This window comes from Pholis gunnellus, assembly GCF_910591455.1.
Source record: "Pholis gunnellus genome assembly, chromosome: 7".
In the NCBI taxonomy this organism is placed as follows: Eukaryota; Metazoa; Chordata; class Actinopteri; order Perciformes; family Pholidae; genus Pholis; species Pholis gunnellus.
Window position 1 is genome coordinate 10673256 of NC_136533.1, and position 138253 is coordinate 10811508.

General features: G+C 41.6%; 15 protein-coding genes and 1 long non-coding RNA gene across 22 annotated transcripts in view; 9 read left to right on the plus strand and 7 right to left on the minus strand.

Annotated features, from left to right (window-relative positions):
* fads2 (fatty acid desaturase 2) overlaps positions 1-4684 on the plus strand; it is a 5270-nt gene extending 586 nt beyond the window's left edge. The window contains exons 2-13 of the mRNA XM_079162665.1: positions 173-450; positions 733-843; positions 1192-1389; positions 1477-1578; positions 1644-1769; positions 1857-1917; positions 1999-2075; positions 2232-2329; positions 2622-2718; positions 2803-2882; positions 3826-3951; positions 4187-4684. Coding sequence (XP_079018791.1) covers positions 241-450; positions 733-843; positions 1192-1389; positions 1477-1578; positions 1644-1769; positions 1857-1917; positions 1999-2075; positions 2232-2329; positions 2622-2718; positions 2803-2882; positions 3826-3951; positions 4187-4238 — 1338 coding nt within the window. The 5' untranslated portion in view covers positions 173-240 and the 3' untranslated portion in view covers positions 4239-4684. The remainder of the gene's footprint in view (positions 1-172; positions 451-732; positions 844-1191; positions 1390-1476; positions 1579-1643; positions 1770-1856; positions 1918-1998; positions 2076-2231; positions 2330-2621; positions 2719-2802; positions 2883-3825; positions 3952-4186) is intronic.
* A 714-nt stretch (positions 4685-5398) lies between these two features.
* Positions 5399-26943, minus strand: eps8l2 (EPS8 signaling adaptor L2; the record flags this gene model as incomplete). 3 transcript variants are annotated; one of them, XM_079162663.1, is made up of 21 exons in its annotated part: positions 5399-5702; positions 6496-6628; positions 7773-7944; positions 8049-8124; positions 9911-10030; positions 10292-10397; positions 10499-10533; positions 10627-10795; positions 11009-11157; positions 12088-12162; positions 12256-12344; positions 13572-13698; positions 13808-13878; positions 13988-14097; positions 14281-14360; positions 15237-15386; positions 16123-16284; positions 17683-17747; positions 22979-23025; positions 23503-23553; positions 26732-26943. In XM_079162663.1, 20 exons carry the CDS (start codon positions 23535-23537, stop codon positions 5625-5627), a joined length of 2049 nt encoding a protein of 682 aa, XP_079018789.1. In that variant the 3' UTR covers positions 5399-5624. The 3 variants fall into 3 exon arrangements, with proteins under 3 accessions (XP_079018789.1, XP_079018788.1, XP_079018790.1); XM_079162662.1 differs by lacking the exons at positions 23503-23553; positions 26732-26943 and having other exon boundaries at positions 22979-23072; XM_079162664.1 differs by lacking the exons at positions 22979-23025; positions 23503-23553; positions 26732-26943 and adding an exon at positions 17855-17876.
* Positions 26944-33627: 6684 nt separating this feature from the next.
* myrf (myelin regulatory factor) lies at positions 33628-53460 on the plus strand. The gene is made up of 26 exons (XM_079162684.1): positions 33628-33682; positions 43171-43261; positions 43392-43724; positions 44266-44327; positions 45031-45253; positions 45365-45465; positions 45627-45741; positions 46567-46762; positions 46858-46934; positions 47028-47138; positions 47232-47322; positions 48189-48389; positions 48666-48774; positions 49220-49329; positions 49409-49569; positions 49696-49768; positions 49854-49936; positions 50041-50109; positions 50526-50593; positions 50708-50782; positions 50860-51087; positions 51237-51330; positions 51498-51560; positions 51923-52028; positions 52159-52233; positions 52351-53460. The coding sequence occupies exons 1-26, from the start codon at positions 33637-33639 to the stop codon at positions 52429-52431; spliced, it is 3042 nt and encodes a 1013-aa protein (XP_079018810.1). The 5' UTR covers positions 33628-33636; the 3' UTR covers positions 52432-53460.
* Positions 53461-54807: 1347 nt separating this feature from the next.
* On the plus strand, positions 54808-56176 carry tmem258 (transmembrane protein 258). Its single transcript, XM_079162719.1, has 4 exons — positions 54808-54877; positions 55225-55334; positions 55805-55934; positions 56022-56176. The coding sequence occupies exons 1-3, from the start codon at positions 54875-54877 to the stop codon at positions 55929-55931; spliced, it is 240 nt and encodes a 79-aa protein (XP_079018845.1). The 5' UTR covers positions 54808-54874; the 3' UTR covers positions 55932-55934; positions 56022-56176.
* A 198-nt stretch (positions 56177-56374) lies between these two features.
* On the minus strand, positions 56375-59421 carry tmem138 (transmembrane protein 138). The gene is made up of 5 exons (XM_079162718.1): positions 59268-59421; positions 58214-58714; positions 57417-57588; positions 57206-57281; positions 56375-57124 (listed from the first exon to the last, which is right to left on the minus strand). The coding sequence occupies exons 2-5, from the start codon at positions 58339-58341 to the stop codon at positions 57012-57014; spliced, it is 489 nt and encodes a 162-aa protein (XP_079018844.1). The 5' UTR covers positions 58342-58714; positions 59268-59421; the 3' UTR covers positions 56375-57011.
* A 175-nt stretch (positions 59422-59596) lies between these two features.
* Positions 59597-67884, plus strand: cracr2b (calcium release activated channel regulator 2B). Its single transcript, XM_079163703.1, has 18 exons — positions 59597-59659; positions 61584-61843; positions 61915-62026; positions 62113-62248; positions 63159-63305; positions 63413-63503; positions 63595-63690; positions 63774-63961; positions 64377-64448; positions 64623-64677; positions 65595-65674; positions 65781-65901; positions 66094-66220; positions 66320-66401; positions 66579-66693; positions 66920-67027; positions 67157-67233; positions 67718-67884. Exons 2-18 carry the CDS (start codon positions 61586-61588, stop codon positions 67800-67802), a joined length of 1950 nt encoding a protein of 649 aa, XP_079019829.1. The 5' UTR covers positions 59597-59659; positions 61584-61585; the 3' UTR covers positions 67803-67884.
* Positions 67885-68201: 317 nt separating this feature from the next.
* Positions 68202-72960, plus strand: cd151 (CD151 molecule). 2 transcript variants are annotated; one of them, XM_079163641.1, is made up of 9 exons: positions 68202-68325; positions 69194-69278; positions 69885-70076; positions 70736-70810; positions 71257-71277; positions 71645-71749; positions 71963-72118; positions 72238-72324; positions 72461-72960. In XM_079163641.1, exons 2-9 carry the CDS (start codon positions 69195-69197, stop codon positions 72518-72520), a joined length of 780 nt encoding a protein of 259 aa, XP_079019767.1. In that variant the 5' UTR covers positions 68202-68325; position 69194; the 3' UTR covers positions 72521-72960. The 2 variants fall into 2 exon arrangements, with proteins under 2 accessions (XP_079019767.1, XP_079019768.1); XM_079163642.1 differs by lacking the exon at positions 71257-71277.
* Positions 72961-73023: 63 nt separating this feature from the next.
* On the plus strand, positions 73024-75086 carry gatd1 (glutamine amidotransferase class 1 domain containing 1). The gene is made up of 7 exons (XM_079163643.1): positions 73024-73198; positions 73388-73464; positions 73669-73774; positions 73870-73977; positions 74077-74168; positions 74260-74353; positions 74451-75086. The coding sequence occupies exons 1-7, from the start codon at positions 73150-73152 to the stop codon at positions 74564-74566; spliced, it is 642 nt and encodes a 213-aa protein (XP_079019769.1). The 5' UTR covers positions 73024-73149; the 3' UTR covers positions 74567-75086.
* On the minus strand, positions 74588-79107 carry chid1 (chitinase domain containing 1). The gene is made up of 12 exons (XM_079163640.1): positions 78736-79107; positions 78365-78508; positions 77587-77719; positions 77462-77506; positions 77239-77345; positions 77095-77156; positions 76901-76990; positions 76686-76787; positions 76387-76536; positions 75692-75772; positions 75554-75596; positions 74588-75456 (listed from the first exon to the last, which is right to left on the minus strand). The coding sequence occupies exons 1-12, from the start codon at positions 78841-78843 to the stop codon at positions 75358-75360; spliced, it is 1164 nt and encodes a 387-aa protein (XP_079019766.1). The 5' UTR covers positions 78844-79107; the 3' UTR covers positions 74588-75357.
* A 146-nt stretch (positions 79108-79253) lies between these two features.
* On the plus strand, positions 79254-85298 carry ighmbp2 (immunoglobulin mu DNA binding protein 2). Its single transcript, XM_079162945.1, has 16 exons — positions 79254-79391; positions 79912-79994; positions 80157-80326; positions 80422-80617; positions 80706-80803; positions 80951-81114; positions 81268-81468; positions 81571-81718; positions 81807-81981; positions 82448-82630; positions 82723-82841; positions 82928-83022; positions 83256-83379; positions 83460-84278; positions 84372-84571; positions 85084-85298. Exons 2-16 carry the CDS (start codon positions 79918-79920, stop codon positions 85279-85281), a joined length of 2967 nt encoding a protein of 988 aa, XP_079019071.1. The 5' UTR covers positions 79254-79391; positions 79912-79917; the 3' UTR covers positions 85282-85298.
* A 249-nt stretch (positions 85299-85547) lies between these two features.
* LOC306698579 (zinc-binding protein A33-like) lies at positions 85548-88394 on the minus strand. 2 transcript variants are annotated; one of them, XM_079162946.1, is made up of 6 exons: positions 88000-88394; positions 87490-87585; positions 87067-87297; positions 86368-86390; positions 86172-86290; positions 85548-86101 (listed from the first exon to the last, which is right to left on the minus strand). In XM_079162946.1, the coding sequence occupies exons 1-6, from the start codon at positions 88387-88389 to the stop codon at positions 85551-85553; spliced, it is 1410 nt and encodes a 469-aa protein (XP_079019072.1). In that variant the 5' UTR covers positions 88390-88394; the 3' UTR covers positions 85548-85550. The 2 variants fall into 2 exon arrangements, with proteins under 2 accessions (XP_079019072.1, XP_079019073.1); XM_079162947.1 differs by having other exon boundaries at positions 87943-88018.
* Positions 88395-88767: 373 nt separating this feature from the next.
* Positions 88768-96039, minus strand: rapsn (receptor-associated protein of the synapse, 43kD). The gene is made up of 8 exons (XM_079162578.1): positions 95473-96039; positions 94549-94887; positions 93735-93893; positions 92743-92841; positions 92462-92584; positions 92299-92352; positions 91036-91235; positions 88768-90831 (listed from the first exon to the last, which is right to left on the minus strand). The coding sequence occupies exons 1-8, from the start codon at positions 95695-95697 to the stop codon at positions 90759-90761; spliced, it is 1272 nt and encodes a 423-aa protein (XP_079018704.1). The 5' UTR covers positions 95698-96039; the 3' UTR covers positions 88768-90758.
* A 949-nt stretch (positions 96040-96988) lies between these two features.
* Positions 96989-100426, minus strand: kbtbd4 (kelch repeat and BTB (POZ) domain containing 4). The gene is made up of 5 exons (XM_079162296.1): positions 100383-100426; positions 98995-99469; positions 98772-98913; positions 98535-98641; positions 96989-98449 (listed from the first exon to the last, which is right to left on the minus strand). The coding sequence occupies exons 2-5, from the start codon at positions 99454-99456 to the stop codon at positions 97589-97591; spliced, it is 1572 nt and encodes a 523-aa protein (XP_079018422.1). The 5' UTR covers positions 99457-99469; positions 100383-100426; the 3' UTR covers positions 96989-97588.
* A 1201-nt stretch (positions 100427-101627) lies between these two features.
* Positions 101628-102193, plus strand: LOC306698293. Its single transcript, XR_013767139.1, has 3 exons — positions 101628-101748; positions 101940-102013; positions 102129-102193. It is a non-coding gene; the product is annotated as an uncharacterized lncRNA (long non-coding RNA).
* Positions 102194-102601: 408 nt separating this feature from the next.
* ddb2 (damage-specific DNA binding protein 2) lies at positions 102602-106367 on the minus strand. 2 transcript variants are annotated; one of them, XM_079163278.1, is made up of 11 exons: positions 106258-106367; positions 106018-106163; positions 105836-105945; positions 105516-105707; positions 104884-105050; positions 104431-104530; positions 103851-104028; positions 103541-103686; positions 103148-103303; positions 103024-103069; positions 102602-102914 (listed from the first exon to the last, which is right to left on the minus strand). In XM_079163278.1, exons 2-11 carry the CDS (start codon positions 106151-106153, stop codon positions 102676-102678), a joined length of 1470 nt encoding a protein of 489 aa, XP_079019404.1. In that variant the 5' UTR covers positions 106154-106163; positions 106258-106367; the 3' UTR covers positions 102602-102675. The 2 variants fall into 2 exon arrangements, with proteins under 2 accessions (XP_079019404.1, XP_079019405.1); XM_079163279.1 differs by lacking the exon at positions 104884-105050 and adding an exon at positions 105211-105356.
* Positions 106368-106794: 427 nt separating this feature from the next.
* kif23 (kinesin family member 23) lies at positions 106795-116329 on the plus strand. Of its 2 annotated transcripts, XM_079162461.1 has the most exons (23): positions 106795-106859; positions 107107-107170; positions 107360-107488; positions 107764-107869; positions 108013-108149; positions 108268-108377; positions 108460-108630; positions 108815-108859; positions 109713-109825; positions 110089-110210; positions 110306-110408; positions 110489-110568; positions 110647-110766; positions 110865-111024; positions 111376-111537; positions 111634-111800; positions 111887-112060; positions 112203-112406; positions 113889-114122; positions 114998-115086; positions 115177-115255; positions 115709-115779; positions 115871-116329. In XM_079162461.1, the coding sequence occupies exons 1-23, from the start codon at positions 106846-106848 to the stop codon at positions 115884-115886; spliced, it is 2670 nt and encodes an 889-aa protein (XP_079018587.1). In that variant the 5' UTR covers positions 106795-106845; the 3' UTR covers positions 115887-116329. The 2 variants fall into 2 exon arrangements, with proteins under 2 accessions (XP_079018587.1, XP_079018588.1); XM_079162462.1 differs by lacking the exon at positions 108815-108859.
* The last annotated feature ends 21924 nt before the right edge of the window (positions 116330-138253 follow it).

Consider the following 138253-nt stretch of genomic DNA (forward strand, 5'->3'; position numbering starts at 1 on the left):
GCTCTGCTCTTTGTCTGACTTCACTTGTGTCACAATCAGCAGGGTGGTCAAAGTAAACAGAGCAACAGGTTATTAAAACCCTCTTCCTGTCGATGCTGCTCCCTCTGCACAATCTGTGACTGCACAATGTTAGAGGGGCGTTCAACACACCTCTTCTTCTTTTTACATCCAGGTGTCAAAGTTTGTGGCTGACTGGACCTTTAGTGTGCAGGTGGACCCAGGCCAGAGACAGCAGTGAGGATGGGAGGCGGAGGCCAGCTGACGGGGCCAGGAGAGCAGGTCAGCGGGCGAGCTGGTGGCTTCTACACCTGGGAGGAGGTGCAGAGCCACTGCAACAGGAATGACCAGTGGCTGGTGATCGATCGAAAGGTTTACAACATTACTCAGTGGGCCAAAAGGCACCCAGGAGGGATCCGGGTCATCAGCCACTACGCTGGAGAGGATGCCACGGTAATAGTTTATATTTCAACACGTTTCCTGAGAATACAAGAGGCTTTTTGCTGTTCTCCAACACTTTATTGAATATTAAACCAGTGGTTTCCAGCCTTTTTTTGGCTTGTCACTCATCACACTGTTTAGTTCAAATTATTTAATTTACAGGTTTTTTTTGTAATTGCCAAAACACAGATAACCGCTGTTTGTGGCACAACTATTGAAACCAGAATTGTCTGCTTTATACACTAAGTTTTATTTTTTTATTTACTGGGTTACTTTCTCATTTCTGCTTTCCAGGAGGCATTCACTGCTTTTCATCCCGATGTAAAGTTTGTGCGAAAGTTTCTGAAGCCCCTGCTGATTGGAGAGCTGGCAGCGACAGAGCCCAGCCAGGACCGAAACAAAAACGTGAGATCAGTCTCAGATTCTTCAAGTAAAAATAAACATCTCATTATTCATGTGTCAGTGGGACAACATGGCTGGATTGATACCTCGTACAGAAACACCTGAGGAAAAGGAGTAGGTCAGACTATTCACACATCTGTTTTGTTATTCATGAGTCTTACAGTGAATCTGAGATTCTGACACTCATGTGTCTTTAGCTGTTAAATAACTCAAACTGCTTTAATGCCTTTTTTTTCTTCTTTTTTTAATCTGTCCTAAAACTGTAAAGCTGCACGCCCTTCAAATGTTGTGAGAACATCCCTTTTTATCTTGAACCCCCAATAACTGGTATTTCTTCGTCTCTGCTCTCAGGCGACAATCATACAGGATTTCCACACTTTACGTGCGAAGGCGGAGCGCGAGGGTCTGTTTCAAGCTCGGCCTTTGTTCTTCTGCCTCCACCTGGGTCACATCCTGCTGCTGGAGGCCCTCGCCTGGCTGATCGTCTGGGTCTGGGGAACTAGCTGGACACTGACCTTTCTGAGCGCCGTCATGCTGGCAACTGCTCAGGTGACTCGAACATCATTATCTCTTCGCTCGTGCCGTTATAGTTGACGAACGTTAAGTCAGTGCTCGTTTACTCTTCCTCTTCTGTAGTTGCAGGCTGGATGGCTGCAGCACGACTTTGGCCACCTGTCTGTCTTCAAGAAGTCCAGCTGGAATCACGTGTTGCACAAGTTTGCCATCGGCCATTTGAAGGTAAATCTCAAGCGTTCATTTTGTTTTCTGAAGATTTGACAGATATTAAAGGATCGTTTTCTCAGGGAGCATCAGCCAACTGGTGGAATCACCGGCATTACCAGCATCACGCCAAACCCAACATCTTCAGTAAGGACCCTGATGTCAACATGTTGCACGTCTTCGTAGTTGGAGCAACTCAACCGGTCGAGGCAAGTAACTCATGTGTTTTTTTTTCTGAAACATGTGGTATTTAATCTTTCACCAGCTTCTCATCCTAACTTTCCTCTCTGTTGCAGTACGGCATAAAAAAGATCAAATATATGCCCTATCACCACCAACACCAGTACTTCTTTCTTGGTATGTTTCTTAAAGTAATTTAAAAAGAGTGAAACTATGAAAACTTCACAGGAATAATAGTTCACTTTTTCTCTTTTGTAGTTGGACCGCCGCTTCTCATTCCAGTTTACTTCCACATTCAGATAATTCGCACCATGATTTCCCGCCACGACTGGGTGGTAAGATGCTGTCTTCTGTGTGGTACAGTGCAGATTATATGAGCATTTTGTACATCTAGGTTATGTTAGGATACATGTTAGCTAGGTAAAGATACGAGTTGAGTTTCAGGGAGTCTTGATAACACAAATCATATTAACCCTCTTGTCTCCATGAAGGATCTGGCTTGGTGTCTGTCTTACTACCTGCGCTTCCTTTGCTGTTCTGTACCCTTGTATGGCCTGTTTGGCTCAGTGGTGCTCATCAGCTTCGTCAGGTAAACACCACAGTCCAAACATACACCTACATTACCATAATGATATACTGCCATCAGACCACACTCACACACCTCCTGTTTGAAGCATATATTGCCCAAAAGTTGTTCTTTTAAATCTTTTATGACTGATCTCTGAATAATTAATAAATTACTTAAATTAAATAAACCCATTAATTTCAACGTATGAACCCTTTATAAAGAATTATGAAGCGACACCTCGTTTTTCTACAACACCTCGATCATATGGTGTGACACATTGTTCAGTCACTTGTCTGGTGTCGCCTTATATTAGGTTTTTGGAGAGCAACTGGTTTGTGTGGGTGACTCAAATGAATCATCTGCCGATGAACATCGACCACGAGAAGCACCAGGACTGGCTGTCCATGCAGGTATCTGGTTTATTGTCAAACAGTCCACACAGTCAGCTGTACGTGCTGCTGATGTATTACCATGTCCTTTATGTCATCCTTTAGTTACACGCCACCTGTAATATCGAGCAGTCCCCCTTCAACGACTGGTTCAGCGGACACCTCAACTTTCAAATCGAACACCAGTAAGTCAGTGATTGAGTCTAAAGAGAACATGTGTTCATCGGTTCAAAGTTTGTAGGATAAACAGACAAAAGGACCTGAAATTAAAAGAGGAACAATCATTCTATATACTGTACAACATAAAGAGGTCGGACAGTATGAGAGCTTGAATAAGCTGATGATGTTTTGGAGATATTGGCTGTAGAGATGTCTGTCTTCTCTCCAATATATACTGTATATAATGAGACTATATGGCAGTCGGCTTGTGGTGCTCAAAGCGTCAAAAATGCATATGAAAAACTCAACAGCAGAGCTCCTGACCCAGCTACTCTACATAATCCACAAACCTTGTTTCATGCAGTTTCATGCAGGAAATATGGTTGAAAGAAAATAGGTTTTCAGAGACTGGAGGGAAAACTGTATTTCAAAGAGTTACATTTCTGCACCTCCAGTGCATTTAATAACTACAAAACACAACATGATCTTTTTCAGGAAATTAACTGAGAAAAGCTGAAACTATTCTGCAGTTTGTAAAAATATAAACATTAGGACTGCAGTGATTTTCATTTCCTGTTAATATCCTGTAATTGAGAGTTGGAGAACTTTGTCATTTCTGTGAAATAGCTAGATAATATAATATAATATATAATGATAGAAGTATATTGGTTTGAATTGCACTTGTAAAACGTCTTTTGAAGTTCACATTTGCTGTATTTTTAGTTCTTTGTAATACAAGCATAGTTTTTGACAAATACCTTCTTCTGTGTTCAGTATCAATTGCAATAGAATAAACAGACAGCCAATGTGAACTTCAAACGAATACTTTTTACTGAATGTAAGCTGTCAGACATTGTGAAACAAGGGTGACTGATTATTCTGATTATTTTTTTTAAATTCATAACACATTTGTTGAGACATGTTTGATGCAGATGGATGCACGCCTTCTGTTCCCTTTTGTCTCTGAAGTTTGTTTCCCACGATGCCACGCCACAACTACCACCTGGTGGCCCCGCTGGTCCGCGCACTGTGTGAGAAACATGGCATTTCTTACCAGGTGAAAACAATGTGGCAAGGCCTCGCTGATGTTTTCAGGTAAGTCCAGTGATAGTAGTTCATCGTCCACTGCCAGGGTGAGACACGTTGAGGTTGTCAAAAAACTCCCAACAGTTTGCATCTGACAAAACAAAGACATGAACTCAAAAGTGCAACTGGCAGAATAACCAAGATAGAATGAGATTGTATTGCAATGAACAAATCTTAATTGTCGAGTGATGAATTGCTTGCCTGAAGATTGTCGTGTGTATTTTTGTTCTCATTTTTCTTTCAGATCACTGAAAAACTCAGGCGACCTCTGGCTTGACGCATATCTCCATAAATGACAACTTTAATTCTCTGCACTGCACCTACAGGGAGTGACGTTTTCCTCCTCTTCTGCATCATACATTGATTGTATCTGTTTGGTTTTATAATCCAGTTGATAGCGTGGGAATGATCTTTTTTAGTGTTGGTGTTATAGTTCACTTTTTTAGATTCTGTGCCGGGTTTTTAGTGCTCACAGGGTTTCTCTGAATTGCCTTATACAGTGTCTTGAACAACAGTAGTATGGTGTTATAGATACAATTGTGAAAACTGATTGTGAGGTATTTAATTTTCATTATCTATCATGTGAAGCAGAGCAATAAAATGAGACAATTACAAGGGCAAATTACAACTCCCGTGTAATTGAGGATTAATTAGTTACTGCACTTCATTTTAACTTACTTCTTTACTTGCAACTCTTTGTTCTTATCTTATGGTATAAAATAAAGGAAATGTATTGACTGTTTATCCACCTCTGCTATTATTAATCCAATGACAAACACAAGAATTCTGAACAAAAGAGATGTGATATCAAATATTTGCCAAGTTTATTTTTTTAAATAATATTCTTTTTCAACAATTTTGTCCCATAATATTTACAACCGTCTTTGAATGTTTCGCCTAAATCTTCATTTAATTATTTTATATCACATAATCTCATATATTCTTCATTTCTGTGTCTGTGCAGTTTACACTGCAACATATCATGCTGCATAAAAACACATTCATCACAGCATGTCACTGTTATTGACTAATTAATAACTTCATGCAAGATTATTGACAGTTTCTCGCTGTCTGAATTCTGATTATAAACAGCAACATTATTCATGTTAATACCTACTGTTGCTCTGCAGTTACCAGCAGGATGAGACTACTTCTGACATGCATAGAGTGTGTTTTACTATTTATTATACCTGTAAACAGTAATGTGAAAATAATTGGCTATATATCAGAAATTGTGTCAAACATTCTGGCACAGATTTAGATATGCGATAGCTAAGATCTACTTATTTTAGTCATTCAGTAAATAGCTGGAATATCACCAATGAGCACAAACATTGACAACACTGCTCGTACAAATATGTACATTACATGTATGTTGTGCTTACACATGCTCCCACACACACACACACACACACACACACACAACTGTGCATAGATTCATATGTTCCTCTCTTCATACGACAACAAAATTTAATGAGACAATGAAAACCAAAGCAACATAATTAGATAAGAAAACACTGGAATACATACACGTTGGGTGGTACAAAATAAATATACAATTAAAAATGTATACAACATCTCAGTATGTTCTACTGTGGGTCATAATTATCAGAATATTGATTGAAGAAGCTGCTGCAGTGAGAGAGTGAAAGCGTCTGGATGGGTCGTGCTGCTCAGCAGGTTCAGTCTTTGTTGCCGGAGTCGATCCTCTCCTGCCGCCGCTTCATGATCTCCTGCAGTTCTGAGTCCCCGTTGGTCTTCTGTAAAAGTAACACATTTCATTTTATTTTCTCTTGAAACTACGGTTCATCATTTACTAATTTTATAATGAATAATTTCACAGGTAATTAATTCTTTTTTTACAGTTCAAAATCTTAGATCTAAGCTTTAGGTCTCACCCATTGGTATGTCGCAAAGTTTTTATTTACAATAATTATAGTGTAAAGAGATTCATCTACTGTTTGTTGTAATTTGGTAATTTGTATTTATTTATTCTACATAACTGTTATTATGTTATTGTCCTTGTGGGGAATTATGTAATAATCCTGCCTCGTTAAAGTTCAAGTTTATCGTCATATACTTTAAAAAGTACAGTTGTACATTAAAATGCAATGAAATGCAGCTGCCATGGTTCTAAAATATATAATAAGACTAAATAAGGGACAACAACAATAGGAAGAAATTCTACAAAAGATCACTGAGTTATTTAAAGTGCTCGTGACTTATTTCAAAGTGCTTGGTGTTCAGCAGTCTGACTGCCTGGGGGTAAGTGTATGTACTTAATGAGTGTGACTAATACTCTGACAGCTGACATCAGCTTTTATAACAGTGTATGGACTTGTTGTGACATGCCCAGATAAAGACTGAAAGCTGAGAACGGTGAGAATTATTCAAATCTATTTAAGACTATTTACATTTTTTGCAAACATGTTGAAACAGTGTTCATTTGTCGATTTTAAAAGATATTGTTGTGGTCTAACTGTGAACGAAACGGCTTTGTTGTAACAGATGTGCACACAGTTTGCGTGCTACTTGAACAAGTGTATGACTGACCTCCAGCTGTGCTTTCTGCACGGTGACCTGACAATAGACACGGCCACCTTCTTCTTCGCACACCGCCTTCAGTTCTTCTTTGTTGAGGGAAAACAGTTGAGCTCCAGTCAGGATCCCCAAACATTCAACAGTCCTGCAAACAGTCAATTACTTTACTCATTATAAAATATAAATGTATTTCTTAATTTGAACAGAGTTCCCATTGGTAAGTACACTGTAGATCCAAAGAGAAAGCCTTGGTTGCATTTTAACATATAACTACAGGAAAAGCATAGCTGTAATCAATAACATTAATAAAGACCAGATTCATCTGTTCCAGCGTCCTGGTATTGTGCATGCATGGCTCGCTGGGATGGCTTACTGGGACATTTAATGGAACTGAGCCATCATCAATGTTATTGATGACACCTGTTCTTCCCAAGTCATCCTGAGGGGAGCATGAATGTCAAATTGCATGGCAATCCATTTAATATTTGTGGAGGTCGGATTCATCTTACAGAAACCTTGAATGTCCATAAAAAAAGTACTACTGACAGTAAATTAATGGCAGAGGTGGAAGTAGCTAATTACATTTACTCTTGTTAATGTAACAATGTCGTTTTTTGTGTACTTGTGCTTTTTATTTCTAAAGAGCTTTCATTTTACTTTTACTGAAGTAGGCTACTACTTATCACTCCGCTAAATTTCATGTTGCAAAGTAAAAGCAACAGTCACGACAAAGAGTCCTGATAATGCAACAGAGGAAAGGAGATAGGCCGCAGGAGCGCAGAGCTCCATGTCCAGAGAGGTGACACTCCGGAAATGACACCTTATAAATGTCTACCTTCAATGAGGTGTTTGATGACTTTTCGAATTTGAGAAGCGCAGTGGGACCAGACAGGCCGAGTAGACTGGTTGCACTGGGACAAATGGGCCGAGTGCTCTGCTTTGGTGATGTTTTCTTCTACTGTTGATTCTAAAATAAGTTTCAGGTACTGCTGTGTCCATTGCTAGTTTAATTGTCTGAGTTGTGTCTCTTTTCTGGTTAATGGCCTAAAGATGTTCTTCAATTTAACAGTGACAAACACTCAGAGTATATTGTAACTGACCAACTTTTTTACTTTTACTTAAGGACATTTTCACTGTGTGCAACATTCTAGCAGGCTACTCTTTCCACCTCTGGCTATTGGAGTTGTAATACGATGCAGCTTTTAATTGGCCTGCTGTCATTTTAGTGAGAACTTCTGGTGTGGGAAGTATTTGTTTTGCTGCATTGATGAGCGTCGTGGGTGACTTACGGTTTAGAGAAACCTTTTGCGCTGAGCCATTCAGTCACCTGCTCTGGGTTTGAGTCAAACGTGAGCGGTACTTTGCTGCTAGACGATCGCTCCACACGGAACTTCCTGGCGGCCGGCTGACTTTTGTTAGCAGTGATCATCATCAATAACTCATTGTTGACCTCATCCATCACTGCAGCACAGAAACAGGATGTCAGCAGATGTCAGAATAGAGCAATTATGACCTATCTGTAATTCCCAGATCTTGCTTTGTTTGCTTTTTTTGTGTTCACTCACTTTTGTCTTTAGGTCTACCCTTGTTGAAGCTGTCTCCATGGCTCAGAGAACCAGGAGGTGACGTACTGTAGCCTGGCTGCACACACACAAGAAACAAACACAGTCCATGAGAAACCAGCTATTATGCCACAAACAGGTTTGTCTTTTATCTCACTGGTGGTTGATACATTTTTGCCCTGGAGCCAAAAGAGAAAATATGTGTGTGAAAGAATTTGACACCAGGAAGAGTAGCTGCATGCAGTATCTGCTGCAGGGCGTTGGTGAACCTGCATGCAGCGTGCATGTGTGCAGTGCGTGTCTATAGGAATGTAGGCTTTTGTTCAGAGTGGGAACGTATTGCTGCACAATGAGTAGGATCACAACAAGTGCAGAGAGTTTGTACACAAAGCTGCACTGATCTAGGAGCAGCGTTCAGATGATAGGACTGCATGTTCCTTTTACATTGTTATTTAGCTTTTGTTTGGAAAAGTAATTAAAACATACTATCCATTGTTTTTATATATCTAGGTTTTTTTATTTAACTTACTTATTAATCCCTGTAAATCTCTTTATCAGGACTCCATGTGCATTAATCATCTTTGCACTTTAAACCCATATGCAACAATTGTCCAGCAGCAAAAAAAAATTTCCACAAGCAGTGATAAAGAAACCTTGACCCGTCTCACTACATCATACTTTAGTTTGTGATTGCATTTCCCAGAATTCATTGCGACACCCCTTGACAACACACCTGAGGTTGTGCAGCTGAGATAAGGATCATGACTGTATGTGAAGTAAGTGAGAGTGAACTAACATATATAAAAATTCAAAAAGCTGAAAAAAGTCTATTCAAAACACAGCATTTTCCTGTGGCTGCATTGCATTCTGGTCTACTAAAGCAGACAAAATAGTATCTTAAAATGTTTTTTGTGTAGCTGCTGGAAACATTGCCAGTGGGAATGCTAGAATTACATCACACAGCTACAACAGGCTTAGAAATAATACAAGTTTTTAACAATGCTATCAGAAAAAGAGGCTAAATTCCATAATCAGAACTGAAGGATTGCCTCCCCACAGCTCTCAACATGGCAACGGCTGGGCCGGTGGCTCATAGCGGACAAAGTTAACAGCGCAAACAGTGCAAACATTGAGATCGGTGTTAACCTGAGGGGGAACCGGAGGGTGGGCGATAAGCTTCCGAGACGACGCAGCTTTAACGGCCGTGTGAGTGCAGTGCAGAGCGGCAGCCATTAGCTAGCCAGTGAGGCACGCTCACATTCACTAATATGCGGCTGGTACGGCCGGCCCGGCCATGTAAACAAAGGAAGGAGAAGCTCAGATAAAAACACAAAGATCGGATCGCAATTTTATTTTCAGCTCAGGTAGACGTGGACTTGGTAAATGCTAAATGGACTTGTACTTTTCTAGTTGTTTTCTAGTTTTCCGACAACTCAAAGCGCTTTAACACTAAATGCCATCATTCACCCATTCACACCCATTCATACACTGATGGCAGGGGCCACCTGCCCATCAGGACTATCTAACATTCATCGAGTACCACAGGCACAGCCTACGGGAGCAATTTGGGATTAAGTGTCTTGCCAAAGGACACATGGACATGGACTAGGGGAGCCGGGGATCAATGCAGCCACAGGACATGTTGTGCCGATCCTCTGATTGCAGGACGAGCCGCTTTACCACCGAGCCACAGTCAACATTACTCCACTATATCTAGGTGCTTGTTGTATCCTGCTATGTTATAAATAGAGAACCTTTTAAGTGAATCATTTCCTTTATGAGCTCACACATACACAGCCAAAGATTTATCGTGTTCATCAGAGAATGTAATGTTGATGCTCTGCATGTATAGAACAACAGGTCACCTGGTTGAAGACGGCTTCCGGCTCCTCGAGCTTCACCACATCCAGGATGTTAAACGGGACGAAGCCGGCCTGACCGCTGCGATTCCGTAGTTTCCACCACTGTTTGTCATCCTCTATCACCTGCGAGACAATTTTCACATCTCAATCCGAAATTGCTTCAGTGCTGGAAGTGCTTTTATGGTTTAGCACTGGACATTCGCTCATTTATACAATTTGATTACATCAGACAAATCAGATTAGAAGCATTATAAATGCAATTTATGGTTTTGCCCAAGAAGGCTGGGGAGGGGTTTGCATCACCCCTGCCAGATGCTACAATGTACATCTGCATTTGTTGTAGATTAAAAAGATGTGTCAATGTTCTGTGACTTAGTTTTTTACCTCGAGGATTTCATCCTGCAGCACTGACAGCTCGTTGGAATTCCGTGCTACGAAGTGGTAGCGAATTTTGGCATATTTGCGAGTGGGGGGCATCCCATTGTAAGACCTGTTAAGACACATGGTATCTGCTCAGCACACATGTTTGTGACATGTTTTTTGACGTGTGTGAAAGAGGCAGCAATGTTTGTGAAGGACTTCATTACTTACCCATTTGACGAGTTTGAGGAATGTGTTCCATAATACTGAAAAAGCAGACAAATTGTTACATGTTCAGGTGTTGGGACCTGTAATGGTCGGTGCATTCACAGACAGTAGCTAACAAACAAGTCCCTTACATCTTCAGCTGAATGTCTTCTGTAATCGGGGCTGGTGGGAGACCCCAGTGGCCCCGTGGGTCCCTCTGTTTCCCATGGGGCCGACCTGAGGAGCTCCAACGGCGGCTCCCAGCCATTACGAAACTTAGGGTGATAAGGAGGCGCACACTGATCCCTGGGCCACTCCGCTCTGCCACAGGAGGGACAGGATGGTCAAAATGTGACCTTTTAAACTACACATCTGTTCAGACAGAGCCAGTCACTGAACTCTCGATTGCTCCCAATGGTCAGGCCAGCATTGTGCATGGTAGCTCACTGTCGTCAGTGTGTGACTGGGTGTGTGAATGAGAGGCAAATTGTGACTTTGGATAAACGTGCACTTGAAATGCAGCCATTTATGTACCTGGGTTTGGTCCATCCATCCCCCAGCAGCTCAAAGATGGTCATCTCTTTGGGGGAGAGGTGTCCCCGCAGGAAGTCAACAGTGTCTTTGGAGAGGTGAGGGGAGATTACTGAACGCACAAGTTCAGGACTCCCACAGCTCTGCAGCACCTGTGGACGCATTCAGGAGTTTACTTTTTAGCAATGTGCTAAGAAGGATTTATATATATATATAAATATTTTATGTTTTTAATTTGTATCAGAAAATGACTGATGAAGTAATTACGGAATAATTAAACCAGACTGAAGATCTAGCCAAACATTAAGTGCCATTTTCGAAACTAGAAAGTTTTCACTACTCAATGCTCTACACATTTTGACCAATCTTCAAAAAATGTTGAGGTTTGATATCCAGCCCTAGTGTTCACCGGAGTAATTTAACTAAACTAAATAGTTCTGCTCTTTAATCTGAAGATTCTTTATTGTTTTCAGAAGGCATGAAAGTAGTAAATAAAAAGCAATTAACAGCATCCTGGATAAAATATTGATTAACTGCATCAGAAATCTCAGTTAGATTTACAGCTAGAGAACAGCTCGAGGCCGTGGGGCCACACTTTGAATATTACTGCTCTGGCTTTATCTCGACAAGCAAATCAAACGCGTCCAGAGGTTACTGCACATTATCAACTGGTGGAGCCTAATCACAGCTCTGCGTTTCCTTCCCGGCAGTATCGAAGGTGTGACCGAAAACTGCAGGGTCGGAAACCAGCATTATGTAAATGTGGCTGCACCTGAGTCAGAGCTGAAAGCCATGTAGCTCCAGTCTGGTGAGAGTTTAGCAGAGCGGCAAGGGGTGTGGTGGCAGAAGAAGTAACAACAATAAGAGGAATGTCTGATGGCAACAATGCAAACGCTTAACTGATTTAATTCTGTGCGTTATTGTCAGGGCTCAGTCAACATTGAGGGTATCAATTGACATGGAGAACTCATTTAGAGTGGATTAATATTGTTGGCATTCACTCAAAGGATGATAGCATCACCCATAATAGCCTTCATTCATATCTGTATCAGACACACTCTGAACAGATTTATAGCTCTTACCATCTCCAGGGGGCCGAAGAGGAAATGAACCAGCTCAGACGCACTTGGATTTAGTATGTGTTTCTTCAGTTTGGCCTGCAGGGGGCGCCATGACAGACACACAGTGAGATGGTGATGCAGAGAGGACAAGTGATGACTGAGGAGAGGTTAGGAGCTGTGATATCTCACCAAGAGGTTGAGGGCCAGCTTCAGTTTCTGCAGGCTATCAATGAACTCTGCTTCAGTGGGGGGCTTGGCTCGCAGGGTCAGCATGCCCTCTATAAACAACCAGAGCAACAATGACCACACACAGACTCCAGAGTTACCAGCCCTCCATTCAGACATATCACAGACAGAACACAGGATTCACTTTCTGGCCACAGTTCAAAGAAATTGTGTTTTTGTCAGTGAAATGAAGGCAAGCAGTACAATAATGGTTAGTTAATAAACAGTTCTGCATTTTTAAAAAAAAATCACCTTGACCAGAGAGTAAAGCTTAAGAAAGAATGTGCTACATCAGCGTTTCTCAACTTGAGACCCAGAAGGTCCCAACATCCTCACAACCCCAGAAACCAGAGTCATGAAATGGGAATTAGTATTCCTTTAAATTGTATTTTCAGGGGTATGGAGGTTCCAAATTAAATAATGGTTATGATATAAATCAGACGTACTGATTTAACTATACGTAATTATACTTATATAATATATATTTTAAATGTTTTGATCAACATGTATCTGGGATTCTGACCCCAAAGTTGAGAAACTGATTCTCTAGAAAGAGAATACATCATGTTCAGCTCATCTGTCGGAGTCAGGAACAACCAAATGATGTGTATAAAAGTAACACATACTGTGTGTGTGTTTGCACCTGACCAGTCACATAGAAAACAACACATGGCATGTATGTACAGTATGTGAAGAATGTCTCGCTGCGAAGGAAACAAGGTGTGTGGAAATAAAAACACAGCATCACATCACTGCCAGTGTTGGGTGGAAAAACATTACTCAGCTACATGTTACAGTAATATTATTACTTTTCACGGTTAGAATTAGCTGCTGTTACACTTTCAGTCCAGAGATGAACAAACTTTTGGTTTCAATTAAAATAGTTTTGGCTCATCTAATCTGCATCTAAAGGTAGCCTCCATGCATAGTTTTACTGAATATGGCTTCCTTCTGGTATGCCAATATCTTTTACTTTTTTTATACCAGATAGACCGAAGCACATGATGATAATAATGTTAACATTTTAACATGACAGAATAACTCAGTTCAGCTTTCCCAGGGAGTGGATAAGAAGTAATAATATGACCTCAGTTATGACAGTTGAGTAATGAGTATTGTGTTACTTAACAGAAAGCCAAACTGGCCACTGCTACCACACATGCATCACTGGATGACAGTCCCGGGCCACAGGACACAAACAGAAAAACATGACAATGTGAGCAATATGAACATATTGTCACTGCATTCGTGCCACCGCATCAGAAGAAAGGGAGACAGACCTGCTGGTCCTTTCTTCTTATTCTTCTTACTCTTGTTGCGCTGGTTGAGCTGAGAAAAGGCGTCTGATGCCTTTTGCAGCCGCGCCACAAAGATCTCGATGTCATCCAGGGAACAGTTGAGGATTTGCTGAGGGAGACAAACCCTGGGGTTTAGCTTGAAGAATATAGCGCCACGAGCCGGTGAAAGGAGCTGTGTAATGTAGTGACAGCCGTCGGTGTGGATAAAAAACACTCACCACATCCTTCTCAATGCGCTGGGCCAGCTTTTCATGTGACTCTGTGTCATTTTGTCTGGAGGCTCGTCGATCTACATGCAAACATAAAAAAAAAGCTCATGTGAATGCAACTATTGCGTCATTGCTGTGCATGTGAAAAGGGCTTTCTTTTGAGTGCATGTGCAGTATGTGTATTCTCACCCTGTGTGTTGGTGGCTGCCGCGCGTCCCTTCGCAGCAGGTGAGGGGCCCTTAGGGGCCGAGGGGGGAAGGATAGTTTCTCTGTGGCGCTTCATTTTCTCCTGGTTCACCCTGGAGAGAGAGGAGGAGGCATTGAGACCTTCAGAAATCTAACATCAAGTTAGCCAACTACTAATTAAGAAGTCTGTGTCGCTTCCTTCGATGTGTATTTGACTGCAAGAAGGTGTGTGTGTGTGTGTGTGTGTGTGTGTGTGTGTGTGTGTGTGTTTGTTTCTGCTGCAGCACTGTTCTCACTTCAGAGTCTGAAGCCTCATTTTCTTTCCATGCTTGTTGTCTCCAATGGCACTGTCTATATCTGCATGAACCATCTCAGCCTGAAGAAAGTGAGGAGAGACACAGAGTCAAACTTCACATACTGTATGGTGGTCGAGTTTCACTGGCAGCCAGAGTTACCGATCTAGGGTCTCGATCACGTTCCAATATTACCAGGGCAAATTGAATTATGAAAGTTTGCAGTTTAATATCCTATTGCAAACTGACATTAACATCTACCACATGATGGATTTTACATATTCTAATCTAAACAGTAAAAAAAAAAAAGTGATACATTTTATACTATCTTAAGGAAAGCACCTTCACACCTTTGAAAGTGCAGCAGAGTGAACTTTTAAAAACTGAGTCCAAAAACCTACAAACATTTTTCAGATTTTGAAAAGCTGTCCGATTCTTTCTCCTCATTGAATAACAGAATCATCAGAGTTAGGAGCTAATCATCAGAGTTAGGAGCTAAGCTAGATTTAGGAGCTAAGAAACTCCTCGTTCACTGACAGTATATTCTTTCAATGAAGACAAAGGTAAGCAATATGTGATAATCCAAAGGTTGTGTTGTTCAGATCCTCCAACCCTGCTCAGCGGTTATGAGCCAACATTTTTCTTAAACTATTTCTTTGAACTTACTAGTAGCCTTGTGATTCTGAACTATTGAAAGTTATTGTCTCTACAAGACGTTATAGTATTATATCCTTTGAGGGATTGATCTTCCCCTGAGAAGATTTCACTGAACAAGGCTGCAAAAAATGTAAAAGGATACACACAAGCACACTGCCCCCAACAGCACTGAAATCTGACCTGGCACTCCAACAACAGCAGCTTGGATTTACAAATGACATAAAACACAAAGCCAGCCAATTCACGCACGGACAATAACGGACGCAAACTGAGCCAAGCCTGCATCATTTAAACAGACTCACCTCCACCTCGTCACAGTGGAAGAAGTGGACGTCGGGTTTGTGCTGCTCCTTGTCCTGACACACCAGCAGGAGGACGGAGGGGTAACGTGTCTGATTCAGGACCGTCTGACTCATGTGGATTGTGGGGAGAGGGAAGTTCTCCAACTCTTCCTGCAGGAGCACCACAGAGAAATAGTTGGAGGTGAGGAGGTGGAGGAAGAGAAAGAGCAAGACACTATCTGAGTGGGCCTGAGTAAGATAGAACAATACTACAAATAGTCTTACAAACGTGATGAGAGAATGAATAACACTCTCTCATATTTGGACAAAGCCAGGCTAGCTGTTTCTGCCTGCTTCTATAGTCTTTATGCTAAGCTAAGCTAACCGTCTGCTGGCTGTAGCTTATTGAACAGACAGAGTGATATCAATCTTCTCATGTAACTTTTGGCAAATAAGCAAATTCCCCAAAATGTCTAACTATTCCTTTAAAGGTTGTTCAATGTGTGAATTGACAGAATCATAATCACGTTGGACATTATGACGTATGTAAAAAAAAAAAGTTACTATTTCACTGAACTGTACCACATTTAATTAAAACTTAAAGAGGCACCTGAGCGTGTTCGTATTGCATTAAGTTGGGGCACTTGTGAGAGACAAATTAAAACAATATCGATGCAAAGAAGGCCAATATATTCTTACTTTTAACAACGTCCACAATGCACCTTCATACTCAAACTCCCTGCCTGGTTAAATTCTCACATCTTTTAAACTCCAACCCCCGACTCTCTAGTGCAGGTTTTCTGCATGTGCTTTACAGTTTGTGATGCTGTAGATCCCAAACACAAATCAGTGCCTTTTAAATGTGAAGTTTATTGCATGCTAACATAATCTGATGATGAAGCCGTACCTGTGTGTCACAGTCCAGCAGCCTGACCGCCTTGTCGGTGACCTGCAGGAGCATCTCCTGGGTCCAGATTTTGTCTTTTTTGTCCAGAAGGACCAGTTTCTTGATGGCATCGTCCACTGTGGTAATGGACTCTGTCTTGTCCATTATGAACGTGGAGAGATGCTGAGTAGAAAACAGTGAGTTGGTAAATGAAGGATACAATTTTTGGTTGTGAGGAGACTTTAACATGGTGTGACGTAAAAACGACGACTGTATGGAAAGTAGGAAAGGTATGTTGGTGGCCTAATCTGAAATACAGACTATTTTTAGTTAACTGGCTGTATTAAGGCAATAGTTAGACTTATTTACATGAGTGGTATTAATCTTCTAATTAACTTTCAGCAAGAAAGCAAAAAAGGATATTTCCCATTCCAACACTTTAACTGTGCTGTACTGTATATTTAGGCCTGTTTTCTTACAGCTATTACCTGAAAGAAAAACTAAAGTACTTAACTTGAAACTTCCTCACGATGCCTTCAGCTCACAGCATTACTTAGCCGTGTGAATTACCTGTTTTATCTGACAACAAAGCTGCAATATCACCACTTCCATGGCTCTCTCTGCATGCAGCTGTTGCCAGCGGGGCTCTTATCTGAGACTACCTGTCCATGTGTGATAACAGGTAGGCATTAAGAGAAATCCTACCCACAGGGACACAGGCCATAGTCCAACACCATCCCTGACCTAAATCAAGTGTCCGACTTCCTTCCCATCATCAGTTCCCCACTGCTGCAATCAGAGGCCTGATTGCTTTATTATAACAGAGTTTTATTATATATGAATGGACTCTTGAAAGGCTGCTCGAGGAATGAACTGTCAGAGTTTATCTCTGGCCAAAAGAACAATATATAACATTTAGAGTAAGTGTGTTTCTTTTATCTTGTTTTTCCCATTTTGACCTTTTTAAAATTATTATCTTCTGGTTTTCCTTTGTTTAAGCCTGGTTTAGATTGTGTATATGTGTGACAGGGAACATTTAGAAAAAGAGAGAGTTAGAACATAGTTCCTCAGCTGGATTACATCTGGAGACATAATGCTTATGGGGTTTACAACTACTGGAATAGCAGAACAAGATTTTCCATCTTAGTTGCTCATTTTTATACATATTTAAAAATTTGCTATCTATTTTATTTTTATTGAGTTCATTTTATGAAAAGGCCTTTATTTATCTCCCCAGTCACAAGGCAGGTGAACAGGTACCACATGCATAAGTATATAAAAAAGTAAATCAAACATTTAAATACAGAATGATGATTCAGAGAGCAATATACAGGAAGCTATTAAACAGTAACTTTTAATTTCACTTTAATGAGTAGAAAAATGATTTTTAACCTTAATAAAAATAATAATAATAATAAGGTAAAGGGTGTTAAAGGTAAAGGGTGTTAAAGTGCCTCTCACACTGATCTGTTTACCTCCCAGCCTCTGTAATACCATTAAATAAATATGCAGTCTTTTTTTCTAAAAACATTTAACGGTCAAAGTTATAACACAGATAAACACAAATGGAGCCGGTCTTACCTCAACATGATACTGCGACGTCTCCTGCATGATATAATTGGAGTTGGAGTATTTTTTCCTCTGTTCTGTTGAAAACAAAACAAAAACACCAAAAGTGAAAAACTGACAATCCAAGTCCTGCCTGTGATCTTACAGTTAATCTTTTATGTAAACAACCAGCAGTGACACTGACCTAAACTCCACATGTTGCCCGTTTCAGCAGAAAGAACCGATGAAACAAAACACTCGTATGCAAGCTGAAAAGACCAGCAGCGCAATAAGGAAGTGACAAGAATACGTGTGTGGGCGTTTTCTTTTCATGTTTTATCTGTAGACTTCACAGTCAACTATACTGTTCAATATTCACATACCTCTTGTATGAATAGTGAATGGTGTTTTACAGTATATTTAACAATAGTGCTTTTCTCTGCAAGAAGTGCAATAGTGGTCAAACTTTACTTGTGAAATTACATTTTTTAATATAGTTTTGTGTCCAAAAGTATTCTGCAAGGAGGCAAATAAAATGAAAACACCTATCTGTGAAGTTAATTATTAAATCTCATGTCAAAGAGTCTGTGTGACTTCTTTTGACCCCTAACATTATAGTGTGTTGACCAGGCTGGCTTTAACTACATCCACCAGTTACAGGCGCCGATTTACTGCAGGGTCAAAGATCAGTGGTGCTACTTCTCAACAGCACCATGCCAAGAGTTGGTCAATATGCTGTGAATTTAGCCTGAAATGTTCTCATTTTTAGAACAAACCTGTTGGTGAGAGTACCTTAAATAGGGGCATGTAAATAGTTTTTTGTCAGTGCTACCAGTGATTTAGATTAAACCAATGTCACCACACAATAAAGTTTCACTCTAGACATATTGTAAAACAGGCAATACTCTGCTCTGAATAATAAAACCTTCTAAACTACTTGCACACTCTAAAAAGCCTGTTTACTAAAAATCCAGAATCTATAAAACATTGATATATCATCACCTACTAGGTTCAAATGGGGAACCTTATTAGCAAACAGTTGGTTATTTACACATCTGGCAGTTACAGAGCAACATTATCATTCATTTAGAGTTTTGTTTCTGGCCACCTGGTGAGTGTAAGTTCAGTATTTACTCTCTTTGGGCTCTGATTTTGGTCTCTACAAAACTCGGGATAGCAGTCTTGTAAGGACGTCCTAAACCAAGACCAAGACCAGAGTCCATCAAGACCGAGAGACCAAGACTTTGAGGGGTTGAGACCAAGTCAAGACCAAGACAAAGGCAAGCCAAGACCTAGTTAAGAACCAGACCAGCGTGAGTCCCAGTGCTGCTGTGTGCTTCTAGGTATCCAAATTAGTTTTTACCAAAGATTTAGCTGAAATCTCTTCAAAGACAGCCAGAGCTTTCTCCTGTCTACCGCGTGGTGAAGAGGGGCGGGGATGTGTGACAGCCGTTCACGGTTACAAAAAAAAATCTAAATAGAAATAAGTCACGTTATTGGTTGCATTTAAAGCAGGAAGTGTTACATCTTCTCACAGTAATGATATCAACAAATAAATCAAACAATGCACACTCAATTTAGTGATATACCGGCAGCTGTGGTCTTGGAAAAAAATCATCAGTAAGCCTTAATATTATTTAAACGGCTGAGTTATACAACAATTCACACCCGTACAGTTGTCATGGACGGGGAAATTACCTAATAGAGACCAAAGCACTTTTTGTACTAGACTGTAAACATGTTTACTTCTGCTGTAAAGTTGAGCATTTTAACATGGGGTCTATGGAGATTGACTTGCTTTTGATGTCAGCCTTAAGTGGCCATTTGAGGAACTGCAAGCTTTGGCACTTCATTTCTCAGCACCGGAGGTTGCCTCTTGCAAATTCTTTTTTATTTAATTATTTAGAACAATACATTTTAAATGGTGACCTGTTAAAAGTTTGAACGTCATTTAAACAATTGAGCTAACTCCATTTTCAAGAAGGAATTGTAGACAGCACTGTGTGATACTGTTGGCTGGGACCATTGTCTTCAAACAGGCCGAAGGTAAATGAGTGTACCAGTGTGCTCATTGACCTATTTACCAGCTGAATAGTCTGCAGGTTACAATTACGGTTAAATGAGAGTATGTTCTTGTCAACACTGGCAGATTCATATCAGGTCTCTTTTTGTCCCCCACCCAATAGAGTCAACATTTTGATGCTGCACAGGTTTTTCCTCCATACAGACGTTCAGCCACATTTCACTTCATGTCCTTTTTGTTGACTGTGGCACAAAAGCTCTGCTGTTTGTATAACCCTTAACAAATGTGTGTCAAGTCTCTAAATGTCATAATATCTGTTTATTGATGATTAAGTGTGACGTAAACATGCTTCATAGAGCTCAGCCTTTTCCATGTTCCGAGCAGCTTTTTTGTATGCTGCCGCTGCCCAAATGACGCAAGCATGTTCCTGCTATTTCCTCTCTGCTGATTCCTTCCTGCTTGGCTCCCCACAGGTGAAACACAAGCGTCAAGTGTCGTACTGAAAGTCGAGCTCGCCCCATGTCTTATTAATGGACTGACATTTACGCCAATCAATTCACAGCGCTGCAACAGCTTGCAATAAGAGCCACTTAGCAGGCAGATGGGCAGATCCTCAGGGCTCTCCAGAGTCAATGACCAGTGATAAACATAGCTGCTTGGCAGATTATCAAACCAATACATGGCCCAGATCAATCGGACAGTCTGACCTCCTAATAAATGCCCGTTAAACGAACTGAGACCTGATATTTAACGTGACTCAACCCAAATAAAAAGCAGTACAAATGTTTGATACAATGCCATGAAACTGAAACGTTTTTGCAAATGTAATTTGATTAACAAAAACAACAAAATCCTGCATCGCCCCAAAAAGGCAGAAGGAGCCACAATACACGTTGTGGAAGAGTGCTACTGTGTCCACAGAGATTGTGTCACCAAACTATCATATTAACAAACCTCACAGTCTGATTCACCACAGAGTTGCTCTCTCAAACTATGTAAAACAAATGAATACAAGTCTACATCATGCATTTGTCTGTCAGGAACAGTAAGAGGCCAAACACATACAATACAGCCACTGATAACTGAAATTACACTAGAACTATTGGATCTTATTGGACATTCAACTGAATTTCATACATACACAGACTTTATAGGAAAACAGCAGAGCAGGACGAGAGAATTAACACCTGTTTATTCAGTCTCACAGCCCAAACGCATTTTACCTGACAAAAACGTGCTACTCAACCTCAAACCAAGAAACTCAAGAAAGCTGCCGGATGGTCTGAAGTCCAGAGGTGATGAATCTGATGTGGCAAGTCTCTGCTCTAACACCAAAGCTGCTGATAACAGATCAGGTGGGAGGACCTGTGCATCATTTGCATCTGCTATGTGCTGCCCTGCACTGTGTGAATGATGGGTGAGTTTTTGCATACGGGATATTGAGCTGGGACTTTTGCTTTTGTTCCTCTACATGTTTACTCAGCAGCAGACCTTTATCTATCCAAATATCTCCCACTGTTATGGATGGTGCACAACATTGTGCACTCTCCTGCCTGTGTGGTTCGGGAGGACAGGCATGCTGCTGTCATCCTGCAATGAGAAGGTAGCGTGACCATCTGCCACACAAGATGAGACGAGCCAATGAAAAACAGCACAGCCTCGTCACGCATACAGCGGGATATTTCACAGGAATCCCAGGAGTGGGTGGGTCCTGTGGACTTACGGCATCAAAATAAATCACAGACAACGAGGTGCACAGTCAGATGCTTTGGGAACATCTTGCATCCCTACAATACATCATCTGTCATTTGAGGCCATTCTTTATTTGGAACAGTGCAGCCATGCACGAGAGCAGGTTGTCCAGCCATAGTGTAGGTTTCTATCTATCTGCTATACAATGTTCCTCTATGTTGGCAGTGTGTGGAGGGAGGTGCTGGCAGGAGCCAGTGAGCTCATGTCTGAGGCAGCACGGAGAGGACCAGAGGTGAGTCCGCCTCTTCCTTTCCACTTTTCAATGCATCTTTTATTCACCTGCAAAACATGGGCATCCGCACCCTGTTCCAACCACACTTTAAAAACAGGCACACCCTGCACTCCCACAGCACATTTCAGTCACACACACACACACCCTAGCACAAGTATGCAACAGCTAGTGTCATGCCATAATTACTGAGTTTCACCAGAGACATGACAGATCAGAGCCTGACAATTCAGATATGAATGGAGTCCTACAATAACACAAACATATCCTTCAATTCAGAGTATACACGAAAGACGGAACAGCTATATAAATATACATCTGTACAAAACGTGACTATAAAGTGCAGACAAACAACCAAAAGACTGATGCATCTGACAACAAATCCCAGCATGCTGTGCAGGCCTGGCACAGAGCTGGAAACTCAAATTCCCTTCAGGAGCCCTGCCTCCCTCCCATGTCCCTCAGTGTCTGACAGAGGTGTCAGCAGCCTGAGCACGACGGGGCCCCTCAGCAGGACCTTGGCCCCCTCTTATCACTGTGTGTGTGTGTGTGTGTGTGTGTGTGTGTGTGTGTGTGTGTGTGTTCTGGGGAGAGGACTGTGATAGTCCAGCAAGGCCGTGGGGCTGCAGAGTGAGGGTGCTGGATTTCCTGACAAAGTCATTTGCATAGCAAATTGAATATTGTTGTGATTTGAGTCAGTTACAGTGCTGATCTACACAGCTTGACTATGACAGTTTGGAAAGTCTGACTTTATATCTAACGCAGATGCAAGATCTAAAAAACTCAAATATGCTTTAGCTTATTTTTAAATAAATGAAAACAGTTGGGCTGTGTAGTTTTTAGCAATAGCGCATTTGTTTGGGAATATTTTCATATATGCGGATTTATACAGATTTGCAGGTTCATTGTTCATCTCACAGCAACAGAGTGGCTCATTTTTTGACGACAGTGAAGGTCAACAATCAAGCTTTGACTACAGAGGTAATATGTATTAGTAGAATAAATCAAGTTTGTTTTTCTAGGATTTTTGAAAACTATAGAATATTGTCTGCTTTTAAGAATATAAATAATAATGGGTGTTGAAGAACATACTAAATAAACAATGTTCAAACTATTCCTTAATAATTAAGAGTGTACAATCTCCTAATTGACAGAATAAACTATAGACTGTAAATCATCAGTAGTGACTCATGCCAAAGAAATAACGGCAGGAGTAATTACAGGTGACGGGCATGTAAAGACAAAGTCTTGAAAACAGGCCAACAATGAAATAATCCATCTAACAAGGCAGCAACTTCCCTTCACACTTCCATGCAGTCACTTACCGTAGAGGGCCTTGGCGCTGATCTTGCTGTCTGATCTGGCCACTCCACTGCAATGACAAGAAGAGGAGACGGGGTTACGCTGCATGTTCTTCATCCTCACCCCTGCACCTCTGTACGTCGGTGTCACAAACGCTCTGAATCACCCACACTGTCACTTCTCATGAATGCAAGAACCACGAAATAGGAGTGACATATACGGAGAGAAGACTGGCCAGCACTGGATGAGATTAGCCTGAGATTCTGAGCATATGGACCAGCCAGGGGGAGAGAGGGAGAGTGGAAAAGGGAGCGAGGGGGAGGGAAAGAGGAGGTGTGTGGGGCACGGAGGGAGGCTAGAGCCAGGAAAACCCAGGCAAAGGCAAACAATTCTCAACAAGAGCCGCTCTGTGCCCAAGGTCCCTGACCCACACCACCTTCTACATATACTGGGTTAGTGATTCTCTCGCGCTTGTGTGACAGTAACTCCGCATAACACACTGAAAGGTAAATATGTGGGGGGAAGCAGGAATGTGTGCGACACTCACTTGGCTTTCCTCGACGGTGGTCCCAGAACACTCATGGTTTAAGGCATCCACCTGGAGAATAAAACAGAGAGGATGATAATCAGAGAAAGAAACAGGGTGGGTGTTGAGGGAGGGAGGTGGCTGGGGGTGGAGTGAAAACGTTTTCCACCAAAACAAACATGCATTATTTATTCCTTTTAAAGGCCCTCGAAATGCCTGTTGCATCATTTTTGGTTAGTCCATGGTGTTAAAGCTTATAGAGCTATTGGTAGTACCTCATTAAGGTTATGACATGCAAAGTTGAGGTGTAGTCTACCAAACAGCCTGTTCTTCCACTGTGTACAGCCAGGTGTTGGGCCTGTACTGCTGGTAGTCGGGGGACTGATCTGGGACAATGGCAGACAGCAGGCTGATATGCACTGTGTAATTAGATCCACTCTGTTGATGACTATTTCTGAATAGCTGCAATTCATTCATTAATTTGGTTGGGTTTCACACTCAGCCATGCTAACTATTAGCATGGTGTGCTGCATCTAAATCTGGTTAACGAGAGCAGGAAATGAGAGAAGGAAACGCCCCCCAAACCTTTCCCTCTGGGTGTGGAGACTCTTTTCTGTCAAGGCATGTACTGATGAGGTTATGTAATAAATCTATCAGGTCTACAGTGGACACTATGGCTAAACACACACTGTAGCTAGACTAACTGTGGACCCTAATGAGCTGTTACACAAAAGGGTGGGCTCCTCTTGGCTTCCTTAACAATACTTTATACTGCAAAGCCACTGATAAGTGCTCCTACGTTATTGGCTGAAGTGAATAGTATTTAACACTGGAGATTAGTAATCACCTTTCACCGTATGTGACTTTTAGACTCCAAGGAGCCATGTATCGCTTTGGCCAATGCGTTCAGTTTGTATTATTAATTGGGGGCGAGAGGTTTGGGTTTTGTTTCACAAGCAAGCATTTTAAGTGCTCTGCAAGAACAATCCAACCTGGAAGATTCCAATCTTGTGTAACGCCTGCGTCCCAGAATGGCTCTGAATATTTCAGTATAATTTTCGAACCAGACTGTTACCACTTGTACTTGGTAGCGTTATGAGACAGACATTTCCTTGTGACATGCCTCCTCTCTAAAGTGTTGAACTATTTTTGCATAATGAGCAGCAGTAAACTACACGAGGTAAATACTGTGTATGACAGTTTACAGGTTACAGGCGAGGTCACTCAAGCTTATCGTGCCGCAGATCATTAACATAATCGCCCTCAACAGATAATCCGCTCATATCTGCTGAAACAATGTGAGGTCAAATCACAGCCACAGATTTCACAGATATCAACCAAAGTGACTGTGTTCCTGCAGACATGACTTTGTTCAGATGCACACATGTATCTCTCCATGCGACCGGCTTAAATGATCATCTACAACCGAGAAATGCAAATGAGCAAAGAAAACTAATCCGATTAACGTTAGTTTGCCTGCACAAAAGGTAGACTTCCTCTTTCTGTCCTTATCTCTCTGGTCTCTGGTCCCTCTGCGCTATTGTTCCCAGCTCTGGTCCACTGCCAGGTTTCAGGAGGGAGGTGAAGCCGGAGCTGGACAGACTGGGTGTCATGTGTTGTCAACCTCATGGCAAGAGGCCCTCCGCACACCTCTAGTCCACTCAGCCTCAGGTGCTTATTGTTCAACACTGACAACCTTTTATTCGGAGGTAATGACACGGTTTTAGAACAATAATCATGCAAAAATGGAGGCTGAGTGTGCAGGATGCTTATCTTACTCATAAAGGCAGCTATGTCTCATATTTAATTCTACCTTTTCTCAAAGTAGCTGGTGATATATTTAGATCTTTAATGTTTAGTTGAAATGAGGTTAGACAAGTGTTGACATATTCATGCTGCTTTCTGCGACAACAAATCAGAGCGATGAGAGTAACAATGAAAGTCAACCAAATAATCTGTGTTGTTTCTTTTTTTCACATGTTAAATCTAATTTTGTTTTTAAACTCGTATAATTGTATTGTCTAATATTTTCACAGTTAATAAATCAATAACTATACGTGAGATTCTGCGATCAGCTTACGCACAGAGGATGTCATGAGCTGTTTTGCATGACAACAACCTGACTTTATGGACCAAGTATAAAACAAAAACAAAAAACTGATTTATAGCAGCTTGAATCTGAAGCACATTTAATGCATGATAACTCTGTTCATACAAAGCAGCACAATCAAACTCCCAAACAACAACTGCTCTAACACAATAAGTGTCTATCTTAACACACCTGGAGCTTAATCAGAGGATTTCAGAAAGCCTGACAACAAGAATCACAACTGGCATGCACATTATTGGTGAAATAAACCCAGTGTTGACAGTATCATACCATGGTTTTCTTTTAGACGCCTTCAGCATTATAATCAAAATGTGCTGAGATCTCAGCAAGTAAATGTCAACCAAACTCGTACTTCAATATCAATACCAACACCTTTTGAGTTATGCATTTCAAGCATTGCATCTGGGTGAATCATAGCACGCTGTTATGACATCTGGTGATGATGTTCCAGGTTTATTCTGGCTATACAGGTCTCTGAATCAGGACACAGAGCACCAGGCACAAGTCGAAATCAGGTCAGATTTCACAGACATGATCCCTTTTTGATCACATTCATATAATATAATGTAAAAATCAAAAATCACCTACCAGGACAATAAAATACTAAAAATATTCTTAAATGAGCGATTATTGTTTCTTATTTGGTTGTTAATGTGTAGCAGGCATGGGGTTATTCGTAGCCCATTTCTCTCCGCACAGAGCTAAATGCTGTCATTGAGGCTGAGGGTGACATCAGGCTTAAATGTATGATAGCAACATGTAGTTTTCTGCAACAAGCAGAAACAACACCAAATGTTGCAGTATGTGAATTACTCCAATAATGAATCGCTGTACATGTTTTCAGACCTGCAGCCTTGGTCACAGATCATGAATGATGTGCTGACAATTATTCGGAGGTATTTCATAATAACATAATGTATTATTAAAAATAAATCATCTCCATAAACAAAATAAGTGCAACCAATCTCTACTTTAAACCAACATTCGGCCATGAAAGTGAATATGATATAATATGATATGAAGGAAGGAAAGAAAGAAAGTAAAAACGAATGAAAGAAATACAGAAAGAAAGAAAGAAAAGGAGTAGTCTATCCTTCACCCCCCCCCCCCCCCCCCCCCCCCCCCCTCATCGGAACTCACAGTGGTGTTTTCCTGACGGGATGCTCGAGGTGACAAACGTGGGCGAGAGGCGCCTGAAGCATCAGCCTGCCATGACAGCCCGATCAGGAACCCAGCGGGAAATTGTCGATATTTGCACGCGCTTGTGTTCCAGTAGAACCGTTGAAATCCCAGACTGTAAAATACACAGTTGTCATCCAACAGAGCGCAGACGTTTGTTGCCGCTTGCCAGTAGGTAGGTGACTCTGCAGGTAACTCAATCTGAAAGGGGAGGAGCTCCACGGACACTTTGTGTGTGTGTGTGTGTGTGTGTGTGTGTGTGTGTGTGTGTGTGTGGTGGGGGGGGGGGGGGGGGGGGGGGCTTTTCTCTCTCACTTCGCAGTAAGTCGGAATGTTTAGGTTTGGATGCATGCTGATGATCCAAATCACTCATAGGTTTTATTATCCGGCATTACATAAAGCAACAACAACCCACACTGTGCAGCTTCATTTGAAAACATAGTGATTTATTCATTTATTGATGTATTCTTATTGCCATGTGGTGTACGTGCTTTGATAATATACTGTAAATCTTGGGAGTTAAGCGGTGCTTTCAAACCTTTATGGTTTGTGACCCCTTAAAATAAAGCCATATTAAGTTGTGGCCCCACGTCACATACGAATGGGAATAAGAGAGAGGACTTTAACCAAAACGGTTTTTTCCTCCTCAGACAGTGTGATTTGAAGGATTTATGATTTTTTAAAAATATATATTGGAAAAAAAACAAAACTAAAATTGCAGCAGAATGAGGAAAATATCCTTTTGTGTAACAGAAAATACATTTTTTTTAACTTTTTAATCTTGTGAACCTCGGATTTATCTTGGGACCCTTTGACAGATCACGACCCTAAGGCAGTAAAGCACCATTACCCTAAGAAGACCTTAAATGACCTTAGGTGACATTTATGGTTATAAAAAATGCTGTTTATGATTTACAAATGCAATTACAAATGTATAGCCCTCGATACATTTTATACGTAAGATATTGAGTTGTGGGATCATTTTATTTGAGCAGGTTTCCGTTTGAGCAGCAAAGCAGTAACTGGTCTAAAATAGTTGGATTCAACAGGTGAAAGAAGAGCAACAGTGTGGAACACTGCCCAGGTTTCAATGTCACTGTAAGAATGACCAGTCTTTGTCCAGCTGTAGTGAGCTGTCCCTGCATAGAAAAATTATTAAGATAATGCTGGTGCCCTTTTCTGGGTATATTACTGTATGTGAACAACCACCTGAATGATTGTGCTTGCACACAAACATGGCTTGACTTACATTCAGAGACATGCACAAGTGTGTGTCCGTGTGCTCGGCTGTTGCTCAAGCGCAGGCACTCTGAAATGTGATTTGTTTTGAATGTGGTTACTTTGGAAACCTCGCCATTCTGTTTGATCATTAACTTGAGCTGTCAGTGCTGAGAAATCGGCTGTTTGACAAATGTGGGGTTGGAAATGACCAGTAGAGATCTTTACCTGAATGAATAAAGTGCAGAGGATCAGTGTTGATCTGACATCAGATCTGTAGGCTGCAATGAAAAGATTAAGCCAAACTACAACATTCATTCTCAACCAATCTGGGTCAGGTACTCTGAAAGCAACTTTATAGATCAATAGGACTATTGTAATGTTATTTGCATGTATAGCTAACTCCAGTCAACCTAAGTTGTTGACTCATTCAATTCCTAAAAATGGAAGACGTGAAAATGTTCCTTTTCTTAGTAATAAAATCAGTGTTGTCACACACACTTCAAATCTTAATCAAAACAATTCTGCCCTCTACTGGAGCCAAGATGAACATATATGCAACATATTAAATGTGGTATGTTTAGTATAAATATTCAATAGTAACACAAAGCGTAACGCTGGAGAGAAGGCTTCTTCAGTCGTCACTGAAACACACAAAAAAGAGCAAAAACAGATCTGTTATTCAACTGTACCTGAACAACTTAAATCACATGAATGACAGAGAAGTGTGTGAAACAATGTTTAGTTGTGACTGCAGGTGTAGTTTAGGTCTTCATTCACATTGCTTTATGAATGCATTTCGGGCCATCAGCCACCTGAATAAACAATATCCATCTTTTCAGAAAGAGAAATTGGATTATTGTCCTTGGATCTATCTTGGGAGTAAAAATTGAGGCTGTGACCACGTTGTAGAAGGTAATACAGTATCACTTAAATGAATGACACATATCAATTATTCAAACAAGTCCTAAAGGGAACCGGGGCTTCATTCGTGGACAAAAGCGTGAACAAAAGAAAAGCTGAGTGCATTCAGGTATATCAAAACATACGTCTGAGATGCTAATTACAAAGATGTTGCCAATCAAAATAAATTGAGACTATCTCGTAGCCACTCTCTTCATATGATAATGAAGCACGTTATCTATGTATGACACCAGATATTGTAACATACAACTGTTAAAGAAAAAGCCTGTTGTGTTCTGAAATGTCACATAATCTGATAAGGCCATCCATCATGGCTGGTGAGGTTTAATATAAACTGTCTGTGATATAAACCAATGAGAGGAGAACTGACCTGGACAAAGCGTTGAGAGCCAGGACTCCATCTAAGCCACAGACAACAAGTAGGAAAGTGGCAAAGATCCTGAATTCCCACGTCTCGCATGTATGCCATATCTGGAGGCAGACCATCAGCAGGAGAGTTATCCCAGTCACAATGAGGATATTACAAATAAGGCCCTTAATGTCCGTCAGGTCCCCCACACCTGCAGACAGGGTCAAAGACGGTGGATGAGGGATGTCAGTTACTGTTGAATCTATTGTCTTCTGTTGTAGACAAAAAAATGTATCACCGAAAGTGTGCTTTACAAACTGGAGGCAGGCAGTATGAAAGAAATGACAACTGATGCTGTTACTTGTACTATGGGAAATGTTGGATCCAGTGTTTCAGGAGTTTGACCCATGCTAAGAATTGAAATCAGGATATGTCATACGCATATCACAGGCTTTTAGATTAATAGATGTTATTTGTCAACATACAGGCAGCTCTTGCTCACCACTTGTTTTAACACTTGACAAAATCACACATGCAGAGACTCTTGGAGTCAAATTACAGTGAAATCGTCTATTTATATCTTTAGTCAACACTGTGCTATTGCTGCATGGTGATGATTTTAAGAGTGGATGATTTGGTAGCTCTTCCATCTTGAATTCATGTATAAAACATGTCGTTATAAAATGTAATTCCTGAGACAAACCAGACGAAATCACGTCATAGTTATTATGACTGCATTAGAAAGGTTGCTCTTAAATTAAGACTCAGTCAGGACACATTTGAAAGCTGCCGGGAAGTCTGACTTGAGTATGTCGCTCCATTTCAGGAACCTTGAAAGCTATGATATGCTCTTGGGAATGGATGGTAAGCAATAATATATGATAACGCAATCAATGTGTTGTATGCAGAAATATGTGGCTCTGTTCTCTCACCATAGGAGAAATCCAGAACAATCTTGAGGAACAGCAGACACACATAGAGATATATCAGGAAAGCACCATGCAGCTGGGTGCAGAGTTCAGGTGTTGTCGGTTATCATCAGTCAGTGACAGAGAGAGGATGTCCTTTTTAGACGCTGCGTTACTCAGTTGAATGAAATGAAAAGGATACTGCCATGATTGCTCTTCCTAGAGAGAGAGAGGGAGAGAGAGAGAGACAGAGAAAGAAAGAGAGAGAAAGAGAGACAGAGAGAAGAGAGAGAGACAGAGAGACAAAGAGACAGAGAAAGAAAGAGAGAGAGAAAGAGAGGAAGAGAGAGAGACAGAGAGACAAAGAGACAGAGAAAGAAAGAGAGAGATAGAGAGAGACAGAGAGACAGACAGACAGAAACAATTAAAAAAGTTATCTCAATGTCTTCACAGCTTTGAATTAACACAATGTACCAAAGTAAGAGCATTGACACCAGTTATCTTTAAAGTGGATGTAAATAATATGAGTTACATATTTAGCGGTCTGATGTAACGCTAGCTTGTTAGCTTAAATGCGTGTCTACAGTAGCCATGGCAACGCGTCCACCTACGTTCTCCGTGTATCGCCATTTTGATTTTTCCTCAGCTCGTTCACTTTCTACTAAAACGATGAAACGTCTCGGCCTACTGGCTGGAAGATGAACTACAACAGCTTGGTCAAATAATAGGATAAATGTGTGGTTAAAATACCCACTAACGCAAAGACAGACTGAAGTATATAAAGTCCTGATAATCTGTCAACTGGGCAAGCACGTGCAGCACGACTTTCTTTTTACGTTGGCAATTAACGTCATCTCATTTCTGATTGGCTGGCAGGCTGCTCAGGCAGGTAACTATAGTTTACACGCCTCTTAGTTCAATGTAACTGTTAAAAGCCCACTCTTATGCACCTCCAGCAGCAGCCGGCAGCTGTTTTCAATACATCATCAATAATAGTAATAATAAAAAAGCTACTGTACACTATATGCTCACTACCAAATGGCCGATAAAGTTAGCAACTAAGCTAGCTTAGCTGGTGAGCATATAAGCAGCTAGAAGCTAAAGAGGCTGCACGTTTTCTCAGCAGTTGGTGGAGACCAGAACAAAAAGGAGTCAATATTTCTTTTGACAGGTGAATGAAAATGATTGCTAATGTTGCTCCATGTCTACTAAAATGATTATGATAACAACTGTATCAATATGCTGATGTATACCTACATGTATTCCCCCCATTCCAAACCATAACCTTCAACAAACCCCCAAACTTAATCCTGAAATTTAACATTCAACCTTGACCTGCTTTTTGTCCCAAATAGGAGGTGAGTCTAATTAATGTGACTTTGTTCACTGGCTTTATATCCACACAACATGCAAGAGTAGTACAAGTGGGCGACACACTGACACACATCCACACACACATGCAGTTAGCTATATGAGATAAGAAATATAGAATGACAAAATGAACTGCTTTAGTATAGCCAGCTGTTTCATTGTCCCCTGCACCCTCTATCTGTTTCTCTTTCTTGCTTGTCCTCTGAAACAATCTGCATAGTGTGGCTAAAAGAACGGAGGCGTTGTCTGGGCTGAATGGAGGAAAAGCAGAGGGGTGGAGGGGCTGTAGAGGGAGATGCTCCAGCTGTGGGCGAACAAGACAACACAACAGCATCTCACATGTGGGCGAAGGGGGGGTGGGCGTCAAGGCTGCGTGGGCTGCACACAGTGGCATTGTTATAAGGGGGGGTGGGTGGGATGCAGCTGATAAGGTTCAGAGAAATGGATCATTCCCTCAAGTCCTCCCCTTGGGAAGCCTGGACACAAAACACCCCTGTTACTGTATGTTTGTTTAAGATGGAATTTAAAAAGGCTGCACGGAAGTTTTTAAATCATTAAAACATACTTTAGATCAAATGTGTTTGCACTGCTAGATCAGGGAGAGAGACAAATATTTATTTGTAGGACCATGAATCAGGTATAGGGGTAAAACTGAATTTGACAGCCCATTAGATCAAGTGTGTTGGAAGCTTTTTTTTTCTAAGCGTCCTCAGGCCTGACCTAACTGCATGCTGTTTGTATTATGCTAAAGTCTTTTCATAAAGTTAACGCAAAGTCACATTCATTTCATTTTTATAATATTGCAAATTTGCGTCAGAAGGCTTTCAAATCCATAGCCTCTATTAGAATACAATTTTAAAAACTCAATATACAAAAACTTGAGAGAAAATAGGGAGAAACTTCAGAAGGAGCAACAGAGGATAGATGAGAATTCCAGGCCGGTAAGATGTGAAATATGTGTCATAAACAGAAGAGACCGAAGTAGAACAATTACAACAATGAGTCTGTTTAGATTTTGTCCCCAGTGTGAGCTCAATTTCACAATTAAAAAAAAATAAACATTTAGAGTGTCCCTGCTTTTAGGAAAAATATGTTTATTTCAAATATAAAGCCATATGTCTCATGCAATATAGGTTTAGGTCTGCAACTAACAATTCATTTAAATATGGATAAGATTATCGATTGCTGAACATTAAAAATGCCCATCACAGACCCCAAAGTGATGTTTCAAATGTAATTCATTTAGCCTGTATGAAAAAGAAAAGCAACAAACTCTAATTCTTGAAATACTTGAAGCAGCAAACTTCAGCCATTTGTCTGATTATCATAATCGTTGAATACTCAGTTTTCCTTTTTATAGATATTATTTTATATGAGTTAAATAACAATGTTCCATAAATATACAGTTTAAGATAACTATAAACCAAATGTGGAGTAGCTATGACACACGCGTCCTCACTCTTTGTGGTTCGTTGCTATTTGCAGCAGCTTCACATCCCTCACCTGCCCCGCTGCTCTCCTCCGACTGTGAGCTGCACACATCCTGTCTGAGAGAGAGAGAGAGAGGCGAAGGAGGAAGAGAAGCAACAGAAGGGACTTCTGGTCAAGTTAAGACAGCTTTTACGTTTCACACTTTCTTTCTTTCTTTTTTCTTTTTTTTTTAAAGACTTGTATTTTTCTGTCGATTTTTCGACAGACTTGTGTTTTTTTGTTTGGCCAGTTTATTATGAAGCTTGTGGTAGCTGAAATGAAGGTGCGCCTGAAGGCGATTTTTTCAACGTTGTTCTTATGTGGATTTTTGTTGGCACCTTAATTAACAAACACCTACGACTATAGTTTTAAAGTTATAGCCCTGTGTTGTAGCGTCACTGGAGGCGTTTGGCTGAGAGACGTCAACCCAGTGCCAAGTTGCTGAACAGGAGAAAGACGTTCTCCGCATGAAGCGTTGGATTTATGTGAACTAAAACAAGAACTCGTCACTAAGAATATAATCTGGATTCCGCGATGTGTGTTTGAAAGTTTCCCCGATCCGAATTGATTTGGTTCGGACTAGGGGAGACTTTAATGGATGGATTTTTTATGTGGGACCTGCTAGGATGGACGTGGTAGATGAAACAGAAGCGTTACAGAGATTTTTTGAAGGTAGGAATGTCTTATTTTTGTATTATATTCATTAATACACTTCAGTATTACATCAATGTACAGAGAATTTATAGTAAAACGGAAAAGGTGGGATTTTTGTTGTACTTTTACAACCACTTTGACTTTAATAATTTGTTTTAGTAATTGAAAAACTAAATGTGTTTAAGTTTCAGCTCTTATCAAATGCAGTTAATGTGTGTATAGTTTAACTTCAGTGCTTCTCTGATGCACTACACATGGCAGGTGGTTTACATCACATAAATAATAGCTATAATATTTAAAAGTGATCTCATGATGTGTGGCTTTTAGGTGAAAGTTTCCAAAACATAATTGCACTCTGTTTTTCACTGGAACTTGTCTTCTTGGCTGTCCATCTTAAAAACAAAAAACAAAAAATGAAAGAAGGCAGGAGGTTTAACGGGTGAGGGGAGCAAAAGTGCTGCTGATGGGTAACAGATCAAGTTAAACGGGGAATCCTAAGAAAAAATGAGGTGGAGGAGGGTGGGGTTGAGGGTTGGAAGGGTGTAGGAATTCAAGTCAAGATAAATGGTGTGTTTTGCAAGGGTGCTGTGGCACAACGTGTGCGTTAGAGACAGACATGAGCAATGGGATTTCCACCAGTGATGTAGTGTTGCTCATCGTAAGGCAAACAACCTTAAATAGTTCAGAAAAGCACAAATGTATGTTTATCCCCATAATATCAACTTGATTATTATATACTATGACTTGGAATTATTAAAATTGTAGTTGTACATTTTTTTTCAACATATACTAAAAGAGTTTGTTGGTTTCTTCTGTGCTACATCGCTAATCTACCAACCTTTTGTTTCACTAAATTATAGTTGTGTGACTTGAAGTTCTTCACCGAATTGCGTTCACGTAATCCGTCACAATTTGAGAATATTCATGACATTGTGAACCCTATTCGGTCCAGCGTATTCCTGCTGCAAGTTTCATCGATCTCGGGCAAGACAATTACATTTTGTCACATTTGTTTGAAGAGTTTTTTTCACTCATGCTCTGTGATTTACAGCTTGCCACAGAATTCACTTCTTACTAATTTGTTTTTCTGAAAGAAACTTAATGTCAAATGTTCCAGAAGTCAAGTGCACATAAAACACACACTGTGGTTTATGTATAATAAGTTATCTGTGGAGAGACTTAACACTTGATAGTATACACAAAGTGTTGACTTGAATATACACAGCCATCTATGACTGTCAGATGTTCCTTGCCACTCTGACAGGAATTTAGTGTGTTTACATTCTTGCTTTGGGAGTAAGAGCGATGTTCTTACTTTGGCTTTATTTCAGCCACTTTTGCTTGGACTAAAATGTCAACTTGTCCATGAGAAGTATACAGTAGGTGCCGCCTTAGATGCTTAGTTTCCAATTTAACTTGCTCTTTCTCTGAACTAACCGTAGGGATGTCAAACTCTATATTATATCTCTCTCAGATCTTGGACTCAGGCCTTTTTGGTAAAAGTCCTTGAATTAAAATTTGTGACAAAAAGTAAGCCTTCAGTTTTATATATTAGATAATTAGTGTCCGTGTTCATCTTGCCCTTTATCTTTATGACACACACTCACTCCGAAGCACACACGCACAGCACTATAATGGATTTTGTCACTGCTAAACTGTGTTTTTATAGGATTAGTGAAATATGTATACATTCACACTAATGCACAGTGTACATTCCTGGCATAGCCCTGGTGGCTGTTAAAACACAATGAGGTGAGACTGGTGTTTCTCCTCAAGCATTTGGCCTTCCCCAGGCGCTCGCTCTCTCTGATTCCATTAGAGTGACAGTGAGCAGACAGGGTGAGGAGGTGAGATAATGCAGACTCAGGGTGGAGAGAGACTGACCTGTTGAGAGAAACCCAGTTAAACCACAAACCTCCCCCAAAATCTTGACCTTCTCCTCTCTGACTCACTTAGACAACAAACAGTCGCTCACACACGCACTGAGCCATGTTTGCACATAAAAGAATCAGGACGTTCATTGTTGTGTTGTGTTGATTTCAAGTAATGACCCTCCTAAAACACTTGAATAAACGGTGACCCACACTGCCTGTGCTGCATTTTCAGCATGTCCTGAAGACAAAGCGCATTGGAATTGAATCGTTCACGTACCGTGTTCTCAAGATTACGTATGCACACAATAATGTGGACCCCTGCATATATATGAACTAGAATCACCGTCTACAGCGTCTCTGTAAGGCTGTACTTTGGCACAGCAGAGCTTTGCGTTAAACGCCAACATTAGAAATAGTGCTGCAACTGACAATTACTTTCCCTTTTAATTTATCCACGTATCATTTTCTTGATTAATTGTTTGGTCTATAAAATGTCTATCACAATTGTCCTCAACTTGTCCAACCAGTCTAAAACCCAAATATATGCAGATTACATCCACATAAGACAAAGATACCAGTGCATCCTCACAATTTAGAAGCTGCAACCAATGTAGTTTGGCAGTTTTGCTACAAAAAATGACTCTTAACCATTGTTCAAGTAGCTGCTGTTTAATTTCCTGTCGACTGATCAGTTATTTGTTTTTAGCTGTTGTCAGAATGCTAACATACTCACAATGACAATTCTAAAATGCTATAATGTTTGCCATGTTCACCATCATAGCTTCATATGTTGGCATTATAACATTTCCTAATTTAGCACAAATGAAAATACAGCTGTGGCTGAGGGAATGTCATTAATGTAATAAAAGCCATAACGCCATTCGGTCATTAACCAAAGTACTGGACAAAGTTTTGACCCGATAGTGGCGCTAGAGGGTCACTTAAGCTGTTTGGATTCATCCTCAGGAGAGCATGAATGTTATTTTTATGACAATCCATCCAGTAGCCTCCAAGATATTTATCTCATGGTGCCACTAGATAGAAACGTCAGGGAATCATCAAAGTCATTAGGATTCATCCTCTGGGGAACATGAATGTTTGTGCCAAATTTCACAGCAATCCGTCCAATAGTTGTCAACATATTCCAAGCGGGAAAAAAGGGGCCGGAGCAGATTTGCAGCCTTTAGTGCAAATAGTTTGAACGTTTTGACTCTACTGTGTCTTCATTAGATTCACACTAGACGAAGACAAAAGGCAAACACATATAGTCAACCTAGAACATGTGTACAATTTTCATAGGATAATTGGTTAAAGAGGATTTCAAACCTTTTGGATAATGGACCCAAGGGTGGGCAGAGAACTGTGTTTCAACTAGTTGTCTGGACCGACAGTGGTGAACATTGCCATCCACAGAATCCCGCTGCTAATGTGGATGAAAACCCTTCAACATGCAATGAACTTAGTGTTATTAAACTGGATGCGCCAGAAATCAAACTGTGAGCATGTTCACCTTCTCACCGTCTGAGTCAAAAGTTGATTTAATGACGTTCTTACTCCATTTTGTCCTTAAAAGATGAACTCATCACACGTGTTACTATATCAAAATTCCTATTAAGTCCTGCTGCACTCCCACAGAAGTTGTGAATCATGGATGGCAAGGCTGTCGTCCATCTTGGAAAACCTGTGTGAAACGGAGCGAAGTTTGGACGGTTCCTCTGATTTACAGGTTTAGCAGTGAACTGCAGCTCGAGGAATGTATTGTTTTTGAGCAGCCAGGCTTACGGTGCTTACGAATAGGTTTTATTATTCATTGTTGTGCCTCTCTCCCATCAGTCCTGACTGCCAACTGAGTAATCCTCAGCCGGTGCATGTTGTTTGTGGTTGACCTGGACAAGAGATTAATTCACTTTTTGGTTGGTCTTTATGTGTGTGTGTGTGTGTGTGTGTGTGTGTGTGTGTGTGTGTGTGTGTGTGTGTGTGTGTGTGTGTGTATGTGTTTGTAATAACTTCAAGAGAGGCTGTTATGGAGAAAAAAATATGCAAGGGAATGTCCTGAATTCTTTATATTTTGTGTCATTGTCACAGACATATGTAAACCAAACACAGCCATGATGATTGCAGGTTCTTATCAGAGTTTCTGTCTGAAAATTCAGTTTTTATTCATCTTCATGAGATTATTCATTTGACTGCCTCAATTCTGAGCATTATCAATTTGAGGTTATGAGCCAATTTTTCCTCATCTTCTGCTTCTTCGTGTTGCTCTACATCTTCTTATTCTACGTTTTATTCCCTCCTCTTCTTTTTCCTCCTCGGTGTCTTCATCTTCTTACATCGTCTCTCTCTCCCGCCATGCTCTGTAAGTCTGTCGAGTGCTGGCCCTCAAACTGGACCTCACATTAGCAGCGTTTCTTTTTTCTTTTTTTGTACAGCCTCTCTTCGTGTCCCGGTCTCAGCCTTGTCACTCCTGTAATCTCCTGAGCCAGGTCCGCCGGTGCGCCCAGTGCTTGTGTGCGACAAGGGCTGTGTGTGGTAGCCTGGTACAGCCTTTTCTCATGACTGGGGAATAATCCTCATTATAACACTCTCCGAGCCTTTCTCACACACACTCGCACACATATGCTTTTACACATAGGCATGCACGCGCACACACACACACACACATTTGTTACCCTGATCTGTGGCTCTCAGGTCTAGTGAAGAAAGTCTTTCAGCTCGAGTAGGGAAACATGTGAAAAATTAGAGAGGAATTGTTCTTCTCATCTTCTGTTTCAGGTGCTTTCATCTCAAGGACATCAACATGCTTTGGCTACGCGCAGGTACTCTGCCGCTCTGTCCGCTCTGCTTCTCTTTAGCTGTGATTTATTTCCTACCTGATGAGGGGCTTTCTATTTGTATTCACTTCTTGAATAATGTCATAGTGATGCTCTTTACTCTTTTTCCAGTAACTCTGTCTTGTAAACAAATAGAGAAGGTCTGTAACTCTCAGGCTAAAAGTCAGAGCTCTCTAACACTTTCTAGTGTAGATTTGACACATTTCCTTTCCTTTCATTTACTATTTGTGTCTGTATGTGTGTTGAATTGTACATTGTAGGCACAATCCCTGTATTGTGTGCATCTTGTAGAACAACTGAGTGATTGTTTGCACGTTTACATTGATTATATTGACATCACTAAGATCCGTCAGGATACTTTTAGTTGATTTTTGTGATAATTATCTCCAAAAGTCCATTGATATTCAGGAAATACCTGTTAATTTACTTTAAATAAGACTCTAAAACTTGAGTGATTTTACAAACTTTTTTAATGTGGTTGCAAAACTTTTTTAAATTATTATTTTACTATGTAAATTGATGTTAATTATCTTAGAAAGTGTATTCACTGTCTGTACTATATGTGGGTATATGTCTTGTGGGTGTGCAGCCAAGTTTATTCAGTTCTAAATGTTTGATAATCAGATGGACTTTGTTCCTCCTCTGAAGGTGTTTATTAATTATTAACACACATATGTGAGTGCTTACAAATCTCATTTGGACGCAAAACATCAGTCTAAAATCTAGTTTTGTTCAATTTTGATGTTCCCTTAAATCTGTTTTCTTACCTTTCTGTGGCTTTAATAATAGTTTACACAACTCTACAGGAGGATAATTACATTGTACACTACTTTTAAAAAAAGAACTATGTAAGGAAAATGAAAAGCTGTGCATCTGATTGACGATATAAGTCAAATCCTTACTCACACACTTGGTCCTCTGTGTGTTCATTTTAGATTATTACTCTGCTGACAACCCAGGCATTGAAATGGTGGCATAACACACTCTCACACACACACAAACAAACAAACACACTTATGCTATCAGGCATACATACACACACACACACACACACACACTCCCCTCTCAGCCCCTAATCTCTCAAAAGGCCAGTCTGTATCGAAGTTGGACTGACAATCATTTCACTGTTCCTTGTTGAACACAGCTGGACAGAGAAAAACAAAGAGGGCGGGGAATTTACACATCCAGATCACAGTGATTTAAACTTAACTGATTCCGTGATTTGGAGGTTACAATTACTTAATTTATGTTTCTATTATTCTTTACCCACACAGAATAGAATAGCATTTAATGACAGCGTGACCCATAACTTTCCTTTAATCATTACAAATGTGACATGTCACACTGTAAAGACAGAAACTCACTTGTGTCAAAAGTGCAAAAGTGGTGAAAGTAGGGATGCACTGATCCGACTTCTGTCCCGATACCGATACCTGGCAGCTTTGGGTATCGCCTGATACCGAGTACCGATCCGATAACAATGTTTAATTGAAAAATGCCTCACTGAATGGAAGTGACTGGGATCAGGCTTGACTTAAACATTGCTTTCCTCACTTTGTAAAACAAAATGTAACAACAAATACATCTAAATTCTATAATCTATCTATAACAATGTAAACATATAATTGAATAAATTAGATCGGCCCCATTTTCATCGATATCCGATCCAGCTGTTTGAGTCAGTATCGGCCCGATGTCCGTATCGGATTGGTGCATCCCTCGGCGAAAGTTTCTTCAAGAAGCAACAAACGTACTGAATCTGTTCTCAGTGAACATGTACATCAGCTGCAGAGTTCTGAAAGACTTAGAACAAATGTTATTGTAATTCCTTGGCTTTGTAGGTTTGGTAGGCCATGTATTTTATATGTTTTTTTGGTTTTTGTAACACATCTGTCCAGCGCAAATGGGATTTTAACTCACCAATGAAATCCTACTTCCACAGTGTAGTCTGATATTCATTCACCCTGTGAGCTGTACACATGTTCATTTTATCCTTTCAATGTTACCTTTGCCTCCACACAAGGATTAACTTAACTAACTGTGCTTTGTTCAGCTCACTATTTTTCAGTAATATAACTAGTATAAATATAAGCAGCAGCAGGCCCTATACTATAGGGTACATCAATGGATAAATGAGGCTACAAATAACATTACCATAAGCCTTTGTGCTTCACTGGGCAATCACAATATTGTTCTTATCTGTTTTCAGAAAGTGTTAACCGTTAAGTCTACATTTTACTGTTGCTCCACTGAAAATGAATATACTTAAATATATAAAGGTGTAACATCGGCATCTGAAACATCAATTTTGTCATGCTTCAATCATTGAAAGGTTAAGTGCATCGAATTAAATCATCGTTATTATCAATATTTCTTGATGTTAGCATGTTGGCAATGTTAAAACAATGTGACAATGGTATTGTCAAAAGTATCACTCCAATCTGCAGGTCCTCTCGGCTTGACAGAGCTTTATAGCGAGTTTCCGCTAATTGCTTATCTGTGCTGCAAATAGAGTTGGTAGAGACCAAAATCAGAGCTAAAATGAAGTGAATTTTGACCCCACATTCATCAGGTGGACAGAAACGCAACTCCAAATGAATGATGATATTCCTCCCTCACTTTTAAGTGTGCAAAAACGAAACTGTTACAACTTAAACGGGGTCATATGTCTGTTCTGTGTTCACAATTTCTTTCCGCTGCTCCCAAGTGGCCAAAAAACAATCTGTTATTGCAGATTTAAGTAATGAAAATGTTTAAATGTCTGTTATTTCCAGCTGTATACTCAAGTCAATGTATGTATTTTGACCAAAATCACAAATTTCCCTAAAAGGACTCTGATAGTACATCCGTATTTGGAGCTGTTGACAGAATTTATTTCCAAGTATAGCTATGTCTTACTTTGCCAGATTAAAAGATATTGAAAATATACAAATGGGTCTTGGGCGAGGACTTGATTCTCGATCACGGTCTTGAACTTCTGCCATTCTTGACTTGAACTCAACTGCGCTCGGTCTTGGACTTGTCTTGGACACTTGATTGCAGCATTGTAGGTTTTTCCCTCTATCATTCAATCCTCGAACATCAAACTTCTCTCCGTCTTGCCCCCGCTCTCCTCAACCTCCATCTATCTACCCTCCCCTCTCCCTCCATCTCTCTATTTTTCGTTATCAGGCCTGCCAGCTTAAATTTACTGCCTATTTGGGTGGGGTGCACATCTGGATCTTATTTAAGGGGAACCATCCTGCTTTTCTCCCCTTGCACTGGCACGTATTAAGAGACATTAACCATCTGCTTCTTTACAGGGAAGAAAGCCAGTCAGTGTAAACATGCTAGTTTTCTCTAAAAACATGGCAATGTGGGGATCTACAATGTTAAACAATACAAGTGCGGGTGTTCGTGGTTTAATTAGGGACAAGTGGTTTGGTTTGTGGATTTAATGATTGAAAGTTGTCAAATGATTATGTTTATGCCATCAACTCTGTGCGGATGGGACAAAGGACATATTAGTCCAGAGATGATACGGTCCATTTAATCATTTGTGGTAAACAGTGATGGTTGGAGAGGGTTAGGAGAGGAACTGTGACAATTCAGTTGCGTTTTTGATGAAGAGTGAAGCATTAGTGGCATACTAAAAAGAGGGAAAAGGAGAATTGTTTTCCATTGCTAACACAAAAATTCCTTGCATTCCCAACTGAGTAGCTGCTTAATCTATCAGAGAAAGTGTGTGTGTGTGTGTGTGTGTGTGTGTGTGTGTGTGTGTGTGTGTGTGTGTGTGTGTGTGTGTGAGAGAGCGAGAGAGCAATAAAGAAAAGGAGAAAGACTGGGGTTGCCTGCCCACCCACTATATACCAGATCCTTACCCTCTGCGTCACCCCCTCCATCCTACTACCCCCTCTCCTCCCTCGCTCACTCTGTTTCAGCATCTGCAGGCCTAGTGACAACTGGGACAACTAGTGACAGCTTTAAAGCAAATGCATCTTTCTCTCATGTAACATTTACGTTGAATGGAAGCAATCGGGAAAGTCTGTTTATATAAAGTGATTTACTCTTTTCTAAATATATGCATAAGCAAGTCCTTGTTCTGCATGTTGGTGTTTTAAAGATTAAGTGGGGTCATGTGTTTGGGATTTGTGAGGCTTTGGCTATCAAAGGGTGAAAATGACCCTGGGGTGAAGTAAGAGGGAATTAGGGAACAATTATGAAATAACTAATATATATGCTGTATCATTATTATAACTATTTTAAATTACGCCACACATGATAAAGTCTTTAAGATTTAGTTTGTCTTCATGATGTCGAGTGTAATGAACAAAGACAATTGAGATAAAAGTTTAGTATCTCTGTTGGTAATAAAAATAATTTATGATTATTGTTAATTATGTTAACTGTGGTTCTTTTTTTATGGGGAAAGGCAGCTGAGGTACAAAAATAGTAACTTTCAACCAGAGCCATTCCAGTCTATATGTGTCAGCAATTAGAGACACTGAATCATCAGTATGTGATCTGTAATGTTTACTACTAACACATATTTAGATTGTTGGTCACTCCTGTATCCTTAATCTTTAAATTCTCAGAAATCAAATACAGCTCTTTCTTTTTTTTTTACATCATCTTAATTATGTGTATGCATAAAAAGCTATAAATGATAAACAAACCGAGTTAATAATATGTTATTTGATAGATAGATTGTCTTACAAGCTAGTGTTGAAATCTAGAGCTATTGTTGCAGAGCGATTCCCATTGCTAATTCCCAGATGCTCTCCATCTCCCGTCTGTGTTCCCGACCCTCCCTTCACCACAGGTCATGATATTATCAGTTCTCTGGAGCCAGCCAACATTGACACCAGTATCCTGGAAGAGTACATCAGCAAGGAGGACGATAGCACTGACATGTCAGTAGGGACTCCAAACCAACCCAGCAACGTCAAAACAACATGCACCAACCGAATCAGATCATGTTGTTACAAAGGAATTTGTTTTTTCTGATAAGGCTAATCCCTTTTTTCTTCTTCTTTCTCCCAGCTGTTTCTCAGAGGTCCACAGCACCCCAGGACCAAATTACTCATCTCCCCAGGCAGGAGTGTCCTCCTCTGGGGGGTTGGTGTGTGGTGTGAGCCCTCCTATTCCACTGCGCCAAGGAGCCCCTCCGCCTGGGCCTCCTAACTGTCAGAACGCCTACCCCCCAGGTCCATCCCTGGGCCTCCGACACAACTACCTCTGCCTGGGACAGCAGCAGCAGCAGCAGCAGCAGCAGCAGCAGCAGCAGCAACAGCAGCAGCAACAACAACTCCAACACCAGCCGCAGCAACAGCAGGCACACGTCAAGCCTGAGCACAGGGGCCACTACGCTCCAGGGTAAGCACAATACCACAGAGGTAGATGGATAGAGGTACAAAAAGGATAAAGCATAGAATGAGCTGGTACCTAGGTATCTCCAAGAGATGGTCAAGATTCTCCCACAACTCTCCTTTTAAACACGAAATCAGGCAGAAGTTGCAGCAACTGACACTGGATTTTTTTTAAATCATGCAATGAAACCATACACACCCTAATACAGGCCCATTATTTAATCAATACTAGATTTAGCTTCATTTGTAAAGTAAAACACTAGCTGGTCAAGAGGGGGAGGGAGACTGATAACAGACACAGAGCAAGAGTCAAATTACATCCGGCAAAAAAATCCTGACGCGCACAATCTTGTGTAAAGAACGTGTACGCTCTGATCCCAAAGGAGAGTTTCTTCATTTAATATAATGGCAGGTTAGAAAATAAGAAGGAAAAACGAGGGAGGTCTTCCCGACTTCAAGCATGGTATCTTTTAAAGGATTTTTACGATTTGAAGGTCAAATGTTACTGTTTTTGTGAATATACCATCTACTGCCTTGTGTTTTTTTAGGACACTACCTGAGTCCCCTCCAGACTCCAGCTCAGAGCCGTACTCTCCTCAGCAGGTGAATGGTAAGTGACACATTTCTTTCTCCTGAACCTCTTTATTTTCTCAAAAATGTGTGGAAAGAATTTGACAAACAGCACACACAAAAGAGAACATTTAACAGACAGAAATGGTGCTTTAACTCTAAAGAGTTAGAGGAAGCCCCTGATTCATTCAAGGTGTATGTGGGTCACATGTGTGGTCAAATCAATATCTGTTACTCATCACTTTGTATTTGAACAGAGCGTAAAGACAGGAACAGGTACATGTGTAAACCAATCAATATATTAAATGCGGCTTGTATCTGTCATTTGTCTGAAAAATCTATTTTATCATCTACATAAAAATTCTGAACTCAGCTTTATAATCTTTGATTTCAAGTGTTTCTACAAAGAATGAACCAGCGTATGTTTGGCTTGTTTCAACATACAAGTTGAACACCAAAGGTACTCAAAGTTATGTACTTCTTGCCACTCACACCTGTGTTGTTCTCGCCCATTAGTAAAAAGGTGTGGATGAGTGTTATCTGATGGGCATCCCTCCAGTTCTCCAGTTTGAAACAATGGAAAACATTTCCCTAAGTTTAGAGGGAAGTAGAATAAACTGCAGTCTGAAATGCAGACTGAAAGATCAATCTATGAGGAGAAAAAAAGCGGCAGCCTGTGTGTGATCAAGTGTATTTAGAAAAATCGTGTAGATATTATGCTCCTTCCTCGTTGTGTCTTTTAGATCCTCACATGATCAGGACCATGACACCAGAGAACATGTGTCACATGACTCCAACGCCACCCCTTCCACCACACGGGCACTATCCCAGCATGCATCGGGACATGTACCTGAAGCCTGAGCCCATGATATCCCAGTATTCCATTGGTGCAGCTACAAGCGGAAGTGGAGACATGCAGCAGAATCAGATGCTCCATCAGCTTCTGCAGCATCCTCAGGGGCAGGAGTGAGTTATACTGGAGGGAGAGAGGGAGGGTTGTGCTGTCCAGCACAAGTAATGATGGGAAGGAGCACAAATATGTGCCACTTTTGACGGTGTTTCCATTTCCTCACACAGCAGCATCCCCGCTCACCAGGCTAAGAAGAGGAAGCACTCTGACTCACCCAACAGCACCCTCAATTGCCAAATCCTCACAGGTATCATCAAACAAGAACCAGGTAGGCAGGCATCTTTCTTCTCTTCCTCACCTTCTCTACCTGATGCTGACCTGCTCTTACTTACCCTTTAACTTTTGCACAGATACACACTTTTACAGAACAGTTGCAGACATTCTTAGCATTCCACTGACTCGTTTTAATTGCTGATCTGTTTGTCACAGGTTTAATGCAGGATGCAGACAACTCCTACCTGGACCCAAACTATCAGTGCATCAAGTGGCAGCCCCACCAGCAGAACAAGTGGACAACACTGTATGACGTTAACTGCAAAGAGCTGTGGGTGGAATTTATTTTGGCTGTACGTCTTGAGGTCTTTAGTTTGGGAGAAAAAAGAGCTGAAAGCACTCTGCAGTGAGCCAAAAATGAAAGAAGTTATAATTGGTCAAATAATAATTCAACAAAGTATACAGCGGGAGTGGCAAAGGAATAGCAGGGTTGCAAAGGTCTACAAATTCCTCAGAGGTGAGCTGTGCGGGGGAGTGAACGAGTGCAGGGTTTCGGCTTAGAAAGACAACGTTAGGAGGGGGTGAAGGGAGAAATTAGTGTACACCTACTTGTGCTTTTGCAATGCTAAAATAAAAAAAAAGTATAGGGAGGAAGGTTAAAATGAACCCACAAAAGCTTTCATATATGACATCAAAACCAGCTGGTTGTCCATCACAACTTTCATCACAATACACCTACGTAAGGCACAGCAGGTTTTCATTGGTTTTAAATTAGATTTATTAAGTCTTTCAGACAATCTCAGTCCTCAGTGTTATAACGTAATGGCAAAACAAATGGCAAAACTGAGATGCAGGGGTCTCTAACAATGAGGAAACATTTAAAAGTGACTTTTTTTGTCAGTCACCATCTCCCTCTTAGCTCCTCACATAGATTAAGAAGTATTGTCCTTTTATTTACCAAATTACATGCATTAAATATGCTCCGTCCACTTGGACCTAAAATCATGTGGAAGCCCCCCGTGATATAGTCAAGAGTCTCCCCCTGGTGATGGTTTAGAACTCTGCAGTATGCAGCAGTTTTTCCACTTTTCGAACAACAAATGCAAGCTTCTTATTCACATTATTTATGTGTCACAATCTCTTTCCCTGTCTTTAGTCCAATGCCAACCTACCGTGTTGATGCTGACAAGGGCTTCAACTTCTCCTTGGCTGATGATGCTTTTGTTTGCCAGAAGAAGAATCATTTCCAGGTCACAGTATATGTAGGCATGCTGGGAGATCCCAAGTACATCAAGACAAGTGACGGCCTGCAGCCCATCGACTGCTTCTATCTCAAACTCAACGGAGTAAAGGTGCGCAGAGGCAAAATAGTGAACATGACATCATCTTGACAGATAATTAGCTCTACGGTATTTAGTTTGTATTTTATGTCTCTCTTCATTGCCAGGTGGAGTCAGTGAATCAGTCTATCAGTGTGGAGCAGTCACAGTCTGACCGCAGCAAGAGACCCTTTAAGCCAGTGCTGTGAGTCTGAACACTTTAAAGGACAGGTTCCGGATTCTGTATAGAGCTGCAGAAGGAGGATTTTTTTCATAATTTATTTATTTTTTCTCCCAGGGTCACCCTGCCCTCAGAGCAGGTCACAAAGGTCACAGTGGGGCGGCTCCACTTCAGCGAGACCACAGCAAATAACATGAGAAAGAAGGGCAAACCAAACCCTGACCAGAGGTGAAAGACGTGCCATCACATCTAAACATTATCATATTGATCCTGTCAAAGCTCCAGGACTCACATCTACTCCTGATGTTTTTGTCCTCGCAGGTATTTCATGCTGGTGGTAGCACTGCAAGTTCAGTCCCACAGTCAGAGCTACACTGTGGCTGCTCAAGCGTCTGAGAGGATCATCGTCAGGGTAACGTCTGGCCATGTCTGTCTACCTCCTACAACAATCATATCCCTTGTGAATGTATCTCAACATCTTCTCCATTGCCTGTCTTTCCTCCTTTTATCTCCGTAGCTGTAATTCCCAGCACACCTACTGTATGCCCCAATATACACAGTAAGCTGTGTTGTAAATACCGTGTATCTACCAAACTTCAACCTTTTGTGAGCAGAAAAACAAATCTTAACCCATAAATCAACATCTGACCTAACAGTTGATCAAAAGAAAGAAAGATGGAGATAAATAGTTTTTACTGGACAGCAATGGCATTGTTCTTACTCCAGATGTGTAAAACATGGAATTACAGTGTAAAGTTAACTGCCTGAACTAAAGAAGTATTAGATACACAATTATTTACTTTAAGCCACATGGCTGACATGAGACCACAATTTTGTGAATCATTTTGATTATTCAGTGAATATAAACACTGACTAAACTTTAACATGTAATGTAAGGTCAAGCCTTTAGATTTTAGGCTTGTGTTTAAGGAATTTACACAAGCCATATTTTGGGTAATATCCCTATTTGCTTTCTTGCCTTATGTCCTTCTCTGTCCAACAAAACGAAATCAACAAATTCTGCTTACCAGCACCTCTAATGCTCACTTGTCTAACGGGGCGTTATGTGTTAGAGCAATTCTTAACTGGGAGCAGTGCAGAGCACCTCCTGGAGTCTCTGCTGCTTGTCTGGAAGAGTATTATTCAAATTCTCCAGAATGTCGAACTATTCCAAATAATGATAATATTTCTATACTATAATTATTTGGATCTTTTCTTGGCATATATTTTAGAAAGTCTTTTAGTCTGTGCACCGTCTTCTTTTTCTCTCTGTTACAGGCATCCAACCCAGGCCAGTTTGAAAGTGACAACGAGGTGCTGTGGCAGCGTGGCCAACTGTCAGACTCAGTCTACCACCACGGGAGAGTCGGCATCAACACCGACCGGCCGGACGAAGCCCTTGTTATTCACGGCAACCTGAAGGTCATGGGCTCAGTGGTACACCCGTCTGACATCAGGGCCAAAGAAAATGTCCAGGAGGTCAGGATGACACTCAGTGTGTATGTATATGAGTGTGTGTTTGGGCATTTAGTGCTGTGCGTGTGTTTCCAAACTGTCAGTGTGTCATTGTGTGCCTCGTGTGCTTGTCATCATGTATCATCATCCAAATTTCAATGCTCAGCACAGCTGACTGTGCAGTTTAACTCTAAGTTTTGTCTTTTCATTGTACTTGATCCAAGCATTTTCATCTGCAACATGAACATTTTGTTGTCATACCATCTGCATGGATATCATTGTCATTCTGTCTGTGTGTAGGTCGACACTACCGACAATTTGAAACGGATTTCTCAGATGAGGCTGGTCCATTATCAATTCAAGCCTGAGTTTGCTGCCTCCGTGGGCTTAGAGAGCACTGCAGAGACTGGTAACAACTTCATAAATAACACAATTAAATGTTTGCCTCCATCATCTCCATTTCTTTGTACACTGTACACATCATGTTATCGTCGTAATGTCACATGTTACATCTCAAAGATCTCTTTGGTGGCACCTATTACGAGCAGTAATTGCAGATTTGTTTCTGGAGTTCATTTCCCAAAGATTGTCACTTGTGTCGCCACAGACATACAGTTCGTAATACTGCAGGGCTTTCATCCGTGGGCTATAGGCTCAGTTGTGTTACCTCATTCGGCATAAGATAGTGACTTAACAGACATTCATTTAAATGAAAATCTTCGAGATGATTACTTTAATATTTGATCTGTCTTTTGCTCCATGTGCAACGTTATGCCAGCGTGTCCTCTTATCTGTGCATCCGTCATGCTTTCGCTGCTCGTATTCACTTCAGCATCTGTTGTATCCTCCTGCAGGAGTGATCGCTCAAGACCTTCAGCAAATCTTGCCTGAAGCAGTGAGGGAGGGGGGAGATGTGGTGTTCGCCAATGGAGAAACTATCCCCAAGCTGTTAGTGGTCAACAAGGTAATGAGCACACATCAACAAACAGCGCACACAGACATCACTTCCATACACACTCACAGCTCTCCCTCTTATTTCAAAGGACCGTATCTTCATGGAGAACGTGGGAGCGGTGAAGGAGCTGTGTAAGTTGACAGACAACTTGGAGACTCGTATAGACGAACTGGAGCGCTGGAGCCGCAAACTGGCCAAGCTGCGTCGTCTCGACAGCATGAAGAGCACTGTGAGCGGAGGCACTGTCAGGTGAGAGCAATGCGCAGAAGTCGCCTCAAATTTGGGCTTCAAGACAGGTGTTACACATTGACAGAGATAATCTTGTATGATTGGAAAATAATTCATGGATTCCTTTTGTTTTTGTTGTCCATGTAGCCAATCAGGGAGTTATTTCAGCAGAACAGGAAGCGGCCCACTCAGGAAGAAGACAGTCAAACCTGGAAGCAAGGTCTGTGGTGATAATGATGTATTTTACCAGTGTTATAAGTGAACAGCAGGATTTACAACTTGTAATCTGTGTTTCTTTATTGCAGAATTCGGCTCCAGATCAAGGCTGCATCAGCCAGAGGTTCATGCAGGGAACCATCCTGGCACTGGTCATTGTCATGGCCTTCAGGTTAGACTGAACAAAATGTGTTTGGGGAGGGAGTGGTGGGTAAACCAAAAGTTCTGCTTCATCTGCGTGCAGCAGTGCCATGATCTTTATTTGTCTCCCAACAGTGTCATTTCCATGTCCGTCCTTTATGTGTTGACTCTTCACCATAGAGGAGACGTCACAGAGAAAGATGGGTATGTGCCTTTAAGGGAGAAAGACACTCAAGCTTTAAAGTGAAATAAATCAATTTTCCTCTTCTTCCTTAACTTCTTTCTATATAATCTGTTCCTGCTTTCTGTAGCTATGTTCCTTCCTGTGTTCTCTACATCTCTTGGATGCCCATCTTCACTGCCTCTGTATCTTTCTGTCCACCTGTCTGCCCATGGTACGTGTTCAACACCTGCCATTCTTGCTACTTCCTTGTTTCATTTTCTGATCTACTCTTTCTGTCTTATCTATGATTGCTTAGTTGGGTGTTTCTTTTTTCTTGTCTGAAAGGAGATCATGAGTCGCGTATCTAAACACTATAAAATCAACTCGGTTTTAAATGTATCATTATTCTACCTAACGCATGCTCTTGACCTCCTGTACTGCCATCTGCTTGGTGCAGGTCCAGAGCTGCACTGGGATCCTCACGCAAAGGTTCATATACTCCATTGTCCAGCACCCCTTCACCAGGTGAGTGGAGATTTGAAAAGCACAGTAATAACCAAGCTCCCTCAGGGCATATACAATGTAAGCATATTTTACATAGATCTGATACTTTTATTTCATTTCTCACGAATCCTGCAGCTTGCTGTTCAACTGCAGCCATAAACAACCAATCAGCTACAGTTGTGACATTGAGTAACAACCAATCCACACCAGGTAAGTAAATAGACATGAGATGTTGTCCTGTAGTGCACGTTTGTCTTCAAAGCTAGTTAATTGTCTTCCTTCTCTAGATTCAGGCATCCCGGTTCCCACACCAGGACCCATTAATAAGAAGGCCAAGTCCAGACCAATGGACAAAGACAGCCGCAGAAACCGCCTGAGTCACACCTCAGCACCTTTGTACTTTGCCAAGTCCAAAAGGCCAGCAACCACAGACCTGGGCGAAATGGGAGCTATCAACCGTCTGCCTCCTGGTCAGCCGCCTGTGCCACGCAGACAGCGCAGCCTACACACAAAGGGTAAATCCACAAACATGGCCCAGACACGGCACTTTCTTACACAGTAAAGCCATGTGTTTGACAACAGCAAACAAAGCTTATCTACATACTGTACAACGGAATTGCTACAGTATTCGGCACTCACAGTGCAGCTTTTCTTCCTTTTGCAGGAGGAAGGTCAGCTCCCTCTCTGATTAGTCTACATATCGTGGAGACAAACCAAGAGATCTCAGCACAAAATTGCTCCACACCTGAAAGCTGCAGGTATTTAATTGAAAGTTGCACTAGTCTTGAGTTGACATTATGGGTGACAAATTAAAAATGCAGTCTTTCCTTCTCTTGTAACTTCTCTGTATGTTTGCCTTTTACACAATTACACTTTGAATTCAAGTCTTGATGCTTAATTCTGATGCTATTTATGTCGACTCTAGCTACACAGTATCTCTCCATGGAAACAGAAATTCCTCCAAATCACATATCACTTTGCACATGATGTGAGTATACAAACACCACACTATCTACATGCAATGCTTTACTTTACGGGTCTGTAAATCCCTAATAATGTCCAAAGAGGTTCCCTTTAAAAAGCCATATAATTTGGCATTAAGTATCTGTAAAATAGAGACAGGTTTTAATTGTTACACTTCCAATTAATTAATTCAAATTCATTTCTGAACTAGCTTGACCGAGACTCAGCTGAACATGCAAAAATGTGCATTTGACTTTTCCCTAAAATAAGTTCCAAATTATATTAAAAGAATATTAGTAAATTGTCAGTGAATAAATACCAGATCCAAAATACAAAAAACAACCTTTCAACTGTAGCCCCCAGATAAAGCATAATTCATTATTGCAGGTCCACGAACAGCGTGTGGGTACGACAATGTGGAGCCACCAAGGGACGTTTATGCACCAACCACACAGAGACGGAGCTCTATGGTGGACAGAGTTCATCAACAAAGGTACGTAATGTTGACCGTGATCCATCTTATAAACAAAACAGATTTCCCATTCATCAAAACTTATTTTCCCAAGAGTGACTTTCTGCAAATGACTTCGGGACTCATTATATTCTTTATACTTTTCTCCTAGGGGACTCATCACCTGTGGTCGGTGCCCTTGTTGTCCTTCCAAGACGTCACCTATCACTTCCGCGTCTCTCTGTCTGTGAGTAAACTTGGCCGCCAAAGTATGACAAGCTTTCTGACGCTGTAGACGCTGCGTGGTTCCTCTGTTGTCAATTGCTGCCAATGACTTTGATCTCCTCTTGCTTTCCGTTGACAGAGTGAAGTGAGCTGTGCCACTGAAGGAGAAACCTCATCATACTCTGACTACCATTTTCTCATTCAAAGCAGCTGTGTGTGAGAAGGAAGACGATGTGTCCCAGGGCCGTTACAATACAACACATTTTCCCTTTGTGGTTGCATTTGTACGCTGTTGTGATGGCATGCGGTTTTGTCTCATTATTGTACATTATTTTTTAAAGATATTCATACAGAACAAGCTATATACCACTGTCCCTACTGCAATCCCCTCCATATGTCTATGCATCTCTTTTTGCTGTGGTCACTGGATCTTTTTTTTCTGTCACTGAAAATGTTTTCGATCACTGTAATTGACGACTATGTTGTGTCACTGTTAATTGAGTCCATGAGTTTTAAACTCATTTAATTGATGATCGCCAAGTCTATACTCAATACAAGCCACACTTACTTTTTAACAGAATTCAAGTTTCTAAATGAAGCGCAGGCTAAGATACTTCAGTTGACTCTCACACATTTCTGTCGCTTTTTTCAATTCAATGAATCTGTATGTACACTGAAACCAGTGTCAACAGAAAACAAAAACACGTTGTATACACTGGAAAGAATATCATCGACTTCTGCTGAAGGCTTCAGTGAATGGTTACAACTTGCACTGAATATATACCTCAGTAGTGCACACTGGCAAATCCTGGGTCTCTACAGTGGAGCATTGTGTTTGAGGCTGCTGCAGTCGACTGGACTGTCTGCTGTCTCCTCATGCAACATCTGACTAAACACTGCACAGAGAAGGAAATGCTGTGCAGTGTTTCTTTCTCAATTGTGACATTGAATTAAACATCAAACTGTTACATTAAATGTGTATGCATGTGCATACTATCACACAGAAAGCCTTATTATCGTTCCTAAAATGAAGTCATAGCAATTGCAGCAGATTCACTGGAAGATAAGACTGGATAAGTAAACAAATCACTGGAAATGAAAATGTAGAAACACTGACAGCTCTTAGCGGCTGATAGTGGAAATGCAACATGTCCAACACTGACAATATTTCAAGAAACACTGGAATAGCTTACACTGTATTTTGCTAACTGGACAGAATGCTGGCAAAGCAATAAATCATTTCAGGTGCACGCCCAATCATTTCTTCAAAATGATACATCTCAGCGCTGAGGCAACTCAAATGCTGCTTCAGCAATGGAAATTCTATTTTAATGGCATCAAGCTGAGAGGGAGTTGCATTTCTATATGCACACCGCAGAGGTAGAATTGGATATTATACACTGGACTGTTTTGTGTATTTCTCTGGATGTTTTGAATACTTTTCCTGTGCCTATACAATTAAGAATATGCAGTGATAACACCGTGAGTATAACTGATTTGTATGATGTTTCCTTTTTTATTATCTTTTCTTGTTTTAAAGTCATTCTCCACTTACTCTCACCACCGTGCTCGTGTTACTTTTGTTAAAACTTGTTTTCAAATCCATATTCCATATGGGTCTGTATTCAGAAAGAAAAAAACACAATAGTGTATCTCAAATGTAAAATCAATATTAACTAGGAAACAGCCATCAGACAAAAGTTTATGGAATTTATCATATTAAGAAACTGTACAATGCTTTCAGTATAATTATGATGACTTCAGTGGGTATAGTGTGATATTTTTAGCTTATTTATAACGCACCAGCTAGCATAATGAAACCACTGTAGCACTTTTTGCACTGTATATATGAACTGCTTTTGCTCTATCCAGTGCACCAGACTGTTTTCAATACTCTGGTAGAACTGCATTATATGTAACTGTATAGCTTCATTTTGTTACTACCAATGCTCCGTTTTATCTGATGTTGTTTTTATAGTTGATATTTTTGTGGGTTGTTGTATTATTAATAATATATTAACTTTTAGCTAATGGAGCCCAGAAATGATTGACAAGCAAGTAAACACACACACACACACACACACCAATACATTTCTAATTGTAGCACTATTCGTCATGAAAAAATGCCATAACACTAAAACTTGAGTACTTTAATATCACTACTTTTATCTTTTTTGCCCATTTTATCATTACATTTTCAAAGCTTCATGTCAAAGTATAAAAAAAGACCCTGTAATACCATGTAAATGCATGTAGTAAATAAATTTGTGATTGAATTTTCTGTTGTGTTTGCCAAACTGCTTCATGAGCTGAAACCAGATTGTTCATTCTGTCCATTAGATGGCAGCCGAAGATGTATTAACAGTCGATGAGCTGTCAGACATTTAGGATTATTCAGACAAAGTACAGGTTGAAAACGATTATAACAACAGTTATTGTCTGGTTCATCAGTGGTGATGAAGAGTCTACGGTTTTTAAACGTTTAACATCATACATGTTTTATCAGACTCAGCTTAAATTGCGTGTCTTTGTTACGATTGGACAGAAATTCGCATGCAAACCACGTGACCTGTACGTCACGAAAGTAACCAGGAAGTGATAGTCAGTACGTGGCCTTATCATCATCTTGGACCACAGAGAGAAGAGCTCCACTTCATTACAAAATGGTAGAATCCTTTTCTCGTTTGTATAGGTTCAGACTGTAATATATATATATTGTGATATACAATGATATACTGTTCATCTGTGCGCGTTATTCACTATTTAACTAGCTAAACAGCGCGTTGTCTGTGTTCAAGTACGCTTCGTGTAGCTACGTGTTTGCAGACTAGCAGAGCAACGTTAGCTTCTCATGTCAAATTCACAGATTGAGACGCTCTATTTAAAGAAAAATGAACGGATTAAACGCTATATGCGCGGTACATTATGGGAGGACGTATAACTAGTTGTCGGGGTGATGTAACGGACGCTTGTCTTAACCTGCTTGTATCCAAACTCCTCACTGTGGCTGCAGGAACTCGAGGCTATGACCAGATACACCAGCCCGGTGAACCCGGCTGTGTTCCCCCATCTCACTGTCGTCCTGCTGGCCATCGGCATGTTCTTCACTGCCTGGTTCTTCGTGTATCCTTTTATCAAGAACACTGTGTATGTGATTAACGTGAAATAAGGGGTCACACCAGACACCGTTAGGGTACTACAACCCTGCAGGCACCCACTGGTTTCCACTCATTTGAGTAATTGTGTGATCTAAATGATTAAGCAGGTGTGTTACTATTGTGACTTATATTCATAAGTCAGCCATCATATCAATTGCTAAAAATATAAATAAATATATGTTTTAAATAAGCCCGAACTTGGCCATAATTAGGTGAATGATCAAATTGTTTCCCGAAACTGTCCATTGAGAACATCCAAACATGTCACAGAGTTACTTCCTGCTTCAGCTTTGGCCTCAGGGACGTGAGGTGGTCCACGCAGTAAATTAAGGGTTTATTAAAAATTAAGTGTTTTCACTTGCAGTTGTATTTTGCATTAGACTCGTGGCTGTTGGTTGTACTGTTTTTATGAGCTGGCCCTTAACTTCTCATCAGCTACGAGGTGACATCAACAAAATACACCAGAGACGTCTACAAAGAGCTGCTGATCTCCCTGGTGGCTTCCCTTTTCATGGGCTTTGGTGTGCTGTTCTTACTACTCTGGGTTGGCATCTATGTATAAAAGGTACTTTTAACATCTTATTTAGGTCCAGTGGGTTTTATTTGTTTTGTTTTCTAGCGGTTAACTTTTGTTTCCTCTCGTCTCCTGCAGCTTCCTGTGACTGACTTAAAACAATACGACACATTCCGTTGGAACGAAGGACATCACAAACAACATGGACTCGATTTAATTTGACTGCACTGACATTTTGGGATCTTATGGACTCTGGGTTTCTTGTCACAAGTAAAGGGGATTTCTATAACTTTTAGTGTCGTTCTTTGTTCAACCTGATATCTTAAACAATTGTAATAATCCATGGATCACATAGATTTGAACTATTGTGTAAAATGTTGTTAAACAATATTGAGACGAGACCTGAAGTTCACTGGAACTTGACCTGCTGGGTTGTTGAGATTAGAAGGTTATTTTGACGCACTGAAGACTATTTTTGGTGCGTTTCACTAGTGGCACCTAAAACCCAAATCCCTGATTAATCTTTGTGTTAAAAGTAGAGCAGTCTGTTTCACCTCGACTGCGGGATAATACTGACTAGTGATGAAGGATTACCCCGGGATTAGAGAAGGATTATTTAATGAAAAAAGCAGGAACACTATTCAAAGATTCCAACTAAAAGACAACTGGATTCACATGAAATTGGCTTATTAAAATGACATTAACCATGTAAACAGCATACTAACCTTACATAAGGCAAAATAAGTCAACATGTTTCCTCCTTTGCAAAACAAAACTTATTTCTACATGTTGTTCTACATATGGAGCATTAGCATAGATCAAAACAAACGTCCCATCTACTTCTTCCAATGTGTTCCATTCTGTCTGCAATTCAAATTGATTTACAAAGGCCACGTAGATTAACAGACAATCCCGCTCAATGCAATACTACCGCGGTTGGCTTACCTGCCACTGTAAACCATTTAACCAATTGCTTGATTGGCTACGAAAAGCCAGTAAACACAAACTGGTTGAGACTTAGCTTGTTTTTTAAACACAAAAATAGCCTAAAAGTCAGAATAGGTGATGATGATGCGATTATGTCGGAAGATCCTTTTTACGTCTCTCTTAAAAACTCCAAACTCTTTTTCACTGACGACCTCGGGCAAAGGCGTCCCGAAGCCACAGAGAGTCCACATACAGCCTCGGGTCTCCCATGTACTCTGCTGTTCGTTTGTATAAGTAGTAATACATCACTGCCACTGTTGACAGAAAGAAGTACAGTTATATAAAATAGATTAGTTGCGATGGAAAATGCACCTCTGAATTAATCCACCGATTACCTGTTCTCTGGAAAACAAAAAGGGCTTGAAGACCATCTGTCCAAACGAAACGGTTGGACTCTAACCATCTACGGTTCTAGGGAGAAAGATAATACTTATCAGGTATAGATCAACATTCTCCACATTTACTCTGATACAACATTGGTTGTCAACATTTTACTTAGATGTCGAAATTTGAGAGATTTGACGTGCTGGTGTGACGAAAGCTTACCAACACCCAGCAGTGGAAGCAGATGCTGAGCGTCAGGTAAAGAGCGGAGAACACCAGCAGAGCCCTGAACCTCTCCAGCAGCAGGGACACCAGGCCCACCTGGAACACGTAGGTGTTGAACATCATCAGCAGAATGATGATCACGTTGAACAAGACGGAGATGTCCTGGATGCTGGAGACACAAAGTGTACTGGTTTATTTCTGATAGTGTGAACAACACATAAAATATACAAGTGACCATCTCAGAGAAGGATATTGTGCAAGACTTGTATGTTACCAGGTTTCTAAAGAAAGATCTTATATTTACAATTAATGAAATGAAACCCTGTAAGGCTGCTGACAACTCACAAGAATTAGCTCTAGTTATGACAAGGCTTCATTCACTGACCAGGACAGTTTGTAATGTCAGTTAATGGGATATAAATGGTTGGTCTATAGTTAATATATTAACGACATCAGAGCTGCTGACACATTGCAAATAATTATGATAAATCACAAGTGCAAAGACTTGTCATATGAATAATATAAATCTCTGGCAACTATTCTAAATGCCTGGTCGGCTGCTATTTTATACAATATGGGGGATTAGTTTTTAATCATAATTTTCAGCCTTACTGGGCAAAACTAATTATATAAAGATTCAAATGTAATATCTCAAGTATAAACTATAATAAAGGATATGAAGTGAAGAAAGGACAGCAAGGCTGCACATGTTAGACGGTGTATCCAGAGAGTGCCAGATATGTTTACTTGGTAATGACTTGAACAAGCTGACCCGGTGTGGTTCAGTGACTTACATGAAAAGCACTAGTTGGATAACAGGCGCTCCCCTCAGGAGTTCACTGAAGGAGTTGACGAAGAGGTCATAGGCCAACAGTGTCAGCTGGATCAGCAGCACCAGTGAGTAGTTACCAGCCTGGAGCATCTTCAGGGGCTGATCCTGCAGACCACCACACCTCGCAGTCTAATCACCACCTCGCTTCTCTTCGCACGTGCTAAACGCAGGGACTTGATGGTGACACAAGTCCGTTTGGTCTGAATTCAGCCCCTACATACTTGAGTTAAAAAACAAAACAAAGTGGGCTTCACAACGTGTCCGTTCACATAGTAAGAAACTGGTGGCTTTTCTCCTTAAATGTTCTCTTGCTTTAGGTTTTCTTCAGTCCAGGTTGTCCCTCTGTTCATAAACATGTTGGTTGTTGTCCTGCAGGCAGTCCAAGATAGCAGATTCAATGTTTGAGATCTTTTCATAGGTTGCATGTTGACATCTTTGAGAGTCTCCTTGTCTGCTGCATTTCCTGTGAGGAAAAACAGAAAAGCTGTAAAATAAACAACACAAACGCCGTTATGTACTGCTAAATTAGCTGTATACTGTAACATACTCAGGCTGTTACACAGGCAAGCATGGAAAGGTCAAAACTGGGATTACAGATTAATTTCCCCCAACGTTACGCGAACGACTGACGTTATCTCTTTGTTTCTTTCCACGCACCCAATCTAACGTAGTCTATGGCGGTAGTTATGTAGTCCGGGCATCAGATAATCCTGGAGACGGATAATATAGTTACGACTGTTTCAGCAATTTAATTTCCACAACAAATCACTCGTCTGGCAGTGTGCACAGCTCGGATTTTAACTTCGAGGAACTCCCTCCAGACACGTTTGCTACATTAAGCATCACAACACAGACCTCGCTGTGCTCACTGTTGTATAAATCGACTTCACAAACACCATATAACACCTACTAACCGGAATATAACGTGTGAGGAATGAAACTAAGTCACCCGGAGCATAGAAGAACCGCTATATTGCTCACATTCCTACTTTCTTTGGCAGACGATGCTAACTTACCCACTTGGAGCGTCATCTGCTACTTTTCAGCTGTATTTCCGTCAATTCCATGGTAACGTTCCTTCTTACCGTAATAGTAAACATAGAGGTTCACTGAATATCCATCAAATACATCGACAGCGTTCACGGTATATTTAGTTGTATTTCTTGCAATTACTCTGTTATTTTCTCACCGTGACTAAACGTAGGTGCTGTGTGAATGTGAAAAAAAGTAATGAACATTTGGGAGGGAGGGACTGTTGGTCTTGAATTCAAGGGCTACATCAGACATTACGGTAAACTTTCATCACATCCGATGCTTACTGCCACCTAGCGGCCAGCGTGAGTACTACGTGATTACAGTACTGCGAGCTGATCAAAGGTAGTGGACACCTGCGTCCTGGACTCTGTGGGTGAGTAGTGAAAGTTTCTACAACTTCGATGATTTTATATGAAATACAGTAATGTAAGTCATATAGAAACATCAAGGCGTTTATGTTCACTTTCTCCGCTGTGACGCATTAACGACCACGACTAACGGGTGTGTGGGGTTTTGTTCTTAAATAATAAATGTAGGCAGATTGTTACATTACTTCATTCTCTTGGTTTTGTTGCTACAATGCTTCAGAGTTGGTCGCATGTGAGCCGTTTCATTCACTTCAGGTTTCTGAGCTGAGTTTCAGGCAACGTTTTTTGGTACAGTCGCAAACGCTTATCTGCATTTCACAAAGTATGTTGACATTTCTCAGAAAGCGTAACGTTAGTCTCTCTGTGACGTGTAGTATAAGTTTGACTGACAGTTTTGTAGCCGATAACATGTAAATTACATTTTCCTTTCCCTGAATGTGAGAGATTGCTTCACACACACCTACCTTGTTAAATATGTGTTAGGTGTGCGTTTATTTGACCTTTGGCGTGGCTGTTGGCTAACTGGCAAATACAAAATCCTTAACATATGATGTTTACTTAGCCTATTATCTGGGATTCCACCATATCTCTCATGCTATGAGGATGCTTTCATGGATCATAAACAATACGCTTTACAAGCTATTATCAGTACATGTTTTTAGTTTTTATGATCATAGATTGATTGATACCGGAGGAGAGGTAGGGTAATATTTAATTAACACTGAAACAGATTTCAATTCAGAGTATAAATATCTTTGTTTCTAATGCTATTTCAATTAAACCATGTATGATTTATGCTGATATGCTCTTCCTGTGTAATAGAAATGCCATCTAACCCGCAGACTGTTGGTATCTGTCATAAATCACAGCTTTATGAATGTTTATGGAGAAAGCCATATTTTCCCTGTAGTCCTTAAGAGTCAAATCTGTTTGCAATTGTGGTATTTCTAACAATGCAAACAACTGCAAATGTTTTATTTGCATCTCCTCTCCGCTGGCAATCCGCCCTCCCCTTCGAGTACACAGAAACTCTTCTCACATGATACCATCCTGTTTTTTTACCCTCTATACATCCTGGTGCTCAGTAATGGCGCTCCTAGCAGTGACATCGCATCATATTTATTCAAGTGTGTCCTCCTCTAAATAAACAAAGGTTATAAAATAAATTTTACATTGCAGAGGGATGTGAACAGAAATAACAGGGCTTCGTATTGGATTCCTCAGACAGTTTTCAAATCTTATTGAGTGTAAACATGTCAGCCACCTGATCACAGCAGCTGTAGATAATGTGCACAGTCACAGCTTAGTTGTTCTGCACCTCATGTTTGACAAGGGAGGACCTTTAGGGCCAGCTTCTCACAATATCATGCAGCACTAAGAGACAAGATCCAAAGTGTCCTTTAATTACTGGTTCATCAAGAAAGTAAAAATCAATGTCTCTGATTAAGTCTGAGGCCGGTGGTATCCAGAAATAGACGACGCTGTCTAAATACTGAGACGCTCTCGTTAGGTCTGTAACTAATAACGTTTAGCATTATCACTCTTTCAATTAGTTTAGTCTATAAAATGTCATAAATAGGGGGAAAATGCCCATCACAACCTCCTAGAGTCCACGGTGACCTCTTTAAAGATTTTCTTTTGTTTACCGAAGGTAAAAATGTTAAAGGATTTTCTGTTTAAATTGATATTTGACAAAGAATATTAGGAAATCTAATTAGATAAGTTTGAACCACAGAATAATTGGCATTTTTTTAAATACTTATGGTTGAAAAATGATCAAACTAGCTGCAGATTATTTATTGTGTTTCACGGTTCAGCTCTACTGCTCATGACTCCCAGACAAATACAGTTTAATGACAGACTAAAAGTACATAATACTTAATAATACACTCCGACCCCCCCCACCCATCGTTGTCCGTCTGTGTGCAGTAATGTCTAACTGGCTGAATGATGGAGAAGTGCTGGTGGGTCAAGGCAGCGGCGAGGCAGCACCAGTCAGCCCCAGACCTCGAGGCCTGCCAGCCGGGAGCCCCAGACCCGGCCAGGGTGTTTATAGTCCGCTGGCTTCACCCAGAGCCAGAGAGGCAGTGCCAGGGAGCCCACAGGCAGAGACCATGGGCAAGGCCAAGGAGCTGTTTGTGCTGTGTGACAAAGAGGGGAAAGGCTTCATCACAAAGCGGGATATGCAGGTGAGCAGCCGATGAGGTAGAATTAATTAATTCAGGCTGACGGTAGAGTGCTGAAATCTTCTTCTGTGCAGAGGCTACAGGCGGAGCTGCCGCTGTCCCCTGAGCAGCTGGAGACGGTGTTTGAGAGTCTGGACCAAGAGAGCAATGGTTTCCTTACTCCTGTTGAGTTCAACACAGGACTTGGTAAGTGTTGTGCACGATGACGTCTATATGGGGGAAAGCCACTGTGTGAACCAAATCCTCTGTGCCTCTCTCTATCTGTGGTGCAGGCGTGCTGGAGGGCTCGATTGAGCTAAGTCAAAACCAATCGGAAGATACGGACCAGATGGACTGCTCCCAGGACACCCGTGCTGTTCGATTTGCAAACGTACTGATGGAGCTCGGAGCAGACAAACTCTTTAAGGAGTAAGAGTACTGACGTAAAGTCATTCCCGTCAGACGGTACACTGAATGTTGCCCCATCAGTTCTACAGTCGCAATGTAGAACTATCTACTCTCAGGTGCCAGTTTGTTAGGTACACCTAAACTGATGCTGTTTAAAACAGGTCGCTCTGTTATTTAGCCTACCTTTACTTTCCCAAATGTTGACATAAACAGAAGGAACAAATAGTAGAAACGTGTGTCAGGATAATGTAATATAATTCACACTGCAGCCTCAAATGTCACCATAAAGTTCAATGAAAATCTCCCAAAACACATAACATTATAACCTTTCCCGAAGGTGGGATTCATTGCAGGACTGTTGTATTCGCACAAGGGTGGTTAAGATGGTATAAATACTACTATAGCACGTTTGCTTTATGTGTAACATGTTCTATAGAAATATTATTATATTTACTAGAAGCTGAAGGATAGTGAGGTGTTAATGGGACGGGGACGGTTTAAATAGATGAATAGATTAGGGAGCGATCTTAAATAAGTGAATACACACTACATGATGCATTTTCTCTATCGTGCGCTACAGTTACAGTAACAGTACGTTGTCCCGGTAGGTCCATATGAAATTATTAAACAGTTGTTTTATTTGATCATGATTCTTTGCCACTTTGGTACAACTTTGTATGTACATTATCTTATATGTATTATAGTGTAGATATTTGATTGTTCTTCTCTCCTAACCAAAAAATGTAAACTATCAGTTTCTCGAGCAAACAATGCAAATCTTTGAGCTGGATAACCTTTACAGGAAACAAGAAGCTCGATGCACAGATACTGTATATTTACAGTTTGTTATTAAAAACCTGTGAGTGAGTGATTCTGGGCTGTTACGGTTCGAGGTCCTCCGTCGCTTTAATAGTCGCTTGTTGTGTGTCAGTCAGCAGGAGCTCTCCTCTCTGTGGTGTGAACTCCAGAGAGACAGACCAGAGCTGCTGAGCGTCCTGGACGGCGTCCTGATCCACGCAGTGTCGCATTTACAGGACTCCATCAGAGAGAGAGACAGTCTGGAACAAACGCTACGCAGGTCACAGCTTCCTCCCGCTGTCCTCCGCATATGGAACGACTCATTGTGCTCAACTGTGAGTATTCACACTGTGCTGAGTTTAATTGTGTCATTCTTTTGCGTTTCAGACGGGAGAGTGAACATGAGGATGTTGTTCAGTCCATATATGAAGAAATGGAAAACCAAATCAGAGAGGAGAGAGAGAAATGTCTGGCTCAGGTGCATACTTGTGCTATTTAGTCCTGCCTTTGTGCCATTTAGCAAAAGCGATCATCATAATAGCCTTTAATGAATGTATTGTGAAATCAAGGACAGTATTGGACAGAAGCAGAGAGGACGGCAACTTGAGGAGGAGCTGATGATGCGTGAGGAGGGGCTGGAGAATTCAGTGACCAAACAGAGAGAGGTACCCGTTCAAATGGTACCGCTGTTATTTCTGAAGAGTTTTAGTGAAATGAATGAATCAACAGGACCTGTCTTTGTCCTAAGCTGGAAACCAGAATCTGGCAGCTGAGCTGTGAACAGGCAAACATCAAGGAGCAGAACCAGCAGCTGCGGAGCCTCAACGTCCAGTTACAGGAGCAGGTGGAGCGCAGCAGGGAGCAGCTGCAGGCCGCTCTGGGTCAGCTCAGCCTGCACCAGGTCAGCATTGCCGAGGAACGAGTGGCCAGAGAGAGGTGAGTGGCTAACCGCACACAAATGACTCCTACGTCCCTGGCAGCTGGTCTGATAATATAATAGGATATAATACCAGGAGTTAAGGGGAAAACCATTAAAAGACCTTCATTTCAACACCTTGCTACGGTGCCTGTGGCACTCAGACCGAGCCATATTTGACCCGACTGAAGACGTACTTCGTAAAAATGATTCTCAAATATTCAATTACAATGTATTTGCATAGCATTATATCATACAACAGCAGTTTAGAGTGCTCTATATGAAAATTAAAAACAACAAAAATGTATGAGATATACACAAACAAACCGATTTACATACAAGCATACTGTACACATGCGGTGTGTGTTCTTCTTATGTGGACGATAAGAAGAATAAAAAGCAACCTTTAACAATTGTTTGTTTGCTTCACTGTAGAACGGTGATGAAGGTGTCGAGTAACATGCAGAGAGAGAAGGACAGTCTCTTCAGACAACTGGAGCTATTGAGGTACTAACAGGTCTAAACAGCTGCTGTCTTCTGTTTCCATCAAGTTCATTAAACAGCATGTATAGGTGTCTCTAAAGCAATGCATGTAATTCCAGTGTACTTTTCCTTTTTTTTATTCAACCACGACCACTCTGTGCAATGTTTGTTCTAAATGACTACCTCTCTTTATTTTAGGGATATGAACAAAAGGCTGCGAGATGAGAAGGATGCCCAACAGTCTCAGAAGAGGGTTAGTCACAGAAGCTCTGTCCTTCCTCCTCTGCCTCTAACTTATTACCTCAGTGAAGACCTTTGTAACCCGTGGACACAGCAGATTTATCCAACCTAAGCTCAGTCTGGGAACGGCTTCATGCTTTCTTCCTTCCTGTGGACAATGATTATTTATATGGACAGCTGTTATTGTTGGGTTATTGATTGAACGTGTGTTCATTGACCCCGTTTGGGAATTTTGCGATGTCAGCAATGTTTTTGTTTTGTTTTTGTAGATGTAGTCAGTGAAGTGAAAGATTTTGTTGAATAGACATTTGTTCTATCTGTGCCAATTTAAAGAAAGGAGCGTTTTATATGTTTATTAATGACACTTGACTATTTATGAACTAAAGTGTGTCAGTATTTACCAAACTAATAAAGTCTTTTGTGAGTCATGATCTATTATCAGGTTCTCCGTTATCCAATCCACATTCTTAAATGTATGGTCTTTTTGCCAAAGCTGTTAACTGGGCTACGTTTTATTTTTTATTTGCACAACAATCATCTCTCTTGATCAAAGTCTCTGAACAAGTAATGTTCAAAATAGTCTCACGAGAAACTGTACTGACCGTTACACAATGAACACCTGTCGGTTATTTCTAGTATTTATTGTCTTGCCGTATATATTATACTCAAACAAGTATATTGCTGATAAATAATTGTGATATTTAAATACTTTGTAGCAGAATAAATGTCACCATTGGACTAAATTCTTGCCTTTTTTCATGTATTTAATTTCACCTTCTGACGCAATTAGTATTTCTATAAGGAATACAGTTAATGTTCGTTGGAAACTCACCATAGCACGTCCATATATTTATACTATATAAAACGTATATTATTTAAATCTTAATGCTACTCATTTCTTCTGCCTCACTTCCCACAAAAACCTTGTAGACTCCAAATGTCACAAAGCCTTTAAAGAAGAAAGGGTCAATTATAGGCAACTACTTACTGCAAGACAAGCTACTGAAAAGGTTTGTATGACTGACCGCTTCTGATATCACATCTATCATATTTGCAGTGATGCAAGGCAGATTGCCAGAGGAAGCAACTAATTGTGTGTATTCATTGATTCTGAAGACAGCTGAGCTCATCTGATGAGTTGGAGCACGACAAAGACACAGAGGTCTCAAACTCATCCAAGAAACACCAACCGTCACGTAGAGTCAGGGGTGAACATGTTGAACAGATGCAAACTCAGGTAGGGAACATATTCAATTTACAAATACATTAATCCCAAATCCTTCCGTTTTTATTATACAGTTACAGCAGCTGGAGAACTTTTAATGATGAAGATGATAATCTGAGCACAGATTAAAGGTGCATCCTCTTATGCAGAGAACATGACTCTGATGTCATAATATTAAGTTTGGTCCCTTTACCTGAATTTTAGAGAACATTTGTCAGTCCTCAGCGAGTGTTCAAGCTGGTATTCCTGGGTAACTCAGGCGTTGGTAAGAGCTCCTTCATCCAGCAATACTGCACGGGACACTTCAACAGTCAAATGAGCGCTACTGTCGGTAAGCTCTTCTCTTGTTATCACTCTTTCACGATGATTAATGCGCTCCTCAGTGGATATATAAGTAAAGTATTACACCATGGGTCTCTGTTGCTTCTAGGTATCGATTTCCAGATGAAGACTTTAACTCTGGGCTCCACCATCATCACCCTGCAGCTGTGGGACACTGCAGGACAAGAGAGGTCAGCTGTATCACAGTTTATTCTCGTGTTTACCAGCCGTGTGCTTTTCTTTGTGGCCTTTCATATTTTACATTAAACCGTCTGAGCTGTAGGATCTTTCTTCTGGCCACACCGATGAGTCGATTTATCTTTTTTTAGGTGAACATTTTTCTTATTCACTTTCTTATTCCTGTTCAGGTTTCGCAGCATCACGGAGCAGTACTACCGCAAAGCTGACGGTATCCTTGCCATGTATGACATAACTCAGTGCTCCTCCTTCGCTGCTGTGAGAGCATGGATGGACTCCGTGAAGGTGAGCAGGCGGAGACGGAATGGAAGGAAAACAACATGCAAAACCATTTGTCCGAATTTGAATACACATGCAGCTGATCGACGATCCAGGAATCTATAGACACTAATGCTCAATTTAGATTTTTATTTTCAAGGTTATTTTTGTTTGATGTCTGTGTAGATAATATAATAGCGTTTCTCACCTTTTTTGCTTCAGTTTTCAACACTAATAGAAGTGTCTTTCCCAGGAGAAGATGTGTGAAGGTGCGGTACTGATGCTGCTGGCGAACAAGCTGGACCTGGCAGACGGTGACAGCAGAGAAGTGAAAACAGAAGAAGGGCAGAGACTAGCAGACGTGAGGCACATTTGAATATTCACTACTTTCCACAGTGATTTACTCACAATGTCCTTGCTAACGACGGAACATTATCTTTGAAATACATTCAATGAAATGTTTGTTTTTTTGACTTCCTGGTTTATACAGCAGCACCAAGCTTTGTTTTACGAGTGCAGCGCAACAACTGGATGCAACGTGGAGGAGCTGATGACTTCTCTTGCTGGGTATGCCATCACATTTCTTTGTTATGTATGACATTCACATCATCTGGATCCTGCAAAATGTTTGGCATTTTGTTGGCACAATTTGTCACTGTAGCCAAAATACACTCAGTTACCAGTTTATCAGGTATGCAGTCTAGTACGGCAGTCGTGCAAAAATTGTACCGTCATGAATGTTACAGTGATTTGAGAGGTTTTGATTCAACTTCGCAGTCATTTTTAGGGTTGTTGTTTGTGGTGCTTTGGAATTGTATTCCGTAAGTCAATTGATTTAGGTCAGTTACTAAATACCTTATCGACTAATTGTCTCAGCATTAGTTTACTGTCATGGATATAAAAGGGATGCACCTGATAAACTTGAGTGTAGTTCATCTCAAATCATTTTGAACATAAACCTGAGATGAAGCCAGGCAGCAGGATCAACTGTGTAAACGACAAATGTTGTGGCTTCTGCTGCGCAATGATTCAATCATTTTCTTCCTTTCAGGATGTTAGTCTCCCAGGATGAACGACAGTGTGAAGATGCACTTTTACTGACTGACGGCATGGCCAAAAGAGGCTGCTGCACATAAACAGAGGACGAAAAGGCTTTTGAATAAACTTTCAACTATAAGCTCTCAGGCACAACTCCTAACACTTAAATCATTTGAAGACACAATCATCCGCATTTTTCTGAGAACAAATTCACTGAACAGTATCAGTAAGGTTTGCCTATGTTGTTATGTATCTTTATAATCAATCAAATAAAATATATTTTTGCTGACGCCTTTGTTGTCAAAGCCTTTTTTTTTAAAACTCTTTGAGCAACATCTTACAAGCTGCACAATTGTTTTAGAGCTCATATGCGTGAGAAACCAGCTGGGGGCAGCCATGTACTCGATATAGCTTGTAGAGGGGTGAGCTGGCTGTTGTGCCAAAAGAGGACAGACACTCAGACGCTCGAGTAGGAGGCGCTGGTCTGGAGTGTCAACTGAGAACTAACGCTGTTGCAGTTAACCTTCAAAGACAGCAGCACATTGACGCCGGGGTTGGTGGGATCTGGGAAGATATTACCCCGATAATATACATCCTTCGGGGCCCACCATCTAAAATCAGGTAGGAGTATTTTAGCCTCAGCGGAAAGGGAGAGCAGTTTTTCCATGACAAAATGAGTTAAAAATAACTTGTATTTAACTGTTATGTAATGTTATTTTGCTGCAGGACAATCACTTTTATACAGTGAGTGTTTTGTCTCATGGCTGGAAAAAAGCCTTACATTTTTCACGTGTTAAATTCCTTAATGTTTCATAGTTATCGTCCCTTGACTCTTTCTTGATTTGTTTGTTTTTTATGTATAAAATGAGTGTTCACTGATGCCTAAAATCAACATATCTCATGATGCTCAGAGTCTCAACTTTTCTTAAAATAGAAGCAGAGGAAAGTTCAGTTCAGGTTAGGATAAAAACAGACACAGACTTTGAATTCATAACGTAGAGCGTTAAAAGTCAACAGTATATCACTTGCATAGGATAAAGTTAAGTTACTTGGATGGGGGAAATGTATATCTGACTGCTGTATGACATGTGACACAAGTTCTTAAGTATGTTTTCCCCAAAACACATTTGATTTAATCTTTGAGCTCTTTCCATTGCTCTGTAAATACCACCTGTTTGAATCTGTTGAATGTCACTCAAAGCAAACGCATGTGAACACAACAGAGAAGTTTCAATCGGATAGAGCACTAATAGAATTTAGCATGCCATCATGAGAGTATAAAGATGGTCAATTGTATGATCGTATTCTTCACTATAGTATGAAATCGGTGTTGGAGGGTAGCCCGCTCTCTGAGCATCTTGTGTTCATTCTGTAGATGAGGATTCAGCTCTAATCTAATCTTCTCCAGAAAGTATTTCATTTGGTAAAGCTCTGCCTCTGTGTGAACACTAACCTGCGGTTCACTAACATGTACATTTTTATATTTCAGAATGGAAGCTCAGGGGGAAAAACCCCATAGCTGTGGGACAATTTGTCTGAAATATCTACTTTTTCTCTTTAACATTCTTTTTTGGGTAAGTTAACAAGGAAGTGTAAAGATTTTATCTGTATTTAAGAGAACAGTCTCTCTGTTCAGAGCTCTGATGACTACTGTGATGATCAGTATTACTAACATTAGTAGTAATTAACTTTTACCTAAATGTTAAACTTATTCTTTGCTTCAGATGCCACAGAGATTTACAACATGGAATCACTTCACAGTTTGCACAGTTTCTATTGTTTCTCATGGTTGGAAAACCAACTTATACCTTATGTATCTTCAGTAAAAATATGTCTATTCTATAAACTATATTTACAGTACAATGTTGTGTCTCCAATGCACAAGAGACACTTCAGAGACAATCCTACAATATATCTACATATCATAACTTTTAACTTCAATTTTCACTTTCTCAACTTTGATTTTCTTAATTTAAGTTTTTAATAAGTTATTGTGTAACCATCTTGTATAACCAAGTATGCACTCAGATGCATGAATGTCTCTTGAGGCTAACAGGGAAAAAGGTAAGGCGTATTTTGCATCACTGGCACATTTTAAGAGCCTGCAAATAAAATAATGTGGTGCATTCTTGATATGAGCATCTGGTTTGAGTTGAGCTGATAACTGTGCGTTCTTTCAGCTGGCTGGAGGGGCTGTGCTGGCAGTGGGAGTGTGGACTGTGGTGGAAAAGAGCGACTACATCAGTTTATTGAACTCCAGCTTCTACTCAGTCTCAGCTTATATCCTGATAGCTGCCGGGGTCATTGTGATCGTGACCGGGATCATCGGATGCTGTGCCACTCTGAAGGAGATGAAGAGTCTTTTGATTGTGGTAGGATGGATCAGACACAAACCACTGCCCTGTGACAGAGAAATGTTTATTTCACCCCACTAAAGCATCAACCCCATTCAATTATGTGGAATCAGAAACCAAGTAACGGCACTTTTGAGTTCCTGTTTATACACACACAACCTGAGTTTACGTGTTTGGAAAGTTAATCCTTAGTGACCTTCTGTCTCGTCTGCCTGCATTCAGTGCAGCTCATTATGTCAGACAGGCATGACTGTCAAATATAACAGACAAAGCCATGCAGAGTGTGTCTTTAAGAGTTTAGATTTAGAGTGCGGCTCATGCTTGAGGAATGAAGGGCATGAGCGTGAGAGAGACAGAGGCAAGTGAGAGGATATAGTACAGAAGCAAAACTGCACAAGCTCTGTGACGTTATGTTTATCTCCATATTCAACATGATCTTTGTAATGATTAACTTCCTTTACCACAGTTTAATCAGTTATCCTCTGGAGTAAAAAAATATATATATATTATTTTGTCATGCACAGTGATGTCAGATGCTTATGTCATATCTAAAATCATTTCATATTTTAGCTCAGAAATATACTGAAAAAACGTTTGAAAAATGCAGGATTAATATTTTTCGCCCTCAGTTTATTCACAGCTGTGTTCTGTTTTTATTTCTTGTCTCTCCTCGACAGTATTTGGTCTTGTTGCTCTGCATCTTCCTGCTGGAAATCATTGCTGGTGTGCTGGCGTACGTTACCTACCAAGAGGTGAAGTGCTTTACCTTCTGTTTGTTTGTCTGTCTGTAAATATTTGACCAAAGGATAGTGACGGATATTAGTTCAATACAATATCATTTTTAATAGAAATATTTCCTTGTAAATTCTTATACGGCGTGTGATTGTATGCTTTGTATTCTAGCTACCATTTATTTTCAATTTCACTGCAGCAACTACAAATCTGACCCCCCCATTTTTCTCTGTATGTACTTAATGTGTATTTTTTGTCATTCCACGATCCCTTAGTGTGATTTCAAACACCAGTCCTTGTTGTCCATCATTTCTATTTCAATCTCTTTTTACCAGCCATAATATGGCTCAGTCGCTGCACTCTCTGTTGTAAAATCTTCTCTGCATTCCTCTCTGTGCATGTTCTTCATTTGTCCTGTTTTCCATCCTTCTCAAACTCTCTTTCTTCCCCCCTTTTCTTGCTCCAGTGTTTCCCTTTCTGCCATCAGGTAATCTGCTGCCACCTGTTTCCATTTAATATCAAACTGTCTTTCTAACAGGTTGATATAAATGGCTTGTTTGCACTTTGTCAGTCAGGCAACAAAACTATCTATATTTGTAAATGATTTTGAAGAATGCTCATGTAGCACAGGGAGTGGGGTCAGAGAAGCTATTCATAAATATATACATATGGACTGATAAATATATACATATAAATTATGAGTTATGTGAGGACATTGCACAGGTACAGAGGAATGTTACAAGGGGGGGGGGGGGGGGGGGGGGGGGGGGAACTTGATCGGGGCTATTTTCATTGATGTGAGGAGATTAACAGATTACAGAGTAACCACTTAAATGCAGTTTTCTGTCTCACAGCTGGACGAGGAGCTGAGACATAATCTGATGGTGACAATGCAGGAGAAATACCAGCAACCGGGGGAGGAGAGCGTCACACAAGCTGTGGATAAACTTCAGCAGGAGGTGTGGAAGTGATACTAAATGTTTAAATCACAGCTGAGTTAACTGCCAGACTGAAGAAGTAATACTTACATTACTTCAGTGGCAGGTGTCAGTTTGATCAGATAACATTAAATTTGGAATGACAGTTTGGCCCCTTTAGCCTGCATGTGAATACAATTCAGTGTTAATTACCATTGCCTCATCATTTTTCTTTCTTGTGTTCCTCCCTCTCAGTTTAAGTGTTGCGGCAGTCATAACTCCTCAGACTGGATAGACTGTGTGTGGATCCAGTCAGCAGAGAATGAGCGGCTTGTTCCTGATAGCTGCTGTAAAAGTCCCAGTGAGCTCTGTGGGCGCAGGGACCATCCCTCCAACATCTACAAGGTGGAGGTAGGGAGACATCAGTCAGTTTGGCTGTGGATCGATGTTACATTATAACAGTATCTTCATTTCTTTCCTCTCTTAAATTATAACAGTATCTTAATTTCTTTCCTCTCTCGTGCTCCCAGGGAGGCTGCATTATGAAATTAGAGGAGTTCATCCTGAGTCAGTTGTATATTATTGGCGCAGTGGGCATTGGGATTGCATTTCTACAGGTAAAGCATATAGAACAAGTTGATATCAACTTCTCTTTTAATGTTGTGCAAAATGCCAGCAGCTGAACTGTGAACGATGGTTGTTTCTATGTGCACTGTGGAACTAACAAGTTCCTTGTGTCTTTTTTTATTTCAGCTTGTGGGGATGATGTTTACTTGCTGCCTTTATCAAAATTTGAAAGAAGATCCATACTGATTTTTGACTTCGTTTTAATATCGCAAAATGTGTCACATCATGAATTGTAAAATGTTTGGTAGGTATTTTATTAGCCCAGATATTCATCATACAGTTCTGGATGCTGTGAAGCTGTTCACTCAAATTATGAAACGGCGAAAGTACACACACTAAAGATGCTGTAATGCTGCTGTGCATCAATGTTCTTTTTCTGCAAAATAGCATTGCATGCTTCAAATATCGTCCCTTTTATGTTAAGATTATGATGTTTGGATGAACTTGGATGAACCAAAAGCACATTTTACAGAGCAGAGAAATATGAGAACGCTGGGGCTGTGTTGGCCTTGTTGATTATATTTTTTTATGTATCACAGTGTTAACCAAAATTGTAATTAAATAATGAATATATAAAAAATATGTTTTGCTTGATGAAATGCAAATAAATAATGCTTTCATTTTCCCAATGACATCGTATCGTATTTCTGTGACGGTGAACTTTTATTCTGAAATCTTACAGCGGATGTTGTTGTCAGCTGACATTACTTCCTCCTCGCGGATTTCTCTTGAATGATTTCGCCCTCAATTGCCTTCTTATTCATTTCAAACAAGCGAAACATATTTGTTGTTGATGGAACACGAAGATAAATGAAATGTCTGCAAAACCAACGTGTTTGATTGTGGCGAGTGCGTCTCCTCAAGGTGGGTCCATTAGCTCGTGCTAGTTGTCATGTGACGTTGTATTCATAGACTGGTTATAATGTAACGTTAATTAGCGTGATGAAGTGAAGTGCTGAGTTCACTGAGACAGATTTCTATGAATTAGAGTTCAGCTACGTTTCTGTTGCACATACGAGCTCTGGTTTAAACTGGTGTGTTGTGTTTCTTCAGGTGTGTCAGCGACGTCTTTCCATCAGTCCTTCAGCCTTTGTACCTCAGTGTTTAATCTCCAGACAGCCACACCTGGGGTAAGAATATTCCTAACTAAACAAATACCCAATACAATTGATTCATTCATTTGTTATCATGATCTAAAAATACTGCTGTAATATAACTAAAACTAACTTTTAGATTTGTCTTTAACTTGTTTGGCAAAGGAAACATTATGAAACTTCAGCTCTGAGTCACAGAGCGATGAGATTGGCCTCATAGCTTATTTATTTTACTTGCAGGGGAAGCCGATAGACTTTGTTGGAGTTGATGAAAGCACTGCTCGATGGGTGCAGGACTTCAACCTGAAACCCTACGCAACACCAGCCAAACTTGAATCTATAGATGGTGAGGATATGTATTACTTCGTGGTCATTTGGCAGTTTTAATGTGTGCTGATTGTCGGACTCGGCTCAGTTGTGTCATGATGAACCTCTCTTCAGGTGCTCGATACCAGGTGCTGCTCATCCCGGACTGTCCCGGAGCGCCGAATGACCTGGCACACAGCGGCTCGCTGCACCGCATTCTCACACACTTCATCTCTCACCAAAGTGAGTGCAAGGATATATATATATATATATATATTTTAAATCAGTCAGTTTGTAATCCATGTGTCCAGTGTAGAGATTGGTTTGTGTCTCTGTGTGCAGAGCCTGTTTGTGCAGTGGGACAAGGAGTGTCGGCACTGTGCTGTGCCACTGAGGGACAGAAGTGGATCTTCAATGGCTACAGCTTAACAGGGGTTAGTCTTCCTCAAGTAAACATGAAGGCAATATTCCCAAATATCTTCATGTGGTAATGTACGTAATAACAGTGACTGTTTCTGCTGTAAGCCGTCGGTGTTTGAACTGGTGCGGAGGCCTGACTTTGCCAACCTGCCCTTGGTCGTGGAAGACTTTGTGAAAGACAGTGGTGGATCATACACAGGTGAGCTGACCTGCAGAGCACAGTCAATATATCAATATATTAAAATACTTCACCAGCATTTCTAAAATCCTCGCATGTGTATCTCTTTGTTTTTCAGCAAGCCAAGAAGATGCTGTGCATGTAGTAATAGACAGACACCTAATAACTGGTCAGAATATGCAGTCAACCTCACTTGCTGTAAATAATCTGATCCTGCTGTCTAGTGCCAAATAAAAAATAAAGTTTACCATCAGGAGCATTGAAATTCAACTGTTTAGTTGTTCCACATTTAAATTCATGTAATTAAACAGACAAATATTGGCAGATGCTGGGTCAGAACCGATGTTTGGCAACACTGTAAATACAACTTTATTACTTCTCAACGCTGTAATTATAAACATAATAAATGGCACACAATCAAATGTCATGATTTCGAAAATACGAGGGAGAAAAAGCAGTTTTGAGGATGTTTTAAAGCCAGAGAAGGATGCGTCTTCACAGCAAGCAAAGCTGCATCCAAGAGCAGACATGTTTGTGGGCAGTGGAGAGCAAAACAGCAGAGAGGCTGCTGCTGTATGTGGTACGTGAACCAGAGAAGAATATAACCTTTTATTCAAACGTTATACATATTGATGATCATGCACCCTCTGTTGTTGAAGGGAGACGAGTCACTGCACTTTGACTAAACTGTACAAGTCGATTTTTCTTTTTTCCACAATACCACCAACGATGAGGAATAAAACATACTGAAGTACCTTGTGTCTGCTGCTACTATCGTTTAAATCAACAAATCCCGGATTTGTTCATGTAGAGAAGATTTCTCAACACTTTCATGACCCTCAAACAAGTTGAGTTAACTAAATCCTGTCAACACCTCGGTTCAGAGTTCATGTAAGCCTAACTTGTGAAACGAAAAACAGAAAAACAAGACCTGCATAACGCTCCTGAATATTTGGTGCTTTGTGTTCAAAGAGAGCAAAATCCATGTGCTGCTGGTCCAAAGTCTTCACTATCAAGTCCAACTCTCATAGGAGATCATAGAAATAGTCCAGTCCTTGTCCCAATTCCCATAAGGAAATTCCTGTTCCCAGTTCAGTAGCTAAAGAGATCCTCAGGAAGAGTGACTGTAAAAAAGTTAATAAAAAAAGTTAATCTCCCCATGTAGCAGTAAACATAATGAAAACACTTCTTTAATAATCTTAAAATGTGCAAAAGACTTACCTTCAGTGACGGATAGTACACCACATGCTTAACAGCATTGTTCCTGAAATGAACGTCACAGATATCGTTAACAGATGCTGTGGGAAGTTTAAAATTCAAGGCATAATTTGTCGAATTTGAGTGTAATTAAATCAGCACCTCTTGTAGCTGAAATAATGCTCCGCAGAATATTCGTCCCAGAGAAGTTTTGGCTTGTGTTCTCGCAAAATCTCGATGTACCTGCAGGAAATCAGAGACAAATGTAAGAGCATGTTTCAAATGAAATAACCAAGAAAGAAAATCTAAATCATGTTTTTGTTGCTTTTTAGTTGGTCAACCGGATGTTTTATTGCCCCAAACTTTAACTTTGATTGTTGCTTATTTGGTCATGAGTATTTTATTTTTAGAAATAATTATGAAAGCTTTCAGGGTCTGTAAATGGGAACTCCAAGGATTTTACAGACTTTAACATCTGGGGGTGTGGAGTTAGAAAGGTGTAGCAGACCTTTGTAGCCTCCTCCACATCACTGGTTGATGCTTGAGGATACATAAGCTGCTACTTGCATAACACACCCAAATCTACAACTTATAAATGTCAACTTGGGCAGTTTATTTTCTGACAACAAGTATATTATGAAGTTATGGGTAATATAGGCTGCCATGTTTTGACAAGGAAGAAGAAAGCGTAGAAAAAAAGACGATATCTCTCTGATCAATTGATTCTTTTTTTTAAAAAACATCCGTCGGGAGTCTGACAATGTTTACCACAATGCTAAATCAGATTGAAACATATAAAAATGTAGTTGCTAAAATGTAAATACAGTATTCCAGCAGTAGTCACAGTGCTATCTTACCTTCCTCCCAGGATTGGCTCTGTTCCCTGACTTGCAAAATCAAGTCCATACAAATTGAGTCCAAGCAGGATCTTTTGCCTCCACTGACTGTTGGGAGCAAGTTGTAGAACACAGTCTCTCACCCAAGGCAGCGGGGAGCTCGGGCCCGGTCTATTATAAATGAAAAAAAACAGATAACATTGCCTGCATTAATGCTGTGCATCTTCTTGTAGCAGTCAGTTTCTCTGCTGTCACTACCTGAAACATTTCCATTTTGTGCCACATTGAATCTATGGACCTCACTTGTCTCCGACACTCACCTGGCACCACTGGAGTAGTCGTATGTCATCAGGCTGAATCCATCCACCACAGGGGCCAACTCCTCAAACTCCTCCCTGCCAAACATACCCGGCTCCCCCACGCTGATGGTGATGGGAAAGAAGAAGAAAAAACGAAAGAAAATCAGCACCAATTTAGGTGTGCTTTGAAACATGTTTAGCTTTTGTAAGCGCTGAAAAAACTCATTTTTATTCACCTCGTCACAGCAGGTGGGATGACAAGAATGCAGTCTAATCGTTTTGCCTTCAAAGTCTCACATACGTGTTTCACCATATGGACCAGCTCCCTGTACAGAGATTTTTCCATATTTGATTATTTGTATTTCCGTCATCACCTCAGACAAAAAATAATATGCTGGTCAGATACAGCTGTGTCAACAGAAGAACTCACTTTCTTTTGTTACCTCCCAGCTGGCTCCACAACTCCAACGCGAAACCATCGAAACCTTCAGTCTGCAAGGCCACAGCTTCGTTAGACAGACGCAGGACAAACACTGTCGCAAGGGAGTGAAAGCTAAACACAACACCTAATTACCTTTGCAACATCCACCAGCTCACTTCCCAGCTCTTCAATTTCATCTTCACTCCCCAGCACACTCATGTAATCCTGGTAAGACCAGCCATCAAATAACAGCCGAGGCACTGAGGGTAAAGACAAGGAAGCATCTAAAATTAATAACCAAACAATAGAGACTGATCTGAAAGCGCTTGCACACATTAGCAGATCTGCGTTGTGGGCAGTGGGGACATCTACTCACCCAACCGGACTTTTTTGTTAGACTTGCGTACGGCTTTGACCCAGCCTGGACAGACAAAAAGATCCCGTTATGTACATTAATCACTGGAAAACAGCTTCCATTTGACAGTGGCGTGGAGCCTTTACCTGGGTCATGATCGTGGAGCCCTGTGACGTCAAAGGTTTCGGGTCCCCGCCGGCGCAGCTGAAGCCAAACTGGACACACTGAAGTTAGTTTAGCACCAAACGTCTTGGCAACATCATAACCGTGGGAATTCCACTGGAGGATGGGGGCGGGGGGGGGGAACAAGACATGTAATTTAGAGATATTTAGTCAAAACAACCTACTGTACACACAAACGATAGGTTCACACTAAAGGACAGGTTCAAGACGGTCTTAATTCAACACCTACGTGTCTATGTGTATGTTGAAGGAATTATCGGTCACTACAATCATTCTTCCTTTGTGCTTGAGAGAAAGCGTTAAATGACGAATTCATTATCAATGCAGTTACCTTTTTAGTTTGTCTCCAAGAAATTGAAAGTGTGCACGGGCCTTCACAGTCGAGTCTTTTTAGCTTCAGTACTTTTATAGTTACTTTGCAAAGTAACACAGTCTGATGACACACAAAGACGGCATTTTGCAGATACATTTTGGGAGATACTTCATTTGACTAACTCAGACTGAGACTCATGAAGCCATGTTACCTTCAGCTGAACTCTAATGCATCTTTGCACAGAACAAGGACGGTCCATTTAGTCCCTCGTCTCTCACATTGGTGTCGAGGAAGAAAACCACAGGCACAAACACTTCCAATGTACTCATGGGCCTGTGAGTGTTGCATTCAGACAGACTTGAAATAATCTCATCCTTTAATGCTGTGGTGTCAAATGTTGAACAGCAACAAATAAGCCGGTGACTTACAGGGGTGACATATCCGAGCACCGGTCCTTGAAAGGTTCTCTTGATCTGAGCCCAGTGTCTCTTCTCCTCCTTCACGATGTCTTTCCAGGGCGGGTCTGACACAACGAGGCCTCTCTCCAACACAGACAACTCAGCTGGAGATGTCTAGACAGTGAGATCAAATGAAAAACAGCACATTTCAGTGACAGACAGCCATAATCATGACTGATGTGACTGGTGAGGATCAGGGCCTCTTCCTGATTCTGCACCAGTCCAGTAACATGCCAGGCAAACAGAGGAGGACTTGTATGATCTGAAATGCCAGCATAACACAGCTCTCACACCCATTCCATGCTGAAGACCTGAAGTTATAACATATGAAGTATTCTCACCTCAGTCTCAGCTTTGTGCGACTTCTTTGCATCATTTTTTGAAAGAGTGGCACTGACCAACAAGCAGCAGCATGAGATGGCGTGCAGCAGGAATAATGTCGTCCTCATGTCTAAAACACGCAGTGAACGAGAGAGGTGAAAGCAGTGGAATATAAAATGGGTTAGCTCGGAGTCTGCAGGTTTGCAGTGCAAGAGCTTCCTTCCTGACAGAGATCTGGTAGATTAGAAACTAGCATATCCTGCTTCGCTTTGAAGTCACACAGGACCACGAGCCAACACTCCGCTCATACTGCAGAAATATAACATTTATTGTGAACAACCCTGGTTTTGACTGACGGGCGGGTTTTGTGCCAGTTTGATTGACAACTTAGCTCAACGTGTTTCTGGAGCGTCGACGAGGCTGCTGGGTAACTTCCGCGTTGTGTGCTTTTCAAAATAAAATGCGTGTGAAGGGAAGTCATCTGAGACGTTAGGTGGCAGTGTAGCTAGAAGGCTGACAAGCTAGCTAGCGTAATGAAAGAAGACAACATGAGTCAAACAAACACACTGGTGTTGTGCGTTTGAAGATATTAGCAAGACACTTTTAAGAGCTTATCAGCGTTTCTCTCCTCTGCTGTTCTTTCTTCAGATAATCTAACTCACATTATCATTAACAGGTGAGTGTCATTCTGTCTGTCGTGCTAACTGTTGCTAAAGTAAGAGTGCAGTGGAGCTAGCAAGCTAACGTGAGCGTTCATGAAGCTTTAGCATACATCTGTCTTCACTACTACGATGTATACTCATGGTGAAGAGGTACACCGCCTTTATAACGTTACTTAAGTAGAAGTACCACACATTTACCCAAAGTAATACAACATAATAAAGAAAACAACATTATACTGAGTATATATTAGCATAGGATATACTCTATTCAAGTAGAAATACCTTAGAGCTGGACTTAAGTGTGGTGCTTGAATAATTAATAAAGTAGTATGTTATATTCCACCACTGGGGTGCTTTGCCCCTTACCTATCCTTAAATTACAACATGTGTTATCAGTCAAATGTGAGCTGGTGTGTATATAACATTAAAACTGAACAGCAGATAGTTAGTAGGACCTCTTCTGGTTTGTCTCTAGCTTCAGTGAAGTAGCTCTGATCTGTTCTGTAACACTGATCATCTTTTGGGTTCTTTTAGTGAGTGATGGCGGTTGAAAAATTTGTGTCAAAGACACTCGAGCTCCTACAGGAGGAGAGGGAGGCTGAAATAGAGGAGACCAGGTATGTAACATAACATCCAGACTGTGGTACTTTACTTAATAAAGGTATTTTCCAGCAATTTTGCTCCGCACTTCAATGAATGACTTTGGTCAAGCTCCAAAAACACAGGATGCTGCGCGTCACATAATAGCACCTTTAAAATGTCTTGTTTTTTGCCTTCAGGATATGGCAGGAGAACATCTCTCTCAAGGATCTTCAAAATAAAGGAGTTTGCCTGCTGAAATTGCAGATAGGAAGTCAGTCCACAGGCCTGTACGGCCGCACAGTCATCGTCCTTGAGCCAAGAAAGCATCTCGGTTTCTCATCTCTGCCAAGCAACAGCTTTGGACCTGGTGAGATGGAAGAATAAAACATGTGATCTGTGGGTTTTCTTTGTGACTTTAGCTTCCTGTTTTGCTTCATGTGACATTGATGTCTTTTGTTACAGGGGACATAGTTGGCTTGTATGACACCGGTGGATGCACCCCGGCCTCACAGATCGGCACAGGAATAGTGACGAGGGTCAGCCACGCTTCTATAAACGTGGCCTTCGACGACTCAAAGGACGGCCTCAGCTTTGATTCGGATGCGCTTCACAACCTCTTAAAGTTGGCAAATGACGTCACCTACAAACGGATGAAAAAGTGAGTTTTTATATAAGAACGATACAAGTGAATTATGAAAACTTGAAACAACTTATTTTCTCTGTGTGTTTTTTTTTTTTGCTTGCAGTGCCTTGAATACATTAAATGGATACAGCAATGGACCAGCTGCCAATCTGATAAACGTTCTTTTTGGAGACTCCAAACCATCTGATCAATCACAGCCAAGTGAGTCACACTTTACTCGGCAAATACAATCAAAAGATAGTTGCTCTGTGAAATTGTGCTTGTTGGTTGCTTTTACGGAAGTATGCAACATAATCTACACTGATTTCAAAACGTTACAATTCTTTGTGTCCTATTTTGTTTCATCAGACGACATTCAGTTCTTTAACTCGAACCTGGATGATTCTCAGAGAGAAGCTGTGTCCTTCACACTGTCTCAGAGAGAAGTGGCTGTGATTCATGGACCACCTGGCACTGGGAAAACCACCACAGTGGTGGAGATCATCCTGCAAGCAGTCAAACAAGGCCAAAAGGTGCAGAAAGTTGATATTTATTAGTGTGTGTATATATGAATATTTTTCTCCTCCTGGTTAATGCAGTTACATTTACTGTGTTCTGTCGGTTGTCATTGCAGCATCTCAGTCTAGACAGGCTCGTGTTCACATTTGGATTCTGTGTTTGTGCAGGTCCTCTGCTGTGCGCCCTCTAACGTGGCCGTGGATAATTTAGTGGAGAGGTTAGCCCGGAGCAAGGCAAAGGTGCTCCGGCTGGGTCACCCTGCCAGACTCCTGGAGTCCATACAGAAACATTCTCTCGACGCCATCCTCGCGCAGAGTGACAACTCAAACATCATCGCTGACATCCGTAAAGACATCGATAAAGCATTTGTAAGTAGTTTAGCGTGTGCGCCTACTGGCATGTGTGCCACATCTTGACTGACTTGTTGTACATATAAAAACAGTTTATTTTCTTTTTTTTTCATATTCAAGATTGGAATGAAGAAAATGCGTGAAAAAGGAGAGCGGGTGAACTTCAAAAGAGAAATAGGGGAGCTTAGAAAAGAGCTCAAATCAAGGGAAGCAACAGCCATAGCCCAGATCCTAAAAAGGGCCGATGTTGTGTTGTCAACCAACACAGGTCAGTATTGGCCGTGAGTGAAGGAAAATGTCATTCAGTCGTTGCAGCGACGATAAAAGGCAATCACAGTGCACTTGTCTGCGTTTAGGTGCTAGTGCCGAAGGCCCTCTGAAGTACCTGCCGGCGGAGCATTTTGATTGGGTGGTGATCGACGAGTGCGCTCAGGCGCTGGAGAGCAGCTGCTGGATCGCCCTGCTCAGAGCTCGCAAGTGCGTTCTGGCTGGAGACTACAAGCAGCTACCACCTACTATCAAATCACAAAGGTAAAGAAACTCCTCTGTTTTCATTCACATGCAAATAACATTCAAGATTTAGCATTTGTCCTGTGACAAAAATGTAAAAAGAAATGTCCCTAGAGCTCCTGTAAGCACATCAGAATATTTCTTCATTTATGAGTTAAGCTCTTAAATAACAACATGGGGTTTAGTTTGATCAGATTTTAATGAGGGCAATGGTCAACAACACTAAATTCTGATTGGTGCACAGAGATATGTGACATCATCTTTTTCCAGTTGAGCCCGGCCCGAGTCAAACCACGGACACGTTAAAGGCAAAAACACAAATATAGAAAACTGTTCTAACTGTGGCAGAACATGTGTGTTCTTGTAGGACCCCATCGACCATAGTGAGATTGTTTTCAGTGCCTTTTTTAAAAAAAAATTTTTTATAAGATCTTGTTTCAGATTGTTATAGTTTGCCGCACATTGTCTTCCTTTTTGTGCTCCACAGGGCTGCATCAAAAGGCCTGTCTCTCAGTCTCATGGAGAGACTCATCCAGATGTACGGGGACTCGGTGGTCCGGATGCTAACAGTTCAGTACCGCATGCACAGTGCCATCATGAACTGGGCCTCCAAAGAGATGTACCAGGGAAGATTAACGGCTCACAGCTCTGTAGAGGGACACTTGTTGAAGTGAGTGCGAGCTTGATGATGGAAAGTATGTCACGTTTGTATTTCAGTGAATGATAAATCATTAAAGTTAAAAATGTCTTTTGATGCTAAAGAGATTTACCAGGAGTCACCTGTGTTGAAGAGACCAGCACGCCACTTCTCCTTATTGACACTGCAGGCTGCGGTCTGAGTGAGATGGAGGTCACAGATGAGCAGTCCAAAGGCAATCAGGGTCAGTCATTTTTATTGCAAGAAACCACATTTTATTACAGTTAGTGTGTTGTGGGATCTAACAACGGTTGACTATTATTTCCTCAGGTGAGGTAGACATTGTTGAGCTGCACATAAAGGCCTTGACTGGAGCTGGGGTTAAAGCTAAAGACATCGCTGTTATTGCTCCATACAATCTACAAGTAAGTCACTGGTTTGAGGGACTGTAGTGTAAAATGTTCCCACATCAACTAATACTACTGCACCGTGTCATAGCAATAATGCAGAACTGAAATTTCCATTTAAAATATAAAAAAAATAGAGATCTACACTTTCACAGCAATTTAAATACAATCCGTACAAAATCAAAAGACCTTTCAGCTGAGTCTCAAAATCACTAATTGACTTGTATGTTAATGTGTTATCTCTGTAATAGGTCGATCTTCTGCGTCAGAAGCTTTCTGCGAGGCATCCAGAGCTGGAGATAAAGTCTGTGGATGGATTTCAGGGCCGGGAGAAAGAGGCGGTGGTGTTGTCGTTAGTTCGGTCCAACAGAAAGGGTAACTTATTTAGCTGTTTCTGCCACACCGTGACTGTGTGCAGCAATCATTCATGGATTTGTTCATTCCTTTTATTTTAGGGGAAGTCGGATTTCTGGCAGAGGACCGAAGGATTAATGTGGCTGTTACACGTGCAAGACGTCACATCGCTGTTGTGTGCGACACCCAGACTGTCCAGAGTCATGCTTTCCTGAAGTCCCTGATCAATCATATGACTGAGTTTGGCGAGGTCAGAACGGCATTTGAGTACATCCAGGATATCGTGCCACAGAACTACACCCGTGACCACAAAGACACGAAGGCTAATGCGTCTGCCAGCAGCTCCACGTCCACCAAACAGAAGGTTAAAGATCAGCCTCCGGGCAGGGCGAAGCAACAACAAAAGACGTCCACTGGCAGCAGCAGTAAAGAAACTGCTGCTGGCACCGAGAAGCACACAAAGTCCTGCGTGACGGCACTGACGGAGGAGGAGCAGAAGAAGAACAGGAGTGCTGAGATCAGAGCGCAGGTGGAGAGCTTTCTAAAGGACTTAAGTCAGAAAGAACTACAGTTCCCATCATCGTTTAACTCTCATGACCGCCTGCTGGTCCACCAGATCGCCGAGGAGCTGGGCCTCGTGCATGAGAGTAAAGGGGAGGGTAAAGACCGGTGCATCATGGTCGCCAGGCCTCTGGTGTCAACACCAGCTGAGAGGCCAACACAAGAAGAAGAAGAAGAAACAATCCCCGATCCCCAAAGAGAGCCGCCGTGTCAACCTCCATTAGACCTGAGAAGTTTACATTTAGAGCGGATGAAGAGGGAGCAGCAGAAGAGGGAAGAACATGCTCAACAAAAACAGCAACAGAAACGCATCCCACCAGCTCCGGCCCAGTCATCAAAGAAGCCCAAGCCTGCTAAAGGTTAGTGATAGAAACGCCTCATTTTAAGTGTTATTTTAACCCGTCTGCTCCCATGTGTGTGCAACAATTCAACTCGTACAATTTCTTTACCAGGAAAGAACCAAATAAAGGCCGGCGCCTGCGGCATCGCTGCTGCTGCGGCTCCAGACGATGACTTTGACACACTCATCAACGCGGTCATAAAGGCTGAACGTGTGTGCAGCTTTCTCCGGTGTAAAGCTTCTTTGCTGACACTCGGACAGCTCTGCCTGTTCTGCAACAGGCAGTATTGTCTCAGTCATCATATACCAGAGGTAAGACAGGAACAGACCCCAACCAGATAGGAGTTGTTTCCGTTTGTGTGTTTATTAGACCTTGTCGCTGTATTAAACATGCATGACAGTGAAAGGATGTGCTTTGATTCCAACATAAGTGACAGCTTAAAGAGACAGTTCAGCCCAAAATCAAACATACATATTTTTTGTCTTACTTGTAGTGCTAATTATCAACCTAGGTTGTTTTGGTGTGAGTTTTGATGTCTGCCTTCTCACGGATATAATGACACTACACGGCACTCGTCTTGTAGTGCACAGAAAGCCCAAAACATACATTGGAAAAACTCAAACAGCAATGTCTCTTTCCTGAAATCCTGACCCGATTACTCGGATAATCCAGTTTTGGAGATATCAGCCGTAGAGATGTCTTCTCATGGACTGACAACATGTTGAGTTTTTCTAATGTATGCTTTTGGCATTTTAAGCACGACATGCTGAGTGCCATGTAGTGTTTTTCTGATTTGATTGTCATGTTGTAAACCCTTTTTTAGGTTCACGGCTGTGGAGATAAAGCCAAGTCTCATGCTCGGATGAGAATAAGCAAAGAAGGCGTTCTGTACGCAGGGAGTGGGAAGAAAGACAAATCCATGGACCCCAATAAGAAAGCCTATCTGCAAAGGAAGCTGGACTCTAAATTGAAAGATATGTCATCACAGAGGAAACCAAAAAGCAAAGAGAATGACAGTTAATGATAGCAAATGCACTCTGTAAATGAACATAACTTTGTTCTGAGCAAGAATAAACCGTACAAATGTGTGAAAACGTCTCGTTTGATCAAATATACAGTGTGTTGCCTTTCTAACCTTCATAATATACACTATGCTTTTATACAATTTGCTGCTAAACTTTCTGAAATACATATTGAAACTATCCAACTTGTTAGTTTTTATTTGTATCGGTTGTAGCAGCACACTCAACAACACACACTCCCTACAGTCTTCAACTCTACTGTCTGAGTCTACTTCACCTCCACTGTTACTGTCAGAGGACAGATTGTCAGTGGGATGGAGTTTTTTGCATTTTCACACAATCCAGGAGAGAAGTAGGGGAAAATCCTCTCTGTAAATCTATCTTTGAATGTGTGTATTACTGTCAAATCAGCAGCGTTGATGAAAACAACCTTGCCTTTGTCATAATCCAGCTGCACAGTAATCTTCTCAGGCTTCTGCTTCAACACGAGCTTGGTGCGAGGCGAGGTCTGAGCCCAGAATGAGTCCCCATCGCACCGGCCGAGCACCCAGAAACCCTCAGTCGGGTTGACGAAGACGGTACTCTCTCTTTTGATGGACTCTCGGGCTACTCCAATGTACCAGTCTTTGCCCTGGCCCACCTCCACAGTCCAGCTCTGCTTCCCAGATGTGTAGCCGGTGGCTCCCAGCACACACACACGGCTGGTGCAGCGTTCACGGTTGCCGGGTAGGACTTGCTTACTGCTGTATTGTACGCTGGTCAACTCTTCAGAGAACTTTAAGTTAGAGTGGGCCGTGTTTGGATCCAGAGTGATGGGAACTGGAAGTATAAACAAAATTCAGTATGTTGAAAATACCTTTACCTTTTGAGCCATTGTCTGCTCACCCACCACATGTGACGATGTTGGCCATCTTCTTCCAAATTCCAAACTTAAGTAATCCCAGATGCTTTGCAGAGTTGATCAGGATATCTCTGATACATTCTGGCTCTGGAACATTGCATTTGGCACTGAAACATGTTGAAATCATTACAACATTGTCTTATGGAGATTGTGATAATTACAGCAGATAGTGAGTTATACATACCGTTTCTTCATCTCCTTGTAGTCCTTAAGTTAAAGAAATAAAGTATAGAAATACATATTTACAAAATGGTAGATGTGTAGTTCTATGCAAATCACATGTAGGTGAAATCAGCATTGATAAAAAGAGTGACGCCTGTACCTGACTCCAAAACACACAACTTTTAAAGGACGAAGTTTTGATCCCAGTCGGAACTAAAAAAGTAACTTTTTTTCCAAGTAACTTAAAAAGTAACTTTTTTCAAAGTAACTATAAAAGTAACTTTTTTCCAAGTAACTAAAAAATTAACTTTTTTTCCAAGTAACTTAAAAAGTAACTTTTTTTCAAAGTAACTATAAAAGTAACTTAAAGTAACTTTTTTCCAAGTAACTAAAAAGGTAACTTTTTTCAAGTAACTTAAAAAGTAACTTTTTTTCAAAGTAACTATAAAAGTAACTTAAAAAGTAAATTTTTTCCAAGTAACTTTTCCATGTAACTAAAAAAGTAACTTTTTTTCCAAGTAACTTAAAAAGTTCCTTTTTTTCAAAGTAACTTTTCCAAGTAACTAAAAAAGTAACTTAAAAAGTAACTTTTTTTCAAAGTAACTTAAAAAGTAACTTTTTTTTCAAGTAACTAAAAAAGTAGCTTTTTTTTTCAAAGTAACTAAACTAAACTTTCGGTTTATATTATCCCATGTAGTTGTGTAAACAGCAGTGAATGTACCTGTAGAAATGGTAAGTCCTCTGCTCTGAGATATGCCTCAATGTCACTGATGGTGGCAGAGAGGGTTTTCATCTGGTCCTTGATGTTTTCCAGCTTCTCACACATCACCTGGGTCTTAATCTCCTTTTCCTGTTTGAGCAGCGTCAGTCTACCGTTTTCCTCCTCCCTAAGGAATAGGTGTAGCTTCTGAAACCCCTCCTTAATCGCTTCCTCACTTTGATCAGCTTGGCTCTGTCATGTTGAGAAAACTGGTTATGTTTGGCAGTAAACCACAGGAATGTTTGTGTGCGAAGTGTTAACTCTCTGGGCCGAAAAATAATTTAACAACGGATACTAGAAATTCAGAATGAACCTGTTAACAAAACCTCCATAAATATAAGTCAGAGTAGAGGTACAACAACACTTTCAGTTAATAACTTTCACCTGTATATAGTTTTTGGTTTCCTCCCAGTCCACCATGGTCTTGTTCAGTGTTCTGAGCTTTTTCATTAAGGACTTCAGCATCTCTGAAATTTCTCTCTGAAATGATTAAAAAAAGAATCGTCAAGAGTTCAAATCTCGAGCTGAAACAATGAATCTATTAGTCAACAAACAAAATGTATTATATTATATATATATGTATAATTATTTTCAACTATCTCAATCAATTTGTTACTTTTTTCTATGCATTAAATCCTTGTAAACTAAATTTCGTTGAGTTTTTGACTGGTTGGTCTGGGAAACGGGTATACACTTTTTATAGACTACATTACTAATTATTTGATTGAGAAAACCATTAATATGAAATAAATTATTTGCAGCCCAATTTATCCCCTTATACACCTAAAAAAAAATAGATATGTTACACCCACAGTAGCAACAAATGTTTGCTCTCACAGATCACTAATTGTGTTTCTTGTGTTGTCATTTTCCCGGTTTCTATTATTACTCCACCTTTTTCTGTTCGGCCGCCTCCTCCACTGGGCAGCATTCATGAACTTTATGCTGTCTTGACGTTTGGCAGACAAGACAGATGGGCTCCAGGTCATTATGACAAAATATCTTCAGTTTCTCTTTGTGAAGACAACAAACGTCTCGGTTCCTGCTGGTCTTTTGCGCTTGATAATCGTCCGCAGCTATCTTTAGTGCCAAATTGATAGGAGGCCTCGCAGGGACTGACACAGCGCGACACACAGGACATTCTCTGCATCCTTTCCATTCCCAGAATTTCTGTAAACAAAATCTGCAAATATTGTGGCCACATTTTAGGAGAACAGGAAGGTAATAAATATCAGAGCATTGAGGACAGAGTAAGTCCTTTTCAGAGAATGAAATCCCTGCCATCCGGCTGTAGTGTTCCTGTAGAGTGAGGTTACAGGAGCGCTTCCTTCCTGCTCTTCAGGTGGTGTGACTGCAGGCGGTACCTTCCCAGAAACTTTGAAATGTTGGCAAACTAGTACGACTGGTTCCATAAGCATCAAGTATTCCTCATAAGTACATTGAAATCTGTTTTTGTTAAATGATGACATTCATTTTCAGTTTGAAAATCAGTAACTTATGTATATACACAGATATATATTAAACAACAGTCAATAGCAGCACTAAGATCACAGAATAGACTTATATTCACTTTCGGTGCACTTTATTTTCCATTATGAAATGTTTCCATATTTGACACAGTAACATGGTTTGACTCAATGCATAAATATATTAACAATGCATTCAAGTCAGCGTCTAAATCATTTAAACCATGGTTTTATCAACATGATGTCTAGAAAAACATAAGAATTCTACTACATGTATTTAAATGTTGTGTTATTACTGCATTATTCCTCTGAGCAGGGCAAAGCTTAGAGGCAAAAACAGAGGTAGTTTAAATCGTTGAAGATGAGTGGCAGTGCTGTCAGTGAAATCGCATTTATACCCCAGAACCAAGAACAAAAAGTGTAGATGACATCATGCTTTAGAAGGTTTACATTGACTGTACTACAGGTTAACAGACGGTGAATCGACATTATTTTTAACAACTTCAAAGAAGAACCAGGAGCTAGCAGTGATGCGTGAGACACATAGGGGCTTGAGCTGTAAATGTGTTGGTCTCTCTCTCTTCTCATGCTGTCACCCTGTTTGCGTTTTATAGAGAGAGAAAACTAAATACTTTTTTAAGTTTTAAAGCTACACTATTGAGTGTATTGGATGAGGAAAGTGTGTCACCTCTTTGCTTTAATTATGAATGTTTCAAAAAGGATTCATAGTAATTGTATTAATTATTTATCCTGTTTTGGCCACTCAATTGAAATGATGTGTCCCGCATCAATGTTTTAAAAGAGTACTTTTGTCAACTACAGTCTTACTAAAACAACATTTAGGTTGAGTTTACAGTTTTTTAGGGAAAACCTACTGTGTGAAAAATCTTTTTTAAACCACGACTATTTAATTGACAGCCTTTTCTCCCCAAAATCACAATATTACTTGAATATACTGAACAATATATTGAACAAATATATAAGGAATATGAATGGTAAAAGCCACTGAATATTAAGAAATACTATAATAAACAATTCCGAAATAAATGCAGTTACAAGGATTCATAATTTGATGAAATCCTTTGTTTCTTGGCATTTTAAAGAAAACATGCAACATTATCCGATGTGATACCTAATTTGTTTGGGCTTTCTCCCTCAAAACCACCTTAAGATTACAATGCCTAATCTCAATACATTTGACCAATTAATAAATATTTACATATGACTACAAATATGAAAGCACTACATTAAAACAACTGCATGTATCTCCTCTAAATGGTTATCTGACAAGTGTGTGATTGGTCAAAGAAGATCCTTTCCCAATAGGTTTCCTTCTCAACAATATTATGTTGATGTCAGACTTAAGAGTAAAACACGGACAGAAAAGGAATTTCTATGAACACAATGTGTGTTGACCTGGCTCCTTAATCTCGATGAATAAGGGAAAACAACAGCTGCATGAACCTGTTCTGTGAAGACATACTAGATTTTGAATGGTTAAGAGATTTTAGCTCATTTTTAGGTTTTACATAACACCTCAAATAAATCAAACCTCTAAAACAAATTGACATGAGAATAGTATGTACATGAATACAATAATAAATATACCATGTATGAAATCAGTTAAATTCAGAAATGGCTCTGTGCTCTGATAAAAAAAAGAAAGAAAGAAAATCAGAAAACTGTCGATTAAAGAAAAAGTGGATGTTGTGTAAAAGGTATTATCAGAACTGGAACAACAAACCCTGCGACTAAGATCACTGAAGATCATTTCATCATTTCACGAAACAATTCTAATGCATAAAATAGCAAATACAAGTTATAAATGCTCTTTGGGCGGTCCATATTCCTCTAGATTTAAATCCTGCAACAAAAGGTGAGTCATCAGAGACAATGTAGGTTCTTACTTCTTCAGCTTATATTGAAATCAGTCAGTTATACCTCCACCGACAGCTGTAACTCACAGACTGATGTCTGTTAATAAGACGGATGCCTTGATCGTGTCCTCAGAGCCGCACTGTGCGACACTCTGGGTTCAGTTCAGCGTCCTCTTCACAGAGCAGTGAATTATTACTCCTCAAACGTCTTCAGCGCATCCCGAGGCTGCCTGCTTCTCTCAGATCAGTCAGGAGCCCGTGAGGCGTCGCGCTTCGTCTGCAGATCCAACGCACAAACACAGTCTCACAATCACACAAATCCAGGCTTCATGGAGGACTTGAAACATTTAGGACAACCCTTCGTGCCGTTCGTCTGCAGACACCTGAAAGAATAAAAGAGCCAAGTGTCAACTGCTTCGGCCTTTAGAGGTGTAAAAATCAAAGAAATGCACATATTAATGAGAGTAGATTTCTTTTTGAAACCAGATCTGAAGACCTCACTGTATTCAATAATAATCACGCTCAATAATTGATGTTATCTATGAAATATATGTGTCAAAGGTAGTACGCTGTGCTAGAACACCCACTTGAGATGGAAAATGTGGGAACAGGGTAAGGCCTGCAGTTTTTGGTCCCTGTCCCCGATGGACTCTCCACACATGCCGCAGTAGAGCTCCAGCTCCTCGACACACTGCAGGAACTTCACCACCTGCTCTCTGAGCTCCTCCTGCTGCCCCCGGGTTCGATAAATCCCTTCACTCAGGCAGTGCACCTTCAGCGCGCACAGCTAAAGACACAAATCAGAAAAAGATTGTATGTATGATTTATACAACTTGAGTGAAGGGCTGTAACGATGAGGTCATTGTTTTGTCTATAAAATGGAGAAAAATAGCAAAACATTCCTTTGTAACTTCCCTCGAAGTTGCCGTCTTTAAATGTCTTGCTTTGTCAAAACCAATAGTTGATAATCATGCGTTACAAAGAAGTCTTAGTGATAATTTATTGAAAATGTTCTGGTACAGGATATGAATCCTCCACTCCAGACTCTCCAGCTACAGCAAACAAAGAATACAACAAAATAATACCTCAATAACATAACATTTTCACAAATAAGCTTCATAATCATACAAAATATCCTTTTTTTCAAATCTATATTTTAAAGAGTTAACTGAAGCTGCCTGCCTTACATCCTTTGGATGCTTTTTACAGCAAAAAGTGTGAAGAAGTGTTTTCTCCTTTGAGAGAAACACATTAGTGGGAATCATTTTAAGGAGTTCCCACTTAAATCATACCTATTAATCCAAAAGTAGATGACAGGCTCGGCTGTGATATCACAATATATTCTGTAAACAAGCTTTTAGACCTCAATCATGTCAGCCGTACGTCTTCTGTTTACTAGAGTAGGTAATTGTATTTCTCTGAACCTGTCCTCATATGGCATCTCTTACAGACCTGGAATTAGTTTATTAGTTCTTCCCTGAACCTTTGTTGATTATTTCTATATATTTTACCTCATAAGGACACCAGAACAAACTTGCAAATTCAAGATGAGCTCTCACCAAGGATTTATATGGGCTGTGTCAATGTCAGTGTCCTTAATAACTGTTATAAATATGTTTGTGTCTTCCACTAAAAGATATGCATCAGGCTGTATCACACATGGCAAAACAAAGATAACAAAGAGGACAGGGCCCAACACGGATCCCTGAGGAACTCCGGAGGTCACTGGTTTCCAGCTTGAAGTGGCATCAATTACCACCACCTGCTGTTTCCTACTGCGTGGAAACGTATCTATTAATGGTTAATAGTTGCAGCTCTACTGTACTTGTGTCCGGTGTAACATCAGTTACCTTGTTTCCCATCCCATCTGCCAATTCCTGTGCTCGCTGCAAAGAATCAAGAGCCTGCAAAATAAACAGTGAGGCCGGCACTTATTATGAGAAACAATAAAACAATTATGTCAGTCATAAGAGTGTGATATTTGAAGGGAAATGTACATATAATTATAGGTACCTTGTCCAATTCTTTTTGCAGAAGCCAACACTTTGCAACTCCCAGGTAGACGTGTGATTGTCCGAGACGGTTTCCAATCTCAGTCATGATACCCAGTGCAGACTCGTAGCGAGGGAATGCTTTCTAGATGGATGAAGAGAATTAACCAACATACAGCTCACCGTACAGATGCCAGTGCAACACACAGTTAAAGGGAACAAATTAGAAAGCAATGATAAATACACCAAAAGACAAAATCTTATCTTTAACCCAACAGGTCTGCACAAAGGGTGGCATCTTACATCAACGTCACGCCTGCAGCGGTGAATGTCTGCAAAGTTTAGTAAGCACAGAGCCTGCAGAGGACGGTCGCCGTGCTGCAGAGCAATCTTCATCGACTCCTGTTGAAGTGTGAGACAGAGGGTTTTTCCAGAAGAAATGAATTTGTCTGACCCGCTACACTGTGATACCAAAGCTCTTCTGAAATCTAATGATGGGAAATTATCAAAAATGTTGGATCATTTGGAAATTGGACTTTCAAAGTGAGTCAGGTTCATTGACAGCAGATATATTACAATTAAATAGCAGTATTACACTATGTAGTACCATAATATATACAACGCTTCTTAAAATTAAGTCTCATTATGAATGAAAATATTTACACGGTACATTTAACTGAATGAGAGAATTAGTTCTTTATAATGAAAAGACGTGTGCATCCTGAAACTGACCGCCATATTTTACTGAACTACTTTTACAAATTGTTATGGCAGTTATTTCATTTATCAGTTTCTATCAGGCGTTGTTTCACCTTAAGGACTCCTCTTGTACCCGGGTATTCTGAATATGAAAACATGTGTAAATTGTTTGTCTAAATGAACGTGTTTGGCAAAAGTAATAAATCTGAAATGCATCCTGCTGTCTTGTTACTTTACTTTTGCACTCCAAGGCAATGACATCAAGCTATTTTTCACCCTCAGTACATAATTAGAACAGAGTGAAGACCAAAGCTTCATTAACACTTTAAACCAGCCCCTCTATGAGCATATTTCTGTCGAGGTCTAAGGCCTGGTACAACAGAACAACTGGCGCTTGCACCTGTCAGCACAACATCTACAGTATCTGCAACTCCGACATCCAAACAGCCAAAGACATCAGGGGACGGGGACTTTGTGAGAAAACAAAAACTGTGACATTCTTCACAAGCTATGCAAGTTTGTCTTTGTGGGGTTGAGTCCAGACTTTGAGGACAGTTGGGACCGCTATTGAGTGTTGGACAGCGATAAAACAATACCTCACAGCACTCCATGGCGTCTGGCAGGCGCTCTAGTTTCCTGTAGGCGACAGACATGTGGTACTGGCTCATGGCTCGATACTTGAGGCTCCAACCCTTGCCGTAGTCATTGACAAGCTCAGCTGCTTTACATGGGAAGAACAGGGCTTTCTCATAGTCCTGTTGGCAGAAGTTATTGATGAGTAAGACCTCCGATATCCCAAATGGCAGTGTCTTGGTCAAATGTCTTTGTTATTCCCTACTTATGGCAATTCAACAGACAAATTGTGTTTTCTTTCATAAAATAATGTGACATATGAGTGCATTTTTCAAACGCCGCTTCATCTCAATCACATTCAAACCAATCCTCCCTAGGAAGCAACGGGATTACTCTTACACATCTCTGATGTCAAGGGTACACAAACCCCCGCCAGGCAGCCTGCTCACTCCGCCCTAGTTTCACAATGCCCAGTACCACATGAGCTAACCATTGATGACGTTGGCTTGGATGCTCTGCAGTGTTACCATACTCTGCAAATACGTTGGCAACCTCAGTAATGATTGCGCAATGAAGTCCCACGTGCGATCCAATGAATGCTTTTACCCAAATAGAAAACCTGAGACGTCTGCAACGGTCAAATTATGTTTTACAGAAAAGGAAAAGTTCTTATTCAGGCTCTTTGTCTATAATATGCCATTCAATAAATATGTTTAAAGACATTTGGTGAAAAGGTAAGGCTGAGCAAAGACAATAGTGTAGTATTTGCAGTGCAGCACACATTAAAATGATCACAATCAGCTTTCAGAACAATCTGGTCACTTCTATGAAAAGTACCTTAAGGTGGACATAAATGTTTCCCAGACTGCAGCAGACTCTGCACTCCAGCATCTTGTCATCGTTGTTGTGTGCGTAGCGCAGGGCCTTCTCGTAGCTCTCCAGAGCTTTCTGGAAGACACTGAGGCCCAGGAAGGCGTTGCCCAGGCTAAGACAGACCTGGCCGTTGAGCTGCAGGCTGACGGTGGTGCCCTGCATGTTTAAGCAGGTCTTACAGTAGGACACCGTTTTCTGGAAGTCGCACAGCTTCTCATTGCTGCGCGCCAAGTTCAGGTAGCCTTCTGTCAGGTAGTCTGGGTCCTCCATTTCTCTGGCTGTGTCGATTTGATCTAGAGCGTACTGCAAAGAGAGAGTGAGGAAAACTCGTAGGCAAATTGTGAATCAATAAAAAAAAAAAGATGCTGAATAAAAGATAAATGATATGATGCATTTATTCAAAGATGTTGGGCCTCTACTTTCTAAAGTCCTCATTGGAGTGAAGTGAAAGAGAGTGGGTGCTGCTTGAGTAAAGATGGTTATGTCAACAAGACACCCCACACTGATACTCGGGTTGCAGGACACTTATTTACTCTGCATCGTGTGGAAGCCACAAATTAACCCATGCTTCTCCTCTTCTCGTTCAATTGTCACTTAATCATTGTAGAAATGTACTGCAGCTCAAACTGTACCAGACGTTGTGACATACAAAATCAATAGGATAGTCAGTGGCACACACACACACACACACACACACTGCGCTGTTTGCATAACACAAAATATGATCACACTGTCGTGAAAATGTGAGATTGTCTTGACATGAATTATCAAAACCAAATGACAACACTTGACATTTAGAGCAGGACAGACCATATATATATATATGTAGGCCTACATTTGGTTAATTACAGTAATTGTATGGAGCATACTTTTCTTTGGGAGGCTTACCTTGAGCATATCTTTATATTTTCCCATTTCTGAGTGAGCCGTGATCAGGCACCCTAACACCCGAAACTTCCCTCCAGGGTCGGAGGTCTTCTCCAGCACTTTAGTCCAGACATGCAGGGCTTTGTCTGTCTGATTGGACTGATACAACCTCAGGCCCTTCTCTATCTGCTGCTTGGTTTGGTCCTGGCCCATCTCTGGTGCAAGGCGCCTCATAAAAATATTCATTCGTTTAGGCCATGCAATTTCAGTGAGGCAGCAAGAAAGTAGATCCTTGCCATGCACAGAACAACTCCAAAGAAGATCCTTTGAAGATGATCCTCCAGGAGGTTGCTGCCAGCAGGCCTACCAGATCCCGCTCTCTCAGCTCCGGCTGTGCTGAGATGGAGAGGAAACTGAATCCACCAAAGTAAAACGGCAACGCACCAAGACCATTATCGCCAGTCGCTTCTAGGAGAGCTGCAGGGCCAGAAAAGAACCTTCCCCATTCAACCCTGCAACGATCGCCTCTCACCATCAAGTGGTACAAAATAATTCTCCGTGAGATTTGCGCTTGAAAAATGCCAAAGAAACCCGTTTCCCGACGGAGTGCTAGCAGTGATATCCCAGAATATCTGCTCCCTCCACACCCCAGCAAAAGGAATTCTCAACACCCCCGTGTCCAAACCCCCCCTCCACCTTCCTCCTACTGCTGGCGCTACAGCAGATGGCCTTGTCACTCTAGACCATGTGTCTCTTCAGGAATTCTGTCCTGTCCTCAGCAAGCAGCCCCAAGGTCAGTGCAGCTCCTAGCGATCCACCTTCGCACTAAACCTCGCTCACCGACCAAACTCCGGACAAAAACATTTTTACTTTACAAACCTCTGGAGCATTAAATACACACCCGCAAATCGATCTCACCGGACTCACATGTGGGACATGTGAACTGTGCTATGGGAGCTATTAACCCAGAATGAATAAGGGGCTGCAAGTCAGATGGTGCTCGTAGTGGCCGTCGGTTCCTATTGGGAGTTCTTATGGAGGCGCATGTGTGCCCCCCCCCCCAGAAACCCCCCACCCCTCATCTTGGCGTCAGCAACTGATGCTTAGAATAGTTCACAAAGTCTGACATGTTACTGGGCTTGGGTTTCAGCTGCACAGCCTCCTGCAGCACATCAATGGGATCAAAGTTTTGCCCTCTCTGTAGTGGCTTTCTCTCCTTCAACCCCCCCCCCCCCACACACACACACACACACACACACACACACACACAAGGACAAAACAGGCACCTTTACCACCTCGCCATTCACAAGATGCATTTCCAATCCAAAGACAAACTCTGTCCGGAGTTATGTCTTTGTTGAGGCAAAGCTTTCATTAGCTACACAGCAACAAAGTGCACTAAATGCATCGCTGCATAATTGCAAGAATGAAAGATCCTAAATGCCTGGTAATAAACACAGTGTTAATAGTGAGAGAGTTAATGCATAAAGGCTAAAGAGCCGTAAATATGAGAAAAAACAGTGACATCTTGGGGATACAGCAATATATTTGACATTTCTGTTAAACAGTTTAACTTGAACATGTACGTTGCACATCAAAAAGTACAATTTCAAGACAAGAAACTGTGAAAAATCGAAAAGTTGGAAAACATCCTCAGTTATCATCTTTATGCACGATTGACTTCAAACTTGACATCTGAGAATATTTAACCCACAACATCATGATACACTTAATAACGTACAATATACCGAAGGATGTTTTATGTTTCAGTAAAGTTTTAAGCTGAAGTTGTGCATGCGTGTCAACAATCAATCAGTGCACAGGAAACAATGCCGATTAGTACATCACTCGTTACAGCATCCCTACAAATCATGTGACTTCTAAGCTAAAGGGATCAACGATGAGACTCACTGGAATAACACAAGCAAGTGAAAAAAAAACAACCCCGCTGAACTATTTCTACTGGTCTGAGGTTGAAGTCAGAATGGAATGAGTGAAACAGAAACCAGTTGAGTAAATACATTTGGAGCAGATCTCCTCCCCGGATGTCTGAGCGGTGAAGTCATGGCAAGTTATCCAACAAGTCTTCCCTGATTGTCCGTGGCGGCGACCACAGTATGAACATCCAGAGGACAGTTCAGGCCAAAACAAACTGCCAGTTTGTGAGGAGGATCTTTATACCTCTGATAACGGAGACGACAGACGTGGCCGGGTTAAACTTCAACGTGTTTGCCTCCCCTTTCTTGCATTTGTCCCTGAAGACGTATATGCAGCCATTACAGCTGGCAACCTTCCACAGTGACGGAACGCAGCTCCACACCTCAGGGAAGCGCAGGCGGGTGAAGCTCTCCAGCAGAGGGTTGTAGCACACCAGGGAGTCTCCCTCGGCCACGACGAAGATCACGTCCATGTGGACCGCCGCGTGCATGCAGCCCGCGAACGGCAGCATGTACGGTTTGATCTGGCACTTCTGGGAGGCGGTGTCAAAGCACTGAATCAGTCGAGATGGCTTCGTAAAAAAGTCCATGTCGTTCTCCTCCCCTCCGAGCAGGTAGATGGTACCTCCCAGGTTAACACCAGCAGCCCCGGACACTGCAGTGTCCAGCTGGCTGGTCTCTGTCCACATGTTGTCCTTCACTGTGTAGTAGATGACGGCGTTTGAGAGTGTGTCCTGCAACGTCTTACCTCCTAGTGAGTAGATAGCGTCCTCGGCAGAGACAGAGACCATGGTGTGATGGAGGCGGTCTCTGGGCAGTGGGGCGCAGCGCTCCCAGTCCATGGTGTCCATGTTGCACTTCCACATGCGGCGAGGAATGGACCCCCCCACCACATACAGGTCGCCCCCGTGTTTACAGGCTGCAGTGATCTGGTGGCATAAACTGTTCTGGCCGCTCACGCTGACTGTGTCGTCCTCGTCACAGTGAAGCGACACAGCCAGGGAGTGAGTCCGCGCCTCCTCTTTACCGATCAGGTAAATGTGGACGTTCTCACCGATTTCCTGTGGACACACAAAAGACACATCAGACAAACAAATAAACACAACAGAAATCAAATGAGAGCACTCTCAGACGAAAGAATGTTACCTTGAGATTTTCTCGGAGGATACAAGAAAACTCCTCTCTCTCCACCTTGTTGTGATTTATCCACAACTCGATGGCCACTGTTGGATTCTGGGAGCTCGGAACTCCATCTGAACACAAACACAAAGCGAGTCACATTCATAAAATGTGTCTTCTTTAACTGTTCCCGCATGTTTTATCACCGCTAGCTATCATAATTTGGCTAGCAGTAATGTAAATAAGACAGCACGTGGGTAATACCTTTGATGATGTCCAGCAGCAGACAGAGAGGCAGATTAAGAAATTCCTCGGTCTGATGCAGCTGCGTCAGGTGGATTTTAGCACAATGCTTTGCTGCAGTATACAACTCCTGGTCACTGTGTCTGTCTGCAAGCCACATCACCTGGACAAAAAGAGGTCATCATTAAAGCGATACTACACAATTATGCTGAAGTAGCAGAGGCTTGTGAAAACAGTGAGTCACCTGCAGGCAGTTCTTGACCTCTACTGTCCGTGAGAGGAAGCGGGAACATTCCTCAAACAGTGCGGTGAGCTGGTACATATCGGCCATCTCATATGTGTCCTGAAGCTCCTCCACCCTCAGTTTAATTGTGCCGTGATAGATGTAGTCAACTAGCAGCTGAAAGACGGTGGCGCTGACGTCCTTCAGTTCAATAGAGCGGTTGTGGGACTCTTTGAGGTTGGAGGTGAACATGGAGCGGAAGAAACTGCTCTGTGCCGAAAGCACCAGCCGGTGCAGGTTAAACTCTTTGCTATCCACGCTGACGGTGACATCAGCGAACAGGCCGTCCTCCAGACACAGGTCCATGATGCTCTTCACCACCCGGCTGGAGTGGGAGCGATCAGTGAAGGTGTATCCCAGGAAGTAGTTCTCGTCTCCCACAGAGCCCCCGACGCTGAGGCCCCCCTCCTCACTGGACTCCATCTTTGCTGCTCGCCTGACAAAGTCACCAAACAACATAGCATCCATTTATGCTCAGTTTCCATTTTAAAAGATATGTAAAGTTAAAACAAAAAATTATTAAGGTTATATAATGTTCAGTTGTTGTTGACATTTTTCTAGAGCTGTCCTGACACTCGAATGTGAAGCAGATGAAGATATTGGAGTGTTTAAAAACAACAATATAATGGCCAATAATATATATTTGTTTACATAAATAGATATGATAGATAGTGACAAGTTTATGAACTTAAACAAACTTGTTGTTCTTTAATGATTCCTTTAATGGAAATGTTTGGGCCTGTAGTGCGTGGTTCTATTAAATTGTGTTGCATTATCCTGATAGGTGTTTTTAATCGTGTATCCACCCCATTTATTTAAACTTAAATAAAATAAATATTAGACACTGAACAGTACAACACAATACAATACAAATGTAGCCTCCAAAATCACCTTTAAGTTGAATAAACACCTCTCTGATACAGTTCAAACAACAGCACAATCCACATTATAACCATCATAAGGAAGGATTATTGTAGGACTGTTATATTAGATTGCATTAGTTCAATTGATGATGCGACGACTGTATGTCGCATTTAGTATCTAAACCACAAAAAGAGCTGATCCAAAGCTTAGTTATAATGCTATTAAATGAGCTGATGTTACAGGTGTCTAATGTCACTGATTCATCCACTGATAAGAGTCTAGTGCACGAGGAGCTACCGATAGCTTTGTTGTGTTCTCATTAGCTAGAACATGGTTAGCACCCACAGCAGCTAGCTAGCTGGCTAACGTTCCCTCCAGTCACAAATCAACCGCAATATCGTGGAGGTACCGTTAAAATTAGGACTGCACATGAGACAAAAGAGTCGTGACACTTTAAAAAATAACAAATAAAAAATCGTGGTTACCTTTGTTTCCACTACTTTATTATTCAACAGCAGCTGAACTCTTCACCGGAAGTAAATAAACTGTTTCATCGGCCAGACATGAGACGAGTCGCTGGTATCAACTGGAGCTGCTGCCCCCATGTGGTGGAGCTGCGTTACTACAACTGACATTTTGGAAGAACTCTTTGGTGTAAAAAAAAAAGACAATCAGCTCACAAGATATAATTGGTCAATTCTACTAAATAAGTAATTTCAAGTGACAACAGTCATCTAGATAGATAGATAGATGGATAGATAGATAGATACTTTATTCATCCCCAGAGGGAAATTTGTTAATTGTGGAAAGTTAGTTGATTACTTAATTAGTTAGCGATTCCAGGACATGTTGTGGTAAACATAATGCCTTTCTTACAGCATGCACTGTATATAATCTTCACCAACAGCATGAGGCTTTAAGGTTTTATTGAATGTGTGTCTTATCCAACTAAGCAGAAAGCCAAAGAGGTGTGCTTTAAAATCTCAAATTACATTTACCCAGTATTTTGTTTCAGGACTTCCCTGGTTATTTTTTCAGATATGGTTTCACCCTATTGTATTGTATTTAGAAATGTCCATTTGTTGTTCCAAAAGTCAGAACAAAATTTGGAAAGAAAACTTTGTTGCATTTTCTTCACCTAGGCTACTAGGCATGGAAACATTTACAGACTGATCTTAAGCTTCAAAACACCCTGAATGAGTTTAAAACTTTGGTGAAATCCACTGAGTGCAGGCTGTCAGTGTGCAAATGTTTTAATGTTACTCAAATCTGTGTGCTTTTATGTTAATTGTTGAAACTCTGCATTGCTGCTATTCTTGGCCAGGTCTCCCTTGAAAAATAGATATTTGATCTTAATGGGACACGACTGGTTAAATAAAAATAAAAAAATATAAATTTGACCGTTACCTTAACTGATACTGACTTTCTTTCTTTGTCTTTTGTTTGATACTGTTCAACATGAATATACTGGGAAATGCATCATTCAATTAAAAGCTTATATGTTTGCACTTAATTTAGGCAGATTAAAGGCTGAAAAGGTTAGTTGCATCTGTGAACTTCATGTCCCGCGAGCTCAAAGTTCTGCATACTGATACAGATGAAAATCCAGGATTTAAAAGCTATTGCTCTCTGTTCTGCATCACAGCCATCTGGCTTTTGGTCCCATTTTTCCAAGGTGGAAAAATTGATGGTATTCAGGCTGAGCTGCTCCTGCCTGCATTCAAAAAAGTGCGCAAGGGAGGAGGATGCAGTGTTTCACTTTTTAGCAAATAATCAGAAGAAGAATGAATATAAAAATACAACTTCAAATCTCCTTTTGGGGAATGTTATGGCTTCAGTTTGTTCTACAAGGTAAGTAGACAGAGGGTATTCTAACATGACTGTGTTGAGGACAAACTATTTTAGGTTGTTATATAATGATACTGCATGCACTGATCAATATGCACTAAACAACAGTCAGTGTAAACAGCCACTTACAGTTTCTCTGCATTCCCATTATGTTACAGTTAAACTTTAACAGTTAAAGTTATTTTCTTCTTTAGATGCGGCTGCAGGCGGACGTCCAACTTCTCCAAAAACTGTCTCATCTGTCTCTGATGCAAACCTGATGTTTGAGGTACTTTCTTTATTTTAGACTTAATAGATGTCCACATGAGGCTAAATCAAATATTGTGCCAAGTTTTACTTGCAGAGTTAGTGATGCATTTTCATTTTTTCTATCCCGTGTGCAGTTGCTGCTGAGCGGGGTGGAGATCGACCAGGACAACAACATCGTCCTGCTCGACGAGGAGATGGCATCGACGAGGCAGGGCCGGGCTTTTCTGTCTCAGATCAATGACAACTTTCCCAGAAGTCTGAGCTCCATGCTACACACGGTGACCGTACTGGAGGGTGAAAGGACGAGACGGCCACTGACTCAGGATCAGTTTGACAATCTTGTCCTGAGCACAGTGTACTCCGCCCACCAAGCCCGGCATCAGGAGAGAGAAGAGGAACAGGCGGCCTGGAGTGAAGTGCTCATCCAGCTGTTAAATGTCACGGTCTATGACCTACGTGGAAGCTATCTCTTCAGTTATGCATGATTCCCAAACTGCCGTTCTGTACGAGATAAAGATGCAATAAATCAATTGCCCTGAATCCTCCTGTAATGTGTATTCATAATAATGCATGTGGTTAAAGATTGGTGAAAAAAAGAAGCGAATAGTGTATGAAACACAATAATCTTTATTATAGTACAGTAGAAAAACACTTTACACATGAGCTTTTAGGATCCACAGTTCACTTCTTCCTCGTCTGTTTTTGTTTGGTATACTCCGTCTTGGTCTCCAGTTCTTCCAGAGAAGCCAGTTTCTTCTTGAGCTTTGCATCCACAGCAGGAACTCTCTTGTCCCTGCTGGAGCGCTGCCGACTCCTCTGCTGGCCTCTCAAGCTGTCCACCGAGGTCGAGGTCGAGGTTTCCTGCTGCGCTCTGAGCTGATCCGATGACTTGTCTTTATCCCACACCAGCGCCGTCACACCTGTGAGTAAACATTAAGCAGCTTAGGTGACACACCTCGACCTCTATTCAATGAACTGGTTTGATCAAATTACACAATCTATCAAAAATGTGCGCTTAGAAAAACTCACCCATTCCAGTTCCAATCACGTCGCCCATTGGATTGAATTTGTTGATCTGTAAATAAATAGATATGTGTGTTAATAACTAAAGTATTCAAAAAGGTGTTTCCGATGTTTTGAAGAACACGCTCACAGATTTGATTCCTGGAGCACTGGGATCCTGCAGCTGACACACGAGCTCGGCTGTGTTGGCATCAAAGACGTCGATGGTCCTCTGATCTCCGGGGAAAACCCGGTCATCAGGGTAGCGGCCCGCCACGATGAGGTCATAGAAAGGGTGCCATGTGGCCTACAGACAAATAATAACAGAGTTCACAAAAGGTATCCTAACACTAGATATTGATTCCCCCCGGTCCAGTATTACCTACAAATGTTATGATGTCCGTGTCTCGCTTTCATGCGGTCTGTGTACATGCGTCGATCATTCGTGCACCTACACTGTTTGCTAGCTTTGTTTTTTTTGGTTGACACGATCCCTCAGGATAAGTTACAGAAGGATACATACACATCTAGAGAATAAACAAACCTTGATGGGTGTGAGATGCTGGAACTGTCTGTGTGGATGTTGGATGATATGCTGAGGCTTCGACCAATCAGGAGACGAGTAGACCCGGATCTGGTCGTACTGATCCGTGGTGAGCAGCTTGGAGCAGTCCAACGGGTTGAAATGGGCTGCGAGGAGACGACAGCACCAGCTTTACAAAACAATCTAGATTTTCTTTTTTACAACCTGCCCATTACAACTGTAGTGCTTCACACACGAATGTTGCAGAATATTCTAAAAAACAAATGTATATAAAGACGGCAAGAAAGAGTTGCTTGCCCGAGTGCGTTACCTGAGTTGACAGCTTTCTCGTGGGGCATCTCATGGAGGAAGCTCTTCTTGTCTTTGAGGTTCCTCAGGTCCCAAAGTTTCACGGTGTGGTCGACTGAGGCCGTTGCCAACAACCAATCACAGCAGGAGTTGAACTCTGCATGAGTCACTTTGGCTTTGTGCAACTTGTCACTGAAAATCTACAACATCAAACCAGAACAAAAAGGCATTAATAATAAAAATACACACTTTTTAAATTCCTTAACAGTGTCTATTCGCACTCAGGTGAGAAGAGTCACATGGAAGCTATTCTGCTATTCAAATCCAGCCAAGTTCAATATGCTACTTAATTTAGCGATAGTTAGCAAACCGAAAGGCTTTCTGACGGATTGAGTAGCAGTAATAGCAGTAGTGGTATAAAGAGCGACAAAGTATGTTGAAGGAGTACATTGCGGTGAATGAATGGGACAAATTTGGGACTGCCACTCAGGAGACTCGGCTTTGAGTCCCGTGAGAAGTCTATTTTCACATTTTAGGATTGGACAACAAAACTACCTGGTTAGATTTAGTAAGAAACACTTTATTGGGGAATGGACACAAACCTTTTGGCCATCCAAGCCCAGGAGTATAAGCTGTCCCACATTGTCTCCTATCACAAGCATCTGCCGACTCACAGACACATCCACGCAGCAGTACCAGTAACTGTGAGAAACAGAGAACAACGCGAGTTCACTGGATGACACAGATGGAAAAGTAAACAGGGATGAAGCTAAAGATCCCATAGCGCAACACTACATGTATGATGTATTTCTTTATTTGGTGATTCTAAATGTTTACCCTCCTATGGCTAAAAGCACACCCACAAAAACACAACCTAACTAAGAGATGCAGTGTTACAACTGTTTTAAGAGTTGTAACTCTGCGTTTCTTAGGTTTTTCTTATTCCATGAGAAGTTGAAATGTTGGAGATGCAAACATTACACTTTAGCACAACAACATTAAGGTCACAGCATCCCTTTGAGCCGAGCATCAGTCTTCTATCGCAGTTTTCTCACCAAACATTGTGGTGATCGTGGCCACAGTCTTGAGTTCTGGACAGAACGGTGGGCGTGTGGCCCTCAAAGCTCTGCATGGTCAACGTGCCCTCACCAGAAGCCACATAGACTCGGGAAAGGTCGGTCGGGCAAAACTTCATCCCTCCGATAAAGTCTCCTGCTCCGCTCTGTGCACAGGAACACAAAGGCAGGCCTATCACAGGGCAGCTATCCGCACCACATACATGTTTAGCATTAAACCAATGAGGGCCACCTGGTGAGAAGACTGATGCTCAGGCCCTATAACTCGCTTTGATTGTAGCTCAGAGAAAACAGACCATGTCTTACTTCAGTATGTCTGTGTTGGCAAACACTGTTAAAGTTGTCCCATTGAAATCACGAAGTGCTGTCAGACCCCGCATAGACGAGGTGAACAGCTGATTGTGATTTAACTTGTTAAACTTCATGTCTGTAACTGAGTCTCCGACCCCCGTCTAGGCAGAAGAACCGATAAAAAGGGGTGTTGTCAAGTACATCTAATTTGCACAGTTTGGAAATGAATCACAGCTTCAGGATGTCCTCAAAGTGTTGCATAGTTTAAAATGAATGACTCGTACTGTTGGTCACTCAAGTCTGCGGTGCAGGAAACTCACCCCTTGAAGAAAGACTTTTTTTGTGGGCACCTCAAAATCCCACAGATATATGTCGCCGCCCTTGGAGCCCATAGCCAGAGTGGTGGGCTGAGTGGGGTGCCACTCCAGACAGGTGATTCTCCGGTTGAAGGGGCTGGTGGCACCGTGGAAATGATAGGACGACAGCGAGCGGACGAAAGGTTCCTGCAAACACTGGAAGAGGAGACAACAGAGCTGAATGAGAAACTGCATCCTGGCGAGTTAATCTGGTAATGATTATGTTTCTACTTCACAGAAAATGCATGCACACATGTCAACAGATTGATATGCATTTGGAGAACCTGTCTCATCTGTGAGTGAAGACTTTGTCCCAGAGTGCTCTTGTAAATGTAGTGCAGGATGCTCCCATACCCTCCTCTCTTCTGAACTCTTGCGGACTTAACCGGAGGACCTGCAAGACCAGTAAACTGTCGTGACCAGAACTTTTCACTTGCAATGTACTGAAGCTGTCAGTTCTGCACACCTTGTTTGGATGTTTCTCCATCTTTTCTGTCTCGTAGTTTTTTGGAGGGTGTCTGGTCAGAACTTTCCCCAGTTCTTTTCTTAAGTTGAGCCTTTGATTCAGGTGCATCTGCGGACTTCGTCTGTCTTGTTTTCATTTTTTCCCCCCTTAAAAAAAAGAAGATTCTTATTGCACAACACGGAGGATTTGACTCGACACTTCAACACCCCAGTCTCAATGGGGTTAAAACAGACTGCCTACCTGTGGTGTTCGGTGTTTAATGGCACAGTGTAAGAGCAGGAGCTCCGAGTGTTTGCATAACGCAGCAGTGCACATGAGCTGCACGACGGTGTTTTATAACGTGTGTGTGGTTACAGCTGGTGGACGGGAGGTGTTTGTTCTTTGCATTTATTGGCTGATTGACATAACTAGTATAAGATGCATACCGCCACCTACCGTACGGGAGTATGTAGAGAGGGGATCTAGTTTAACATCGTCTAGAAATAAAATACAATAATTTTAGAAACCAAAGCAAAAAATATAATGTAATACTAATGTTAATTAAGACACTTATTACCTAACCTGCTGTTTATTTTCGTCTGCGTGGTTTCTACGCGCTAGTGTCGGTTTATCTGATGACATGTAACATATTTCACATGTCGGTTGTTCCCACATAAGGCTCGTGAGGTGAAGGCGGAAACACGTGGTCGGTTGTTGTGAAATCTGATTGGCTACTGTCGGCTCGTTTTGAAAAAAAAGTGCTCTGATTAGAGGCGGAGGGAATTTTCAAAATTTGTCGGAACAAGAAGGAGAAAAAATAAACTCAAGAAGAAGCAGCAGCGAGTAACAATGATCAGACAAGCGTAAGTAGATTTACATGTATTTAAAATAACTGCGTTTAAAGTACAAGACCTTCAAGTATGATGCTGAGGATAAATATTCGTGAAACAGTTTAAGTTACGTGTTGTCGACTGAATCCAAACTACCTAACTGTTACCTAGCTAGCTGTTAGCTAACCGTTACGTTAGCTGGAGGCTAATACGCCGTCTAGCCCGGGGCTTTGTTCACGCAAACGGTGTGCTGTGCTAATGCAATGTGATTATTTTTCAGGAAGGGTAGAACCCCCCGCAGGCCTCCTAAGAAGCCGTCCAATACCCAGAAAGACCCGGTTGGGGTGAGTGTCACTTAACGTGTGTTTTAAGAGTAGCATTCGGTGCGTTTGGGATGTGATGTGTGAACGTTTGGCAAATGTTTGGCTCGTCACCAATGATTAGTTAAGCTAATACTTTCCCCACCATGCACTCAAGAGTAGTGAACAATTAAACACGTCCACCTCCTATAACGTGACTTTACTTGTGCTCAGGTGTACTGTCGTGTACGACCTCTGGGTGCGGAGGACAAGGAGTGCTGCATCGAGGTGATCAGCAGCAGCACCATCCAGCTGCACGCTCCCGAAGGCTTTAAAACCAACCGCAATGGAGAGTACAAAGAGGTAATGTATCTCTAGTGAACCACGAGTAGTGTTAAGGGTACTAACAGGTATTTGTCATCCCTTTACACAATGATCATGTGACTGTTTAATTTAAAAGAATACAGCGGATGGTAATCTGCATTTCTCTTTTTGTAAACAAATCTCATAGAAAGACCAAAACCAGAAACTCATGGTTCATATTCACAAGTTGTCTGATCAATCTTAACCACTGTTGTTTTTAAACGCATCAATGTATTACACCTAAAATATTCAAAATAATCTTTTTCACTCCTCAGACACAGTATTCCTTTAAAAAAGTCTTTGGAGTGTCCATATCTCAGATGGAGCTGTTTGAGCATGTGGCCAAACCTCTCGTCAACGACCTCATCCATGGAAAAAATGGTAAGGCCACTGGCCAGCTCCAGGAAGAAGCCACATTTATTTTTCAAATAACAGTTTACCTAAAGCAATTGTCCTGTTTTTTCATACTAAATATCAGTAATTCTGGTGCATTTTCTTCCACTAAATCTCCTTTGTTGTTGCAGGTCTGCTCTTCACGTACGGGGTCACAGGAAGTGGGAAGACGTTCACCATGACTGGCTCTCCAGGCCAGGGTGGACTTCTACCTCGCTCACTGGACATGCTCTTCAACAGCATAGGACCATACCAGGCCAAAAGATATGTAAGAGAGTCAACATTAAGAAACCGTGTCTCTTGTACCCACACTATTAAATACATTGTGAAATTGGTACATTTATTTATTTATATAATTTCTCCCGTCTCTTTTTTATTTTGTTCAGGTTTTGAAGACTGATGACAAAAATGGCATAGAGGTCCAGAATGAAGTCGATGCTTTGCTGGAGCGCCAAAAGCGTGAAAACATGTCTTTTCCAAAACCCTCCTCTTCCAGGTGAGTCTGAGTCCTGTTAAACACCGGCGTTCTGCTACAGTGTAACTGATGTATAACATGCAAGTCACTGCTCTGATTTCAGACAAAAGCTGGATCCTGAAATCGCTGACATGATTAAGTCAGAGGAGGCTTATAAAACTGAAGGCGTGGACGAGGACAGCAGCTACAGCGTCTTCGTCTCCTACATAGAAATCTACAATAACTACATCTACGACCTCCTGGAGGAGAATCAGGAGGATGCAATCAAACCAAAGTGAGTCCAGGAAGTTTAAAGTACAAGGAACATAATTCAGATATGAACAATCATTTAAAAACGGATTAATCACATCATGTTTTAACTTTTCAGAGATATTCAAATGTTATATTTCAAGTGTAGTGGTCTGTACAGGATTTTTTTTTTTAGCTGGAAGACAATTATCGTCTTTTCTTTTTGCTAGGTGGAATGGTGGAGGCACACCTGTACGCCAGAACACTGAGTTCATGTATGTGACCAGTGAATACTCGTACATCATCAGACTAGTGGCATAATTAAGATGAACTCTCCCTGTTACACAAAAATCTACAGTCTAGCTTGTAAATAGAACCTCATCAACACTGGAGACATTTTCAAACGTGATATGGAAACTTCTTGTACTATAAACCAGATCTAATTGTCAGGACAACTAAGAAGTAAGGCTGCGTTTCAGCTGTTTTTTCTTTGTTTTGTATGATAGTAAACTGAACATTTTAAAGTTTTGGACTGGAGAGAACAGGCTGCTTCAAGATGTCAATGTGGACTTTTTTTTTCATTTTATACATCCAATGACTAAACCACAAAATAATGGAATCAATAATGAAAATCATCAATTGCAGCCCTGAAACCAAGTTCTAAAATGTTAAAACACATGCAGCTGTACAAGGACTTTGCCTGATCAAATATTGGCAACGTTGCAAAATTCCAATTTTAATCAAATGCCAGATTTTGGCAAGCGGTGCCACAGACAAATGAGGGTCAGTGGCCATCGGTATGGAGGTTTGTAACTCAGCCCCGCCCAAAAGTTGATTACAGGCAGCTCCAGGTGACGTCTCCAGTATTGAGAGTTGATTTAGTCCTAAAAACCATTGCATCACCCCCCCCAGCTGCTTGTAGTCTGTTTCAAAGCTCCTGAATGTAAACCTGCTGTCTGTTGCTTTGAATGGCGCTTCATGATTGTCCGATTTATTTATTTCGTGGCTGCAATCAAGCAACATTAACCCCCCTCCCCCCTCTCCAAATGTTTGATACTCCACATCTGTTGCATGAAAAATGAAATGACCATGTTGTCAGTGAGTAACACTTTTATGCTCTCAACGTAGACCTCCTCAATCCAAACTCCTCAGAGAGGACCAGAATCACAACATGTATGTGTCCGGTTGTATGGAAGTCGAAGTGAAGTCTGCTGAGGAGGCGTTTCAAGTGTTCTGGAGAGGTAAGCGGTTATAAGATCTGCGTTTAGAAGTCAAGAGTCTATTTTAAATAAAATAAAAGAGTATGGGGGAAAAGATTGCATTGATGATAGATGTGACTGACCTGGCATTGCTGGCCTCCGGGTCGGCTCTGGCCAGGATATGACCTCAGTTAATCTTCTCTCTGAGCTGGTCACGTGAGAACAAATAGTTTAAGAGCAGTTAAAATTCCATGTGAAGACGCTACCTGTGAATAAACGTGTTTTAACATGTTATGATGTTCCAGGTCAGAAGAAGAGGAAGGTTGCGAACACTCGCCTGAACAGAGAGTCCAGTCGCTCCCACAGTGTGCTCATCGTTAAACTGGCTCAGGCGCCTCTCGACGCAGATGGCGACACCATTCTCCAGGTCAGTTGAACTGAAACCAAAATGTCTGCTCCCAGATTCCTGTTTTGGATGAATTATGAGCACCGTTTTGAGTATTTTCCGATTGTGTTTGTCAGGATAAGAACCAGGTGACTGTTAGTCAGCTGTGCCTGGTGGACTTGGCAGGAAGTGAGCGCACCGGTAGGACGGGGGCAGAAGGCACACGTATACGAGAAGCAGGTCTGTTAACGAAAACATCAAAATGAAGTTTTCTTTGTAGCTGAGGTTGCGTGAGATTAAATGACGTTCTTCCCTCGCAGGTAACATTAATCAGTCTCTGCTGAATCTGCGAACGTGCATTGAGATACTTCGAGAGAACCAGATGTGTGGCACAAACCGGGTATGAGTCGCCAGAACGGACATGAATTCATTCCATTTACTGCTGAACAATGTAGGTGATGCCAGTTTTCTCTCACAGATGGTCCCCTACAGAGACTCTAAAGTAACCCATCTGTTCAAGAACTACTTTGACGGAGAGGGAAAAGTCAAAATGGTCGTCTGTGTCAATCCCGAAGCCGACGACTACGAGGAAACCTTGGTAAGTGCTGCACCTTCACTTTGTCCCTCTTGTTGTTTGAATGAACACAGTGAGTTGTTTTCCGTCTGACTCACAAACCACGCGCTCCGTTTGTCCAGCTGGTGATGCGGTTTGCAGAGATGACCCAGGAGGTGGAAGTGGCTCGGCCGGTGGACCGGCCCATCTGTGGCTTCACCCCGGGTCGGCGCCATAGAAACCAGGCCTTCAAAGAGGAACTGTCTCGCAAGCTGGACGAGCGCGGTGGTCCGATAGACAGAGGTATGCTACGCACTGCACAAGCTAAACCTGCACAATAACTGTATGTAGTTAATGATGAATCTTTCGTAGACTGTCAAACAAATGTAAGACGAGCCTGATTCATAGGAGAAATATTCTTTATAAAACATTAAATGTATTTATTTTGTAATTATGCCATCTCAAAGGGGATCTGCATGAAGCAGTAGATTCAGGATCTTTGTCTGTTTTTTTTGCTATGTATCTTCTGGTTATATTAATATATAATGGCATTAGTCCTCAAATTCAAGAAAGCCCTAATTTACTGAAGAACAGTATCTTCGTATTTGGAATAGAAAAGAGGAGTTGTGTTAATCCTCCTTTTTTTTCTTTTAGACGTGCACCGTGTCATAAACCACCTGGTGCACAGCCTCCCTCCTCTACCGTCCTGTGAGCTGACCGACCCCCACGATGACATCACCCTGCCCAGGCTGATCGAAGCTCTGCAGAACAGACACCGGATCAGGCAGCTGATGATCGACGAATACAACAACGCAGGTGCCTGCCGACATCCTAGCGCGACCCTCACCTCTCAGCTTTGCTTGTTCGGGTTACTTGAAGCGTTTTCCTAACTCTGCTCTCATGTTCTCTCAGCCAACAGGATGAAGTCCATGCTTCAGGAAGTGGACAGCATCCGAATTTCCAAAGACGATTTGATTCATGAACAAAATGGCAAACTGGTGGACAAGGACAAAATCATCCAGAACAACAAGGCGGAGATCGAACGCTTGGAGAAGAAAACCAGAATGCAGGATCACAAGGTGACAGACGAAAACATGCAGACCTCCCAGAGATTGCTGGTTTGTTTAGCAGATGTGTTGCTCAGTTTCTTAAACGTCTGTTCCAGATTGACATCCTGCAGAAAACGACTAAAATTTACGAGGACGACAAGCGCTCTATGAAGTATGAACTGGAGACCAGAGACCAGAGGCTGCAGAGGGAGCAGACGGACAAGAGGCGCATGGAGCAGCGCATGCACGGCGTGGTCACAGACACCCAGTACAAGTGGGAGAAAGAATGTGTGAGTTGCTCCTCTAATAACACACAGACTGATCAATTAGGCAGCCGTGTGTGCGCTATAGTCTGTCACAGTAGCACGTCGTAGATTCCTTTGTATACGGTCTGTGGTGTTGAACTTTAACATCACACCTCTTGCTGTACAGGACCGACGTGTTAATGCGATGCAGCTGGAGATGCAAAACAAGCTTTGGGTGAAAGACGAGAAGCTGAAGCAGCTCAAGGCCATCGTGACGGAGAGCAAGACTCCAGGTCGCCCCGATCCTCCACCTCGTCAGACGCAGCCTCAGCGGCCTTCCAGAGAGGACCGCCTCCCTGCCAAGAGATCCGCCTCGCCCTCACCCGTCCCTGTATGTCACGTCCACGATGCACATCTAGAGCTCCCGCCTAGCTCCTGATTGATTTATCTCTTTTCCTCACCGGACTAACATTACTAATCCCATTGTGATGGCAGTAGATGCAGCAACATAAACACCTGTGCGTTATAAAGTACAGTATAAGTAAAGTACAGTGCATTAGTCCTGCAGCAGGTAACTCATTTGACAGTTTTGATTCAGTTATCTGGTAATTGTTCAAGTTGTCTGCGATGTTGAGTTGCATTGTAACCGGCACTGCAACTAACAATCATTTTCATTATTAATCTATGGATCATTTTTCAATTACTCAAATGTTTAGTCTCAGAAGATAGTGAAACATGTCCTTCAAATTTCTAGTCCCAAATATTCAATTTACAATGATATTAAACATAGAAAATGGCAACAACTATTATTTATAAGGCAAAAATGTCAATTAATGAAGTGATGGTTTCAGCTCTACATTGGAATATATTCAGGGACGTTATTATTTTGTAACTACATTTACATACAGTAGACATGCAACTGACTTTTTTTTTTTTTGTGGATTAATCTGCCGGTTATTTCTCATTTGGTCTGTGCAATCAAACCATCAAAAAAATCACAATATTCTTCAGCCCAAACTTTAGTTCAAACAGTCCAAAACCTCAAAGTACTCTATTAAATATAATGTATGACAAAATAAAGCAACATATTTTACCATTCCTCAAGCTGGAACCATCATGGTTAACATTTCTGCTCCTCTTACAATAACTCAAATGATTAATTTATTGTTGCAGCTTTAAAAAGGACAACAAACATGTAACCTGAGCCTCACAAAGGTGTCTACTGCTGCTGCTCCATTCCACCAGTAGCATTTAATTCCTATGTGATCTCTTTGTACTAACTATCTAACCGTGCATGCATGTAACTGCAGTCTGTCCACTCTGCTTCCCAGTGCCCTGTTGCTTCTCCCCGTGTCAGGCCAGGGCCAGTCAGTGTCACTAGAGTTGAGGAGGTTGAGATGAACCAAAGGCCCGCCCGCCCCGCCCCCGGCACAAGTAGCTCTTTGTCTGTGTCGAACTGCGTGTCTGCATGGGAGCAGCAGGGAGACCAGGACAGCAGCCAGGGCTACCAGTCCCCTAGCACGCCCCCGAGAACCCGGTCCTCCGCCTGCAGCAGGAGGAGGAGGAGAAGAGCTCTGTTTCGGGTTCGAGAGGAGGAAGAGGCCAACTCCCCTTCATTTGATCTAGACCTAACTGAGAGGAGCTACAGGGTCAGTGAGTTCGCTACAGGAAGCAGCTTGAGGTTTTCTAGTGTCTCTGATCAGACTGTAGGTGTCGTCCTCCTCAGGCAGAATATTTGACGGTTCACCCCAAATCTGAGTTCCTACAACTGAAGTCATCTCCAGCCATTTACCAGTCTCATGATGGGTATCTTTGTCAGAGTGTGTATGTATGTTCTTATTTCTTCTTTTTCAACTGCCTCCACGCTCTGCAGACGGTGACGCCGGTGCGGCCGCTGCACCGTCGCTCTCGCTCCGCTGGCGGCGAGAAGTGGGTTGACCACAAGCCTTTGTCCAGCTTGGACTTGGGTACGGTTCTGCAGCCCGTCATCCCCAATGCCATCCAGGTGTCTACACCGAGTGAGAAGGCCCTGTCCAAGTGTGACCGATACGTGTTGACACACCAGGAGGTTGCCTCTGATGGCGAGATACAGACCAAACTCATTAAGGTAAGTACGCCGCAAATTTAGAACAATGAAGTGAAACCAAGTCGCAATTAATTCTAATTATCAGTCTGTTAGCATGTTCATGTTGCTGGTTTTTCTTTTTTGGTTAGAAAAAAAATCTTTGGAGCAGTTAGTTTTTTTCACGTGTATGTTTCACATTCGTCAAAATAATGTCCATTTGACTTTATTTCTGTAAACAGAGGAAGATTACATCCCCACTCTTTATCTGACCAGCAAAGTCTAAAACGTGTTCAGGGCAGAGTGTCTTACAGTGGATACGCTTTGAAAAAGAAATCTCAGCTTGTACCATAATCTCAGGGAGTTTTATTTGTCCATAAAACACTCATTGGGTACTTTTTTTTTTTTAACATTGGTTATAAATTAGTGAGAACATGTCACTTCTCTTTTCAAAAATCTGTTTTCTTTTTCCAACCGAGAGGCCTCGTACGAGGTAAATGTTCTCTAAATAGCAGGTCATGTTCTTTGACATAAATCAGGAACTACTTGTCGTCCCACACGCCGAGGCCCATGCGGCTCAAAGCTGCTTTCATTTTGGTTGACGGGCACATTTCAGGCCTGATATTAAGCCACGGGGAACCGATACTGATGCTTTGGTTAATTCATTTGAAATAGAGCACCAGATCGATTATAACTGGTGTCGGGTGCCTTTAGGATAGCGGGATATCGAGATGTTATGTCTTTTCTGTGCCAGTTTTAGAATGCTACATATTGAATGTTGGGGATAAAACGGTGGTGATCAACAATGTATAACTGTTTTAAAATATGAAAACCACTTGTTGACTCACTTCGTTTCATACAAAGCGTGAATAAACTAATTGAAATAGTCCATTACGTCATACTGCTTCTTCACTTTACAGGGTGAGGTGATGAAAACGAGGGGAGGAGGACAGGCCGTCCAGTTCACCGACATCGAGACACTGAAACAGGAGCTCACCACAGTCCCAAGGTAGCAGCCGGTCCACAGCGGCACATCAGTCGGGTGTTTATGACTATGGTTAAACATTTTCTCTCTGTCACTTTACATTTGTGTCTGAAGGCGTAAAAGAAAATCATCAGAAGGTGCGTCTGCCAATGGAGATGGAACAGATGGTGCTTGGACTGATGTGGAGACGAGGGTATGATGATTATATTGATTAGTCTCCAATAAACTACCACTGGTTTAGAAAGCAGACGGATCCTGTAATGAACCCAACGCTACATGTGTATAGAGGCAAGCTGGCCAACAGATCTGAACACGTCTCTTGTTCTTTTAAAAAATATTATGTTCAGAATACAGTTTGGCATAATTAACATACTTTAGGGATATATTAAATGACAGTAAAGTCAAATCCATGCAGCTCTGACACAGAACTGAACATGAATTTATTGCAGCACTCCTGTGTTGGGTTACAGTGGAGACATAATCCCCCACAGGTCACCTCTTCACTTCTTAACACTGCACCCCCACTGCAGGCAGAGACAGACGTTTGATGAAGAAGCAACACAAAGAGGCTCTGTGTTGCTTTCAGACTAACGTAAACACGACGCTTCGGAGTACATTTGGGTCCTAATGTGTCTTTTGTTGGCAGTGTTCTGTTGCTCTGGAGATGAGGGCTGGATCAAACATGGGTCCTGGCTTTGAGCATCACGGGATCACCAAGTAAGCGCGCCATAGATCAGACCTGAAAATAACATTTGCTTTGCAATACACCGTACAGTATTTGACTGATTTCTTCTTCTTCTTTTAAAAGGCGCAGAAAACCCTGAAAGCAGCCGACCGCTGCTCCAGTGATCCCTCACCTCTCACCTGGCTGTTGTGCAATAGTCTGAACTTTTTATATTTAGCTCTAGTGATATTTAAACATTTTCCACGCTTTTATATATTCAGAAGTGTATATACATGGGTCACCAAAGCTTGTTCTGTAAAAAATATTGTATATGTTGTATTTGAACCAATAGATAGTCTTCTGTGATTCAGTCAAGGATGCTGGTAACTGTACTGCGGCGCTGCTGAAGGAGTCTGCTTGCACATTTGTGCGTAACATAAGTCATAAGTTCTTGTGAAGCTGCCACAATATTGATTTCCTTCTGCTCCATACGGTTTGGTTCTTGGTGGGTGAATTATATTGAGCTTACAGTAGTTTGAATAGTCCAGTTATTTCTTGATTCACTCCTTCCTTCACTGTACACTCAGGAATAAAATTCCTCTGAAGCAACAGTTTGTCGTGTATACACAGTAAAAACAATGCAAATGTGACGGTTTGGTGCATAATGTTCCAGGCAATTTAGTGCCAGGGTCATTTCCGGACACTAGATGGCGATACAGGACAGCAGTAAATCATGCTGCAGTGATACTGGAGGCACATGATGCCCGACTCATGCATCGCACTAGTCTGTAAGCATGTCAACGGTTTGACAAGAAACGCTGACTTAATGAATGTCACCGAGGAGAAGCACAGAGTCTAAGTGTCTGTGAAAAATAATAGCAGCTTTGCAGTTCCACGGGTCAATTCTGTGCTGCTTTAAAACAGATTAGCAGTCAGCAGAACTGTTGATGGGCAAATAAGCAGCGACTGCCCGCTTATTTTAAAACCATGCTTGAAAAGAGATTTAACGTCCCATTAGAGCGCTGGGCGGTACTCTGCCAGCAGTGTGGCAATATTCTCTGTCATATAAACAAAGTCTACTTTCCATTACTTTGCAGAAATTGCTGTCTTGTGCTCATGCTTGATTAGCTATGAAATATGTTCAACAAGACACCTTGTATAGAAATCCACATTAAATGAGTCTGGTTGGCTGCCTTTAGGTAAAGTCAGCTGACTTTAGTCTGCAAACGAAGGGACAAGGGCCGGTATTAAAATCCTCTTAAGTTAAAGTAGCAGTACCACACTATAAAACTACTATGCAAGTAAAAGTATTCATTAGGTTAAGAACTAGCCTGTGTTCAATTAGGTTAGTAGCATATTTTATTTTTTACTGCTTTTTATGTGGGGGATAATTTAATCAATGAATCACACTCCATATACCGATCATATGTTATGTAAAGTTGTGACAAGTTAGTCTGTCAAATAAATGTAGCGGAGTAAAACGTACAATATTTCCCTCTGAGATATGCCTAGAATGGAAGTACTCTAGTGTAGTACAAGTACCTCAATGTTTTTTATTACAGCATTGGAGTAAATGTACTTCATTACTTTCCACCACTTTGTATTTTTGCTGTTTTGGGCTATAATAAAAAAGCAGAGTTACCTAATTTATTGCCTGAAAAACAATCTACAACAAACTACTCTAAGAAGACAGAAGTGTGAGAAAACCCTGAACTTCAAAACTCCCACGTGTTAAAATGTCAGCGTCCAGTTTCACCATCTCTTAACAACTGAGCATCACCAGTGTAATGGCCGGCTGAAGCTGGCGGTACAGTCATCCAGGCTTTGAGTAGACAGTTGAAATCTCATCAACTACCAGTCTGGCTGGGTTTCAATTGGAAAGCACTGGAGAGTGACTAACATGGAGCCTCTTGGAGAGGGTCAAGAGCCCAGAGCAACCAGTGGCCATTAAATTCACTCCTATGAGATATTGAGTGCTCTGCTTTTTGACCATGGCTCTGTGTGGTGTGCTGCACCACACTGTTATTCTCAGCTCCTCACTGCAAGCCCTCCAACAACAAGTGGCACGAACATTATAAAGATGTTATTATGAAACTCCCGTTGAGCCCCTGATCAACATCACCAGTTTCAAAAGAGACACTTGAGGAAAATAAATGAAAACGGCACACAAAGGCCGTAAGACAACGCCGTTCATCCAACTGCATGGTAGGAATACATCATTCTGCATTTCAGAGCTTCGGGCTTATAATTACGCATTACGCTTATCAATGTTATTAAACTTGCTGGAGGGGATTCTGATGTTCTACTTGAATACACAGTCAATTAGACCATCTCGGATTTGAAAAGAGCAAGCCTAATTGCAATGTTTTATTGACTCTTTGCTTGAACGACTCTGATAAAGAGGCCTTAAGCTGCCTTTTGCTACAGGCAGGATGAAATCATTTTCACACCGAACTATGATGTCGATGAGGGCCGCTCATAATTGAGTGGTATAAAATAACACTGTCCTCTGTTTTACCTGTCATATGATTATTTATCTGACTCACCGATAGCTCAAAAGCGAGTCCTTTTATAGAATTCAAACCCGCATAAACCATTTTTGTGGCCACGCTGTGGCACAAAACATGCTGTTAACAACAGTGAGGTAGGTGTCGCCTTTTAGGTTGATTTGGCAAACTTGTCCAGCAAACGCATTCGCACATTAGCCTTCATGGGGAGCCATGTTTCTGTCCATGTTAGTCCAATATATTCCACACTTACTCCTGAGGGAAATATCTGGCTCTTTAGCTGTTCAATGCTCACTATGTTCATTAGTTAGCTGCTAACTTTGTCAGTCTGTTTGGTGCTGAGCAGGTTCACCGTTTTTAAAGATGTTCACTGGGAACAGCTGCCCGCTGCAGGTAAAAACATTGCTATGAGAGCAGTGAGAGAGAACCAAAACGGTAAAGTCGGGGGGCCCAAAAATAAAAGACAATGAGCTGAAAGACGCTTTAAAGCTCCGTAGGCCTGTACGCCTGTCACCATGAGGGGACACGTTTCACATCACGCAGTCATTTGATCTATTAATATAAGGTTTATGACCTCTTCCTGCTCCCGTGATTAACACGCTGTACTGAATCCGCCTGTGAAACGTGGGCAGGACTTTAAATAGGTGCGATGAAAGTGTAACCCTATCCAGTAGCACTCTAAACTTGGCTGTACGGGGCATTCAAAGAATGATGCCATGTTTCATTTGCTTCCAAAGCTGTATCATAACAACTGAATGCTTGCTGATTTGAAGGGCATGTCGAAGCAAGTACCTAAATCACAGCCACAGCTGTCCTGTAAACCGGAACCCATTACAAAAAGGTTTTCTACCTTCTTTTAGTGGCGAGGATAACAATTCCCTGACAATGAAAGCCAATTAGTGGGAAACCCGAGTAAATACTGCATGAGAGCAGAGCTTTGCAAACCAAAAGCTCCGAGCGGGTCTGCACACTACGTCTTCATATGTCAAGGCCGTGGCTGCCTGCCAGCTAAATGTGTCGGGCCAGAAAGATATGCGAATGCAGATGAGTGTTGACAGCCAGTCAATTGTCATTCAGCCCATCTCCCAGCCTCTCGGGACTCATCTGGCTTTTTTTTCCTCTCTTTTTTTTTTTTTTCCCCGCTGGGCTCCTCTTCACTGCTCGCTCACCTCACGCTCCTCTGCCTTAATGCATACTAAAAGGCACAGTGGAGGCATGAGGCACCGTGTTCAGCGTTAATAAAAAGGTAAAAGCTCCCACGCTCTCCTTTCTGCTGGTGCGGCTGTGACGAGCAGATGGGTCAAAGAGTCACAAACTCGCAGAGACTCCCGGAGGTAAAGTTTTGTTTTTGCAGCTGTTTAGAAGCACATTGGATGAGAATTGCTCTGACCCTTAAGCGCATGCGGTTAGTGGTTCAGAACACCTCATCCCATCTGCTCCACCTCCACCTCCAACTGCTTTTTTTTTTTAGTCCGATGTGTCACTTAGCTTCTCCACTCGCACTCTGCGAGACAGTCTGCAACTAGCTGATCTGATTTCTTACTTCATGCTGTTGATGATGTTTTTTTTCTAACAGATGTCGAGTTCTGTCACTCTCAATTTCATTTCCTGACGTTATCGTTTGGATTTGCAGTTGTCCTCGTGCTTGTTGTTGTGGTTACACGTCAACATTGAGAACGTTGACCTCTGACAAACGTAATTGAAGACGTGACTGGTTTCTTATTGAAAATATTGGAAGCCATTGTTGTGTAGGCTCATTATAGGCAAATTGGGCTGAATAGTTTTTCTCCCTCCCTGTCTTTGTTCTTCGCAGCCGACTAAGTGTTTGCAGCTGTCAGTTGAGTGTATTCTCTTTGCCAAGTTTATGTGGCTTGGCTGCACTTTTAGCTGGCTGTGTCCTTACTGTGGTGACAGTATGCCATGACTGATTTCCATTGACTCACTTTCATTGTAACCACAATGTGTCCCTCACAGAGAAATCAAACTGCTTCTTTTTTTTTTTTTTTTTTTTTTACAAGTGGTTGATCTCATCTAGTTAACGCTGTGGCGTAACCGGGCTTTGCGTGCAGTTGGCTGATTATTTAAGCAGTGCTCCGAGCTTTTTGCTGATGAAATGAAAGGAGAGGAGATGCCAGGAATAATTGTACTGACAATAGCACAATGCAGGATGATGTATGATGACTAAATGGTATTTGGGATGTGGCGGAGATTGACTCAACTTTCTCACATCACACGAATCTTCTAGCTTCAGTTCTGCGAGTACAAAGAATAAAAGAGCGTTAAAACACCTCCTATTAACCCGCAAAACTGATATCTGTGAGTCCTTGTTTGCTACAGTGAGAAGGACAATGGTATTTCAAACCTTTGTCCTGCCAATGCTTTCATGCAAATGACTCACACTGGAACCAGCTTATCTGTGAACAATCATAGGTGGCATTTGGAAGAGGGTGAAATAGCGCCACATGATTTTTATATCTGCATAAGGCTCAATCAGGTCCCTACTCACAGAATCCCACGCAAAAGCAAACATAAAAGCCTCTTTGAAAGCACACATCAGCTGTTTATCTTATAATAGCCTGCCACACTGCTGTTCTACAGTTCTACATTTACAACAGTGCACTTTGCACATTGTATATGGTAGGCAATTTGACATGGCGCATTAAGGAGGAGTTGCTTAATTCATAAGATATGGCGAAGTTGCAAAGTTCATTCATTCTAATAAAGCTGCAACTTTTATCACAGGGCCAGGTATGAGTATAAAGGCTGAGATCTCAGCATCCATGTGCACAAATAAGATTAGAGCGCTGGCTGCGACTGCCGTTTACAAGTTGTTCCAAAAAGCGAAAACACAGGATGAATGTGGGTTCATATAATTCACAGAGCAAGCTATTTAGGGTGTGTTTATCCGTCTGATTAACGGCCGATCCAATTTGCATTTGAACATTACCTGAGGAACACATCTACATGGGCCTTACTGGATGCTAATGATCCGGCGCATGCCTAATAAACTGAAGTGAGAATTCAAATGAGGCTCAACCTGCCTGCGAGGCTAGCTTAAGCAAACACCAGGACAGCTGGCAGAGAAATCATCGTGACTAATGGTCTCAGTGTGAGACAGTAGCAGGGCTGTGGGTGGTTGTTTTACCACGCTAAGGAGAACAGACTTTGTTTGTCTTTCTATAGCATACAACATGACTTGTGTGATTCTGAATATGGCTTTGTTTATGTTGGCTTTTCTTGCCACAGTAGTGTGACAGTAGGAACTTCTAAAAAGTGTTACTGTTGTTCATGTTTCCCTCCTGAGACTGAGGTGACCTTACAAAACGGGATTGTATTCATGCTTTTAGAAGTGGGTGGACAAATCTCAGACTGTGTATACCGTCACCTGGAGGTGTGTCTGTCAACTCGTGTTTTCACTGTATTTGTATTCGGTTCAGGCTCCTCTACTGTGGTAAACATAATGCGCTGTGACCTGTCCTTAGGGCAAATGATCTGATTTGCTCTTCCCTTGTCTTTTACTCCTAATCGCATCTACCTCAGAGCCAGAAAATGGTTGTGCAGCTGTCATAACTGAAGCACGGCGCGACGTGACGGGAGTGCATGTTTTTGCTATTATCTATTCCATCTGAGCCAGAACACAATATTAAACCTCCACTGCATCCCTCTTTCTCACAGGCCGCTGCATGATCAATACCCACATCAAAGGCTCTGCAGAGATAGCAGGATTCTTTGAAGCATGTTTGTGGAGCTGGATTTGCTGAGCTAACACGGTCCACACAGAACCCCCTTGAATAAGCTTGTTTGGCTAGCATCCACTCTGTTTGTAGAGGAACTGAGTGGAATCTAATGGAGAACAGACAAGGCCTCTCCCTTGTCTTTTCCCTCCCTTTGAGCAGCTAAATGCATCCATAGTGCCAGTGCTTTTTGCTCAAATGACATACGCTTCATTGCATGCCAGCTCAAATATTTATCTAATATCAAATTGGCTGTAACACTTTGGAGGCAGTGAAATGCCAGGAAATATTTCTCATCCAGGACACAAAATAACTTGCATCATGTTTCGCAGTGCCAAGTGCAAATATGCCGGGTGATTACTGATTGAAATGAGATGGAGTGCAGACAGGAGCAAAGTTGTTTTGTGGTTACCTTGTGTTGTGACTTGAACAGGCAGACCAAAAAAAAAAAGAAAATTCCAACAGTGATTATTCTGCACTCAAAACACGACCCGTGTCCCTGGAAAGCTATTAACTATTTAAAAAGGTGCTTTTCGTCAGCTAAATGGGAAAACAGTGCGTCTGGGACTTTGTGTGCTAAGTGGGTAAAGCAGGAAAGGGGGTGGAGGTTCAACCACAATAAATACAAATGCACACAACTCCTGCCAGCCAGCAGAGAGAGTCAGCAACTCTGTGCATGAATCATCGCTCTACATGCAAATCCGGACGAGATACCCTTTCTTTACATTCACACAATGAACCACATTTGTGATGCTTTTGACTTTTTAAATTCACATATTGTTGAATCTTTTGGTAAGTAATTGCACGATTTGGTATATGCAGTGCAAAAAGGTTTCGAGTCTCCAGTCAGCTGTGGCTCATTTGAAAGGGAAATATGGTAAAATGCTGACATATCTTCTCTTCCCTCCCAACACCAGGGGCACCACTGCATTTGCATCCCTGTCTCTCTCTCAATCTCTCTTTCATTTACATTATGGATGGTTCATTTAGCTTACATGAACGAGTGAATACATAACCCAGGGCAATTCAAAATACCACGAGGGCCTGGAGGAATAAAATTAAACCACATAAGCATAAAAGATGTCTGCACTGCCATCTGCAGCAGCGTTTTATTCTGCTCTTCCCCTTTCATGAGGTTGACAAACATGGCCGGGCCTCACACAGATGTGTGCGCCCAACAAGGTTTTTCCTCACGTTGAATCGGTGCCACACAGTTGGTATTTAAAGAGCTTAAAGGATCTAAAACATGAGACCAACTAAAATGACTTGACCAGTCATGTTGCAGTTTACATCCATGTCCATCTAAATCACTTCATCATTTTATCCTATCAGACATTTGGGTGAAATTGTCATAATTAGCATATGAATTCTTGAGTTATGGCCAAAAAATGCGTTGTGTGACGTCTCAGCGACCTTTAACCACCAAATCCTAACCAGTTCATCCTTGCGTCCATGTGGACGCGTGTGTCTAATTTAAAGAAAATGTATAAATTGATAATGCCTCTGGCCACAGCTGAAGAAGCATCATCAAAACAACAACCACATCCAGTGTGTTGGTAAATCACTACTGTGTGGAAGCCGGTCCTGAATGCTATCAGAGTTTAAGATAATGAAAGCTTTGTCTTGCTCTTTAATGGATTTGGCAAAGTTATACTCCATTAACCCGAGCCAACGCTACCAGACGTAAGCAATGGGTTTGCCAAACTCATCGGTTATCCTCATCCTTCTTCTCTTTTTTTTCTCTTGGAACGTTAAGAGTGGTAACGTGTGTAAGCGAAGAAGACAAAGGTTTCGTTAAAATATTTTTTTTCTCCATCTTATTCGGACTAATTAGCTCTAAGGCTAAATGCTATTTCCATGTTCCATGAGCAACTGAAGAGGATGTTGACTTTTAGCATGTACGTAGCCATCAAGTGTGACATTTAACGAGATTCTCACTGAAAATAAGTCAGCTTGGATTTCATTAAATGTTATGCCAGAGACAGCGTTCCTGACCAACTCATTGAAAACGCATTAGCTTAACTTTAGCTCAATCTGCCTGCTGCTACCCACAGCGGGTTAAATCTGCCACGGCAGTTATAAGACGCAGAATGCGTCGTCACCAGCTAGAATCGTCTCCCTCAGTGTGAAATCAAGGAGCAAAATTAAAATCATTATTAAAATTACAAAGGATTTTTAGTGGTAAATCTGCCACCATTAGCTTTGTAAACTGAAGTGCTGTGCGAGAACCAATAGCTTGACAGGGTTAGCAACAACTCTGGGGGGCGGGGCTTAACTAACAGTCGATTTAACAGTCGACTAAATGGAGGAAATTAAGTGTCCAAAATAACGCCGCTGTTAACAGACTCTGGTTTACTCAGCAGTGAGCAGTGAACCGAGATTTACGACACTTATCAATCATCGACGCTTTGCATCATCACTGATTCTTCACACCTATAAAAGGCAACACATTGCATTGTGGTAATGTTTGCAGAAAATAGTGTAAGTTACGGTACATGGAGGCTGCTTTTTTTTCATTGCATTGTGGACATTTTTCTGGCAACACATAAATTACACACAAACAAAATGGCGGAGGGTAAATATAATGTACTATAAAGTAAACAAGAAGGGATTTCAGACACAGCCTGGGTTTGGGAAATGTGTAAGCGAGAGAGATAAAGAGCGATAAAGTGAGTGAGTAGGCCTGTGAGTGGCGAGTAGTCTAGTAGGTTTGCTTATCTATGTGTCCTTTGTGTGCATGTGTTTTATGGCTGGGTAGTGCTGTTAACATTATAGCTGCAATGTGTAACAGAAGATAAGAATTTAATACCTGCATTCAGATTAAAAACGTGCTTTGGCACACAATGCCAGCTTTTATTCCTGCTGCCAACAAGTTTGACGGCACTTTGTTTTCAATACGGTGGCACAAACGACACAATGGCTCCAGTGACAAGCCAGTTTTACAACCCGGAGGACTCAGTGAGCTTAATGACAGAAAAACCACACACACACACACACACACACACACACACACACGCACACGCACACAAACACAGCTTTTCCCACACCGAACAAGAACGCTCCATGGGCGTGATTTCACAAGAAGACATTTCACAAGTGGTTGTTAATGTGCGTCGCCGATAAAAGTGGCAGAGTGAGAAAACATTTGTGGAGGGACCAGATTGCGAGCCCCACCTCTGCACCTTCGGCTCGCTCGCGACGATCCCTGCTCTGCTTTACATTAGCACCACAGCTCCAGCCTGGACAGGTCCGCGGCTGTTATCTCAATGATGTTCTAATTCTAGTCAAACAGTTCTGTGTTTGACTCAATAGAGGCAGTGTTAGTCAGGAGAGTCAATATTAGCTGAGCACACAGAGCAGGACTGGTGTTAGGAGAGAGACAGAGAGTTATGTGTGTGTGTGTGTGTGTGTGTGTGTGTGTGTGTGTGAGACAGGATACATGGTTAAGTGTGCTCTGTCAGTGAACCTTGACCGCCCGGTGCAGTAATAATAATACAGATAATAAGAAAACGGAAGAAAGCAAACTCCTGCTTACTTCTTGCCTCAGTGGCTTCCGCGTTTGACAAGAGTGACGTTTCTTTTATCGCCCGTCTTTTATGTGGACGTAGTTGTGAGATGTCAGAGTCCCTGACTCTGCTGGCCGAGGGCGCTCTGTGCAGTCGAGCTTGGACTTGCTGACAGTCGTACATGAGCGGCTCAACACTTCAGATGGTTTCGCTCTTGAAGGAGAAGGTTTTTTCATTCAGTTCGTTCAAGGTCAAGCTGCTGCCAATATCAACAGCCTAATTATGATGTTCTCCCTATTGGATTGCTCAACTACTAAATTAAACCTTCCATTCATCATGTGGATGAATACACTCAAAGTGGAGTCAGTTCTAAAGGCCATTAACTGAGATTTCTCCACATAAAACATGCAGTGGCATAAATATATCTTTAATTACAGAGAGCAGCTGAGTAATGTTTGGGTTTTGCCTTATTTGCACTTATGAAATAAGAGGAAATGATAAACCCATCAGATAGCAGCACCTTCTGTTTGTTCAGGATTCCTCCTGCAGCACCGTTTCATCTACAGGAGATTCTGGAAAACAAACATTTCAATATTGAGCTTCTGCATCTCACAATCTCAGTAAAGTGACAAGAATAGAGAAGTGGACCAACAATATTCTGTTATTGATCAGCATGCTGCTGTTGATTATTTGAGGAGGTTCTTCTTCTCTCTAATAAATACATTTCTCACACATACTTTAAGCCTCTGGTTTCCTACTTGCAGGTCTGGACCGCTAAGGTTGTGAAATAAATCTGAAGGGGTCACAATATGATCAACGTGATAGCAAAAATTTAAAGCAATATCAGTGTATCAGGCTTTTTTAAACACTGTAGAGTTTTATCTCTTTAAACCTAAAATATTGCAATTAAATAAACTTAAAAGGAATAATCAGTCTTTACACAACTTGTGCGTAAATATTGGACTTACATTTGCCAGGTGGACACCAACCCGACACGTTAAGAAGTAACTGTGTTTGACATATCAACTTCTATGTTGACAATATGTCGATTTTGAGTTAGAGAAAGTATTAATATAAAGTGTGATATCCATGACGGCAAAGATAACAATTGTTTGAAACATATTGTTTGTAGATCACAAATTTACCATTTCACTTCATTATTGATTGTTTGAATCTGAGACGTGAGCAGCGACTCAGAGGTCTATAATCCGGCTAATAGATCACAAAGAAAAGCTGCATTTTCTGTAGATCTGTGCAGCAAACCTGTAAAGAAGCAACATGACACAGTGATGGATGTCACACACTCAGATAGGCCTCTGCAGCAGCTGTGATGGTAGAAGGCACTCAGTCATGTTTGACTGAGCCTGTGGCCTTGTTAGCAGTAATAACTAGTGTAAACAAACAGCAGCAGTGTATTTTAAGGTCATCACAAACATCAACCAAAACCTCCCAGTCAGCACAACGCAGTGGCTCTGATGTGGCAGCACACTCCTCGCTATCTAAATCTGCTGACATGAGAAAAAGCAACATTAGCTAATGCACTACTTAAAGACCATAATCGCTCTTTCCCCTACTGTTAATGAATGCTAATTAGAAGTCTGGAGCAGTTTCTGGCGTGTGCTGGCTGCTCCTCTAATGTGCCGTATTGTTCCTCTCCTCGCTCCAGCTCAGCACTAATGCTGCTGTGCCAGCTATTAAAGTCAGATAAGCTATCCATCTTTAGCATTGCCAGCCAAAAAGCCACTAATAGCTTCGCCACAAAATTGTTAATTTCCATGGTTTCCTTTCCTTGTTTGGAGTTTTCTCTCGCAGTGTATAAAATGGACAGATATTCAGTATCACTGTGTCGGCCTCGGCGCGTTTCACGTGATCCATTTTCTTTCCCCACATTTTACGACCCTGTCGCCTCAAACCGCTCCGTCAGGGAAACAGGCTGCAATATTTGTGGGTGCCTCTTCACAAAGCCCGTTTCAGTATGACACTCCATCATGGACACATGAAACCCTAACAGGCTGTACACACAGTGCTCCTTTCCTGATAAATGCATCTGTGACTCCTAAAATGAAAAGACTTAACACAGGAGTGCGTTTTGGGAGCCCATCTTAAAATGTGTGCTGTAACAACGTGATATAATCCATGAAACGACTTGGCTACAATAAGGTTAATCACAACCACACTTTTTAACGAGGATTAGGAGACATATTAGCTGCCATATTATCCTCTTTACAGATTCCTGTTCATTTTACAACTGAGTTTAAGATCTGGCAGAAATCCATTAGGCAATTTAGGCTACATGGGCCACCGGGGATTTCAAGTGAAAGTTGAGTACACGTCGACATTGGGAGTTTCACAACATTGACACGCTGTCTTGTGCGAATAGGCTTTTGTGATACACATTTTTTAATATTTGCAGTTAACAAATTCATTAAAATAACTACTAATTGCTTTTTAAAAAAAAACGGGGATCGACAGTCACGGGGCTAAGGCATTGAGGGAACTTATAGATTACATGTTCACTGGATAAGTGTTACGGCACAATTACCCTCAAATCTTTTTTTTATTCTAACCCCTTATGAGCCTAAACAAAGGCAGACATCCAGCTCCAGCTTTAATAATGGAAAATGGAGAGAACAATGTTGAAACTGTCAGATAATTCCTTCTGGCAGTTTCTTTATCACCTTTTAAAATTTCTGCTTTGAACCCTGTTTCGCTTTACTCTGTATTTTACTCTGCTTTTATTTGCCTCTTTTTAATTGTTCTTGGCTGTGACTGGAATTTCACACCTTCATTTTGCTTTTACTTTTTTATGCTTCGTGCCTAATTTCTGCATAATTTCATTACCTTTCCCAACTGAAAGCACATTGTAACATTGACTAGACGGTCTCACGTGAAGGTTGATTAAACAGCTGCTCTGGAGCTTTCAATCACATCACGGTCATGAGTTTGTCAAGTTAACATGAAATTGTAGATGTTGTTGTTTATCTTTCCATTTGGTTTATGAACCATTTCTCATCCATGACGGCTTTAAAGTTCAGCTTCCAAGTGTTGAACGTTTCAACATGATGTGATCGACGGCTCCAGTAGAGCTACTACATGGACCTAGAGGTGAGATTTTGCCATTAAAAGTCATTAAACTACTTGCATGGTACATTAATTAACATGGCTACTATTTAATGTGGGGTTTTTTCCCTGATAAACTTAATGTGACCCACATGATTCTCCACTACTCAAATCATGTGAGAGTGTGAACAATCCGGTGTATCGATGAATAAATCGATGACCTACATGCTGCTCTGGGGAATGAATATGAGACGCACTTTTCAAAATCACTGTGACGCTCATCCTGAAGTGACACCGTGTAGTGTTTCAGGTAAGGTCAGAAACATCCACTTCAATAAGTAATGTCCTCAGTGGAAACAGCCTTACAGTATGAGGCCTCGGTGCAATTTGTGAGGTACTCCAAAAAACGAAGAATTTAAATGGAAGAGTGAATCCACTGAAGATCGAAGTAGTTGTTACTCAGACCTGCCGTTTGTGAGACAGCGCCCTTTAACTGCTGCTTTCCCTCTCGAGGCCTGGGCTGAAACAACTTCCCAGCCACACAGATGTTCAATTTCTACACGGACAGACACCCATGTCTAGGCCTCACCCAGACAGAGGAATCTTATTTCACGGATCTGAAACTAGATCCATGAAAGAGCACAGAAGAACGGTGACTCTGCGAATGTAACAGCTCCCTTATGAAATAGTTTTTTGAGCTTTTTTTTTTAAGTCCACCGAGTATTCACGAATAAGCTCAGTGTAAATTTCACAACCCCAGATTTTTTTTTTCATCTACGCAGAGATGAAAGAGTCTCGCCTCAGTGTGAGGAAACCCAGGAAGTGATTAGTTTATAGAGCTTGCATGAGTTATGGTGTTGCGGCTCTGCAGACGTGCGCTGCTCTGTGGCAGCGCGACGTGGGAAAAGTGAACTTTTAATGCTGTGCGACTTTAGGGCTGTTCATCACGTTATGTTTGACATGTACAAAAGTGAGGTTTACCATTTCCCCTGACAGTCTGGTGTTACATTCGCAAAGGCTGATGGATTTAGCAGATCCTAGCGTCACTCATGTTCGCTCTGTGAGTAAATTAAGTAGAACTCCTTTCTAAAAGACGGATGCAATTTACATTTTTCTATATTTTATGGAACAACACAAAAGGTTATTTTAGCTACAATGAGAAAAAGAGAACATAATTTGACCCATTCCTGAAATAATTCAGCATTCATGTTACAATTACAGTTGGTTTGGAGTGAAGTATCTTGACAATCATTGGATGGACTGCCGTGAACTTTGGCCGAGACATTCATGTTCATGTATCTCTAGACTTGATCTTTCTCATCAACAAGCCAATATTCAATCTATTATTATTGGGTAATAATTGGATATTTGTGCTGCAAAATAAATAAAAGAGGTTTTTTTACTAATCAACCTATCTGGTTACAACACAGGCCAGAGGAAAACTGGAGGCCAGAAAACAAACAAAGAGCACATTCATGAACTGGTTTTGCTGTGTACAAGTGTGAAGTGTGACACGGCGCTGCCTCAGACTCCGTGACCTTCTGTCCCATCGCTCTCTCCTTTCATCGTGGGATCGTGTTACAGGTCCGACTGTGATTACATCACAAACAACAAGGAGGAAGCAACTAGCAAACCTCACAAGCTTATATTTGGTACAAACAATTAGTCAAACTGTATGGATGACAACTATGCAGCTGAACTAAAGCTAGACCTATAACGCTTGAAGACGAGTGTGCCTTCAGGCTCCCGTGTGCTTTAGTTTGACGGCTATGCTTTGCTTGTCTTGAGAGAGGGGGTTAATAACCCGAAGCTTCTTAAAGAAAATACACAGTTTGGAGATATTCTGCCAGCCTTTTCTTGTCCTGTCACTCTCCAGCCGAGGGGAGATGAATCCACAGAAGAGCATCGGCCTGACGCAACCGCACTTAAATCATAAACCCGACACTGCGGGTCAAATACCACAGAATATTTGAAGAACCGTTCTCTCCTCCTTTTAGAGGAATAGTATCTACAGCGTCCCGTAATTGTCAGCGGTTTCCCAGTGATGTGCCTACAGGGCGGGGTGGCGACAGTGTGTGTGTGGCTTGACAGGTGGTTGAGCTGTATGTCACACAGCTCTTTCCTCAATCCAAGATCAGTGGCGCTTTTGACTCACACGTCCCTTTCTCCGCCCTCCGCTGCACCGACACGGCCACTAACAAACGACTTAACACGCTGAGGAATGCTGCCCAACGCTAAAGCAGCGGGAGAACAGGTCGAAATGAACCGCAAACAGCCGCAGGACTCTAGGGCGCCAGCACCTCATATAACAGTGACTATTATTATTATCATTATCATTCCTTCTTTTGCTCTATCATTTCTAAGATAGACTGGCTGTTGCCAAAACAACAGCTTGTTATCCGAGGAGTGATCAGCATGTGCTAGCAGAATAGGGTTTGCCCTGCAGGATTCTCACAACAGGCTTCACATTTGGGTGAAGTGCTACAGGTGTGAGCATTCCTTTGCAGGCTGTGGATGGATGATGATGGGAAAGATTGTCCTCTGAATGAGGGTAGGAAACAGCCGCACCTTTGAGGATAAAGATTCCAGAGATAAAGATTACCTGTGAACCGAAGGTCAGATAAAAGAAAAATCCACAACAATCTCTGCTCCATCTCCTTCACCTCTCTATAGCGACTCACTATTAGCAGATGTGTTGCACTTTGATATGACCTCTGACAAGGATAATCCAAGACGTTACACCTCTTTAAGACTTAATTGCTACCTGTCACAGCGCAAGAATCTTCTCTTCTCCTTTACACGGACCATAATAGCCAGGAGCGTTAATCTTCTTTGTGGCGTAACTCATCAACCTAAAAGGCCAGATAAGTAATCTGGCAGATGAAAGATAAGAAGGAAACCACGTGAGCCAATGCAACCAAGCAGAGCACTAGCTTGTGGTGAAATTCTTTGTTTATTTCTGGGTGTTGCCGCACCACGCCGTTTTTCCCCGGGCGCAAAGGGAGTGATGGTTGCAACAAGCTCGAGCAGCCAGGAACCTGACGAAAAGGTGGTGTTCTCTGCCGCCTCGCCTGCCAGGCAGATGGAGGCGGTGTCACGTGCTCGGTGTCAGCCGCTCCCTGCCCTGAATCGCTCCTCTGTTCACCCGTGGAGTGACGCGGAGGGCGGAGAGCTCATCGCAGCATTTTAAAGGTGAGTGATTTATATGGCAGCTGTTCCCCAGTGTGCCGTTGTGAATGCCCACGGCCCATCTTTAACAGCTGACAAACACATGCTTTTTTTTTTTCTGTTACGGTCGCATTTATGGCCTCACGCACAATTCTATTAGCGCAACCTCTACCATACAAGGATACAAAGTACTTTTTATGGTGGCGTTATCTCAGTCAATCAAGCAGCCAAGCTTCCACACCCAGACGTAACGACACATCGGCATGATAACAATAACGTCAAGAGCAAACTGTTCCAACCGCTGAACTATTCTCAAGGACAACACTTTTGGTTGTTAGTTTTAGTATTGCTTACGTTCAACAATCACAAAACTTTGGCTCTATATGACGCATGAACTCCAAAGTAGGAGGCTCAGGACTAGTTTGTAGTGTGGTTTGATATTTGAGACCTCTCCATTAACCCACAGCAGCACACTGGGAGAGTGTAACCTTATTTCACGCTGGCTCTCAAATAGTGCCGAGAATTTGTGAGGCAGTTAGTGGCCGTCATTAATAACGGCCTAGGCTGGGTTGACAGCTGCTGATTGGAATGAAGAGCTGCACTACGGCAGACAGCTACAAATTCTCCTGACAGCCAGGTCTCCATTACTAGGCGTCAGCTGCCAAAACAGCAGTAATCAGAGAAGAGAGAAGAGAGAAAACATGCTTTCTCGCAACAGACACCTTCCTTTTCCCTCTACTCTTAGAAAACATAAACAGACAAACATACGTACTCATATAACTTACTCCGTGATGCCACTTGAACAAACAACTGCTACGGACTTCTGTCATTTTCACTTCTTCCCTTAATGGAGATTGTCCTGACGGGAGATTGTCCCGTCAGCTAAACACCACTCAAGTTTTTGAATTTCTTGAATTTTTGAAACATACTCACGAAACAGTAACCATGTCTTCTAGATTCATGTGTGTACTACGAGTTAGCAACACAAATTTGGTAGAGACCTATATCTGCAGTACACTTTTGAGCCACATGAGGGAGCCTGAATGTTCGTATTGTCTGAACGTTCATAATAGAAGCCAACATTAACTCTCATATGAAAGGAAAAAAACAAGTGCCTGTTAACTCTCCCTAAATGCATTTACTTGGTCTCATATATTAGGTATTCAACACGAGTATATGTTTTCAATTACACATGCGTAACATGACATTGCGATTTACCGTAAATCTGACTGGTTTACCTCTAATATGAGGTCCAAAATTGCAGTAAAAATGGTCATGAATTATATTTACAAACAAATCTGTTCTTCTCATGGTTTATAGATAAGGCCTATTATGAATTTGGTCGCCATGGTTGGTCATTTAAAAAAAAAAAAAAGTAGGTCCCCAGAAAAAAAGTTTGGGAAACACTGGTTTAATTTTTCTGCAAAGTCAAAACACTGAATGTCGAAACATTTCCTGACAACCCATTTAATTTGATTCCTAGAATATCTGCGCCTATAGCAACTCTACAGCATGCTAACATTTTTAACCATGCTAGTGGCCGTCTGTCCACCACTTCAGTACACATGGAAATATCTCAACTACTAGATGGATTGACATGACATTTTGTACACACATGCAGGTTCCCCAGAGGATGAATCTGACTGACTTCATCTAGCTCTACCGTCAGGCCAAAATTTCACTTTCTCCAATGTTTTTTTAATGACTAATACCTGAAAAACTGGTGAACATTACCTGCTAAAAAAGCATAGTCATTGTGAGCATGTTAGCATGCAGACGTTAGCATTGAGCCAAAGTACCTCTGTGCCTCAGTACAGCTTCACAGAGCCGCTAGCATGTCTGCAGACTCCGAGTCTTGTTTATGTTAAAGCTTGTGGTCTGTGGTTAAACACAGAAGAAGAAAAAACAACGTTGACTTGTGCAACTTCAAATGTCACATTTTACAGTATTCAACTAAAACCACAATCTTTCACTGTCCGTAAACAAACAGTTTTCGTGGTCTAACCCAGTGGTTTTTAAAGTGTGGTCCTGGGAGCAAAAAGGGGAATAATTTACATTCATTATATTTCCATCCATAAGTTACACAATGACAGAAAGTATGAGTATTTTGGTGCAAAAATACTATTAGATGGGGATCTTGGGACAAAATCGTATCAAATGGAGGTCTGTGGTCTACTTCATGTTACCACTGGTCTGAATGTAAAAGAGGATGTAAACCTCCATGTCCTTTGTTAAGCAACCACCTCCCTACAACTTCTGAGCGGTACAAAAAAGTTGCACTTCCTTTAGTGGAAAAAAAACATCGTCTGTGTCTGTAAACCAGCCAGCAATTATGTTTCCTCCGAAACATATTTCACAAAACAAATCTGTAATATATAAAAGTTTATGTGACACAGGGCAGGAAACTGATATCAAGTCGTTGCAGTTTTGGAAGACATTTGGAGGACTTACCATCTGTCTTTATTTTTCCTCCATAGAACGCTCAATGAGAGCAGGCCAGAGGCGTTTTGGCCAAAAAAATTAAATTCTTGGAAGCCTAAAAGTAGAAGAGATTTAATATCTATGTGCAAAACTTCAACCTGTTGTTGCAGAGTAATACAGTAATCAAAAATAAGCATCTGCATAATTTTCACGAGGGTACAATTACGGATGCTGGGCAACTTTGAAGCCTCACAGAGTGTTTTCCACATGGATGCCAGTCAGGCTGAGATCTACTAAAGCATGCATTGTCTACACTTATGCACACTCAATTTGCTAAAGACAGGGACCATTTACAGTAATGTCGAGGGGCCAAAATTACACACCAATGTGGTCCTCGAACTGCCTCGTCATGTAACTGTACTCGTATGAATGGGGAGGGCAGGAGCAGCATTTTTTTCGGTGGGAGGAGTAAAAGTGAAAGTCTGTGGCCTTGAACAGTTTGATCCCTGTAATGACAGAGGGCTTTGGTATGGGTCAACCTGTCAGCGCTGTGCTACCACTGATCCCTGCTGCTCCCCACTGCAAAGCATGTGAACATGGTCATCCGCACGCTGTCACGCACACTTGCACACACTCACACAGCTTGGAAAAATGTCCCTGGGTGTGTCCCACTGTCCACCAGGGAAGCTGTAACTAATCATCCTGATGTTTTGGACTAATTGAGATACGAGGTGAAACGCAAACACACTTCACTGATGTACAGCATTGCTCAAATGTTGTTTTAAGCATGGGGCCATTAGCTCATTGCGGGTTCTGGAAAAAATGTTTGGGACACTTCACTTTAGCCAAACCTCTGTCAGCCCAAAAACAGCTGTGGCAGCACATTAAAATTAATCTTTTCTCAAACTTCCTACTGATGCTGTTCTTCACATTTGGTATGTAGTGGAGTACAGGACAGGACAGATTAGGTTTCAGAGGCACATAGATTACAGTGACACAAGAGTATCGCAGACGCCTTATTTATTGTAGACACTCATCTTATACCAACTGAACAAACAAAAAAATCTCACGATGCACATCAATCCCTCTGCATGCACATACAGTACACATGAACACGCATGCATACAGCCTGCAGGGCTTTCACAGGAGGTGGCAGACGCCCAAGAATGGGAGGCTTCATTTTATAGCTGCCTCTTCCTTGTCAGCTTTACTCCTGGCAGCAATAAAACACTCCATAATAAAAGGCTCAATCCCAGAGAAGCAGCAGGACTGCAGCTATAGATAATCCACTCAGCTCACACGGCTCGCATAGCGTTTGCATTTCTTGCCCCAGAATTCATTTTGTAGGTTTACTTCAGCGTTCCCTGGTTTTAAGCATAATGGAAAGCAGAGAGCTATGGCTTAGCTGCTGGATCAACATGAACAAAGCAATATCGTGACCTTAGCTACAAGTGGGAGAGCAAGCTGGTTAATTAGCACCTACTACATTATCTAAACAAGACCTTTAGAGAGAAGACATAATTAAACCTCCAGATACAAAATGAAAAGCTTCAGGGTAGTAAATGAATATGTGCATTTTTCTTTCGCGTCAACACAAAATCACATTTACTCTGTAATACAATGAGAAATAACTTGCATCCACTTCTATGCTATACAGTTACGAAGGACAACTTTAAAAATTAAAAGTAATGTGTCATTCACCTGCCTAACTCTAAACATGGTCCACGTGTTTCACTGAACACTCTCGCTGCCTCTAAATCATTCATCGCAATTTATGTCCATACTTGTAAATCCGCCGTCAAGGTTACACAGAAGCATGGCAGAAGTAGGCATGTGCCATTATAGCCAGTACAATTCACACAATATTTATGACACAGGATGTCCCATCTGGAGCTGCTTCCTGTCTGCTGCCCCCCCCCACCCCCCGAGGACGGCTGCCTGGAGCTCTGGTAGCTCATCTCTGGGACATCTGCTCTTCTCCTCTGGGTGTAATGCAATACAGTCGCCCACAGCGGCGGCGCTTCAGCTCAGACAAAACAGTTTGTCCCCAGACATGTTGATATGATTTCAAGCAACTATCGATTATTTCATTCTGATCATTAAATCTAGGGCTAGATCAATTAGTCAATTAAATCTACGGTTGTAAATTTTAATAAAAATTACTTTTCTTTGTCACATTTGCTCCAACTGTCACTATATCCTTACTGTAGTTCATGACAGAAACATCTAATTCCTCTGCCTCTTTTAGAGCACCTAATGGCTCCTAATGGCATGTGCATGATTCCACTGCGCCCAAAGAAAAACAACCAATCAGAGCCAAGAACTCTCTAACGCAGCTGTCAATCACTGCTCGTGAACTCAAACTGTCAAACTTGATTGATTGATCGACATTTAACTGATTGATTCATCTTCAATCGATCAATCGGCTGGTCTATAAAACGTCGGGATGTAGTGAGAAACGTCCATCACAAGATGGTAACATTTAAAAAGCTAAGAACAGAGAACGTTTGGAATGTTCACAATAAATTAATCAATCATTAAAATTGTTGCAGATACATTTTCTGATGATTGACTAATCAATTAATGGACCCTTACACTAATGTTTAGTGCACCAGGGCACAGGGTTCACAGCAGCAGAATTAGCAGCTGTCATGCTGGATCACTGCAGTGAAACATCAGTGGATTATTTGTGCTATTGTCAGTGAGTGTGTGTGTGTCTGTGTGTGTGTAAGTGTGTGTGTGTGTAGATAACACCCTCAGTAAAAATATCTGTACATTTGTCACCTCACGATAACCATCTTTTTATAAACTAATTCGTGGGATTTGGAGGTCTCGTAATCAGATGGTGAAGGTAGGTGTGGCCTGAGGGAGCAGACTGTAACAAGGCAGCAGCCCTGATTTAACACAGCGTGAAACTGCTGTTAGTCATAGATCGCCATGACAGCAGCTCTCATTATCACTACCTGAATATGCATGGCATGGTTGTCAGAGCGACGCAGGCACAGGGGACGGCCACACATGATCGCCGCAAATCAGACGAGAAATGGGACGTCGGATCACTCTCGCCAAAAGCTGATAGAAGTACAGAAATTCAGCTCTGGCTGCTCGACTTTATGGACGGTACAAATGGAAACGCAGATGCCTTATTAAGCTGCAAATTAAAAAGGCAAAAGCACTCAGTGGAGTATATTTTCCCGTTTCCCTTTTACTCACGAAGGAATCAGGTGAGATTATAATGCAATTTCAACACGACGACCCTTAAAACAGGGAGCATGTGATGGACAATGTCTGTGGCACCTTCCAGACACTCAAAATCAGACGAGCCTCTCATCCCTGTGTCCTTCTGTCAAGTGCGGCTGGGTTGCCAGTTCCTCTCTCCCCCCTCTGCTCCGCTTGCTGGGGGCTCCAACACCTGCAGGTGCACAGCCTGTCTGCCCACTACAGGTGGGCCCAAGAGAGCGAGAGAGAGAGAGAGAGAGAGCTCACATCTCACCCTCCTCTTTGCTCATTAAAACCTTCAGCTGTTCCTCTCCCTCCTGCCCCTCCTCCCTCCTCCAGCCTCACACGGCTGCTCACACCACGCTGATCACACCAATCAAGCTTTGATTTACAGTATTTACACCATCCTCCCGTCCCCATTGTGGCTACGGGGAATCTGAGGACTGCCCCCCCACCCCCCCCCCCCCCTCTGCCCTCAGTGCAGCCAGCATCCTGCTAAATGTGAGCCAATCAGTGGTGGTGGGTGGAGTGCCAAGCCACAGAGCACTTCTTCCCGTTGGCAGCCTTCCCTGTGGTGGCTCTGATCACAGCGCAATGTTAACAACACGTGACCTGGCCCCACAGCCCACAGTAATTGAGGTTACATCCCAGGCAATACCTTGATGAATAATTAAAAGGCCAGAAACAGAACTCGGAGTGACTTAGCCAGCGCCCTGGGGTCTAATAACGTGCTTGGACTGTATTAGGTAATCTATCCACTGGTGCCAGTTAGTAACACACACACACACACACACACTCATGCATAAGCCCACAATTGGACCCAGATAAAGACAACTTGACAGTATCGGCCATTGTCAGGGCAGAGTGCTGGTTATGGCACAGCAGGAACAATAAAAGGAAGTATTTCATAGT

Excerpts from the sequence above, each read along its gene's own strand:
- myrf (XM_079162684.1), top strand. The coding sequence starts at position 33,637 with ATGGACGTGGTAGATGAAACAGAAGCGTTACAGAGATTTTTTGAAG. Across the intron at positions 45,742-46,566 it reads GACGTTAACTGCAAAGAGCT|TCCAATGCCAACCTACCGTG; the intron begins GTGGGTGGAATT and ends CCCTGTCTTTAG. Across the intron at positions 46,935-47,027 it reads AGACCCTTTAAGCCAGTGCT|GGTCACCCTGCCCTCAGAGC; the intron begins GTGAGTCTGAAC and ends TTTTTCTCCCAG.
- tmem258 (XM_079162719.1), top strand. Across the intron at positions 55,335-55,804 it reads TTCACTGCCTGGTTCTTCGT|CTACGAGGTGACATCAACAA; the intron begins GTATCCTTTTAT and ends ACTTCTCATCAG.
- tmem138 (XM_079162718.1), bottom strand. The coding sequence starts at position 58,341 with ATGCTCCAGGCTGGTAACTACTCACTGGTGCTGCTGATCCAGCTGACA. Across the intron at positions 57,282-57,416 it reads GCTTCCACTGCTGGGTGTTG|AACCGTAGATGGTTAGAGTC; the intron begins GTAAGCTTTCGT and ends CTTTCTCCCTAG. Across the intron at positions 57,125-57,205 it reads TTTTGTTTTCCAGAGAACAG|TGGCAGTGATGTATTACTAC; the intron begins GTAATCGGTGGA and ends TTCTGTCAACAG.
- cracr2b (XM_079163703.1), top strand. The coding sequence starts at position 61,586 with ATGTCTAACTGGCTGAATGATGGAGAAGTGCTGGTGGGTCAAGGCAGC. Across the intron at positions 61,844-61,914 it reads TCACAAAGCGGGATATGCAG|AGGCTACAGGCGGAGCTGCC; the intron begins GTGAGCAGCCGA and ends TCTTCTGTGCAG. Across the intron at positions 66,221-66,319 it reads TCAAATGAGCGCTACTGTCG|GTATCGATTTCCAGATGAAG; the intron begins GTAAGCTCTTCT and ends TGTTGCTTCTAG.
- cd151 (XM_079163641.1), top strand. The coding sequence starts at position 69,195 with ATGGAAGCTCAGGGGGAAAAACCCCATAGCTGTGGGACAATTTGTCTG. Across the intron at positions 69,279-69,884 it reads TCTTTAACATTCTTTTTTGG|CTGGCTGGAGGGGCTGTGCT; the intron begins GTAAGTTAACAA and ends GCGTTCTTTCAG. Across the intron at positions 70,811-71,256 it reads CGTACGTTACCTACCAAGAG|TGTTTCCCTTTCTGCCATCA; the intron begins GTGAAGTGCTTT and ends TTCTTGCTCCAG.
- gatd1 (XM_079163643.1), top strand. The coding sequence starts at position 73,150 with ATGTCTGCAAAACCAACGTGTTTGATTGTGGCGAGTGCGTCTCCTCAA. Across the intron at positions 73,775-73,869 it reads CAAACTTGAATCTATAGATG|GTGCTCGATACCAGGTGCTG; the intron begins GTGAGGATATGT and ends ACCTCTCTTCAG. Across the intron at positions 74,354-74,450 it reads CAGTGGTGGATCATACACAG|CAAGCCAAGAAGATGCTGTG; the intron begins GTGAGCTGACCT and ends TTTGTTTTTCAG.
- chid1 (XM_079163640.1), bottom strand. The coding sequence starts at position 78,843 with ATGAGGACGACATTATTCCTGCTGCACGCCATCTCATGCTGCTGCTTG. Across the intron at positions 76,991-77,094 it reads CTGGGAGGTAACAAAAGAAA|GGAGCTGGTCCATATGGTGA; the intron begins GTGAGTTCTTCT and ends ATCTCTGTACAG. Across the intron at positions 76,537-76,685 it reads GACTACTCCAGTGGTGCCAG|ACCGGGCCCGAGCTCCCCGC; the intron begins GTGAGTGTCGGA and ends CATTTATAATAG.
- ighmbp2 (XM_079162945.1), top strand. The coding sequence starts at position 79,918 with ATGGCGGTTGAAAAATTTGTGTCAAAGACACTCGAGCTCCTACAGGAG. Across the intron at positions 80,618-80,705 it reads ACCTACAAACGGATGAAAAA|TGCCTTGAATACATTAAATG; the intron begins GTGAGTTTTTAT and ends TTTTGCTTGCAG. Across the intron at positions 84,279-84,371 it reads GAAGCCCAAGCCTGCTAAAG|GAAAGAACCAAATAAAGGCC; the intron begins GTTAGTGATAGA and ends TTTCTTTACCAG.
- LOC306698579 (XM_079162946.1), bottom strand. The coding sequence starts at position 88,389 with ATGGCAGGGATTTCATTCTCTGAAAAGGACTTACTCTGTCCTCAATGC. Across the intron at positions 87,298-87,489 it reads AAACCAAAAACTATATACAG|AGCCAAGCTGATCAAAGTGA; the intron begins GTGAAAGTTATT and ends TCAACATGACAG. Across the intron at positions 86,391-87,066 it reads AGGACTTACCATTTCTACAG|GACTACAAGGAGATGAAGAA; the intron begins GTACATTCACTG and ends CTTTAACTTAAG.
- rapsn (XM_079162578.1), bottom strand. The coding sequence starts at position 95,697 with ATGAATATTTTTATGAGGCGCCTTGCACCAGAGATGGGCCAGGACCAA. Across the intron at positions 92,353-92,461 it reads TGCAAAAAGAATTGGACAAG|GCTCTTGATTCTTTGCAGCG; the intron begins GTACCTATAATT and ends TTTATTTTGCAG. Across the intron at positions 91,236-92,298 it reads CAGATGGGATGGGAAACAAG|CTGTGCGCGCTGAAGGTGCA; the intron begins GTAACTGATGTT and ends TTGTGTCTTTAG.
- kbtbd4 (XM_079162296.1), bottom strand. The coding sequence starts at position 99,456 with ATGGAGTCCAGTGAGGAGGGGGGCCTCAGCGTCGGGGGCTCTGTGGGA. Across the intron at positions 98,914-98,994 it reads AGGTCAAGAACTGCCTGCAG|GTGATGTGGCTTGCAGACAG; the intron begins GTGACTCACTGT and ends CTTTTTGTCCAG. Across the intron at positions 98,450-98,534 it reads TCCTCCGAGAAAATCTCAAG|GAAATCGGTGAGAACGTCCA; the intron begins GTAACATTCTTT and ends GTGTGTCCACAG.
- ddb2 (XM_079163278.1), bottom strand. The coding sequence starts at position 106,153 with ATGAAAACAAGACAGACGAAGTCCGCAGATGCACCTGAATCAAAGGCT. Across the intron at positions 103,687-103,850 it reads CGAGAAAGCTGTCAACTCAG|CCCATTTCAACCCGTTGGAC; the intron begins GTAACGCACTCG and ends GTCTCCTCGCAG. Across the intron at positions 103,304-103,540 it reads AGCATCTCACACCCATCAAG|GCCACATGGCACCCTTTCTA; the intron begins GTTTGTTTATTC and ends ATTTGTCTGTAG.
- kif23 (XM_079162461.1), top strand. Across the intron at positions 108,631-108,814 it reads GAGGATGCAATCAAACCAAA|GTGGAATGGTGGAGGCACAC; the intron begins GTGAGTCCAGGA and ends TCTTTTTGCTAG. Across the intron at positions 111,025-111,375 it reads CGGTGGTCCGATAGACAGAG|ACGTGCACCGTGTCATAAAC; the intron begins GTATGCTACGCA and ends TTTTTCTTTTAG.